The 138,304-nt window shown below is 36.6% G+C and overlaps 9 protein-coding genes and 1 pseudogene across 10 annotated transcripts; 2 read left to right on the top strand and 8 right to left on the bottom strand.

Annotated features, from left to right (window-relative positions):
- Positions 1-9,209: 9,209 nt before the first annotated feature.
- LOC307053825 (keratin-associated protein 19-3-like) lies at positions 9,210-20,157 on the top strand (the record flags this gene model as incomplete). Its single annotated transcript, XM_079705286.1, is given in 4 exon segments — positions 9,210-9,236; positions 11,742-11,840; positions 11,844-11,920; positions 20,061-20,157. Coding segments are annotated over 4 exon segments (300 nt in total).
- Positions 20,158-56,819: 36,662 nt separating this feature from the next.
- KRTAP15-1 (keratin associated protein 15-1) lies at positions 56,820-57,275 on the bottom strand (the record flags this gene model as incomplete). The annotated part of the gene is made up of 1 exon (XM_079705285.1): positions 56,820-57,275. One exon carries the CDS (start codon positions 57,273-57,275, stop codon positions 56,820-56,822), a length of 456 nt encoding a protein of 151 aa, XP_079561411.1.
- A 3,034-nt stretch (positions 57,276-60,309) lies between these two features.
- On the top strand, positions 60,310-73,289 carry LOC307054043 (keratin-associated protein 13-1-like; the record flags this gene model as incomplete). The annotated part of the gene is made up of 2 exons (XM_079705543.1): positions 60,310-60,503; positions 72,968-73,289. The coding sequence occupies 2 exons, from the start codon at positions 60,310-60,312 to the stop codon at positions 73,287-73,289; spliced, it is 516 nt and encodes a 171-aa protein (XP_079561669.1).
- Positions 65,580-95,560, bottom strand: LOC307054049 (keratin-associated protein 13-1-like; the record flags this gene model as incomplete). The annotated part of the gene is made up of 2 exons (XM_079705549.1): positions 65,580-65,969; positions 95,471-95,560. The coding sequence occupies 2 exons, from the start codon at positions 95,558-95,560 to the stop codon at positions 65,580-65,582; spliced, it is 480 nt and encodes a 159-aa protein (XP_079561675.1).
- Positions 95,561-102,912: 7,352 nt separating this feature from the next.
- On the bottom strand, positions 102,913-103,416 carry LOC307054048 (keratin-associated protein 13-3-like; the record flags this gene model as incomplete). The annotated part of the gene is made up of 1 exon (XM_079705548.1): positions 102,913-103,416. The coding sequence occupies one exon, from the start codon at positions 103,414-103,416 to the stop codon at positions 102,913-102,915; it is 504 nt and encodes a 167-aa protein (XP_079561674.1).
- Positions 103,417-110,299: 6,883 nt separating this feature from the next.
- LOC307054047 (keratin-associated protein 13-1-like) lies at positions 110,300-110,803 on the bottom strand (the record flags this gene model as incomplete). Its single annotated transcript, XM_079705547.1, has 1 exon — positions 110,300-110,803. The coding sequence occupies one exon, from the start codon at positions 110,801-110,803 to the stop codon at positions 110,300-110,302; it is 504 nt and encodes a 167-aa protein (XP_079561673.1).
- Positions 110,804-117,694: 6,891 nt separating this feature from the next.
- Positions 117,695-118,198, bottom strand: LOC307054045 (keratin-associated protein 13-3-like; the record flags this gene model as incomplete). Its single annotated transcript, XM_079705545.1, has 1 exon — positions 117,695-118,198. The coding sequence occupies one exon, from the start codon at positions 118,196-118,198 to the stop codon at positions 117,695-117,697; it is 504 nt and encodes a 167-aa protein (XP_079561671.1).
- Positions 118,199-125,099: 6,901 nt separating this feature from the next.
- LOC307054044 (keratin-associated protein 13-3-like) lies at positions 125,100-125,603 on the bottom strand (the record flags this gene model as incomplete). Its single annotated transcript, XM_079705544.1, has 1 exon — positions 125,100-125,603. The coding sequence occupies one exon, from the start codon at positions 125,601-125,603 to the stop codon at positions 125,100-125,102; it is 504 nt and encodes a 167-aa protein (XP_079561670.1).
- A 6,905-nt stretch (positions 125,604-132,508) lies between these two features.
- Positions 132,509-133,012, bottom strand: LOC307054046 (keratin-associated protein 13-3-like; the record flags this gene model as incomplete). The annotated part of the gene is made up of 1 exon (XM_079705546.1): positions 132,509-133,012. One exon carries the CDS (start codon positions 133,010-133,012, stop codon positions 132,509-132,511), a length of 504 nt encoding a protein of 167 aa, XP_079561672.1.
- A 3,929-nt stretch (positions 133,013-136,941) lies between these two features.
- Positions 136,942-137,461, bottom strand: LOC307054042 (keratin-associated protein 13-1-like; annotated as a pseudogene). The gene has a single exon. The product of its transcript is annotated as a keratin-associated protein 13-1-like (transcript).
- Positions 137,462-138,304: the final 843 nt, after the last annotated feature.

Genomic DNA, 138,304 nt, shown 5'->3' with positions numbered 1-138,304 from the left:
GTAATTGCACCTAATTGACAATGAAAAAAATAAACTACTCCATGAAGAGCTAAAGTAATAGGAGATCTTACACTCACCCATATGGCTAGATAGATACACGTAAACCATAACCCTCAGTTGAAATAAAAATTTTTTTCTCTGAATACTAAACCAGATCTTATTCAATGCTTTTATTTAGATAACCTTGATATTTAAAACTAGCACTGAAATGTCAACTTTATATACTTTCATATTTAAAGTGAAGCTAACATGAAGAATAAATGTTTTTCTGTTTTGTTCAAAATTGATATTTATTTAGCTCTTCCAGTGTTCAGAAAACATGATGATAGAATAAAACTTCTCTCTAAATATACACTGAAAAATAAACTTCTTTTTGTGAACCTCAATCATGTTTTCCTCATGGTCTGCCATGGTGTGACATGACATTGTTCTTCAGTATTATCAACACATTGAAATATTTGGCAGTTCATCAGAGAAATTTAAAAATCACTGTTATTCCTTGGGAAGTAATCTGTATTAAGGTTATGGCTGATCAGAAGATTTATACATTCTAGCAAGTGTCTTAAAATGCTGACCTTCAAAAAGTGGGTCATTTCTTGTTAGTACTTCAAATAAATATTTGACTGTGAAAAACACATAACAAAATATCAGCATTTTGCCAAAAAATGTTATATATTTAGGTAGTGAAACAAAAGTGAATATCTTTTGTTTGAGTTATTAAATTCAATAAAACCAAGGCAATAATATAAGGAGAGAATTGTGAAGCTGGCTGGGGTACTGTAAAACTTAGCAAAACAGCATCTTAGATGGGAAAGTACCTCCAAAAAGTAAAATGAATTGCTAAGGATCAAAAATGGAATGAGCGGTACAGCCTAAGACGAGAACCAGTTTTACTGAATACTAGACAGTCTGCTTCACCATGCTTCCTATCCCATTCCTTGAGCACTTCCCTTTTAAGTGCTATAAAATAAAACATCTTGAAAGTTCTGGCCATGTGTCTTTGAAGAGCTAAATTATCACAGCTTGTTGACCACCTCTATTTATTTTGATTTGCAAATATTCTGACACAGAATCCTGAACTATCAATTTCTTTTTTTAAAAAAATCTTTATTGGAGTATAATTGTTTTACAATGGTGTGTTAGTTTCTGCTTTACAACAAAGTGAATAAGTTATACATATACATATGTCCCCATACCACTTCCCTCTTGCATCTCCCTCTCTCCCACCCTCCCTATCCCACCCCTCTAGGTGGTCACAAAGCACGAAGCTGATCTCCCTGTGCTATGGGGCTCCTTCCCACTAGCTATCTGTTTTACATTTGGTAGTGTATATATGTCCTTGCCGCTCTCTCACTTTGTCCTAGCTTACCCTTCCCCCTCTCCGTATCCTCAAGTCCATTCTCTAATAAGTCTGCATCTTTATTCCCGTCTTGCCAATAGGTTCTTCATGACCATTTTTTTTTTTTGAGATTCCATATATACGTGTTAGCATACAGTATTTGTTTTTCTCTTTCTGACTTACTTCACTCTGTATGACAGTCTCTAGGACGAACCACCTCACTACAAGTAACTCAATTTCATTCTTTTTATGGCTGAGTAATACTCCATTGTATATATGTGCCACAACTTCTTTATCCATTCATCTGTCGATAGACACTAATGTAGCTTCCATGTCCTGGCTACAGTAAATAGAGCTGCAATGAACATTTTGGTACATGACCTTTTTTAATTATGCTTTTCTCAGGGTATATGCCCAGTAGTGGGATTGCTGGGTCATATGATAGTCCTATTTTAGTTTTTTAAGGAACCTCTATACTGTTCTCCATACTGGCTGTATCAATTTACATTCCCACCAACAGTGCAAGAGGATTCCCTTTTCTCAACACCCTCTCCAGCATTTATAGTCTGTAGATTTTTCGATGATGGCCATTCTGACAGGTGTGAGTTGACATCTCATTGTAGTTTTGATTTGTATTTCTCTAATGATTAGTGATGTTGAGCATTCTTTCATGTGTTTGTTGGCAATCTGTATATCTTCTTTGGAGAAATGTCTATTTAGGTCTTCTGCCCATTTCTGGATTGGGTTCGTTGATTTTTTGATGTTGAGCTGCATGACCTGCTTATAAATTTTGGAGATTAATCCTTTGTCAGTTGCTTCATTTGCAAATATTTTCTCCCATCCTGAGGGTGGTCTTTTCGTCTTGTTAATGGTTTCCTTTGTTGTGCAAAATATTTTAAGTTTCATTAGGTCCCACTTGTTTATTTTTGTTTTTTTTCTTTTTCCATTTCTCTAGAATGTGACTCAAAAAGGATCTTGCTGTGATTTATGTCATAGAGTATCCTGTCTATGTTTTCCTCAAAGAGTTTGATGGTAGCTGGCCTTATATTAAGGTCTTTAATCCATTTTGAGTTTATTTTTGTTTATGGTGTTAGGGAATGTTCTAATTTCATTCTTTTACATGTAGCTGTCCAGTTTTCCCAGCACCACTTATTGAAGAGGCTGTCCTTTCTCCACTGTACATTCCTGCCTCCTTTATCAAAGATAAGTTGACCATATGTGCCTGGGTTTATCTCTGGGATGTCTATCCTGTTCCATTGATCTAAATTTCTGTTTTTGTGCCAGTACCATACTGTCTTGATTACTGTAACTTTGTAGTATCGTCTGAAGACAGGGAGCCTTATTCCTCCAGCTCCGTTTTTCTTTCTCAAGATTGCTTTGGCTATTCAGGGTCTTTTGTGTTTCCTTACATATTGTGAAAATATTTGTTCTAGTTCTGTGAAAAATGCCAGTGGTAGTTTGATAGGGATTGCATTGAATCTGTAGATTGCTTTGGGTAGTAGAGTCATTTTCACAATATTGATTCTTCCAATCCAAGAACATGGTATACCTCTCCATCTATTTGTATCATCTTTAATTTTTTGAACAGTGTCTAATAATTTTCTGCATACAGAAGTTTTGTCTCCTTAGGTAGGTTTATTTCTAGATATTTTATTCTTTTTGTTGCAATGGTAAATGAGAGTGTTTTCTTAACTTCACTTTCAGATATTTCATGATTAGTGTATAGGAATGCCAGAGATTTCTGTGCATTAATTTTGTATCCTGCTACTTTACCAAATTCATTGATTAGCTCTAGTAGTTTTCTGGTAGCATCTTTAGGATTTTCTATGTATAGTATCATGTCATCTGCAAACAGGGACAGCTTTATTTCTTCTTTTCCAATTTGGATTCATTTTATTTCTTTTCCCCCTCTGATTGCCATTGCTAGGACTTCCAAAACTATGTTGAAAAATAGTGGTGAGAGTGGGCAACCTTGTCTTGTTCCTGGCCTTAGTGGAAATAGTTTCTATTTTTCACCATTGAGAATGATGTTGGCTGGAGGTTTGTCATATATGGCCTCTATTATGTTGAGGTAAGTTCCCTCTATGCCTACTTTCTGCAGGGATTTTATCATAAATGGGCGTTGAATTTTGTCAAAAGCTTTCTCTGCATCTATTGAGATGATCATATGGTTTTTCTTCTTCAATTTGTTAATATGGAGTATCACATTGATTGTTTGGTGTATATTGAAGAATCCTTGCATTGCTAGGATAAAACCCACTTGATCCTGGTGTATTATCTTTTTAATGTACTGTTGGATTCTGTTTGCTATTATTTTGTTGAGGATTTTTGCATCTATGTTCATCAGTGATATTGGCCTGTAGTTTTCTTTCTTTGTGACATCTTTGTCTGGTTTTGGTATCAGGGTGATGGAATTAGTTTTGGAGGGTTCCTCCTTCTGCTATTGTTTGGAGGAGTTTGAGAAGGATAGGTGTTAGCTCTTCTCTAAATGTTTGATAGAATTCGCCTGTGAGGCCATCTGTTCCTGGGCTTTGGTTGGTTAGAAGATTTTAAATCACAGTTTCAATTTCAGTGCTTGTGATTGGTCTGTTCATATTTCCTGTTTCTTCCTCGTTCAGTCTTAGATGGTTGTGCATTTCTAAGAATTTGTCCATTTCTTCCAGGTTGTCCATTTTATTGGCATATAGTTGCTTGTAGTAATCTCTCATGATCCTTTGTATTTCTTGAATGTCAGGTGTTACTTCTCCTTTTTCATTTCTAATTTTATTGATTTGCGTCTTCTCCCATTTTTTCTTGATAAGTCTGGTTAATGGTTTATCAATTTTGTTTATCTTCTTAAAGAACAAGCTTTTATTTTTATTGTTCTTTGCTATCATTTCCTTCATTTCTTTTTAATTTATTTCTGATATGTTTTTATGGTTTCTTTTCTTCTGCTAACTTTGGGGTTCTTTTGTTCTTCTTTCCCTAATTGCTTTAGGTGCAAGGTTAGGTTGTTTATTTGAGATGTTTCTTGTTTCTTAAAGTAGGATTGTGTTGCCATAAACTTCCTTCTTAGAACTGCTTTTGCTGCATCCCATAGGTTTTGAGTCATCGGGTTTTAATTGCCATTTGTTTCTAAGTATTTTTTGACTTCCTCTTTGATTTCTTCAGTGATCTCTTGGTTATTAAGTAGTGTGTGTATAGCCTCCATTTGTTTGTATTTATTACAGATTTTTTCCTGTAATTGATATCTAGTCTCATAGCATTGTGGTCGGAAATGATACTTGATATAATTTCAATTTTCTTAAATTTACCAAGGCTTGATTTGTGACCCAAGATATGATCTATCCTGGAGAATGTTCCATGTGCACTTGAGAAGAATGTATATTCTGTTGTTTTTGGATGGAAAGTCCTATAAATATCAATTAAGTCCATCTTGTTTAATGTATCATTTAAAGCTTGTGTTTCCTTATTTATTTTCATTTTTGATGATCTGTCCATTCGTAAAAATAGGGTGTTAAACTACCCTACTATTATTTTGTTACTGTCTATTTCCCCTTTTATGACTGTTAGTATTTGCCTTATCTATTGAGGTGCTCCTATGTTGGGTGCATAAATATTTACAATTGTTATATCTTCTTCTTGCATTGATCCCTTGATCATTATGTAGTGTTCTTCTTTGTCTTTTGTAATAGTTTTTGTTTTAAAGTCTATTTTGTGTGATATGAGAATTGCTACTCTAGCTTTGTTTTGATTTCCATTTGCATGGAATGTTTTTTTCAATCCCCTCATTTTCAGTCTGTATGTTTCCCTTGGTCTGTAGTGGGTCTCTTGTAGACAGCATATATATGGGTCTTGTTTTTGTATCCATTCAGCCAGTCCATGTATTTTGGTTGGGGCCTTTAATCCTTTCATGTTTAAGGTAATTATCAATATGTATATTCCTATTCACATTTTCTTAACTGTTTTGGGTTTATTATTGTAGGTCTTTTACTTCTCTTGTGTTTCTTGCCTAGAGAAGTTCCCTTAGCATTTGTTGTAATGCTGGTTTGGTGGTGCTGAATTCTCTTAGCTTTTGCTTGTCTGTAAAGCTTTTAATTTTTCTGGCAAATCTGAATGAGATCCTTGCTGGGTAGAGTAATCTTTGTTGTAGATTTTTCTCCTTCATCACCTTAAATATGTCCTGCCACTCACTTCTGCTTGCAGAATTTCTGCTGAAAGTTCAACTGTTAACCTTATGGGGATTCCTTTATGTGTTATTTGTCATTTTTCCCTTGCTGCTTTTAATATTTTTTCTTTGTATTTAATTTTTGATAGTTTGATTAATATGTGTCTTGGTGTGTTTCTCCTTGGATTTATCCTGTATGGGACTCTCTGTGATTCCTGGACTTGATTAACTATTTCCTTTCCCATATTAGGGAAATTTTCAATTATAATCTCTTCAAATATTTTCTCAGTCCCTTTCTTTTTCTCTTCTTCTTCTGGGACCCCTATAATTCGAATGTTAGTGCATTTAATATTGTCCCAGAAATCTCTGAGATGTCCTTAATTATTTTCATTCTTTTTTCTTTATTCTCCTCTGCAATAGTTATTTCCACTATTTTATCTTCTAGGTCACTTATCCAATCTTCTGCCTCAGCTATTGTGCTATTGATTCCTTCTAGAAAATTTTAAATTTCATTTAATGTGTTGTTCATCACTGTTTGTTTGCTCTTTAGTTCTTCTAGGTCCTTGTTAAACGTTTCTTCTCTTTTCTCCATTCTATTTCCAAGATATTGGATCATCTTTACTATCATTATTCTAAATTGTTTTTCAGGTAGGCTGCCTAATTCTTCTTCATTTTTTAGGTCTGGTGGGTTTTTGCCTTGCTCCTTCATCTACCATGTGTTTTTCTATCTTCTCATTTTGCTTAACATACTGTGTTTGGGGTGTCCTTTTCGCATGCTACAGGTGTGTAGTTTCCATTGTTTTTGGTGTCTGTCCCCAGTGGCTAAGTTTGGTTCAGTGGGTTGTGTAGGCTTTCTGGTCGAGGGGACTAGTGCCTGTGTTCTGGTGGATGAGGCTTGATCTTGTCTTTCTGGCAGGCAGGTCCACATCTGGTGGTGTGTTTTGGGTTGTCTGTGGCCTTATTGTGATTCTAGGTAGCCTCTGTGCTAATGGATGGGGTTGTGTTCCTGTCTTGCTAGTTGTTTGACATTTGGTGTTCAGCACTGTAACTTGCTGGTCATTGAGTGGAGTTGCGTCTTGGTGTTGAGACAGATATCTCTGGGAGACTTTTCACTGTTTGATATTACATGGAGCCAGGAGGTCTCTTGTGGACCAGTTTCCTGAACTTGGCCCTCCCACCTCAGTGGCACAGCCCTGATGCCTGGCTGGAGCACCGAGAGCCTGTCCTCCACATGGCTCAGAATAAAAGGGAGGAAAAAAAGAAAGAAAGAAAGATGAAGATAAAATAAAATAGAGTTATGAAAATTAAAAATTAAAAAATAATTGTTAAGAAAAAAAGATTTTTTAAATAATAAAAAACAAAAACAAACAAAAAAACAGACAGATAGAACCCTACCACAAATGGTGAAAGCAAAGCTATACAGACAAAATCACACACAGAAACATACACATACACACTCACAAAAAGAGAAAAAGGGAAATATATATATATATATCATTGCTCCCAAAGTCCACCTCCTCAATTTGGGACGATTTTTTGTCAATTCAGGTATTCCACAGAGGCAGGGTACATCAGGTTTATTGTGGAGATTTAATCCTCTGCTTCTGAGGCTGCTGGGAGAGATTTCCCTGTCTCTTCTTTGTTCACTCAGCTCCAGGGGCTCAGCTTTGGATTTGGCCCCGCCTATGCATGTAGGTCGCCTGAGGGTGTCTGTTCTTCGCTCAGACAGGATGGGGTTAAAGGAGCAGCTGATTCAGAGGCTCTGGCTCACTCAGGCTGGGGGGAGGGAGGGGTACGGAATGCGGGGTGAGCCTGCGGCAGCAGAGGACAGTGTGATGTTGCACCACCCTGAGGCGCGCCGTGTGTTCTCCCTGGGAAGTTGTCCCTGGACCCCGGGACCCTGGCAGTGGTGGGCTGCACAGGGTCCCAAGAGGGGAGGTGTGGAGAGTGACCTGTGCTTGCACACAGGCTTCTTGGTGGCTGCAGCAGCAGCCTTAGTGTCTCATGTACGTCTCTGGGGTCCGCGCTGTTAGCCGCGGCTCGCGCCCGTCTCTGGAGCTCTTTTAAGTGGCGTTCTTAATCCCCTCTCCTTGCACACCAGGAAACAAAGAGGGAAGAAAAAGTCTCTTGCCTCTTCGGCAGCTCCAGACTTTCCCTGGACTCTGTCCCGGCCAGCTGTGGCACACTAATGCCCTGCAGGCTGTGTTCACGCCGCCAACCCCAGTCCTCTCCCTGTGCTCCAACCGAAGCCCGAGCCTCAGCTCCCAGCCCCGCCCACCCTGGTGGGCGAGCAGACAAGCCTCTCAGGCAGGTGAGTGCCGGTCAGCACGGATCCTCTGTGCAGGAATCTCTCCGCTTTGCCCTCCACACCCCTGTGGCTGTGCTCTCTTCCGTGGCTCTTCCTTGCCTCCGCCACCTGCAGTCTGCCCCTGTGAAGGGGTTTCCTAGTGTGTGGAAACCGTTCCTCCTTCATGGCTCCCTCCCACTGGTGCAGGTCCCGTTCCTATACTTTTGTCTCTGTTTTTTCTTTTTTTTTTTTTCCCCTACCCAGTAGGTTAGGAGGTCTAAGGTCTTCTGCCAGAGTTCAGTAGATGTTCTGTAGGAGTTGTTCCACGTGTTGATGTATTTCTGATGTATCTGTGGGGAGGAAGGTGATCTCCGTGTCTTACTCTTCTGCCATTTTGAAGCTCCTCCTCCGAACTATCAATTTCTAATTGAGCTTCTTTGTAAAAATAGGTTCTAGTAAATAGTGTTAAATCCAACTCTACTTTTAAAAAATTATTATAATGCATTTGAAAAGCTTAGACTTGTTTACTGAACATATGGATGGATTTACTCTGCCAGATCATATCCTTTTAGTCAACTCAGGAGAGGAGTCGTAGCTTCATAGTAAATAGGTCAGGGTAGATATATTTCAGTGTCACATTTGGAGGATGATAATATTTAGTTTGACTGAATAAATCATAATTTCATATGAAAATATTTTACCCCCTAACTGGACAATAGAATCATAGTCTAAAGAAAGACTTTATGTAGCTAAAGAAAAACTATAATCAGTATAACTATTTGGAGAAGATACTTAGCATTCTTAGTATAATGTAGCTTCATTATTATACCTCTTACTGGTAAATTATATTGATTTGTGTTGGAATTAACAGAAGAGCTCCAAAGTTTTTTTTTAGGGAAAAGCTGTTACTGGTCCGAAGAAAATGCATCACAGGATCATCAGCACCACAACTGAGGGAAGATACGGCAGAATGAAATGGTCAGTGTGTGACATCATTAAACCTGTTTGAGTTATTTCTGATTTTATGGCTTCCTGTCGACTTAATGAGAATGAAATATTGAAATTAACAACTGTCTTTTAATTTAGGATGAACAATAAAATGGAACAAGTTCTGAAGAGAGAAGACGAATTAAAAAAAAATAAGAGGTGAGGTAGCCAAGAGTTTCTTAAGTAAGACAAAAAAGCATTAAACATAAAATTAAAAAATTAATAAACTGGACTCATTCTATTAAGAAATTCTGTTCATACATAGACATCACTTTAAAGTGCAAAACAACCCACATACAGAGAGAAAATACTTTTAAAAAAGATTTGACAAAATACTTGTACCCTAGTAATCTACAAATCAATACTAAAATATTACAATCTCAATTAACAATGAACAAAATAGTTGAACACTTCCAAAAGGTTATCTAGCTGATCAATAAATGTATATAATGGTCCCTAGTATTATTACTCATCAGGTAAAAGCCAAATTAAAACAATACTCTGCTACTACTATTTTCTCACAGAATGATCAAAATTAAATAGTCTGAAAATAGAAAGTGTTGTCAAAGATTTAGAGCAAGTGGAACTCTCTTACATTGCTGGTGGGACTGTAAACCTGAAAATCATTATGGAAAACTATTGACAAGGTCTACAAAAACTGCTGTCAAAATCTAGAAGGATGGTTATCTCTAGAGAGTGAGGACAAAAAAATAAAATAAAAAAGGAGCAGTAGAGACACTTTAGGCGTTAGGACATGCTTAGTATGGGTAGTGTATGCCTATTTATATGAATTCAGCAAATTTTACACTGAAATTTATATATAATATATAATTCATATTATGCTTAAAATAAAACAGTGCAAATGAAATGATGGTTATATGTTCCTCTAAATTCAGAAAGCCATTTGAGCTTATTCCTCCTTTAAATCTTTATTGTTTAGATGCCGTCACAGAGTTACCCATGCCTGTCAGAAGCGTGATGTTTAATTTTAAAGACCTTAGAATTCATTCATCCTTTCAACACATATTTGTTTTGTTCTTATTACATGGTAGCTAATAAGAGAGGTAAATAAATCCAGTTGGGAGAATGTATTATTTGAAAATTACTTAAAAGACTAAAAGAACCTGAACAATACATTTGAGGTTATATAAAGTTCACACGAACTTAAGGACTAGAGCCGAATGTTGAACGCAAAACTAGATAAATTTAACCAAGTTTGGGATCAGCTTCGGCTATAAGTGACTAACTTAGAGTCAGCTGAGGGACTTTTGCTCTCAATTTCTTTTTCCACCCCTTATCTTTTAACGTAACATCTACAATGTGGAGATACTGAAGACATTTCCAATATTAATGGTATCTTATTGAATTTGATAGAGCCCTTGGATTTGTATTATTATTTTTTAAATCAGAAACCTTAACAAACATTTAATATCTTAGTGAGACTAGTATGGTATTTCCTGAGAATAAGGAAACCAAAATAAATAAATAAAGCACAGAAAAAGCAAAGGGAATAAATGGAAAACTGTTTTCTTAAAAGTAAAGGTACAAGAAGAAGGAAAAAGAAGAGATTAATTAGCTATAGACTGAGTGAAAAGTGATGGGTGTCAAGAGAAATTTTATGTACCTCACAATTTTACCTAACCACCATAGCCTAATGTCTAATTGGAGGACAGAGGCTAGATGATATGTAAAAAGAGATTGTAACATATATGTTAGAATGGCTAAAATTTAAAGCACTAAAAAAAAGTTAATGCTGGCTTGATTGTGGAGCAACAGAAACTATCATTCATTGCTGATGGGAATGAAAAATGATACAGCAACTTTGTAAGAGAGTCTGGCAGTTTTTCTTAAAGCTAAAAACGGTCTTATGGAAAAGATTCAGTAATCATTTTCCCTGGTATTTACCCAAATGTCTTGCAAATTTATGTCCACACAAAAACCTGAACAGAGATGTTTATAGAAGTTTTATTCCTATTTGCCAAAACGTGAAAGCAATCAAGATGTCCTTCAAAAGGTGAATGGATAAATAAACTGTGGTACATCCAGACAATGGAATATTATTCAGGGATAAGAAGAAATGAGCTATCAAGCCACAGAAGGATAAGGAGGAATCATAAAGGCTTATTGCTAAGTGAAAGAAGTCAATGTGAAAAGGAAAATACTGTATGATTCCACTATGACATTCTGGAAAATAAAAAAAAAAACTATGGAGACAGTCAGAAGATTAGTATTTGCAGGAGTTTGGAAGGATGGAGGGAAGAATAGAGGGGGAAAAGGGGATTTTTAGGGCAGTGAAACTATTCTGTATGGTTCTGTAATGTTCCTTGCTAGTGTTCACAACAGTCAAGCTGGTTCTTTCCAGCTCTCAAATGTTTCTGTTTTCTTATTTCTGAAAGAAATAAATCATTCAGTTTTGAGACAGAGGAAAATATGCTTTAAAATGATATTATCGATTACAGAACTTTGACCAATTTCTTTGGTTTAATTTTCTTAAGTGAAGTATCTAAAGAAAACCAGAGATGATCAAATATTTAATTGAAAATCACAACACGATCAAACCTGATTGGTATGCCTGGCTATGAAGAATAGCATTTGGGGTCTGACATGTCTAGACTTTGAAGATACAGCATTCCTTCTTATAAAGTGGTGCAATAACTTTTTTCACCTACTTTCCTTAGGTATAATTGACAAATATAATTGTGTATGTTTAAAGTGTGCCAAGTGATGATGTAATAAAGTGATGCAATAACTTTTAAGAGACACCCTAACTAGGTAACAAAGTGATCTCAAATATTTTAATGAGTGTGAGACCTTCTCCCTGTGTCAGGGGACAAAGAATTAATGAGTTGTTCCAAGTATATATAATGTAAACATGACATAAAAAGAGGGTATACACATGATTTATCACATGCTCTGACCAGGGTATATAAGCATCCTTCTACACATGCTGACATCCATACTTAGGTTCTTGCTTTGAATAGAAAACCAAACTCACCACCCCTGACACCAAGAGCCATTACAGCAACTATTATGGAGGCCTGGGCTATGGCTATGGAGGCTTTGGTGGCCTGAGATATGGCTAAGGTTGTGGATGTGACAGTTTCCACAGACTGGGCTATGGCTGTGGCTTCAGAGGCTATGGATATGGCTCTGGTTATGGAAGCTTTGGATATGGCTGCCATCACTACCTATCATTCTGTGGATGATAGACATGGATTTTCTAGCTTCCACTGAAATCTTACCCTAGGAGCCCTATATCTGAAATTACAGGGGACTTTCCAAATCTGATCTCAAAAATTGGACCACAAAGATCATACTGGAGTTATCTGCACAGAAGTATCTAGCTTCTCAGAATTTTGGACAATTTTTCAATACACTCCTATACCTCCATCATAATCCTAAAATCATCTAATTTTTCTTTGAAAACTAACTGGATTATCTGTTTACCTTTCAGTAAAACATTAAATTTGAAAACAAAATATGTTTTTTGTCTTGTTCATGAAACTCAATTATATGGAAGTGATGATAGTTCCATTCTCCTCAATTGTCAGTAAGGGATGGTATCTCCTTGGCTTAGAATCATTTTCTTTCCATATACCTCACAAATATCCATACAGATAGAAAGACTGATATAAAGACTAATTCTAGACTAATATGAAAAGATGTTTTCAAAACTGTTAGTGATTTAATATTTTTACATCTCTTGCTTTGTTTAGATAATATTCAGATTTAAGTCAACAACAAAAAGCAATGCCGATTTAACATATCTATATATTTATTTATCAAATAAATGTGTTTTATTTAAGTTAACTCACATTTCTCAATTCAGTCCAAATGCATAATGAATCCTTCCATTTATTCAAAATCTATTTGGCTTTTTATTGTAAATGCAAATACATGGTAATAGATCAAACCATCACTAGGCTAATTATGAAAGTAAACTACCTTTCCAAATTTTTTATATTTAGTATAATCCACCCTGTGTATCATAGTCTTCTACACATTATTTTCTTTGATATTTTCATCAAGCAGCTGATCTATAAGTAAATAATGAATTAGGGTAACGTTTTTCATATGAGGTCATTTAACTCAAAACGTTTTAACTAAGACTTTTGTGTTAGCTTTCCTATATTCTTACTGAATCTTCATGACTTGACATGGTATTCTTCTTTACTACCATCATTATATTGGCCATTTTTTACAACCTAAGAAGGGAAACAACAAGATATAATCGTGAACTAATTTATTTTTTAGCTTAAGCTGATAGCAAGCACAGTTATACCCAAAGAGCTTTCCTATAAATCTGAATTTCAGTTAAATCTGAATTTCCCCTTATAAAAATGGACAGGAGGGGACATTTCATTGGTGAAATGAGAAAAATATGTAAGCAAATACCAATTTTTTCCTAAAATCAAATGATATACTCAGGTAATAATATAAAATTAAGATATTTTTATTGAGGTATACTTGACATATAACATTCTATCGGTTTCAGGTATAAAACATAATGATTCAATATTTGTATAGAATATTTGTATACACCACAATAAGTCTAGTTAGAATCCATCACTATACACAGTTTCATTTTTTTCCTGTGATAAGAACTTTTAACATTACTCTCTTAGCAACTTTCAAATATGTGATATAGTATTATTAACTGTAGTGACTATGCTGTACATTACATCACCATGATTTACTTAGTTTGTAACTAAAAGTTTGCAGCTTTTGACCTCCTTCACTCATTTTGTCCACTCCCGACCCCCTCACTTCTGGCAGCCACCAATCTCTTCTCTGTATCTATGAGGGGATATTTTGTTTAAACTGGTCAAAATTGGTCAAATATATTTGATTCAGTCAGATAGCAGTATCATAAACAAACATTAAATATCTGCAGTGCTTTGTACCTCATTTCTCAGCTTAAAAAATTCTCTGAAAAGTAATTGGCTTCTATAGAATTATATATTATCTCTAGTGATAGCATCAGGAAGAAGGCCAAGATCTGACGCCAGAAGATTCTAGGTGCCAGAATGCAGCCGCCTTCTTCAGTGTATTTTCCCCATTCATGCAAGCAAACGGAGTATCTTGAAAGCTTTGCTCAGCTTCCATGAACTTAGCTGAATTTATGGGGAATGTGAAAGAGGACTCACCTTCTTGGATAGAATTACCATTTTTATAACATTTTATTCTTATAGAACATATAAAAAATAAAACTCAATTTCAATGTTAGCTTTATCTAGATTTCACCTATACCTATATGTATATCTATTATATTTATACATGTATACCTATATTTATACAAGATCAAAGTCTTCCTTTGAAAGTTACATACTTAATCTACTTAAAGAGAAATTTGCTCAGGCATCAGTTATCACCTATCCTTTCAGTCAATTCAGTCTGGGTGTTGTAGAGTCTCAGTGTACAGAGCAGGTGAGATAGAGTTATGTGGCTCCATTTTGCACACTTAATGAGGTAATAGTTCCACAGTCTATGGACATGCCCTATAGGTCTAAAAATAAAAATAGCCATAAATGTCATTAGACTGAGAAACAATCTAGTGTGCATGATACTCCTAGTGAAATACATTATCATATTTTATTACATCCTATTTTATGATTTAATTAATTATGTCTAAGAAACACATTTTGAATTCATGGTAGAATTGCCATTAGCTTCCTAATAAAAGCTACAACTTGGCCAGTGGAAGAATATATTTTCATCATTTAGCACATCAACACAGGATCTGAGCTTCACAATCAACTGATTGTCTTCTTGTAGAAAGCTCCCCAAAGATTAACAAAGAATTGTGCAAGTCTTTGAGTCCACTGAATTAACAACAACAACAATAAAAAACACAAAAAAACTCAAAAGAAATAAACATTTTTTCAGTTTTCAAAGATAATTAATATCCAAAGGATATTACAATTGTTTTATGTTTTAACCCAGAAAAAAATCAATAAAAAAATATTTGGTTCATATATTTCACAACATAGTTTCACAATTTTTTGTTCTTAATTATATATTTACATAATATTTTCTTTGAAAATACACAAATAAGTCATGGTATATTTCATTATTGAGTTTTTAAAAAATTGTAAAATCTATTGGATTTTATCTCATGTGAGCATAGCTATTTTCATTGGAAATAAGAACATAAATTAGCCCTCAGCACAGACAATCTAGCAAATTTACTTAATCATTCATGGGATTCTTAAACTTGGTATATTTATTTGTGATCATTTGACTTCAAAATGACTCACTGAGGAGAAAAGATAGTTTTTGCCGACTATTTTCTTTTTCAGAATAAAAAATAACGATGGAATATCGTTCCCTAAAGGAAAAAACAGGATTTAACAGTAGGATTAATTATTCCTTTGAGTTAAATATTCCTTTAAGACCTGAAAGCCATTTGAGTCCATAATTCAACTTAGAGAATTATTACAAGTTGTGTGTCATGCAGAATTTATTTTTTTATTAATTCAACAAATATTTTTTGTTTGGAAAAACAGTAAACAAATCCAGTTAGGGAAATGTATTATCAAAAATGTTATAAAAACACTAACTCTAAAAGATATTTGCGGGGAATTCCCTGGTGGACTAGTGGTTAGGATTCTGGGCTTTCACTGCTGGGGCCCGGGTTCAACCTTTAGTCGGGGAACTGAGATCCCGCAAGTTGTGCAGCAGGACAAAAAAAAAAAAAAAAAAAGCATTTGCACTCCCATGTTCACTGCAGCATTTTTAACAATAGCCCAGGTATGGAATCAACCTAAGAGAAAAGTGATGGATAAATGGATAAAGAAAATGTGTTACATATATATGTGTGTCCAAGATATGGTCACATCCAGTGGGGCTTAAACTTGGAATGGGTTTACTATCTTCACAGAGTGAACTGAGAAACGGCAGAAGACTGGCCCACTACTTCATATACCTGATTCCTCTCTCAGACTTTTCATCACTGTACATTCATTTTTGGAGATTTCAAGGCAACAGGATTTTAAGAAGCCCTGTTAAAAAATATTGTATGATTTTAAGAGCATACAAATATATATATATATATATATATATATATATATATATATATATCTTAAATATAAAACCTTAATGAATAAGTAATTATTAAAAAAATTGCTGATTACCTGAGAAAAAGTAAGGGTCTGGTACACACAGAATAGGAAAATAAAAATTTGAGAGCAAAAATATTATGATAGAATTAGAGACGTGAGTAGAGGGATAAAATATTGATTGGAAAAAGTGGATAAGAACAAAAGACCTAGCTGGTGCAAGCATGTATTGAGAATGAACGTAGAATGAGATTTAAAGAGATGTTTAATAAGAGAATGATATATAGATTATGAAGAAGTGTAGAGAAGAGAAGAAAAATGGTAACTGTGTAGCACAGAGCCAAGATCATCTGCATTTTTAGATCATATTTTGGATATTGTCCATTCTGGAAAAGTGGGTAATTGTGTAAAGGGAATACGTTTAATGGTTTTCAGACTGGTTTTGAAAGTGAGTTTGTCTTGTGTGCGTATATATATATATATATTATATATATATATGTATATGTATATATATTTTATATGTATATACAAATGAGATATAAATTTGATATTTATTTGGAGACTTTTATAGATTTAAAAACTTGAATCTTGATCAGCTTATTTAAATCTAGGTGAAATTAATACACAACAATCCAAAGAATGCCATGAAAATGAGAAAATATTTAATGAGAAAACTCCATGAAATATGAAGATGTAATATGCTTAGTAATGAAGAATTCTATCCAGGGAATTTTTATTTTGTGACTTTGAAGACAGATTTTTTTTTTCTCATTAAAAAAGACTGTAATGAGTTCAAGGGCCTTTTGACCAGGCAGGTAAGCAAGCTCAAAAATTTTAATGAGTGTGTTCCTCTCCTTGTGTCAGCAAACAGATTAACAATTTGCCTCAAGTAAATGAATAATCTGGAATGATATAAAAGAATGGCCACATGTTTCAGGAATAGAATAGGTAAAATACAAAATTTCCTAACTTGTTTTCCTAAAACTGAATAATATCTTCAGGTAATGATATAAACCAAATAATATTTGGTATAAACTGGGCAAATATAATTTTAAAAAAAGACTAAAATTAAATCATAAAGTTAAAAAACTGAAAGGGATGTTAGAACTCTATAATGCTGCCTCATAATCTTGCAGGCAGGGTATCTCAGAATAAATGATTTTCCCTTGAAAATTAGTGGTAAGACTAGGGTCTGAACCCTGTTGTCCTGAGTCCCAGGACAACTATACTATGTTGACTCTCTCTTTATGTATTCTCTCTTTGAAGGTTATCAAATAGACCATTTAAAATGTTCTGTTCATGGTTACAAGAAGAGCTAAATTATGACAACTGATTTTTGAAGAGTGGTCCCTTTACCTTGATTAACACCTGTGCTTCTTTAACATTTTTATTGTTCTGAGATAGAGATTGTACTTATAATTTTCTAGTCTATCTGCTGTTGAATGTAACTAAACAATGAGCAATGTTAAAACTCGTCTAAGTAAAAGCAAGACACAAAAAAACAAAAAAAGCCATGACTTCTTCTTTTAGTCATTGCTACCTAAGAGTTGTATGTAGCTTCACAGTGGGCTGAGCAGGAGAAATAAAGGCAAGTTACTCTACTGAAGGATCAGACTATGTACTTTGACCCAGGAGGACAAAATTTCTATTTTACTTTCATTTGGTTAATAACTCTAGGGACAGTATCCATGGGGCTTACAAGGAGTAAGTAATCAATACAATCAAACAATATTATTATTGTTGTTAACATTCTTAGTATAATCAATATTATCATAATTCTGTGCTAAGATTGCATTGATCTATGTCTTAGGTGAGAGAAAATGTTTTGAATTTATAACAAAATGCTTCTTTACTTCCAGGGAAAATGTGAGAACATTTTTCACTCCATGAACAGAAACTTAGGTCATGAGTTAAAACTTTAAAAAATATAATGACAATCCAAATCTGCTTTTGATCCACTGATTGGACAGAAAAATAATAACTCCCCAAAGAAATTTCCAACATGACTTTTTCTCTTGTGCATGTGGAGGAAAAAAAACAAACTTGTTCCATATTTTTCAAACTGTTTTTTCTTGCTTTTGTAACTAATGGACATTTATGAAATATGCATACATTTGTCACATGTTTTCTTTATTGAAAACACATTTAGCATTATTGTTATTGAAGATTTTCATTGTATCCCATATTCTTTCCATATATAAAGTAGAGAGAGTCATACATTAAAAAAAATAGCTCTTAATCATGGTCGCATGCTCTGACAGAGTTACTCAAGAAGAATGTGAAATCCTTAAAGTTATGTAATTTATTCATATTTCTAAATTATTCATTAAAAATAAAAATATTCTTATTTTCAATTGGCTGATTTTCTGAAATGAGGAATAAAAATGGAATAACGTAGGATTAGAGTAGTATGGAGTTTAAAGCCTTATACTGGGTTAAATGCTAGCCTGTAACCAGAAAGCCTGTTGGAACTCATGTCAACCTTAAAATATTTCTAGAATAGCCAGTGAATTGCTCAGGTTATGATACGCATGTTCCTTGTTTTAATGTTAGTTAAAGTCTTATAATTCTTTAAAAAATAACTGTTGCTATGCTTTATTTAGATACTAGGGTCAGCTTAGTGAACAAACCTGTCAAAAAATGTCATCCAAATATTACTTATAAATCTCAGCAAAAGCTTAGCAATATGGTTATAGTCATATAAGACATGTTTTGTGAGTCTCAAGTTTCAAGATATGGGCACATTTACCTAGGGCTTATTCAGGTATGGGATCAACTTTGGGTGTTAGTAGCTACCTCTCTGGGCTGAGGTGAGGAACTTTGTGAATATCAGGCCAAATGATTCCAAAGAGTGTCTCCTTATTCTCTGTCCATTTTTACAATTATGCTGCATATTTAGATAATTTAAGTATTCCAGATTGTACAAGTCCTTTTAAAATTCAGATGATTTTAGGAGTTGAAATATGTTTTGAACAAGTATCAATATCTTGTAGAAAGGTCTAGTTGATATCTTAGGAAAGGCTAGTAACAAAAAATTGGCACAGACTAGGTAAAGAGAAGACAAAGGCAAATGTAATATATTGCTTATGAGATCTAGATGGAAGGAATGCAGTGTTGATTTGAGTATGTAGGTTGGAGCCCAAACCATTTTTCTCTATTCACACTTTTACCTGGATGAAAAATGAATCATGGAGGGAGGAACTTGGATGATGTTCAAAGTGGAATTCCAAAAAGATGTAAAGTACATGGATAAATGATGAAGAGTAGAGAAAGAGAGAAAATGATGTGTGGAGGTTAGTATAATCTGCATTTGGAGCAGCAGTGAGACTAGAACTTATTCTGGAGAAACGGTTCAGGATATTAAAAAAAATAACTGTGCGTGAAGGTTTTTCACAAGATGGATTTTTGATCACTGTGATAGTCTCTCCATTTCTGAGTCCAATTCTGCTATGTTTTTAAACCAAAACAAATATGCTGGTGTGTAAAAACAAAATAAATCTATCATAGTACATGGTCAAAGTTCTAAAACTCTAGAAATCAAGTGAGCTTTTGTTGTCATTTTCTGGTATACACAGCAAGCGAACCAAATCTTTCTGGACTTAGAATGTTCTTTTATCTTCTGAAGAGAGGTGCATCCTTTGTGTGTCATGCTGCAAAATATGTGTGCCTTTGACAAAATTGATCAATTTAAGAGTCTTGATATTTCTTAGAATCAGTTATGACAACCTTCAAATGCCCATGAGGAGAAGATAATTAGAAATTCAACAACATTTAATATAACTGATGTTAAGTGACTGGTGATAAAGAATTCAATTTAAGTTTTGGTATGCCTATGCTTTAAAGAAAAAACAATTCATTTTAAGAAAATTAATGCACCTATCTCAGGAACAACCTAACTAGGGAGCCAAGCTGGTTAACACATTCTTAATGAGTATGGTCAGGGCATCATAGATTAAGGAGTTGTCTTAGGCAAGTATAATTCATGAATGAAACCAAAGGATTGGCGCCTGTTTTATCACATTCTCTGACCAGGGTATATAAGCCTCCCTGTAAAGATGCTGACATTCACACTCTGTGTCTTGCATGGAACAGCAAACTAACTCACCACCTTTGATACCATGAGTCATTACAGCAACTATACGGAGGCTTGGGTTTCAGCTATGTAGGCTTTGTTGGCCTGGGCTATGGCCATGACTGTGGGCATGGCAGCTTCCAAAGACTGGGCCATGGCTGTGGTTTCAGAGGCTATGGATATGGCTCTGGTTATGGAAGCTACAGTTACAGCTGCTGTCACCATCCATCGTGCTATGGAGGATATGGATTCCTTAGTTTTTACTAAAGAAAATGGAAATTCGATGCAGAGGGAAAACCTCCAAATTTGTTTGGTCTTATTTTGTGCTTTCATCCCCAACACCCCCCCCCCCCCCATTTTATCCAGGATCAATTAATAGTATTTATCAATGGTTACACTGCCCCTAGGAATATTTGGTGAATTTTTACCTCTAAAGTTGCCATCTAAATGTATAGTCAATATGTACCACCATTTTAATTTGATATCCTCATTTTGGTTTACTCTTCTTGCCACCATTACCATGATGTTCTCTTTCCAGCAAGACCACAGAGAAAACTTGTATTTTGCTTTTGTCTAATAAACTGATACTTTAATAAAATATAAATGTTTCTTTCTGATGCCTTTATTTTTATTATTTTAACTCCTTCTTTTGCAACTAATCTAAAAAATTTACTTATGAAGCAGTGAGAGCTGTGGTTACATGTTATAGTATGATGCAAATGTTTCTAGTTCACCACATTATATAAGCTTGAGAACACCTAGGGTGTCAGTTAACATTAAATGAAATTAACGTGTCCCTGTTTACTCACTTAGGATATCAGCCCCCTCAAATGTCCCTCAAATGTTCCTAGAATTACTAAGGATTCTGTGGTTCTCATATTTGCATTCAAGTGCATTCTTCTGTGTGACATTGCTGTTAGCTAAATATCTTCTTTTTTTAAGAGTTTTTTTTTTAGAACAATTTTAGGCTCACAGCAAAATTGAAAATTAGGTATTATGATTTCCCACATACTCTCTGCTCCCACACACTACCAATATCTCCCCAGAGTGGTATACTGATTACAACTGAAGAACCTGCATTGACATAGCATAATCACTCAAAGTCCATAGTTTACCTTAGGGTTCATTCTTGGTATTGTACATTCTATGGGTTTGGACAAATATACAATGGCATGTATCCATCATTATAATATCATACAATGTATTTTCACTGTCCTAAATCTCTTCTATGCTACTCTTATTCATCCTTTCTCCCACTGAATATCTTCTTGGTACCACTGGCTAGACATGCCTTTGATTTATTTCCAAACTTTTTCTTGGACAAGGGGAGGTGATGGGGAAGGATCACTGATTTCCTGGGAAGGAACTACATTTCTATAGTTGACATCTACTGAAGGACATTTTCCCTTACAAGGCTGATCCATCTAGCACTTCCAGGATGCACTGGATCAGAGAGGTACAGTGTTCTATGGAAAATAGGGGTGGGGGATTTTCTCATTTCTTTTTGCATTCTATTAGAGTGTTCTTACTATTCTATACATTGTCTCATGAATGGATGACGGTACAAGTCAAACCTGAGTAACAAAAAAGATGCTTTGCTGATAAGAGTTTCTCATGGCTGTCAACTGTGGCTCCATTACTCAGTTAAGGTCAAGAAAATTGGTTGGCTCTTTCTTCTTTCAAGATTTATTCTCTCCCAGAAAATTCCTCAGTTTCTCTAGAGGGACTTTCTTTTTGGCTTATTTCATCATTCACCACATGGAACAAGCCTTTTGGAACAAAAACAGAACACAGATTGAATCCTCCTCTAGAAGGTTTCATAGCCAACAGGCTAGAGCAGCCTGTTTCACCAGTTTGTCCGACATGACCAGAGATGTCTGAATCCACTTAAATTCATACTTGGACCACTATTGCTTATCTCTTGAGAAATTCTTTTTATCCTTTTGTAAATCTAAAGGAAGAGCATTACTGTATGAACAATTTCCTACTGAAAAAGTGTTACTTTTTAACCTACACTGCAGTTTAGATTTCAAATTAAAAAAACAAACATGGGAAGCAAAAAAAATAATAAATGGAAAAGAAGAATTCATAGATCAGGGGCTCAGTGTCTTACATAGAAGATGGCTTATATCATGGGGATGACATGAAGCTCAGAGTGAACACACACCCAAGTGCTATTAGCTGGAAGGCATCAACTCAAAGAATCTCCAGAAGATTGCTTTGTATGCATTTAACCTTGCTAGTGATATATAAACTTTGTATTTTCATGCATAAAGCTTAGTATGTTCTAAATCCCTGGGATAAAATAGAAGAGTTCGTCAGATAATTATTTTGTCCTTTAACTAAAAAGGGCAATGGAATGATCCTTTTAGATTAATAATGATGATAATTGCAGTTCATGTTCTATATGGTTTATATCTTTGATTTTCTTTTTCTTTTTTTTTTTTTTTTTTCGGTACGCGGGCCTCTCACTGTTGTGACCTCTCCCGCTGCGGAGCACAGGCTCTGGATGCACAGGCTCTGTGGCCATGACTCACGGACACAGCTGCTCCGTGGCACGTGGGATCCTCCCGGACTGGGGCACGAACCCGTGTCCCCTGCATCGGCAGGCGGACTCTCAACCACTGTACCACCTGGGAAGCCCCTGATTTTCATTTTCTATTGTCTAAAATTTAACAATATGTGAGTTGATTTGCATGTACTATGATAAACATACAAAATGTATGAGGCTTCTAGAGTACTATTACTTAGAATATATAGTATGTGATTGCTCAACTTAATTTTCTCCAGACAGATAGTACCTCCTACTAAGTATGACCTTGTATACCATGTATGTTATGTTTAAATATTGGCCTTATTTGAAGGTGTTTCTGATTTTTTAAACTGTCTAGATGCTATTAAATTGGATTTGTGTCCAAACATAATTAGTGATTCTCCTGAATGTCATATCTTTTAGAAGCATACTGCAAAAGTGACATTTATGTCCTTGGTTAGATTGTAAAAGAATTGGAAGCCAGGAACATGAGACATTTTAAAATTGCGGTCACTAAATTGTTCTGTTGAGAGAATTTTGTTTATATCTATTAAGTCAGTAATACATTAGAAAATAAGTAGGGGAGAAATCTCTTGATTAAAAATAAGGTCTTAATTTTGAAGAAAGCATAATAGTGTTAGTTTTACCCCTGGTATGCTAGTAAATAAAGATTGCATAATTTAGGATCCAAGATTAATGTTAAAGGATAGAGTGGAGGGAGAATAATTTCTTGAAATATGGATACAAAAAGTAAAATTTCTTACCCCCACTAAAAAGGGTTTTAGAGACATAACATTCATAATCACAACTCATTACAACTTAAATTGGTCACACGGAATCTAATGATAAAAACAAATATAAAAGCTCTTTAATCAATGAAAAATACTCTATTAATATGAAAGAGCAGTTTAGTAAACATTTTATCATATGTATGTATAGAATAAAAATTCAGTATACCTAGTCCATTTTCCAAGTCTGACTCAAAGTTTATTTTTTTAAAATATATATAACAAATATAATTGCTGGTCTCCAAATGAAAGGGCCTAGGCTAAATCTATGAATCCGCCTATAACTATAGCTATGAACTTGGAGATTCTGAGGCTTAATATTGGCATATATTTAGTTATGTTCTTGCCAAGCACCTTGCTATGGGCTGTAGAAACCATGTGGATTCTATTGTCCAGTTTATTGATAATGGCACAGTGATCCATACAGCCACTCCGGTCAGAATTTGGAGAGGCTTCACATGTCTTTTCTCTCATCCATATCCAATTGGTAATCATTTTGTGCTACCTACTTAATGTATGTATTTCATTTTACTCACTTTTTAAAGTCTGTAGTCATCATTTGTCTCTTGGGCTATGGCTATACATTCTCATCTATTCTTTTCTTCTTTCTCTTTTTATAAATTTAATTTTTATTGGAGTATAGTTGCTTTACAATGTTGTGTTGGTCTTTGCTGTACAGCAAAGTGAATCAGTTACACGTATATATATCCCCTCTTTTTTAGATTTCCTTCCCATTTAGGTCATCACAGAGCATTGAGTAGAGTTCCCTGTGCTATATAGTAAGTTCTCTATAGATAATAGTTATCTATTTTATACATAGTACTGTATATATGTCAATCCCAATCTCCCAGTTCATCCCACCTCCTTCCCCCCTTGGTATCCATAAGTTTGTTCTCTACATCTGTGTCTCTATTTCTGCTTTGCAAATAAGTTAATCTATACCATTTTTCTAGATTCCACATATAAGCAATATTATATGATATTTGTTTTTCTCTGACTTACTTCACTCTCTATGACTGTATGACCAGTCTCTAGCTCTGGTTTCCAGGATTCAAAGCCTCCTTTCTTTTTTTTTTTTTTTGTTAATTTAATTTTATTAATTTATTTTGGCTGCATTGGGTCTTCGTTGCTGAGTGCAGGCTTTTCTCTAGTTGTGGCGAGCAGGAGCTACTCTTCATTGTGGTGCGTGGGTTTCTCATTGTGGTGGCTTCTCTTGTTGCAGAGCATGGATTCTATGCACACGGACTTCAGTAGTTGTGACTTGCGGGCTCTAGAGCGTAGGCTCAGTAGTTGTGGCACACGGGCTTAGTTGCTCCACGGCATGTGGGATCTTCCCGGACCAGGGCTCGAACCCGTGTCCCCTGCATTGGCAGGCAGATTCTTAACCACTGCACCACCAGGAAAGCCCTCAAAGCCTCCTTTCATCCTTTGGTCACTTTGTTGAAAGCCCCTTGTTTAAAATGGTTTCTTATCTGTCTTGGGATGACACATTATGCTGCTATTATGAAGAGAATAATTCAGCTCCCAATGTGCTGATATGGAAAGAATTCAATTAAAAATCAATTTGCAGAAGAGCATGGATCATAAATTTTGTCCACCAGATATGAAGCTAAGTAAACACTTACTGAATGAATATGTGTAATTGCCTAAATAATCCATAATCTTTCTCAAATAATTGCCTTTGTCCTAGCTCCTTCCTCACCTCAGATGGTATGGTCTTCATTTTTCATGATGAGCTCCTACTCATCTTCAAATATCAACCTAATTATTATCTCTGTTAGGATGCCTTCTTGTATTCCACAAGGCACCCAACAGCATCATGTACAAATGTCCGTTCCTGACGACCTTATTGGCCTCTAGTACCCTATGTAGTTTTTTCCTCATAACACTTATCACCAATGGATATTATATATTTGCTTATTTATTTACATATATCATGTGTCTTCCCCAGGAAATGTAAACTCCATATGGGCAGAGACTTAATATGTTTTACTTACTGATGAATCTTCAGTGTCTAGAGCAATGTTAGATCCATTTAAAGTATTTCATAATATTTGTACTGAATAAATCTCTGCTAGCACTAATCTATTAATTATTTTTTATGTCACATTCTTCATTAAATTAGAAGTCATTTATTATAATAATATGATTCTATTGATGAAAATGAAAAATAAATTTTTATTTTAAACATCATGCTTCACCATCTTTTTCACAGATATTTATTAACCATTTACAATATGCTAAACACTCTGCTTGGTACAAAGTCATAATCATAAGCCAACGTCAATATAACTACTAGTAATAATAACATATTTATTGTGTTCTTACTTTGCCTGTCATTGTCACACCTAAACTTCAGAATTTTAAGAGATTGTTGCTATTCTAGGGTAATAAGTGAGGGAATGATAGTTTGAGAGGCTAAATTACTTATTACCAATCACACAATAGTGAGTTGTGAGATAATAATAATCAATGATAAATTAAAAAGTAAAAGATTTTCAACCTCAGCACAAGTTCGTATACATGTAGTAAAGATGGTCGGTTATAAGAATGTACCTTCATGCTACCATCACATTGCTGGATAATGACTACAAACCTCAATTGTATACAAAAATAAGTGTAATGCTCATCCAAGAGCTGGGGGAAGTGAGATAGATTTGCTGGGTTCACTAACATGACTGGGGGTTGGTATGGGTACTTGGCTCTACACCACACATCTTTCATTCTCCAATAGGCTAGACCAGATGTGTTTTCATGCAAATGTCAGGGGTATGAGAGCAAAATAAATACCTGCAAGGATATTGGATACCCAAACCCAGAACTAGCACACCATTAATTCTATCTCATTTTCTTGGTCAAAGCATCTTATATGGCTGAACTAGGGGTCAGACTGGGAGAACACTAAAAAGTCATAAGGTAAAGAGAGTCGATGAGAGAAGGGGCAAAACTTTGTATTTTATCAAGGACCCCATTTTCTACCCTCACCTTTGAGAATTCTTTTTCTTAGGTAATGTCATTACTCAAGGCAATCAGTGATCTCTTCTCTGCAAGCTGATGACTCTCAAATCTATATCTCCAGTTTGTAGGGATGCCAAATTAAAAACAGGACAACCAGTGAAATTTAAATTTCAGATAAACAAAAAATACATTTTTAAAATAGGAATGTGCAAAATATCAAATGGAATGCACTTGTACTAAAAAAGTATCATTTGCCTGAAATTCAAATTTAACTGGCACTATGTATTTTTATTTGCACTATATTGTATCTGTCTTGATCTAGCCTTTCTTCTGATATTTTTCTGCTTGAAGAATGTTTCCAAATGTGTGTCTATGTAGGCAACTGAACCTCAACATTGTCTAATAGTTTATTCTCACACATGTACCCTTTCTGCCTCCAGACCCTTTGTTCTGGTATTTCCACCCACCTAATACTACAAGACTGAAAAATCAGTCATGAAAATAATTCTCAATTTGTCTCCTCTCCTCATTCATTGATTTGTCTTTAATTCTGCCATTTAAATCTTCTTAAAAGAGATCTCATCTTCTTCATCACCAATTCTTCTCCTTTACTTGACATCTTTTCATCTCTTCATCACAATATTCTCCATTAAGAGTCTTCTTAAATCAACTTTTACTCCATTCACATCTTAAGATGTCATTCTCTTTTACATCCATTGAAGTCAGACTGCTTGGGTTACAATGTCAATGTCGAATAACTCTATTACCTTGGGCAATTTATTTTACCTCATTAAGTCTCATTTTTGTTATCTGAAAATTGAAGATGATTTCATTGTTTTCCCTGTAATGTTGTGAGGATTAAATGAGCTAATGTTTGTAAAGCCCAAAGAATGGCCAGAGTAAACGATAGACTTGAGCTATAAGTATAATTATTACTCTAATACTTTCATTGCTGTATAACACCTTTTTCCTCTATTTCATTACATAGAAGCACCTCCTCATCCTGTAAGGCCTAGCATATAAAAAGTATTCTTACATCATGGTCCTGAAAAAAAATAAAAATAAAAAATCTGTCCTCAACTATATTCTTTTCACGTGTTTTATTTTTTCACAACAACCTTTATTTTATAATGTGATGTTTGCTTATCTTTCTCCCCTGCTCAATAGTGATCTCCTTCATTGAAGTCTAGATTTACTCAAGATTAATGCAGCTACATTGAAATTCATTACAGACTCATACAGTGAAATATCTTTCTTTTTTCCTTCATTGCTGTAATACTAGATTCCTATTAAGACTGTAATACCAGATGGTTCTTAAACTTGATATGATCTTATTATAAGTTGAATTTCTTTTATGCTATATTTTTATGCTAAAATGAGAACTGAAATAATTTGCTAAAAAGATTTAAACAGCCCATATAAAACACTGCATTGCTTCCTAGGTAGACAGTAAATGCACAATTAAATTATCAGAAACCACATTCCAACGATCATTTGTACCATATGAAGAGGTTCAAATCCACGTTCTCTCCACCAGTCTACTTCTTCTATCCACCTGTCTACTCCAAGGTTCTGTTCAGAGATCTTAGGAAAGCACTGTTTACTAAGCAAGGAAGTAGTTAAAAGAAAGATTACCCAGTCATTATCATTGTCTTCATCGTGTACTTTTCTTCCAGAAGTAAGAATGTAAGGAGAAATTGGATATATCTAACATAGTTCTTGATTGGAAGAGATGGAAACCACTTAAAAATAAATTTATTGAGAATACAGGTAACTCAAATAACCTGTTGGTAAGCTGGGAGATTAATTTAACAAACCATACAGGATCCAAGGATGTAAAGATGGCCGGAATAGCAACCAAACCAATGCTACAGCAATATTCTTGTCACAATATCACTTTATCCATTACTGTCACAGTTGGACTTATGTGGTGGGACCAGCCCTGTGGTTTTTATAATTGTTAGACACTATTAGTAATAATCAGAAACTTTGGGGAAAAAAGAAAAGGTCTATTACTTATAGGACCTGGAGATTACACAACACACCTGGGGTTACACAGCGAGGTCAAGGGGAGAGAGAGGGAATGCATGGGTCTGAGGTTCTGCTTTTATTGGGATTGAGGGTGAGGACTTAGGGTTTCATGGTCTTACTCTTTATTGGTGAATTAATACATAAGAGTGAGAATTTAAAGTGCAGGAAGAGAAAAAACAAAACAACAAATGGCCCAAATGGTCAGTTATTGAAATCAACCAAGAGCTCTAAAACAAAGGTGGCTTGACTCTCTTTATCTAGTCATATGGCTGGAAATGTGTTTATTTGAGATACCTTCTTTGAAGTGGATGTCATTTTGAAGTGGATGCCACTTTGAAGTGGATGCCTGGGTAATCAAAGCTTAAGTCAGGCACTTGATTTACAAAAAGGAAAAAAGCAAAACACGACAACTGTCAAGGGTTTACACTACATGGTGAGAGTATTTTCTTCTTTTTTTTTTTTAACATCTTTATTGGAGTAGAATTGTTCTACAATGGTGCCTTAGCTTCTGCTGTATAACAAAGTGAATTAGCCATACGTATACACATATCCCCATATCCCCTCCTTTTTGCATCTCCCTCCCACCCTCCCTATCCCACCCCTCTAGGTGTTCACAGAGCACCGAGCTGATCGCCCTGTGCTATGCAGCTGCTTCCCACCAGCCATCCATTCTACATTTGGTAGTGTATATATGTCCATGCCACTCTCTCACCTCGTCCCAGCCCACCCCTCCCCCCTCCTCATGTCCTCAAGTCCACGAGTATTTTCGAGATGTGGTTAACATTTACAATTAGTCCACTTTAAGTAAAAGAGATTACCTGTGTAATCTGGGTGGATCTAAACCAATCAATTGGAAACCTTAAAAGCAAAAACTAAGGTTTCCCAAGGAAGGACTTGGAATGCTTTTAAGACTGCAGTACCAAGTCCTGCCTGAATTTCCAGCCTGAGCGTGTGTGTGTGTGTGTGTGTGTGTGTGTGTGTATGTATATATATATATATATATATATATATATATATATATATATATATATACACACTATTGCTTCAGTTTATCTGGAGACCCCAAAGATGCACCTTCCAAACAATTCCTCCAGTTTTCTATAGGTGGTGAAAATTTCCCTAAATCAAAGCAAATCATCACTTAGCACTTAAGGTTATGACATGTGATCATGGTTAGAAATGTCAATTTATTTCCCAGGGTTTGAGTGCACAGATGGTACATTACTCCCCACCTGTCCCTGGAACACTAGACACAAAAATATTGGGAAGAAAAGGAAACAAGAAAACAAAGAGATAAATCTGGAGCAAGAGATGTGGTGTCAAGAGGGCAGACTCATGTGGAGTGAAACAGTGAGAGCCTTGGAACCTGTGAATGAAAAATGTTGCCCTCCATATCAGTAAACAAAGGAGGTTGCAGCCATCAAACCACTACAGTCATCCCCAGCAGTGAGCCCTGAGGGAACTCAGGACGGAGACAAATGGGCTGCCAACCGCCTAGCCCTCAGCCACTGCAGCTCCCCGGTGGTGCACCCCGAGGGGACTCAGGATAAGAAAGCACAGGATACTGACCCTGGATAGCTAAGGTGTATATTAAAGAGATAATTTTAATGAGCCCAGACTCTTGCGTCTTCCCATACATAGAAAAGTGCTAAATTCATTAGCTTGAGGTATCTGGTTTTCTTTAATTAATAGTAATCTTTTGCTGTTCCAACTACCTGGCATTTGTTGCAAAAACCCCTATACATCCTGGATCCTCCCTTATCTCTTCAGAGCAGTTCCTCAGAGTTCTTCTGAGAGGCTGTCTCCCTGGCTTGAAGTCTTCAGAAAGTCCTCCAAATAAAACGTAGTTCTCAATTTTTAGGTTGTGCTTTTTTTTTTTTCAGTCGACAAACCCAGGGAACAGTATTTGGTGAGGGAGATCCTAAGAACAGATGTGACACGGGTGAGAGACAGTGACCAAAAGGAAATGGATGAGAAGTCATCAAAGATCAATCACCTTTACAAAAATTATGCTCCAAGCTTTTACTTGTTCTAAGTGTGTTGTAGAAACACCATCAAGAAGTGTCTATCTTACTTCTCTTCTGGGGGCTCTCTAAATCAGCAGTTCAGGCAAGTGAAAACCAGATAAGCTCTCAGGCCTCTTAGCTAAATTCAAAACCAACTTATGCAGTTAATAGCTGTGATACCTTGGGGTATGTTATTACTTAAGTGTTCTGTACCATCTGTGCAATGGGGGTAATAACAGTATCTACCTCACAGGATGATTGTCTTAAATGAATTAATACATCTCAAGTTTCTAGCACATAATAAGTATGAATAGACAGTATTTTTACTATTATTATTACCAAGCTGAGATTCCTTGTCTCTATTAGTTGTCTGATTATCTAATAAATAGCCTATAAAATCTGCAAGGAAAGTGCTACAACTTTCAAGGCAAATGTTTCCAGCTTTACCTAATGTTCAAAGGCATAAAAGATAACTGCTCTCTAGTGTTTACTGAAGAATCTACTGAGAATTTAAATTCATGACTTGAAATAACTTGGGTTAACTGATTTTTATTTTCAAGATATTTTCTTACCCTTCACGAATGGATTTTTATTGCTAAAAATAAAATAAGTGGGCATATGCTTTTTGATGAGTTTGAGCTACAGTGCTTAGCAGTTAGTCTGGCTGGCCTCAAATTTAATCACCTAGGATCAATTAAATTGAATTTAATAAAAAATCAACCATTTAAAGCTGAATAATTTGCAACAATGTGATGAACCTGGAGGATATTTTGCTAAGTGAAGTGAGCCAGACACAGAAAGACAAATACTTACTTACTTACAAATATTACTTACATGTGGAATCTAAAAATGTCAAACTCATAGTAACAGAGAATAGAATGGTGGTTCCAGGGTCTTCGGGCTGGAGGAAATGAGCAGATGTTAGTCAAATTGTATAAACATTCAGTTATAAGGTGAATAAGTTCTGGAGACCTAATATATAGCATGAGGACTATGGCTAATAATAATGTATTGTATACCTGAAATTTTCCAAGAGAGTAAATTTCAAGTGCAAAAAAGAAGTTAACTATGTGAAATGATGGAAATGTTAGTTCACCTGATTATGGTAATCATTTCACAATGTATATGTATATTACAACAGCACGTTGTACACCTTAAATGTATACAGTCTTTATTTGTTAATAATACCTCAATAAAGCTAGAAGAAAGTTGCCATTTAAATGTGCCATTTCACACTAAACATTCTATCCTCCTCATATATCTATAGATGGGAAAGAGGAAGAAGGAAAACCCCTCTCTTTCATAAAATTCATTAAGGTTTTATTCCCTTCCTTACAAGGCAATAGTTGTCAAAAGTACCTTTGGACTCATCAACTTTTTTTTATTTGTTCAATTTCTTCCTTCATTATATCTTCTTTAGGTCACTTTATTTTAATCACCTTTGTCCAAATTCCCCGTTCTTTTCTCTAAACATTTCCTTTACTGAAGAAGGCAAAAAATAATTCCTTTCCAACATGTTTACCTCCTTAAATTCTTCCTACATTATATCTCTAAATTAAAAGGAAATAATAGAAAAAACATACAGAATCAACTAAAACATCCCTTGACAGATTAGACAGGAACTATAAATATCAAAAACAACTCCCTTTTTGCAGTAAATATCAAGTATGTGTTGGCATTTGAACAAATGCATATGTAGATTTTGAACTTTCTATATGTGAGGACCGTCTTGAAAACTATTTGAAATGAAATTTGTATTAATCTTTATCTGCATAAATACTAAGAGGAATACATTCCATTTTGAATATGACTGAAAAGTTTTTGAGCATCTAACCTCCAAGCAGAAAAAAAAGAGAAAGTACTTTTAATATGAGTTGATAAAATACTAAAGTTCGTTGTTTCAGTCTGAGTGTTCATCAGCTAGTGTTACTGAATTGTGAAGACATAATTTTAAACACATCTCCTTCCATATCTTTTCTATGAGTCTCTTAAGGAAGAGAATTGAGTCTTCAGAAATCAAAATGAGAAGTGCAGAGAAAAGAGAAGAAATGTTTTGCTAAATTGCTTTAGTTCTTGTCAAACAAAGATTGAGAAACAGTATTATAGTAGTATCATTGTATGAATATACCACATTTTCTTAACCCATTCATCTGGAGATGGACGTTTAGTTTGCTTCTGTCTAGAATAATGCTCAATAAACATGGGAGTGCAGATACTGCTGTTTCTATTTTGAGTGAAATGTACTGAAGTTTCCATGGGTGACTTTATAAAGCATTGACCTTATAAAAAATTAATATGGAGAAAAATGTAGTTGCAGAGAAGAAAAGATATAAGATTAGCTAGCATTAAAGATACTATGAACTTTAGAAGAGACAAGTACAATAGGAGAAATAGAATATACAAAAATATTATAGACATCACTTATTAATTACCTAATTTAAGTCAGGCATTTTGAATACTTTACATAAACTCTGAAAACATTACTATCCCCATTGTAAAGATAAGGGAATTGGATTAGACAGTGGAAGTGACTTGTCCAAGACCAAGCAGCTGGTAGGTGGTAAAGTCAGGATTTGAATCTGGATTCAAAACCCATGTTTGTTCTTTATGTTACACCCTGCTGTTGCCAGAGAGAGGCATCAGTGGTGATATTTGGGATAAATTGTGGATGGCAAGAGAGGATAGATTAACTTTGTAGTCTTCACTGGTTAATTTATATTGAGCATTAATTGGTAAAACTCAATAGAGTTTTAGAAACCAGAAAAAAATAGAGAAAATGAATTTTGCTTAAGATCATAAGTTTTTCATTGGCATATACCTGGGAAAAATTTAGGAAACTTTAGTATAAGCCAACTGTGAGTAGTTTTCTATAGAATTTTGTTTTAGCATATCAAATTTTACAGAAATTGAAATAGGTATTAATAAATACTTTGTGTATAGCTGTTGAGCAAGACCTATAATTTTAAGTAGAGGATGTACAGAAAATCATTTAAATAGAGGAAAATTCATAAGGCTCAGGATCACAACAGTGGGACTCGGTCTAGTGGGATAAGGGTGAAGGAAGAATAGTCATGTAAGCAGCAGATTCTAATCTTTCTTCATCCTCCTGTTACTCTCTCTCTTTCACCATGGGATATATAATGTCTCAAACCCTAACTTTTAAGGAAGGGAAACTTTGCAAAAATTCTCCCAGGTGGAATAAGACATTTCGTGGGAGAGAGCCTAGGTATTTGGAAGAAGAAAATTTGAAAGTATAATCCAAATGGAGCACAGATTCTCAAGTAAAGGGAAGATGGAGTCTTCTCTTCATGGAACATTTTCCTAATGTGCAATGTTGCCTAACACATAAAGTCTAGCTTCTCTGTGCTAAGAGTGGTTGAATTATTATTAGAGGGCAGATGGTTTGAACAGCAGAGGTCATATAAATGAAGCATTAATTAAATGTAGTTGTAAATAAAGTAATATTTGAAATTTAAAAAAAATCATGGTTTTGGAAAGACTGTATTTGATTTTCTCACGATTCAAGAGCCTCTAAAAATCCCTGATGCAGGCAGACATCTTTTTCGTTAAGCAAGGCCAACGGCTGCAGAGGTACCTCTGTCCACCAGGGGGCATGTCACCATTGTTTACTCTCCACTTTCCACTTAGGAAATTTCTAAAGTAATTTTCAGAACTCTCCTTCACTCCCTCTCTTGCTCATCAGCTCATTGATCATTTGGTTATCTTTCAAGACTGCCTTTGGTCTCTTCTAATTTTATCCTGGAGTCCGAAGACCTTGAAGTTGGCTGGGAGTTTCTACTGCAAGTGTCGTTTATAGGCCGACTGAGAGACGTTTTTTTTTTTTTTTTTTTTTTTTTTTTTTTGTGGTATGTGGGCCTCTCACTGTTGTGGCCTCTCCCGTTGCGGAGCACAGGCTCCGGACGCACAGGCCCAGCGGCCATGGCTCACGGGCCCAGCCGCTCCGCGGCATGTGGGACCTTCCCAGACCGGGGCACGAACCCGTTTCCCCTGCACCGGCAGGCGGACTCTCAACCACTGCGCCACCAGGGAAGCCCGAGAGACGTTTTAAGATTGGAATAAATCTCTTCAAACTTTCTTTATTTCAAAGCCTAAATTCTTTGTTTTATTAAGCCTGACACTTCTGTTGAGGTAGAAACTGCTGCAAATTAGGATGAGCACGACCTAGTTTTATATGCTTTGGATGGCTGTACTCCATTGCTAGTTTGCTGATGATCTTTCTGACCTTACTTAAAACAATTCCAATGAAAATCAATGCCAAATCAGTGATACTTAAGGACACATAGAAAAAGTCCTAGAATACTGTCTAATGCTTCTTAAAGAAAAAATATTCATTAGCAAAAATCCTTTATTTTTAGTTATTAAAGAGTATAGATCTTTGAAACTACTGAACCATAATCCTTGGTGTACAGAAGGTATTACTGCAGCCTTTTTGCCTTTGTCAACAAAAAGAAAAGGAGATTTCTCTCTCGCTCTCTCTCTCACACTCACTTGCTCTTTCTCTGTACACACACACACACACACACACACATCTTTATTACAATTTCAGGACAAATTGAAATGCAAATGTAAAATACAATATAAAAACCGAGCATTCTCAGCCAATTGATTTTTAACACTTGAACCTGAAGGAAACAGAGGATGTGTATCAATAATAGAAAACATGATGTTCAATTTGCCTTGCAAGGCACAGTCTCTGTAAGGTGAATCCCTCATACCGATGAGAGTTAAGCAACATAATGGAGAACAGCATCTGACGTGGTTTCTGAGGCATGCCATAAATCATATTCTATTTCAATTTGGAAATGTCTCTGCTGGCAACAACCTTTGCATTCGGGGATCAAGTGGAATACTCATCTCCTATTAAATCAATGCAAAATGCGAAGCAAAGCTTAGTGGCTGTGTTGTGGTTTATTTCTCAAGGGACTCTGGTAATTACAAGTGAAAAAACCCTGGACTGTTCTCATGATAGAAGATTGTGTAGAGAAATATACCAACGCACAAGTGTTGCTTAGTAACATGGTTTTCATAAGGAAAAACCAATTGTTGAACCTTTCAGAAAGTCATCGCTGTGAGTATACCATATTCCAGTGCCTTTAGTGAAAATGTGAGAAAATTGGAAAAAGGCACAAACACTTTTGACCCCACTGTTGATGCTAAACTAGTGATGCTTATGTGTAACTTCCAATATTTATTTACTCACGCAAGAATTCACATTTTTGGCAACATCTGCTACAAGCTAAGTGTGCACTCCATATGTGATGTCAATATCTCACCTCATCAGAACAATATCCAATATCTCTTAAAGAAGTAGCAGATTACAAATAAAATGATTACCATTTCATAGTACTTCCATATTTTTTTAATGGCCATAAACTTGGAAAGAAGAGCAATATTGTAGGGGTCATTGTTTAAAACTGTTTAAAACATTGTTTGTCTAGGTAGCCTTCTCTAATTACATTAAGTCCAATGAAATAAATAAAAATGAAATTTCTAGTATATAACAATAAAAAAAAAGAAACCTGGGTTGGATGCTATATTAGATTTTTAATGATGTATTCAAATGGTAGGAAACAAACATACATAAATGTCCCAATACAAAGAGAAAAATCATTGTCATAATATAAGTAGCAATATCATAGAACAGAGGAACACTTCTGAGAGGGTGAAAGTAAGAACAGGCTTAGAAAAAGTCGAGCATTTCAATATATCAAAAACAGAACAAGGTCAAAAACAAAAGCAAATGTATATAAAAGCATAGTATAAGAGGAACTGATGAATAATTTGGAGTGTGGCAAGAAATAAACTGGAAACAGTAGGTTGGAGCCAAATAATAGATTATTATGTGAAAGAACTGTACTGAAATGATGAGTTTGGATTCAGACTGAGCTAAGAATCCTGGCTCCAAAAATTATTAACCCTGTGTGTCCTTGGGCATATTATTTGTTTTCCCTGACTTCTAGTCCCAACCACACTCAGTTGTGAGAATTAAGGTACTTCATGCAAAGACGAGACCTCATATTTAAACAGCAATGAGAGCCAGGCACTTTATATAAATGAGTACAAGAGAGCCACACACAAGGATTCAGTATATCATTTTTCAAATGGTGTCTTAGATTCCATTTATTTTTTTCTCACAAACACACTTGGTTAGTGTGGTTAGTGTACTCAGTATGTAGAAATAATCTTTCACAAAGAAGTATGTGCTTTAATATTTTTAAAAACATAGAGACCTCTCAGTATTTTTTTCATTTTGATAGAGACTAGGGTTCAAGAAATATTTCACTGCTTTTTAAATTTTACATTATGATAGAAAATAGTGCAAGTACTTTAAAAAATTCTAATCACATTAGTTCTCAGTTTAAAAAAAAGAGGTGAACTGCCGCAAAGTGAGGATCATATCCCAGGATAAAAGGAAATATATCTACGGTTTTAATCGATTGTCCTGTAGGAGTCAGTCTGAGACTTACCAGATTATAAATAAAAAATCCAAGTAGCAAGATATCTTTTAATTTCTCCCTGTTAAAACCTTGAAAACCTATTCAAATTAAAAGAACAAAAACAAAAAACACCAGGGCAATCAACATATGTCTGTTGAACAAAACTGGGAAGAATCATTGGCATACAGAGATTCTCCATAACTACTTATTGAATGAATGAATGATGACTGACTGACTGAATGATTGATTGAATAAATGAATGCAGGACCAATGTGGCCCACAGTTTTTGAATTCTGAGGTAAAATATGTATCATATATGCAAACAGATAGTTCTCAATAAATCTTTATTCTTGTTATTATTGTTGGCAAACCACTGAACATCTTTAAGGGAAGGATTGATATTATCTGAACTGATTTAAGAAGACAACTCTGTCTTATTATTCAACTCCGTTTTATCAATTAAATTCTGTTTTATTCAATGCAGAGACTAGATTTATGTGGAAAGTAACCAGATGCAGCGAAGTTCTTGCAATATTGCCTGACAAGAGGTCTCACAGGCCTACATAAGCGAGTAGGACAGAAATAAGAAGAAATGGTAGCTATTCAGAACATTTTAAAGTACAGACTAATCCGATTGGTTGTGAATGAAGGTTAAGAGAAAGATAAAAATCAAACCAATATCAAGATTTTTGAGTCTCAGTTACAGAAGTAGTGGTTTATCTTAATAAAAATAAGATATAACAATGAGTTCAAATTTAACAAGCTGCATTTGAGATATTGATGGTTAACATACATGGCAAGACAGAACTTCCCTGGTGGTCCAGTGGTTAAAACTTCACCTTCCAGTGCAGGGGGTGCGGGTTCCATCACTGGTCAGGGAGCTAAGATCCCACATGTCTCGGGGCCGTAAAAACCAAAACATAAAACAGAAGCAATATTGTAACAAATTCAATAAAGACTTTAAAAAAAATGGTCCACATCAAAAGATCTAAAAAAATAAAACTACATGGCAAGAGGTATAAGAGATATCTAGGAATTAGTTGACATTCAAGACTTTCTTAGGAAAGTAGTTAAGATTTTTAATGCAAATTTTAAAATTATCTGCAACATTGATAGTGGAAAACATGAAAGAAGATGCAATTGTCCTGGGAGGGAATATGGAGCTTAAGAAAAAGAGAGAGCATGGTACTCCATCTTGCAAGATGCCTACATTTGAGAACTGGATAGAAGGACATGGGAATGGAGAGGTGCATGGTGAGAGATCTGAATGACACAGAATCAAATAAATAGTTTCATGAGAAGTTCAAAGGAAGAGAGAATTTCAAGAGAATGTAGAAAAATGGTCTTATGACACAGTTTAGATAGGTCAGGTAAGTTTAAGAATGAGAAGAAAAGTATTGAGTTTGATCACTAGCAGGGCATTGGTGACCACTAACTCAGCATTTCAGCAAGGAGGAAGTGGTGGTGGCCAACAAATAGTGAGCAGGTAAAAAAAAAGAAGAGACATCAAATATGAAGTTTATTTGTAGGGACTTCCCTGGTGGTCCAGTGGTTAAGACTCTGCGCTCCCAATGCAGGGGGCCCAGGTTCGATCCCTGGTCAGGGAACTAGATCTCATGTGCATGCCACAACTAACAGCACACATGCTGCAACTAAAGATTCCTTCACGCGGCAACAAAGATCCCGCGTGCCGCAACTAAGACTTGGCACAGCCAAATAAATAAGCAAATATTAAAAAGTAAAATAAAAATAAAGTTTGTAGATGTTGGTAAGAGTCATGGAGGTGAAAAATGGGGATGGGACATGTAACTAGTATGGAGGCAGGGGAAGGGGTTGCGTCAGGCAATCAGATTTCACCAAATTGTTCATTTTTTCTCTGTTCTCATGATATGTGTGTTTAACGTTACACTTTTTATTTGTTACAAGTTGATGAGTTGTATTGTGATTGTTTTGAGTCAGTTTAGATTGTAAACTCAGCATTTTCATGAGTGCCTTGAATTATTATTGTTCTAGTGACTAGACCTGGTAATGTAAGTGGAATGTAAGCTCTCTGAAGTCAGGAATCTTCTCTATTTTGTTCAACATTCTATACCCAGCATGTCTGACACATAATGGGTCAAAGGATGTTGACTGATTGACTGATGTAGAAACCCCTTTTGACTCACTTGCTCTAACGTTTTACTTGCATATCTACTTCCTTAATTGGAATATAAGTATCTTAATGGCGAGAGGTGTCAGTTTTTAATTCTTTTGTTTTCCCACAGTTACTTTGAAGATAGGTGATATTCTTAAAAGGTTTCCGGAAGGGTGGGTGGCAATTAGATTAAATTATAAGGTGAAAAATATCTGATAAAACTGTATTTTCAGACTTTTTTCACAGGCCTCTCACTGTTGTGGCCTCTCCCGTTGCGGAGCACAGGCTCCGGATGCGCAGGCTCAGCGGCCATGGCTCACGGGACCAGCTACTCCGCGGCATGTGGGATCTTCCCGGACCGGGGCACGAATCTGCATCCCCTGCATTGGCAGGCAGACTCTCAACCACTGCACCACCAGGGAAACCTTATCAGACTATTGTTAAAGGCCTACTTTTTAGGCATCCAGTTAGCTCAGGTTGTCCTAGATGCTTAGTCATGGCACATACTCTAATTCAGTGTTTTGAGAATTAATGGTTAAAATTATGTGAAATAATTACTTTAAAAAGATAAAAGATTTCTGAAAATGAAGTATTTTATTAGATTTATAACCTATAAGTAAGTCTCCCTCACCACTAACTCCCAGGAAATTCAACTAAATATTAATGCTCATGACATTTCTGCCTGCAGTTTCATTAAGGTGATAGATTCATCCAAATATCATGGTTGGACATCACATCCATTAGTAAGGCACAAGGGTTAGAATACTGGATGAAATACTTTCTCAGACCATTCCCTAAAAACAAGTGCATCAGAACCATTATCAACTGACATTCTAGAAACTTCAGTCAGGTCCTTAGGGTTCCCTTTAGCTGCTCTCCTTCATTCTTCCTATCCAAGCTACTTTATTCTCTTCTTCATGCTTTTCAAGATGGCTCCCAAATCCACGAAGGCTGCCATGATCCTTTCTGCAATGCCGTTCACTATCAGTGCTCAGCCCCTGTGTATCCAGCCAAAACTTTCTCCCTGTCTCATTCTTGACAAAGAATTTATACCAGATAGTGGGATTACAGAAATGGATTTTACCATCTGAGCAGAGAATCCCCTGGGTTTCCATCTTTTTTTTATTTTTTATTTTTTTTTATTTTTATTTATTTTTATTTTTATTTTTATTTTTTTTATATTAGTTTCTGCTTTATAACAAAGCGAATCAGTCATACATATACATCTGTTCCCACATCCCCTCCCTCATGCATCTCCCTCCCTCCCACCCTCCCCATCCCACCCCTCCAGGCGGTCACAAAGCACCGAGCTGATCTCCCTGTGCTATGCGGCTGCTTCCCACTAGCTATCTACCTTACGTTTGGTAGTGTATATATGTCCATGCCTCTCTTTCCCTTTGTCACAGCTTACCCTTCCCCTTCCCCATATCCTCAAGTCCATTCTCAAGTAGGTCTGTGTCTTTATTCCCGTTTTACCCCTAGGTTCTTCATGACATTTTTTTTTTTAATTCCATATATATGTGTTAGCATATGGTATTTGTCTTTCTCTTTCTGACTTACTTCACTCTGTATGACAGACTCTAGGTCTATCCACCTCATTACAAATAGCTCAGTTTCGTTTCTTTTTATGGCTGAGTAATATTCCATTGTATATATGTGCCACATCTTCTTTATCCATTCATCCGATGATGGACACTTAGGTTGTTTCCATCTCCGGGCTATTGTGAATAGAGCTGCAATGAACATTTTGGTACATGTCTCTTTTTGAATTATGGTTTTCTCAGGGTATATGCCTAGAAGTGGGATTGCTGGGTCATATGGTAGTTCTATTTTTAGTTTTTTAAGGAACCTCCATACTGTTCTCCATAGTGGCTGTACCAATTCACATTCCCACCAGCAGTGCAAGAGTGTTCCCTTTTCTCCACACCCTCTCCAGCATTTATTGTTTCTAGATTTCTTGATGATGGCCATTCTGACTGGTGTGAGATGATATCTCATTGTAGTTTTGATTTGCATTTCTCTAATGATTAATGATATTGAGCATTCTTTCATGTGTTTGTTGGCAGTCTGTATATCTTCTTTGGAGAAATGCCTATTTAAGTCTTCTGCCCATTTTTGGATTGGGTTGTTTGTTTTTTTGCTATTGAGCTGCATGAGCTGTTTATAAATTTTGGAGATTAATCCTTTGTCAGTTGCTTCATTTGCAAATATTTTCTCCCATTCTGAGGGTTGTCTTTTGGTCTTGTTTATGGTTTCCTTTGCTGTGCAAAAGCTTTGAAGTTTCATTAGGTCCCATTTGTTTATCTTTGTTTTTATTTCCATTTCTCTAGGAGGTGGGTCCAAACGGATCTTGCTGTGATTTATGTCATAGAGTGTTCTACCTATGTTTTCCTCTAAGAGTTTGATAGTTTCTGGCCTTACATTTAGGTCTTTAATCCATTTTGAGCTTATTTTTGTGTATGGTGTTAGGGAATGATCTAATCTCATACTTTTACATGTCCCTGTCTAGTTTTCCCAGCACCACTTATTGAAGAGGCTGTCCTTTCTCCACTGTACATTCCTGCCTCCTTTATCAAAGATAAGTTGGCCATATGTGCGTGGGTTTATCTCTGGGCTTTCTATCCTGATCCACTGATCTATCTTTCTGTTTTTATGCCAGTACCACACTGTCTTAATTACTGTAGCTTTGTAGTATAGTCTGAAGTCAGGCAGCCTGATTCCTCCAGCTCCGTTTTTCGTTCTCAAGATTGCTTTGGCTATTCGGGGTCTTTTGTTTTTCCAAACAAATTTTGAAATTTTTTGTTCTACTTCTGTGAAAAATGCCAGTGGTAGTTTGATAGGGATTGCATTGAATCTGTAGATTGCTTTGGGTAGTAGAGTCATTTTCACAATATTGATTCTTCCAATCCAGGAGCATGGTATATCTCTCCATCTATTTATATCATCTTTAATTTCTTTCATCAGTGTCTTATAATTTTCTGCATACAGGTCTTTTGTCTCCTTAGGTAGGTTTATTCCTAGATATTTTATTCTTTTTGTTGCAATGGTAAATGGGAGTGTTTTCTTGATGTCATTTTCAGATTTTTCATCATTAGTGTACAGGAATGCCAGAGATTTCTGTGCATTAATTTTGTATCCTGCTACTTTACCAAATTCATTGATTAGCTCTAGTAGTTTTTCGGTAGCATCTTTAGGATTCTCTATGTATAGTATCATGTCATCTGCAAACAGTGACAGCTTTACTTCTTCTTTTCCAATTTGGATTCCTTTTATTTCCTTTTCTTCTCTGATTGCTGTGGCTAAAACTTCCAAAACTATGTTGAATAAGAGTGGTGAGAGTGGGCAGCCTTCTCTTGTTCCTGATCTTAGTGGAAATGGTTTCAGTTTTTCACCGTTGAGGACAATGTTGGCTGTGGGTTTGTCATATATGGCCTTTATTATGTTGAGGAAAGTTCCTTCTATGCCTACTTTCTGCAGGGTTTTTATCATAAATGGGTGTTGAATTTTGTCGAAAGCTTTCTCTGCATCTATTGAGATGATCATATGGTTTTTCTCCTTCAACTTGTTAATATGGTGTATCACATTGATTGATTTGCGTATATTGAAGAATCCTTGCATTCCTGGAATAAACCCCACTTGATCGTGGTGTATGATCCTTTTAATGTGCTGTTGGATTCTGTTTGCTAGTATTTTGTTGAGGATTTTTGCATCTATGTTCATCAGTGATATTGGCCTGTAGTTTTCTTTCTTTGTGACATCCTTGCCTGGTTTTGGTATCAAGGTGATGGTGGCCTCGTAGAATGAGTTTGGGAGTGATCCTTCCTCTGATATTGTTTGGAAGAGTTTGAGAAGGATGGGTGTTAGCTCTTCTCTAAATGTTTGATAGAATTCGCCTGTGAAGCCATCTGGTCCTGGGCTTTTGTTTGATGGAAGATTTTTAATCACAGTTTCAATTTCAGTGCTTGTGATTGGTCTATTCATATTTTCTATTTCTTCCTGAGTCAGTCTTGGTAGGTTGTGCATTTCTAAGAATTTGTCCATTTCTTCCAGGTTGTCCATTTTATTGGCATAGAGTTGCTTATAGTAATCTCTCATGATCTTTTGTATTTCTGCAGTGTCAGTTGTTACTTCTCCTTTTTCATTTCTAATTCTACTGATTTGAGTCTTCTCCCTTCTTTTCTTGATGAGTCTGGCTAATGGTTTGTCAATTTTGTTTATCTTCTCAAAGAACCAGCTTTTAGTTTGGTTGATCTTTGCTATCGTTTCCTTCATTTCTTTTTCATTTATTTCTGATCTGATCTTTATGATTTCTTTCCTTCTGCTAACTTTGGGGGTTTTTTGTTCTTCTTTCTCTAATTGCTTTAGGTGCAGGGTCAGGTTGTTTACTCGAAATGTTTCCTGTTCCTTAAGGTGGGATTGTATTGCTATAAACTTCCCCCTTAGAACTGCTTTTGCTGCATCCCATAGGTTTTGGGTCGTCGTGTCTCCATTGTCATTTGTTTCTAAGTATTTCTTAATTTCCTCTTTGATTTCTTCAGTGATCACTTCATTATTGAGTAGTGTATTGTTTAGCCTCCATGTGTTTGTATTTTTTACAGATCTTTTCCTGTAATTGATGTCTAGTCTCATAGCATTGTGGTCAGAAAAGATACTTGATACAATTTCAATTTTCTTAAATTTACCAAGGCTTGATTTGTGACCCAAGATATGATCTATCCTGGAGAATGTTCCATGAGCACTTGAGAAAAATGTGTATTCTGTTGTTTTTGGGTGGAATGTCCTATAAATATCAATTAAGTCCATCTTGTTTAATGTATCATTTAAAGCTTGTGTTTCCTTATTTATTTTCATTTTGGATGATCTGTCCATTGGTGAAAGTGGGGTGTTAAAGTCCCCTACTATGATTGTGTTACTGTCGATTTCCCCTTTTATGGCTGTTAGTATTTGCCTTATGTATTGAGGTGCTCCTATGTTGGGTGCATAAATATTTACAATTGTTATATCTTCTTCTTGGATCGATCCCTTTATCGTTATGTAGTGTCCTTCTTTGTCTCTTCTAATAGTCTTTATTTTAAAGTCTATTTTGTCTGATATAAGAATTGCTACTCCAGCTTTCTTTTGATTTCCATTTGCATCGAATATCTTTTTCCATCCCCTTACTTTCAATCTGTATGTGTCTCTAGGTCTGAAGTGGGTCTCTTGTAGACAGCATATATATGGGTCTTGTTTTTGTATCCATTCAGCCACTCTGTGTCTTTTGGTGGGAGCATTTAGTCCATTTACATTTAAGGTAATTATTGATATGTATGTTCCTATTCCCATTTCCTTAATGGCTTTGGGTTCGTTATTGTAGGTATAGTCCTTCTGTTGTGTTTCTTGCCTAGAGAAGTTCCTTTAACATTTGTTGTAAAGCTGGTTTGGTGGTGCTGAACTCTCTCAGCTTTTGCTTGTCTGTAAACGTTTTAATTTCTCCATCAAATCTGAATGAGATCCTTGCTGGGTAGAGTAATCTTGGTTGCAGGTTTCTCTCCTTCATCACTTTCATTATGTCCTGCCACTCCCTTCTGGCTTGTAGAGTTTCTGCTGAGAGATCAGCTGTTAACCTGATGGGGATTCCCTTGTGTGTTATTTGTTGTTTTTCCCTTGCTGCTTTTAATATGATTTCTTTGTGTTTAATTTTTGACAGTTTGATTAATATGTGTCTTGGCGTATTTCTTCTTGGATTTATTCTGTATGGGACTCTCTGTGCCTCCTGGACTTGATTAACTATTTCCTTTCCCATATTAGGGAAGTTTTCAACTATAATCTCTTCAAATATTTTCTCAGTCCCTTTCTTTTTCTCTTCTTCTTCTGGAACCCCTATAATTCGAATGTTGGTGCGTTTAATGTTGTCCCAGGGGTCTCTGAGACTGTCCTCTGTTCTTTTCATTCTTTTTTCTTTATTTTTCTCTGCATCAGTTATTTCCACTATTTTATCTTCCACCTCACTTATCCGCTCTTCTGCCTCAGTTATTCTGCTATTGATCCCATCTAGAGTATTTTTCATTTCATTTATTGTGTTTTTAATCAATGCTTGATTCATCTTTAGTTCTTCTAGGTCCTTGTTAACTGTTTCTTTCATATTGTCTATTCTATTTCCAAGATTTTGGATCTGGGATATAGAATCTTGGATCAGCTTTACTATCATTATTCTGAATTCTTTTTCAGGTAGACTGCCTATTACCTCTTCATTTGTTAGGTCTGGTAGGTTTTTATCTTGCTCCTTCACCTGCTGTGTGTTTTTCTGCTTTCTCATTTTGCTTATGTTACTGTGTTTGGGGTCTCCTTTTTGCAGGCTGCAGATTCGTAGTTCCCGTTGTTTTTGGTGTCTGTCCCCCGTGGCTAAGGTTGTTTCAGTAGGTTGTGTAGGCTTCCTGGTGGGGGGGACTAATGCCTGTGTTCTGGTGGTTGAAGCTCGATCTTGTCTTTCTGGTGGACAGGTCCACGTCTGGTGGTGTGTTTTGGGGTGCCTGTGGCCTTATTATGTTTTTAGGTATCCTCTCTGCTAATGGGTGGGGTTGTGTTCCTGCCTTGCTAGTTGCTTGGCATAGGGTGACCAGCACTGTAGCTTGCTGGTCGTTGACTGAAGCTGGGCACTGGTGTTGAGATCGAGATCCCTGGGAGATTTTTGCTGCTTGATATTATGTGGAGCTGGGAGGTCTCTTGTGGACCCGTGTCCTGAAGTTGGCTCTCCCACTTCAGAGGCACAGCACTAACTCCTGGCTGCAGCACCAAGAGCCTTTCATCCACCCGGCTCAGAATAACAGTGAGAAAAAGTAGAAAGAAATAATTAGTAGAAGAAAGAAAGAGAGATTGAAAGAAAGGAAGAAGGGAAGTAAGGAAGGAAGGAAGGAAGAAAGAAAGAAAGGAGGGAGGGAGGAAGGATGGAAAGAAAGGAAAGAAAGGAGGGAGGGAGGCAGGAATGAAAGCAAAAGGAAGAGTGAATGGAAGAAGAGAGGGAGGGAGGGAGGAAGGAAAGAAAGAAAGAAAGACAGAAGGGAGGGAGGGAGGAAGGAAAGAAAAAGAAAGTGGAAAGAAGAAGGGTGGGAGGGAGGGAGGGATGGAGGAAAGAAAAAGAAAGAAGGAAAGGAGGAGTGGAGGGAGGGAGGGAGGAAGGGAAGGGAGGAAAAAAAGAAAGAGCAGGTAAAGTAAAATAGAATAAAGTATGAAATATAGTAGCGTTATTAAAATTAAAATGTAATTATTGAAAAAAATCACGGACCGAAAGAACCCTGGGACATATGGTGGAAGCAAAGCTATACAGAGAGTATCTTACACAGAAGATTACACGTACACATTCACAAAAAGAGAGCAGGGGGAAAAATCAAAAATCTTGCTCTCCAAGTCCACCTCCTCGATTTGGGATAATTCGTTGTAAAAAGAGGAAAAGGGCGAAAAGTCTGAAATCTTGCTAAATCCACCTCCTTAATTTGAGATAATTCGTTGTAAAAAGAGGGAAAAAAAAGGGGGGAAAGTCTTAAATCTTGTCCTCAAGGTCCACTTCCTCAATTTGGGATGATTCGCTGTCCATTCATGCACTCCACAGACGCAGGGCACATCAAATGGACCGTGGAGCTTTAATCCGCTGCCTCGGAGGCTGCACAGAGAGATTTCCCTGTCTCTTCTCTGCTCTCACAGCTCCCGGGTCTCAGCCTTGGACCTGGCCCCGCCTCTGCGCGTAGGTCGCCGGAGGGCGTCCGTTCTTCGCTCAGACATGACGGGTTTAAAGGAGCCGCTGATTCGGGGGCTCTGGCTCACTCAGGCAGAGGGGAGGGAGGGGAATGCCCTCTCCTCGCGCACCAGGCAACAAAAGGGAAAAAAGTCTCTTGCCTCTCCGGTAGCTCCAGACCCTTTCCCCGGACTCCCTCCGGGCTAGCACTAACCCCTTCAGGGTCTCTTCCTGCCGCCAGCCCCAGACCTCTCCCTGCGCTCCGACTGAAAGCCGATACCCGAGCCTCAGCTCCCAGCCCCGCCCGCCCTGGCGGCCGAGCAGACAAGTCTCTCGGGCTGGTGTGTGCCTGAGGGCACCGATCCTCTGTGCCAAAATCTCTCTGCTTTGCCCTCCACACCCCTGTTGCTGTGCTCTCCTCCGCTACTCCGAAGCTTTCCCCCTCCGCCACCTGCAGTCTCCGCCCTCGAAGGGGCTTGTAGTGTGTAGAAACCTTCCCTCCTTCACGGCTCCCTCCCACTGGTGCAGGTCCCGTCCATATCCTATTGTCTCTGTTTATTCTTTTTTTCTTTTGCCCTACCCAGGTATGTGGGGAGTTTCTTGCCTTTTGGGGGGTCTGAGGTCTTCTGTCAGCGTTCAGTAGGTGTTCTGTTGGAGTTGTTCCACGTGTAGATGAATTTCTGATGTATCTGTGGGGAGGAAGGTGATCTCCGCGTCTTACTCTTCCGCCATCTTCCTCCGGCTCCAACGCATCAGATTTTAATCATGGGTAATTTCCCAATCTCTTCCCGGCATCACCCAGGCCACCTGGGACCCGACCCGATCCACCTAAGGGGGCCTCCATCTTTAAGTTATGATCCTTTGTGATATCTCACCAGGTGGAGAAACTGGTCACCTTGCAACTGATACATGAGCGTCCAGGACCTATGGCTGAATGTGTGGGACTTACCAATCAATGTGCTGGCCCTTTTGTTGGGATTCTTCTGGTTTTGAATATTAGCAATCTGCAAATACTCCATTATGAGGACATTGTAATGCAATGTCTTTGAGAAAGTAGTAAATACCTGTATCTTCTATAGTACAATAGATGGTGTTCACAATGTAATGTATGTGTATTAAAGTACCATATAAACTGTTAACCACTATATGAAAATTAAGGAACATTAAACTTTGTTAAGAGTTTTACTTGAAATAATTCAAACTTGAATAGGTACTTGATTAATATGTTTTGATTACAAATATAAGCAGAGATATATGTGAGTTATTTTTTAATTGATTTAAATTTGCATCAATATACTTTCCTAATTGTTATTTATTCCTTTTAGAATAGCAACTCTGATTTTGTCCCAAGTTATCTTTCCATCTAAAGTTTTGTAATTTCATCTGAAAAAACGTGTCCAGAATTCTAAGATTTCTTCTATGACCATCTAGTGACCCGTGGTAGAACCATTGTTTAATAGGAATTTTGTTCCACTTACTGGGAGAGAGATAGTGGGATGTTATATAAAATAATGGAAAATGTTTGAGATAAGGTTAAGTAGAAGGACATGGAATTAGCTGCTTCAGTATCTCCCATGTGGGTAATATCCTTAGCAAAATTTTCTATATGTGAGTTTTTTATCATTAATGGGTCACAAAATCTATTTATTGTTGGTGACCAGTACTTCTATAGAATAGGATAGGATGGGATGGAATGGGATGGGAAAAAAATTTCAGAGTTATCTCACACATTTTTTTCTGAAAGTTTGGTTTTTAAGAGAAAGTAAGAGACACACACACACACATACACAGAGACACATACAGAGAGAGAGAGAAAAGAAAGTAGGAGAAATAGGTTCTGAAGTAAAATGTGTTTCTCAGTATTGGTCAGGGTCACACATATTTGAAAGGCTCTGATATTATAAGAACTTTCCCTGTCTCCCATTGCCTTGCCTGCATAGTGAAGGCCAATGTGTCAGGGATGGTGTGGAAAATCTGCTAGTAGAAGAGCAGATACAGTTCGGGATACTGTTCTGGATACAGTTTTAAAGACTCATACATAGAAAGAGAAATAGTAAAATTCCTATGTAAAGTGTCCATTTTGCTCTTCCAGCACTTGAAAACAATTTTCTTCTTGTGCTAGATGGAGTCTATTGCTTCTAATGCACTTAAATACACATGGGGATTTTCTTTCTTTCTGCTACAGTTTTTCTAACTGCCATGTAAGTTGTCTGAGGGTAAGAACCATGTCTCTTCATTTTGTAAACCCAAGGCCAGAACAGTGACTTCTACACTGTTGACATTCAGGGTTAAGTATCCACTGAAGAAATCTCCATGCTTTAGGACTTATAAATTAAAACTAGTAAAAATAATACAGGGAAGGACCTAACATTTGTGACCACCTTCCATTAGATAACAAGTGTTTTTTTTAATATAATGTCTCCTTTAATTCCTAGTCTAAACCTGCCAAATACAAGATTTTATTCAATTATAAAAATGAAGGAATTGAGGTTAGGAGGTAAGTCACCAGGAGTCACCAGTTTGTATGTCAGGAAAAAGTCACACTTGATAACTAAGTTTAAAAGGAAAAAAAAAAGTTAAGTAGATTTCTCAAGAAGAAGATGTGGAAACTGAGAGATGGGTCATACTTCCACCATAACTGAGCTCAGAGGATATTCAGGATCTCAGTTTCTCAATAAAAACAGCCTCTCTCTATTACTTAGTGTTATTAGATTCAGAAAACACTTTAAAAAAAAGGAAAACACTTTTATTCTTAATAGAGCTCATTTTATATATAAATATAAAATGGTTGTATATATTAAATGGTTGTATATGCAACAGAATAAGAACTATAGACAAATAATGAATAGTTATGTGCACTCATTGAAATATAAGGCATCTTTTGGGGTTGACGTGAAGAATCAACAAACTAAATAAATCCTAATTCCTCATAATAGGATTTGTACAAAATTGGCCTATTTCATAATTTTTAAGGGGCTAGACTGAATTTGCATTCACTTGACCACTGCTTCACAGGATCCTGGTATTATGAACTTAAGCAATTAGAATTTATCATTACAGGCTTGCATCCCTCTGTTTCAAAAGGCAGCAAAAAATATTCTGTGCATGACATACAAAAGAGCAAATTAAAATGTTTCATAATTTTAAATTTCTTGTTGGTACTTTTTGTGTTCCTTCTATAATTATGTGAAATCCGATTACTTAAGTCAATCTCATAATAGTTGGAAATCTCTAATTTAGTTGTTATGAGAACGTGGTAGCCACATGGGTTTAATGAGACTGCATTGCGTCATATGTAAGAAAGCCTGCTCTTTGCTGGGGTCTTCTGCATGAACACTCTTGTCTTTGCATAGAGGTGTCACAATTTAAGTAAAATAGAGCCTCTCTTCAATTGCAGGCAATTTTGTCCAATTCTTCACACTATTTCTTTCATGTCATCATTTCTCAATTTGCACTTCACTTGCTCAAAAAATATTCTTAGATACTCATCATGCATACAGCTATAATTATTCAGTGTTTTTCAGCATTCATTTTACATTTTACTGGGCTTTACAAAATAAATTTGAAGAAATGCAATTTGTTAATGGCATAGATTCTTAATAACAAAATGCTACATTTTTTAAGGCCTTTGAAAAAGTAATGTTCAATATTTCCTTGATGTCAAAAGTTAGAAAATATTAATAAGGAAAATAGATACTTTATTACCTAGAAGACTGTGATGGTTCACCATCATCAGGATGTGTTCTTTCTAAATTAATTAATTAATTATTACTCCTTGCATTGGGTGATATGTTAAAAAGATAAAGTTTTAAAAGTAAAACTGAGTTTATAATGCATCACTAACTAGCTGTATGATCTTGGACAAATTGACTTCTCTGTACATTATTTAAAAACAAAACAAAAACAAACAGACAAACAAAAACCTGAACTAATACCCAACCCAATTATTTGTCTTGTTTTATGGAGTATAAGAGTATATTGTTATAACATGTATTATTAAAAATGAAAGCCCTCAAAATTTAGACTACTGCTTTTAAAAGTAACATAAAAGTGGATGAATTAATGATTGTAATTGTGATAACTAATTTTTATTTTTGTCTACAATGAAACTTTTTAAATGTTATGATCTTTTTTTCAGCCAGCAATAAAAGCCTTACAATATAATTTGGTATTAATGGAGCGACATTTTTCAAAATGTCCTTACACACAAGCATGCTTGAAATTGTCATTAATAAGAAATATGTGCTGCTTCTGAGATGGAACATTCAGCTCCTTTGAGAGGATTGTTCTGTCTCCAAAATTTTCTCCTGTTCATCAGGAAGCATGACCTGTCTGCAACATAATAAGATACATGTCAGAAACACCAAGAAATAACAGAGATTTTTGTCGATCAAGACAACTTCTGAGGGATAGAAGATATCAAGGTAGTTTTCTACATTCAATAAATAATTTATAACTGAAGTGCTGTGCTCCCTTAAAAGAAGAGTGACTCAATTGTTAGCATTTTATTAAATGATACTCTGAAAGTAACAAATTATGAAGAAGATACAGTTCTTGTCTTGGGGCTTCCTTTCAGGCAAGTTGGCAAGAGTTGGAAAAAAAGGATATAACTCCCTAACTACAAAATATTTCTAATACCTTTCTGGCCAGAATGATTCCAAATGATAAAACATGAAAAAAAAAGTGAATTGCAAATATATTGCAAAAAATGTATTGACTAAAACAATCAAATGAAAGTTCTCATTTAAAAATCTGCCCCCCAAAATGCACATTAAATTGAGGTGACTGAATGAAATTCTAAAATTATTACTCAGAAATTTCTATTGATCTCCAGTTTCTTATATAATATAATCTAAATTTGTAACTATGATACCCATGGCCAAATAACCTTTCTAGTTCAAGCTCAAGCTTCTTTTCCACACACAAAGGCAAGGGAGTATCCTCATATATACTCTTTGCCTATTTCACTTGTCCTATTTCCTGTGACTTTAATCTGCCTGTTCAAATGTATTATCTTCTAAGTCCTACCTTGAGCTTTACTTTTTCTGGGAAATGTCTTCCAATCTTCATGTCTTGTCTTGTGAGATTATATCAGTCTAACTAAAATTATAATTAGTTTACAGTATTGTTGATAGCTGTGTGTCAGTTTCATTACATTATTACTTAAACTTGTATTCTCCAGGGCCTAGCATAAACCCTGGCATACAGCAGGAATAAATAAATGTTTGTTTAAATAAACTTGTTTCTTGTATTTGAAATATGAATCTCTTTGAGTAGATGAAATATTTAGCATGAAATATTTGGTAGATACAACTGAAGAAGTTCATAGTAAAGTACCCATATGATGAATTGAATTGAGATGTTGAGATACTTAGAGAGTAAAACCTGTGATGTCAGCTTCAAAGCCTCAAGTTGAAGAAATGTAGTTTATAATCAACTTCATCACTGCTGGCACATACTGAAAAAGTTGAAGTTTTTTTGTGGAGTACACAGAATGAGTCAGACAAATTGAAGAAAGCTCTCAGAATGTCCTAGAGATATTGCAGCAGAGTCTATAAACCAGCAATTGACCTCAGTTGGGCTTGACTATTTGAAACAGAGTGAGAAGATAACTAAGTCTTACTATTACTTTTTGGTGTAGGATGATCAGAATAGGTGTGATCCCAACAGACAACTTAGACATTCTAGAGCTGAGAAGCTTGTCACAAACATACCATTTTCTTTTCCCTAATTTCATTTGAACAGATCATTATAATTGTGATAGTTGTAAACATAATCACAACTACTATATTTATGTGCAATAGTGGAATAATGTTTGCCAAGTACATATTCAACATTATTTTAGATTTATGAAGTATAAATATACTTGGGTAGTCATCATTCATAACACCTCATTAATCCATGGAATAAAGTACTATTGCATTTTTACTGTTCTAAACCTATCCCAAATGTGGGATTTGTTCAGTGTTCACAGTTAAGAACTATCCCGAACAGTTCATTCTCAGAATACCCATCTAAATCAGTAGTTCTAAACAAGGGCTAATTTCACTTCCAGGGGGCATTTGGTAATATCTGAAGACATACTTGTTTGTCACAACTGGGGTGAAGAGGGGATGGTAGTGGGAAGAGACCAGGGATGCTATTAAACATCATACAATGCACAAAACAGCCCTATCCTAACAAAATAGTATCCATCCTAAATGTTGATAGTGCCAAAAGTTATGGAAACTGTGAAGAGAATGAATACATGTATAAAGTGCAGGAAACAAAGCAGGAAAGTAGAAAATGATAAAAGAAGGGCATGACAAAAAATGGGGGCATGAAAGAAGCGAATGAAGCAATATGAGAAATATGATGACAGAAATAGCATAAATTGAGCAAATAGATTAAAAATGATCTTGGAAATCAATTCTCTGAATATTGCCCTCTGCCCTAATAAGTCTCTTGTGCACAGCTGGGTCAAAGTTGTGTTCTTGCAGAACCACAGTAAAGAGTCCAGAGGGCTCATTAGCAGAAAAGAAATGATTTTTGTGAACAAATATAGACATTTTACTGAGACTTAGTTATTCTAGTAAGTGATCATGAAATTGTGCTAGAAATCTCTCTTACAAATTAGACATAAGAATCTGAGAAAGTGATTATTAAAAAGTATGAAGATAATTTTATAAACTGAGAGGAAGATTGCTTATAAGTAAAATTTTAATTTACTCTTGCTTTCAGTCTTATACAGTAATTTAAACCATATATTTTGTTATGAAACAGAAACTGTGAGCCCAGATTTTCTTGAAAATGGAGACTTTGATGGTTAATTTTGTGTCAGTTTGGCTAGGCTATGGTGCCCAGTTGTTTGGTCAAATACTAGTCTTGCTCTCATTGTAAAGGCAATTTGCAGATGAATTTGTCATTTATAATCCGTTAACTTTAAGGAGATTGTTCTCACTAATGTGGGCAGGCTCATTCAACCAATTAAGACCTGCAGAGAAGAAGACATTTTGCCCATCGAAAGCATGCTGTCAGACTCCGCTTTCATGAGTAGTGTAGCAAGTGTGTGTGTGTTTCCTTTAGGCTAAGAGGGTTGGCTCCACAGCAAGTGGATCCTAGCAGAGGAAAGCTGGGTGTGTGCAGCGCTGGTGGTGGGCAGGAACTGAGGGTGAGGACCTACGGAGAAGTTATGGAAGTGTGTGCTGTCAGGGTAACGGTTCAGTGCAGAGGGTCCCAGGGAGTGGGGTGGGTGGTAAGACGGTGGTTTCCCAGAAAAGAGCTAGTATTCAGACATGAGTGATAAGTGAGGATATTCAACAGCAAAGACAGAGCCATAGGGGGTACTTAGCACTGGCTAAGTGGAAAGACTTTTGATGTCCCTTTTGAACGTCTCATAATATCACCAGAAAATCTGTTAACTAAGCAAAACGAAGTGTATTCAAACTTCCTGCAGAAAAGGGAACACCAGGGCTTCCCTGGTGGCGCAGTGGTTGAGAGTCTGCCTGCTGATGCAGGGGACACGCGTTCGTGCCCCGGTCGGGGAGGATCCCACGTGCCGCGGAGCGGCTGGGCCCGTGAGCCATGGCCGCTGGGCCTGGGCGTCCGGAGCCTGTGCTCCACGACGGGAGAGGCCGCGGCGGTGAGAGGCCCGCGTACCGCAAAAAAACAAAAAAACAAAACAAAACAAAAAAAAAACAAAAAGAAAAGGGAACATCATTGCATGGAGGCGTTTAGCTGCGTCTCTATAGACAGACATTAGAAGTGAGATCTTGGGCTCAGATGGTTTCAAGGCACAGAATTGATTGGCACTGGGCAAATGTATTAGCTGATACTTTAGAATTGATGGGCATGGCAAAGAGAGGGTACCAACACGAGTCTCTTGATAGGTTAACTGTTGCTTAATTAGAGAGCTGTTTTTCAGGTCTGCAGACTGTTGTATTCAATACTACAGGAGTTTCCTGAAGCATACAGTGAAATGATTTATTGGTTTAGTCTCATCTTTTCCCAGGAAAAGTTTCCTGAATCAACTAGCTCATGCTGACACAGGTGGTCTAAAGCAGATTGAGACAGATGGCCTCAGCTGTCATTTCCTTTCCTCCCATCCTTTCTCTTTGGCTTGAAGAGGAGAAGCCAGGAGGAGCACATTAATATAAGACAAGGGAGAGAAAAGTGGGTAAATAAAATGATTGGGCCCCTCCAAGTCACAGGCGGCCTAGGTAATCACGACAGGCTTGAACTCAGGATAAAGGGAGGAGCTTTAATATGGCTGTAAGACTGATTTTTAATTTATACTGGAGTAAACTTAACTACTAATATGGAATAAAATGTTTCTTAACATCTTAATGTGATCATAGGTCTGCACAAGGTATTATTCAGAAATTCAGGGAAGTTAGAGTCTGCAGGTCAAGAGTGAAGTTCCATAGCAGGAGAAAAATGAAGCACTTTCTTAATTATGCCCTACTGGGTCCAATCTGTTTAATACATCACTTGCATTTAAAATCAAAGATGTCCATCCAATAATTCTCAATTGTTTCTCACATTCAATTGTAAGGTTTGACTTTCACTCAGTGAGTCCTATATAGGGTCTAATATAGTAATTAATTTTTTTGATTGATGAAAGTAAAATAAAGTATATTGAACTTAATTCATGGAAAAGTCTTTTCAGTTATTAGTTTACTGTTGTCATTATTTCAGCTTATTTGACATCAGAATAAATTTCATGAACATGGAAGCTATGAAAATGTAGCTCTCAGAACTTCCCTGGTGGCACAGTGGTTAAGAATCCGCCTGCCAATGCAGGAGACACGGGTTCGAGCCCTAGTCCAGGAAGATCCCACATGCTGTGGAGCAACTAAGCCCATGCACCACAACTACTGAGCCCACGTACCACAACTACTGAAGCCCGCCTGCCCAAAGTACTGAAGCCTGTGCATCTAGAGCCTGTGCTCTGCAGTAAGAGAAGCCACTGCAATGAGAAGCCTGTACACCACAACGAAGAGCAGTCCCTGCTCGCTGCAACTACAGAAAACCTGTGGGCAGCAGCAAAGACCCAACACAGCCAAAAATAAATAAATTTAAAAAAATGTAGCTCTCACATCTCCCACTTCAGGGAGCATAACTGACTTACAGTCCCAGCTGCCAGTCTCTGAATCTACCCCCACATTTATGCCAAGGTCGTGCTGTGCCCTGTTCTTGGCCAGTGACTGAGCTTGGCAGGGATACTCAGGCAGGCCCATCTCTGTGACTTGCGGGTGACTTATCAAAACTTTCTTGGAACTGCCTGAAGAAGATTATTCTAATGCAAACTTCCTTCCTTCCTTCCCTGTTTCTTTCACTGAGGTCAGACCTGCATTGTTATCTGCTGGATCTCCCAGAATTCTCCAGCTACCTCCCCATTTTCACTGACAGGTATTTTCCCCAATAAATATCTGTCATGTCAAATCCTAGAGAGAAGCTATTTCTCAAAGACCACAACTAACACATTAGAACAGCAAGATTTATATTTTTATATGAACTGGTAATTTACACTTACTATTGTCAATAATGAGTTTCGTGTGATATCCTCACCCTGCTTTGAAGTTCCTGTTCTTTGTGTTCCCTTTGAAACATGTTTTTATCACCATTTTACACTTGCTACATGGCAGTGAGTTAAAATAGTGTGTGTGTGAATTCCATGAAGGCAGGGAATTTATGTCTTCATTCAGCATAAATGCCTCGTTTAGAACCAGAACACAATAAATATTTTTCAACGAATGCCTACCTAAAAACAAAATTTTCTAAAGCAATTAGATGAACAAATGCACCCATTGAGGGATATAAATCTGTTAAGACATAAGATATGTCATATATTTAGATTCTCTAAACTTCCTCTTTTCTACCCAGCAAAATATTAATGAAACATGACACAAAGAAAACAACAACAACAAGATGTTTAGCTAATGAAGACAGTTGAAGTTACTGGATGCATTCATTAAATGTACCATATGGATAAAAAACTGGAATGTCATAATTCATGCTAGAGAAATAAGTTTATTTTAAATGCCATATCTATTTTAAATACACTTAAGTGAAAGAGTCTTAGGAGGAAAATAAGAATCTTATTAAGATAGTAACAGAAATGATACAGAGCATTGGCATAGGAATGAAACTTCAAGATATATCTCATATGTCTGATTTAGAAAAGGTTACAGGCCAAGGTTACTTTTTTACTTCTGGGAGGACTGTGATAGCGAGTCCTAGTGTTGAATATGGTCAGTAATCAAAGATGTTGGAGAGGCGGAGTATTAAAATTTCATAAAGTGCAGATATAGCCATGAGGTAACGGGAGACATTCAGTAAATTTTTCCAAAAAAGGGAGAGCTAAAGGCTGGTTGGTAACAAGAAGATTGGCAATTCCTGGAAGAAAAGTAAGTTGGGCAGCAGAAGCTGGATCCACACCCCAGAGACTGGAAGCCAGTATTTCCATAACCAAAAGATCCAAGGCCAGTATTTCCAAAACCTAGAGATCCAGTGTAATTTGTATGACAGGGACTGTGGAAGATGATATTTTTTGGATGGAAGTAGGATGTCTGGTAGGATCTGGTCACAGCCCAGGGTGTCTGGAAGCTGGCGGGCTTAAAAAAGGTCTCATGACAACCACCGTGGAGAGAGGAGCCCAGATGGAAAGTGCTGGGGTGGGGGTAGATTATATTGCTGGGGTAGAAAGAATCATAGGTGGAAACTGGGTACCCCCAGTAACCTCCGAGGGAGAGGGAGGAGAAGTTTCCAGAGCTGCAGTTGAAAGACATGTTGTCAGGAGTTCTAAGTTCAACTGAGTTGCAGAGGGAAGTATGTGAGTGTGAATGTTACCTTCTATACTGGACAGTTATATACTGTACTCTAGCAATGGGTGTAATAGCATGTGCCCATTTTAATAAGAACACTTAATTAGGTTCTAGTCAAAATGAAATGCATTAACCTTCAAAGACCTTTTTTTTTTATGAATGTGGACTTTTAAATGAAAGAATTACATTCGTTTTTCAAAGTAATTGTTCATGAAGTAAAAATGTTACTGTACTATAATTGTACCTATAAGATTGGTGTTTTATTCATCCTATCCTTAAAGATATTGTATTGAATGGATAACACAGTGAGAATTTTGTTGTGTTTAAGGCTCTAAAAAAATACTTTGTGGTCTGGAGAAGACTTTTGATTAGTTCAAAGTTTAGCAACCAAATTGAGAAAAAGAAACCCTCAATATCTGCTCCATCTCCCAAATCTTGTGTACCTTATAGAAGAAATAACCCACTTACAATCCTGAATTGGTACAAACATTAAATGAGGGTTTAAAACATTTACATTCTAGTTTTCTTATAGCACAGGTACCCAAGCTGCTCTTGTGTGCATGAGTTTTTGATTTAAAAGTAACGGTTCAGTATTTGCAGGAGTGCTTTGAAGATTACATTATAAAAATACTTAAGTCAAGAAATTTTTGTTCTGAAGTTGACTTGCTTCTTGAAAGAACTCATCAATAAATTTAATTCTCAAAAAAATCTCTATCCCCATAAAGTTTAAGTAATTTTTGGTGGTGGTGATGTTACTGAGAAGTAAATGATAAGCAGTATACATTAAAAATGGGCTTTTATTCCCTTAGTTTTCACTCATAGAGTGGGATTTTTATTACAGAAGGTAAGTAAAATCAAGAAATTAAGAAAGTGTCTACCCCAGGTAAACTTCACAGAAAGATCAAGTTAGAAAAATTCATAGTTACAAATGATCTTTATAAATTGAACTGAGAGTGGAGGGTATCAAAATGTATGATAATGTGAAAAAGAGAATGAATGCTTTGGGGACCTCTGATGTGGTATCAAATATATCAAATGATGTATATATATTCTGCCTAGAGGACTAGTATAAGTATTTTTCTAGACTCTCCCATAAAGTTCATCATCTCTAACTGTAAATAGAGTAGTGCCTGGTATAGGGAATGGCTTAAGATAACCTGTGGGTATAGCCAAATCTCATAAGACATCTATCTTCAAAAACTGATGTATTGTCCAATGGAAATGAGCTGAGACTCATTCTATGAAGACTTGAAATTACTAAGTGGAAGTTTTGAGGAAAGATTCAGCTAAAAATCTAAAGCAAGGTACTTTTTCAGGTAATTGAGATTTCCATCTTGGGGGCACTTTTTAGATATCCACCTAAAAAGATATTGCAAATGTGATTCCAACATGGTAGAGTACTGAAGGTAATTGCAAAACTCCCTTCCAAACTGTAGATTTTATGAGTCTGAACATTTTGAGTAGATAAATTGGTCTTCAATCATGTTGCATATACTAGGAAACATAATACATGCTCCATTTCTGTAATAAACAATTCTTATTTATTAGGCTTCTTAATTATAAATAGAAAAAAAGTTCTAGTAGATTCCAAACCTTCCTGTTTTATTTGTTAATAAATTATTGAACATCAAAACATCCATATAAATATTTAACTCAGCTAAATTGAATTTGCTTGCTTCAAAGTCATCCACTCTTATATAAGCTATTTCTGTGGAAGAATATTCTATGAGATCAGATATTAAGTGATTTTGAACATCCTTTTCTCAACAAAATAGAGGTTTGTGTACCCAAGCACTTTTGTTCAAAAGTAGAAGGGAAATGTTTTTCTATGAAATGAACAAATCAAACAGCACAGAAGCCAGAGAAAGATAAACCTTCTTAATCTCTCCTCTTCTTCAAGGTTGTCAATCTTCATTAGCCTACTACACAAAGGTGGAATACAAGTCATAGAACAACAACAAAAAATGACGATTATTTTAGAAATTTTATAATACTTGTCAGAAACACCTGAAAACAATTTAAGTCAAAGTGATATATGTTGCTTTCTGAGGCAAAGGAAGAATCTGCTTAAGATGACTCCTTTGCTCCAAAAGTTCAAGGCAATTACCTTATAAACTTTCTATAGAACAGGGGCATTTTTCAGATTCTGGGGAATCCTTTCAGTGGTAAACATTGCTTCTTATTAGAGAGAGAAATACTAGGCATTTTTGCCACATTTTTAATGTTTTTTTTTCCAGCATCTTAGATAAATACCCTCTAACATTCCAAAATAATATAAAGGAATTTATATTTATATTTAATATTTAACTCATTCTACAGTAAAGACACACACAGATGACAGAAAAACTAAGACTGACTCATTAGTTTGCATACAATTTTAAGCAGGGACATCATAAATAAGGGGATCTCTCAGTTAATATTTCACTAAAGCCATTAAAATCGAGATCAGATTAAAAAAAATCCTCATACATCTGCATGGTACCATTGCTGCTTCCTGATGACACTGTCCATTAGGTAAACTTTCCACTTCCTGGTAACAGTAAATGTATGTTTTTGTTTTTGAAAAAATGACTTTGAGTAGATCAGTTAACAACTTTGCTATCCAGATGGCAACGATTTTGAGACAGACTTTGAAAGGGGTATCAATTATTTTTAATTAAGCCCGCTTCCCTCAGCCCAGACACTACATCTAAAGTTTTCTGAGTGATCTGCTCAGTGACCTTTAGTAGAGAAGGATGACTAAGAGCTTTGAAAATTCAATACTATTACCTGAATTCCAAGGCACAAACATTACTGCACTTTCCAGTTGTAAACCCACAAGTACTACATATGTATAACTATGCTGATCTTTTCCAATTCAATTAAAAAGAGGAAGGAGACTTGTTTTTATAAACCATGTGGATGATACAGTCAATGATAAGTTTATATAAATGCCCCTGTTGAAAAAGTGACATTCAAACTTAGAGTATTCCCATTGTAAGTTACATGTCCTGTCAACATGTCCTACTACCGCTGCTCTGGAAACTTTTCCTCCCACTCCCTTGGGGACCACCTGTGCTACTCAGGCTCCTCCTGTGGCTCTTCTTACCCCAGCGACCTGGTCTACAGCACTGATCGCTGCTCTCCCAGCTCCTGCCGTCTGGACTCCTCTCTCTACACTGGCGGTCAGGAGACTTGCTGTGATCCCATCAGGTGACAGACATTCCATGTGGTGTCCGGTCCCTGCCAGAGAAAAACTGTTGCAAGTTTAAATAAAAATATGATATATGACATCCACATATTGGCTTTAACATTATTTGTTTATTTTTTGTCTTCAAAACTACTTCTAAATATCTGGCTGGATATTTCTGTACCTTGTATTCATCATTTAAAAAATCTTTACTTTAAAATGTAAAATTGTCCAGTGTACTTTAGGTTTGGAAGAAATTATTTCATCTTTTATGTTTACTCCATCTGTTAATACCTTCATATGATAAAACCTGAAAATACATTTTTAAGACTACAAACAAATAACCGTGACTTTTGGTTTTGTCGTGGGTTAGAAACTTGAATATTTGTATATAAAATAGTTACAAATTTTAAGGTATATTAAATTGACTACATCATATAATTCTGGAAGGAAAATTAATCATAAATACATTCTAAAATATTTGAGAAATTGAAATGGGGATATTCAGTAAGAACTTAGATTTTAGTGAGTTAGATTTGGTGAGAATTCCAGTTCTCCCAACTTTACAGCCATATAAGAAATCAAATGAAATTTCTAATTGATTTATAAATGAAACATCTAACACATTCCAGTACTTTTTAGCAAGTAAGCCCAACATTTTCCATACAATCAGTTATACAAGTTTGATGGAGTCCTAATTGCTACTATTTTTTTTAGTTCTGTTGATAACATTTGTTGGAAAAAAAACAAACAAAAAGAAAATGAAACTCAAAAACAATGCAAATATTCTCTTGTTACAACATTCAACTAAATGTTTAAGCAACTGATCACCCCTGAATCAACAGTTATGCTCCAAACTTTTATCCATTATGTCAAGGACAACATTACTGAAAGATAGAGATGACCTAGATTCTCACCCACAGGGTAACCATATGTCTTGGTTTATTGTGTTTGTCTCAGCATCCAGTCCCATTTGGTAATTGTCTTAGATTTTTCACTTTTTATTTATAATGAATAATTGAGTTAACATAAGTGATGATCAGTTTAGGAAACCACTTTTCTTTTGCTATGGTTTCATCTAGTGGAGTATGACATACATGTATAGTGTACAGAGTTTTCACTTTAACCAGTGTTAAATCTGAAAGAAGACAAGCCATATCCTATCCTTTCTTCGGTCATCCTGCCTGAACAAAATGGAACTACTCCTTTTATTGCAGAAGGATCATGGAAAACAAATTACACTCAGATACAAGCGGTAGGACAGCTCACATGTTCAAATCTTGCTGGAGGGTCATTTGTCATTCTAACCTAGCCAGTACTGCTATGGCTCTTTCCACAGCCTGCAAGATGCAATAATACACCCCACACTAGCAGTTGGTGGATGTAGTGAGGAATTTAGAATTACTGATTAGGTGTACATAAAATATGGGCCTAAAATTGAGGGCAACACACAGCATATAAATATTAATCTAAATGCTCTTGCTACAGTGGCTTGGCCACATGTCGTATTGTTTAATCTACAACTATACATTTTATTGTTTGGGAACACCTTTCTTCTTTAACCTTTTCAAAAAAATATCTTTTTAGGAGCAAAGAGCTAAACTAAAGGTTCATATTTAATTTAAAAATGTGAATACTTAATTTCTATTACTAAAGCAAATTGATGGTGAATATATGACTTGTACAGCAATTCAATAACATTAACTCTCCACCACTGGGGTCAGAAATATCACTTACCACATGAAAAATAAAAGAGGCAATTTTGCTGAAGAAGCATCAGTATCTATTTCAAAAGATAGAAATTTTAAGACGATTACTTCCAAAGATAATTATTTGTCAGTAGTATTTGCAAAAGCTGATGCATACATTTCATTTAGGTCACATAACTATTCTAAATCATTTTCACTCATGTTAAATCCTAAGTTTTTTTGTGCAAGTAAAAACAAACAAAAAATCCAACAACAACAACAACAAAACAAAACAACAAATGAAGCAGTAGCTGATGATATGCTCCTCCATTAGCAAAAGAAAAACTTCACTAAGGATTAATGAAGCCAGTATTATGTCAGTATTGTTAAATGTTTCAAATCAAAAATGAATTAATTCCATTAGTAGTTTGATTTCTTCATGCAGTCCAGAGAATCCATGTAAAGCTATTGAAAGTTCATAATACTCTGACAACGCTAATGTAAAATCATTTAAAAAGTTCAACATCAAAGATAAAATTATTGGTTGTCTCAGTAACAATAAAAATACACATTTTGGTGAAGGACAACATCATGGTAAAAAAAATAAAGTAAGATTCCTAAGGAGAAAAAATACAGTTGTAATTGCTGTAAACATATAATCAATAATTGAATCCAAACATGCTGTAATATTCTGCTACTCAGAGTAGAAGCTGTAGTTTTAAAACATTTTTGTATATACACAGAGTAGGTTATTTTGGCATGTTTTTCCCTAACTCATCAATCACCTCTTCCACCTCTGTTGTATTATTGTTTTCCTCATGCCTTTGTGTTGTTGATTTTTATGTCATTAGTATGTTATTTTACATAACAAAGCACACACATAGGGAAATTATTTTTGTCTCTTGCTTGGGCTATACTTTCTTCAATGCCTGATTCTCAATCTTTCTTCCACATTCTATGTTACTTTTGCATCCAATTATACTACTTTTCTCTCTGCAGGAACTTTCCCATGATTTTATCCTGATTGACTCCTTGCTCCTTCAATCTGACTCACCAAAATGGGAATGCAGTTTAAAGATTAGTGAGATTTCACAGTTTGGCAATTTTATTTATTTATTTATTTTTAATTTTCAGAGAAAATCTTCTAGGAGTGACAGTGTTTGTGTTGGGGGAATTTGGAGGGAAGATAAGAAATCTGCCAAGTTATATAAGAATCATCTTTCTCTCTTATTTTTTTTAATTTTTAACAATAAGCCCATTATCTTCAATTTTTTGGTTGCTGGTATTGAACTTGTGTATGTGTGGCTGTGAAAGAGAGGGTTTCATTTTGTTTTGTTTTACTATTCTTGTTCATAACATTAGTTATTGAGAAAGGGAACATTATAATGTGACATTAATAATGATAATTAATATAGGATTTGTCATAGCACTCAGGATTTCTAGCAATATCTTCCTGAGGGGTAATCAAGTATTTCTCTTGGACTATTTTTAAATATTATGGCTAATGCAAATGTTTTCAAGAGAAATTAGCTCATCTTTCTTTAGCTTCCTTCTCCTAAATGCTACATTTATTTTTATTTTTCTCTTTATTATGAATACTACTCATGAGGCTAATGAAACTAAATACAATAGGAGTTGAAGTCTATTCAGATAAAGCAATCTCTGTAGAGAAATACTCAAGGATCTTGGTTAGAAAAGGAGTTTTAAAGAACTTCAGGAAAAAACAAGAAAAGCTTAATTCAAGATATCGGATTCTACTAGATCTTTGATGTATAACCTTGGGCAAGATTCTAATTCTTTTTCACTTTTCATTCCTTCATGTCTAGAAAGATCTATATGACATAATATCTGTCTTTCTCACAAGGATGTTTGAGCATTAAATGCAAGTGGTGTATCTGGTACCCTTGTATTCTCCATTATATCCTCATTTTCTCACCTATGATCCCAGCCACAGCTATGGCGAACAATTTCATGCAGGTTTCAACCCTGTTTGCACAGACAGTCTCTCCCTTCATGCATAGACAACTTTTCTTTCACTCTCTACTTGGGCTTCTCAGAGGGCACAGCCAAGAAAATGAACACACTATGAATCCTCTTTGCACAGGTAATGAAGTTCCAGGAAAGTGACAAACATCAGGGACAACATTCTAGCAATGGGAGACAGAAGCTGATGCATAAATTCTTCCCCCTGTTGATTAGATTCTGGGGTGGACAATTCCTAAAGTCATTCTATACATTCCTAAAAAGGCCCTGAATGATTGAGTCCCCATTGCCCACCATAAAGTCAACCAAAAAATATGTCCCTTTGTGAAATTTTCGTCTTTGATTCTTTCACCTTCCATGGTCTCCCAAACTATCTCCCTGGGGTTTCGTGGCAAATACACTGTCTGCACCCAAGGTTTTGACTTCAACTCTGCTTTTGGGAAGAGAGGGGTTCAGGCTAAGACTAATAGATACAAATGTTTGTTCAGCATTGCTCAGGTGTGGTGCTCTTAATTGATGCAGTTTGAACCTTGGAGAAGCATCAGGAGGTTTTCCCACACCTCCTTAACCCAGTTACTCCTCACTTAAGGTCATTGTGCATCTCTTTACATATGTTCATAGGGAGGGCTCAGGAATGGATCATGCTCAGGTACCAGGCTCAGGGAAGGGTCATGGTACTTATGTCAACCAACAGGGAGTAAAACATCTATCTTAGCAGTTATTTAAGGCTCATCTTTTCTCTTAGCTGAAAATCCACACTCAGATACTAGACTTTCAAGTATGTTTTTGGTCTATGTGTAACCTTATCTTATAAATTATATTGTATTCTTGTTGTCTGCATTTCTAGTTATGTGCCAATTTCTCTGTTTTCCTTTATCAGCAGAAATCCATGCCTCTATTCTCAGGCAAGTGTCACTGATACTGAGACATACAAAATATGGACCTCCAGGAAATAAATACTCCCAGTAGGGAACATATGCATTGACAAAAGCAATTTGCTCAAATCTATCAAAATGTTTGTTCCCAAACCCAGCTTCAGAGTCATATTGATCTTTATTTAAAATTCCCAAATCCTAAATAAAATATAGGCAAATAATAATAAGATGAACAATATATTTCGGTGCTAGATGACAACATAAATTTATCAGATTAAGAATTTCATTTTCAACTGTTCTTCCAAGAAAATCCAATAGCATATTTTCTATCAATAGTACAGATATTAGGACTTCATATTGGGTTATTCATTAAATTCAGAGTCTCTCAAAAGTTGATGATGCAGGAAACTGATGATTTAAGAATAAAAGAACAATGGTAAATGGTGAGAATGAAAATGATGGCTGTACTGAGTAAAGACTTTGATCTCAATACTCGAAAGGATCTAGACCCTCAACAAATTGAACGATAGAAACCGAATCCACATGTTGGTCTCTAACACGATGATTGGCAGCTACTAGAGGCAAAGTTGGTTGGACGGAAGAATCTGGATCCACAGCCCAGGGAAGGGAAGCCACAGACTCCATAACCCCGGGGTTTGAGGCCACGGAATCCATAGCCCAGTGAGTAGCAGCTTCTGAATCCAGAGCTCAGGTAACTACAGCTGCTGGAGCTAAAGCCCAGACACCCAGCATAAGTTGTCCAGCAGGGACTGCAGAGACTGGAGGTCCTGGGGCAGTAGCAGGACGTCTGACAGGGACTGGACACCACAAGGGACATCTGGCACCTGATGGGCTCATAACAGGTCTCCTGACTGTAGAGAGAGGAGCCCAGCTGGCAGGTGCTGGGAGAGCAGAGGTCAGTGCTGTAGACCATGTTGCTGGGGTGGAAGGAGCCTGGGTAGCAAAAGTGGCCCCCAAGGGAGTGGAAGGAGAAATTTCCAGAGAGGAAATTATGGGACATGTTGACAGGAGATGTGAGTTCAGCTGAGTTACTGTGAGAAGATTCTAAGTTTGAATGTCACTCCTGCACTATGGCATTTATATACTTTCAGCAATAGATGTGACACCTATGGGGTCATGGGCCCTACATTAGATTTCCTCTTTTGCATATGTGTAATTCAATAGTCTTCTCTATAATTGCAGTTGCATTCGAATAGTTTTCCGCATTTGTTTTTAATGGGTGCTGTAATTTTTTTGTTATAGCCAAAGCCAATGGACTACTGCTGTGTCAGAAATGCTGACTGTTTTACATTAATGCACATCACATCATGTCCAGGAAAGCAACAAGACCAGGAAAGCTTTTCCTCTGGTTTATGCTAATCTGATTCCTGTGTATCCACATCTGGTTTTGCTGGTAGATGCTTTCCTCTTAAGAGTGGGGAATGAGACAAAATCAATTTTCTTCTGGTACAATGGATCAGAGGCACAGTTTCTAGCTGGATGGAATCCTTCCTGGAATGATCCACCTTGTCAACATTCATTCCCATTCTCCAAAATCACTTGGTGGTAGTCTGTTATGGCAGCAACAGAAAACTAATACACCAAGTATCACAGTTACATTGTGTCTTTAATCCAATGAAGAGAGACAAAAAATAGATAAAACAAAGAGACTGAGAGAGAAGTGGCTAGAAACTGAAAGACACTTTGTTGTGTATGTAAAGATAAGATGACAAAAAAAAAAAGGCTCAGTTGAAATAGTACTAGGGAAGATCAATCTGGGCCCATCTCTATTCAGCCAGGAAGGAATAGTCTGATGAAGGGAGGAAACAAATGAAAGATAAACAGGGAAGGCTCAGGAAATTTTTTTTTCTATTGCACTAAAATTGCTGTCTGTTTCCTAATGTCTTTTTTTTTTTTTTTTTTGCGGTACGTGGGCCTCTCACTGTTGTGGCCTCTCCCGTTGTGGAGCGCAGGCTCTGGATGCGCAGGCTCAGCAACCATGGCTCACGGGCCCAGCCTCTCCGTGTGGCGTGTGGGATCTTCCCGGACCGGAGCACGAACCTGTGTCCCCTGCATCGGCAGGCGGACTCTCAACCACTGCACCACGAGGGAAGCCCAGTTTGAAGGTTATTTTTTCTTTCCAGTTCTCTTTTCCTCTGCAGAATGTATGAATCTCTCTCTCTCTTCTTTCTTTCTGTCCTCATAGTAGCATTTTTCTTTTCTCCTTTTTCTATGCTTAACTTAGACTTTCTCTTCTGTTTTTTCATTTACATATATATGTGTGTGTGTGTGTGTGTGTGTGTGTGTGTGTGTATATAGCCTCTCCTTAACTACAGATTATAAGCTTAAAAACAAAGTTTGCTAGATTTTTCCTATTCTGAGAGTATAAACAGATACTTTCTAGTTCATTCACAAAATATTCAATGTTAGAATAAAACCAGTTAAATTATATTCCAGCCTCAAGGAAATATAGTGTTATGGTTGATGGCAATATTTTCTTATTTTATTTTCTAATAAAACTGTTATAAACTTACAAAAAATAATAATGTTAAAAATATTGAATTTTATCAATAAAATCTATGGCAACTGGGCTTCCTTTTGCTCTAAATTGCTAAATTTTCATCAACCTTAAATTAATATAAATTCAAGAAGAATTTGTAAACTCCCTAAATGTGGACTAAATTAAGCTCAGGGATTATATTGTTTGTTCTATGTAACATAAACCTCCACCATTATTTTTGTTCTTTTTTTTTAAAACAGTTATTTATAACAAAAATTGAGATATATATTTCATGTAAAATTTAACACTTTGAGCTGCACATCCAGTGACTTCTGATTTTTTAATTGCAGAGTCTAAACCCTTATGTTATGAACAAAGTAGTTTTGATATGTGAGGTGTGTTTCCAGCAGAATCTCATCCATAGTTGAAAGTTACAATGGTCGGCACCCAGCTGCTGCTCTTCTCCAAATTACCAGTCAACTTGTCACTAACATGCTGGGGATGTTTCTTTTATTAGTCATCTAAGTTTGAAACAATAAACAAAAGCCAATACTTCTTATATAAAGATCCCCTTTAATCACTATCTATTATTACCTGTTAACCACAAAATATGTTCTTTATTATTATCCAACGTAGATTAGAAGACTTTTGAATTCTGTGTTCTTAAAAATATATTCATTGGACAAAGATATCATGGCTGCCTTTCTTAAATGTGCCACATGCAATACTAAAGCATATTTCCCTTTGTAATATATTCTAGGTATTTTTCCCTAGGACTTTAAAATTACAATTTATTTATTTTTATTAAAGTATGGTTGATTTACAATACTGCATTCGTTTCAGGTGTACAGCACAGATTCACTTATAATGTACATCTCTATATATTCCTTTTCAGACTTTTTCTCTTATAAGTTATAAAATATTGAGTATAGTTCCTTGTACTATAATTACAATTTTACAAGGTGGAGAAACATTGACGATTTTTCAGTAAATGTATTAATGAGGCATCCAAGTATTTTTCTATAAATTATCTGGAAGCAAAGCTTGAGAACATGGATTCAAGGGCAAGTTTTTTACGTGGGAGGTGATCACAGTAAACACCTGCAGGGAGTGGGAAGATTGACAGGGAATGGAAGGAAAGCAGTACAGGGTGCATTACTAAGCCAGGCACCACTGTAGACAGCTGGAGCTCAGTTCTAGTGGAGAATTCCCTGTGCAGGAGCTCAGCATGCCCTGGGAAGTGAAAAAGTCCTCAGGCAGAGCTTTACAGATGCCCCGAAGAATCAGCCTTCAGAATGTACAGATGATTACCCAGGAGATGTAGGCAGGGTGTGGACAGCTTCCGTTGGGAGTGGGGTGTCACTTAGAAAAACAAAGATGCAATAAATATGGAACAGAACAAGTTAAGGTCTGGAAGGTTAACACGGGATGAGAAAATCAGAAAGGTATGTAGGCACGTGGTGAGTGTAGGCCATATTGTAACAGTGTAAGGCATGGGAAGTGGTACAGGGTGGGACATAGGATTAGAAAGAAAGGTTGATACTCACAACAGAAGTATTTAAATTCTATGACTTCTGGTGTCATCTATTACTACTTAAACTGCTGTAACAGACTTTTAAATGGTCATCTTCACTGTAGCTACTCCCTTATTTGAAATGCTCTTATGTATTCTAAACATAAATAAACCTCTCAAAATTACATAAAATTAGCAAGCTAACATTGTTTAAAACATTAAACAATTCCTCTCAATGAGTATAGAAAAGCTGGAGAAATTAAGAAAAAAAATCTGTGTTTGAAAACTTCAGAGACATATCAATATGTTCCAGAGTCACAGAGACACTATATGGGTCAGTACTGAAATCAAAAGAAACGAGCCTATATCTGGAGTTAATATTCCCTTCAAATTATATGTTGATTTTGGAAGTAGTGACTAAGAAGCTGAGAGAATTTTCATAAACTAACAGGGCTAGAGAAAAAAAATTAGAATTTTGGGCTGACCAAAGAGTTGGGACCATGGAAAATATCCCAGACCATGGAGAACCAGCTCCTAGAAGTAAAACTGAGTTGCTAATAGACAGCTTCCTATAAGAACTGAAGCCCAGGTTTGAATTCTCTCAATCCCTCTTTGAATTAAAATAATCTAGAATTCTGACATCTTTATCCTAGCAGCCTTCCAAAAACATAAGCAAATCTTTCTGGAGGGAGGTAAAGTCACCCAGGTTTTTAAAATATATATGAAATATCTATTACTCTAAAAGTATAGCAGGAATATGAGAAAATAAGACTGGAACAAAACAGAACAGGAGAAAATGGAATCTGAAATACACAATCCATATAATGGACATGTCAAAATCAGACATTAAAATACCTATGTAAAGAATTTAACAGCAGGAAATAGGAAAATACTATTATCAAGGAATAGTTATGTTTAAAGAATTAAAGATAAGATTGAAGGTTTTGACAGAAAACTGAAAACTAAACAACAGAAACTAATTGAAATTTTTAGAAATTTACAAAATAATAACTGATTTGGAAAGCCTAATTTATATGTTTTATCAGGGGATTAAACATTGCTGAATAGACAATTAGTGAATTAGAAGATGGAATAGAAGGAAATTCCCAAACTAAAGCATAAAAAGACAAAAAAGATTGAAAATAGAGAAAAGACTGTAAGAGGCATATATAACATAGTTTAATAGTGTATTTTGCTTATAATTAGAATCTCAGGGAAAAAAGGAAATAAGAATGGGACAGAAAAAATACTTGAAGAGGCTATAGTTGACAATTTATCAAAATTGATGAAAGGCATCATCTCACATGTGAAATAATAATGAGGAAAATAAGAAGAGCTGACCTAAGGTTGAGATGGCTGAAAGATGATGGGCTTTAGCAAATGTTACCCAGAGACAGCCTGCAACAAATGCTCCAAAGCTAAACTTCCAAACTGTTTTCTTTAATTATTAAATAACTGAAATAATTTTATTTGTTAACCTGGTTGGCATGTACAAGACTGAATGTCCAGTCTGAATGTTTTACTACCCACCAACCGATTAGTTTAATTCCAAAAATGTGTAAATAAGATTCAGCATACTCAGATTACCTGCATTTTTCCCTCACCAGAATCTACACTTTGTATTTTAAACCTTATCTTGCCTTTGCTTCTTTAAGACAAAGTTTAATGACTGTTTCCCTTACATTTAAAGTAAGCATTTAGAGTGTTTAACATGCAAAACAGAGAAATGCATCTGGGAATTCTTTGACACACAGATTAAGGAACCATCACAAATTTCAAACACAATAAATACAAAGAAAAAGATGGCTCAGGCTGTCACACCAAAAAAAATGACAATCTACAAAGAGAAATATACAAATCCACAATCACAGCTAGAAATTTAACGCTCTTCTTTCACTTCTGATAGAAACAGATGACAGACAAGCAACCAATAAGGGCATAGAAAATATTAAAGACATGATTAGGAAATATGGCCTAAGTAACATGCATAAAACATTGTGGTCAAAACTTCAGAATATCAGTTATGTTCAAGTGCCCACAAAGCATTTACCAAAATAGATCATATGCTGATCATAGTGGTATAAGCTAAGAAGCAATAGCAACTAGAACAACAGAGTTAACTAGTAAATCCTCATATATTTGGAAATTAAGCATTATGCTTGTAAACAATCCATCCTCAAAGAAGAAAGCACAATAAAATATAAAATATCAAAATTAAACTGTGCTTAGTAAGAAAGTTATAGCCTTAAATGCATACATTTTAGAAGAATGGCTGAAAATCACTGAATCCATATCCACACTAAGGAGTGAAAATTGGAAAGTACATTAATCCCAGATTAAGCAAAAGAGTGAAATAACAAAAAGGCAGAATTTACTGTTAAAAAAATAAGGAAATGGAAAATCAGTAACACCAGATAGATTCTTGGCAACAAATCCGTAGGGCCTGGAAAAGACATAGTTGGGGTGGCAAAAGTCACTCCATAACTTACTGTGTTAGTACAGGTCATTCATAAAGCAGGCACCAAGATGGAATTAAAGGTACAAGGATTTTATTGGGAAATGTCTGTGGGAGAAAAGAGTTGGGGGAGGGAGTGAAGAAGGTTAGGAAATGTCAGACTTCCATGCGAGTCTGACCAGAGTGAAGAAGAGAGGGAAGGACATGCCCCAGGTAGCCACAGATTGAAGATAGTTCCTCAAGGCCATTGGAGAATCCTCAGTTGTTGGCCATCAGGGGATTCCATGTGTCTCTGCTATGCTCAGTCATTGTCTGGGAGTAGCCCCATGAATAGGAAGGCTTCCATGCCAATGAAGTGTTAGATTTCAGACCATAGCATGGGGGGTGCCCTTGGTCAATCAAGCCTCTTGCAGAAGAAGATCTGAGAAATAAATTCTCAGGGCTGCTACACATACAGATGAGAATCTGTTAAGACTACAGGTCTTATATCAGATACACTGAATCTAAAACTCAATTTTTCCTTCCCTCATCTCAATATTTCTTAGCTCTTTGATTCTCTTCATAAGGGTCCAGACTGGCATGCACTTGTGACTCTGTCTTGGTTCTGTCCCTCACTGTCACTATGTCTCCAAATAATTGTCCAGGTTTCTCTCTGGTTGTAGCCATCAGTGATATTCAATTTGTCCTGGCTGATATTTTTTCCTCTCCATTGTACCTGAGACACATGTGTAATAGAATGTAATAGATGTGCAATAATTTTGGAGAATGAGAAAACATAGGGACAAGTAAGGTCAGTATTTAGTAGATTCCTCATTCAAGCCAAAGTTGCACCTCTGATCCATTGACAAAGAAGAGATATAATTTTATCTTATTTAACCACCATTTGAGAAAAGTGTTTTCTCATCATTGCCAGACACAAAACACCCAAGGATTATGACAAGAGGAAAAGGAAAATGATGTTTATCTCACCATTTCCTGACTATGATGGGATAAGTATTAGTGTGAAACAGTCATAGCATTTCTGACATAGTGTAGTTCATTAGCCTTGGCTATAACACCAAAATTATAGCACCCATAAATACAATATGGAGAAAACAATTCCAACTGCAATTACAGGGAAAATTACTGAGTTACACACATGTAAACAAGGGAGCACAAATATGTAAAAAATGACCCTGTAGGTTACCACACCTACTGCTGAGTGTACATATATACACATCTGTCCAGAATGTTAAATTCAAACTCAGAAACTTCTCCCTGTAACTCAACTGAGCTCATACCTCCTGTCAACATATCCTACAATGGCTGGCCTGGAAACTTCCCCTCCTGCTCCCTTGGAGGCTAACTGCGCTACCCAGGGTCCTTCCAGCCCAGCAACCTGGTCTACAGCACTGAGCTCTTCTCTCCTAGCACCTGCCTGCTGGGCTTCTCTCTACTACGTAGCTGTCAGGAGATCTGCTATGAGCCCATCAGGTTCCAGACATCTCGTGTGGTGTCCTTTCCCTGCCAGACATCCTGCTACCGCCCCAGGACCTCCAGGCTCTGCAGTTCCTACTGGACAACTTATGCTGGGTGTCTGGGCTTTAAGTCCAGTTGTTGCCTCTCCCTGAGATCTGGATACCGAAGTTGCTACTCAATGGGCTTTGGGTACCATGGCTTCAGACCCCTGGGTTATGGAGTGTGTGGCTTCCCTTCCCTGGGCTGTGGATCCAGATTCTGGCACCCAGTCAAATTTCCTTCCAGGAGTTTCCGTTCATCTTTTTACTGGCCAATCTGTAGATCTGGCTTCTACTGATTAATTTGTAAACGATTTAAATCCATTAAGAAATTTAGATTCTGTACTGTGATTATCTATTATCTTAATTTCCTCCATTGAAAAGTACTCTAATGTTCCCCGACCACTGGCAACTCTTTACCTCTCCAGCCCTCGAACACTGGGTGATAGATTAGCTCTGTCAACCTACAAAATTAATGGGAAATTCAAATTGAATTGTTGATAGAATTTATGGTTTTGTACTTCTCCCAAAGATAGATGGAAAATCAAATAATTTGATTTTAATAAACTCTTTATTCTGCTATCCAAATATTCTGTAAATATTGTTATTGACTAGTAATGTGTCAGCTAGGATTTGTATTATCATTGCTTCTGTTAATGGGCTTTGGTAAGCTCAGATTTGGGGGACTATGCACTAATTTTGATTAGGCTTAGATATTTTTCTTTTTTAAAGCAAGAGTTTTCCCCGGATGCCCACAGTTTCTTGGTACAGACTTTCTCTAAAAGAAAATCCAAGTGATTTGAATATCTTTATTCACACAATAAACATGGACCATGCATCTCTAAAGATATTATGTATGAGAATGGTTTTAAGAGTATAGGGAGGAGCTGGGGGAAGATGGCGGAAGAGTAAGATGCGGAGATCACCTTCCTCCCCACAGATACACCAGAAATTCATCTACACGTGGAACAACTCCTACAGAACACCTACTGAACACTGACAGAAGACCTCAGACCCCCCAAAAGGCAAGAAACTCCCCACATACCTGAGTAGGGCAAAAGAAAAAAGAATAAACAGAGACAAAAGGATATGGACGGGACCTGCACCAGTGGAAGGGAGCTGTGAAGAAGGAAAGGTTTCCACACACTAGGAGCCCCTTCGTGGGCGGAGACTGCGGGTGGCGGAGGGAGGAAGCTTCGGAGCCACAGAGGAGAGCGCAGCAACAGGGGTGCGGAGGGAAAAGCGGAGAGATTCCCGCACAGAGGATCGGTGCCGACCAGCACTCACCAGCCCGAGAGGCTTGTCTGCTCGGCTGCCGGGGCGGGCGGGGCTGGGAGCTGAGGCTCGGGTATCGGGTTTCAGTCGGAGCGCAGAGAGAGGACTGGGGCTGGCGGCAGGAAGAGCCTGAAGGGGTTAGTGCACCACGGCTAGCCCGGAGGGAGTCCGGGGAAAAGTCTGGAGCTGCCGAAGAGGCAAGAGACTTTTTCTTCCCTCTTTGCTTCCTGGTGCGTGAGGAGAGGGGATTAAGAGCACTGCTTAAAGGAGCTCCAGAGACGGGCGCGAGCCGCGGCTAAAAGCGCGGACCCCAGAGAAGGGCGTGGGATGCTGGGGCTGCTGCTGCTGCCGTCAAGAGGCCTGTGTGCGAGCGCAGGTCACTGTCCACGCCCCGCTTCCGGGTAGCCTGTGCAGCCCGTCACTGCCGGATTCCCGGGATCCAGGGACGGCTTACCCGGGAGAGCGCACGGAGCGCCTCGGGCTGGTGCAATATCACGCCGGCCTGTGCTGTGCAATGTACAGGCTCTCCCTGCATCTGTACCCCTCCCTCCCCCAGGCCTGAGTGAGTCAGACTCCCCGAAGTAGCTGCTCCTTTAAACCCGTCCTGTCTGATGGAAGAACAGACGTCCTTCAGCGACCTACATGAGAGGCGGTGGGGTCAAATCCAAAACGGAGACCCGGGAGCTGTGAGAATAAGGAAGAGAAAGGGAAATCTCTCCCAGCAGTCTCAGAAGCAGCGTATTAAAGCTCCACAATCAACTTGATGTACTCTGCATCTGTGGAATACATGAATAGACCACGAATCATCCCAAATTGAGGAGGTGGACTTTGAGAACAAGATTTATGATATTTTCCCCTTTTCCTCTTTTTACAACGATTATCCCAAATTGAGGAGGTGAACTTTGAGAGCAAGATTTATGATTTCTTCCCCTTTTTCTCTTTTTGTGAATGTGTATGAGTATGCTTCTGTGTGAGATTTTGTCTGTATAACTTTGCTTCCACCATTTGTCCCAGGGTTCTATCCGTCCATTTTTTAAATAATTATTTTTTTATTTTAATAATGCTATTATATTTTATCATACTTTATTCTATGTTACTTCATCTTCTCTCTTTCTCTTTTTTCTACCTTTCCTCCTTTTCTCTCCTTTCCTTCTTTCTTTCTTTACGTCTTTCCTTCTTTCTTTCTTTCTTTCTTTCTTTCTTTCTACTTCTACTAAATCTTTCTTTCTACTTTTACTCCCTTTTATTCTGAGGCGGGTAGATGAAAGGCTCTTGGTATTGTAGACAGGAGTCAGTGCTGTGCCTCTGAGGTGGGAGAGCCAAATTCAGGACACTGGTCCACAAGAGACCTCCCAGCTCCACATAATATCAAATGGGGAAAATCTCCCAGAGATCTCCATCTCAACACCAGCACCCAGCTTCACTCAATGACAAGCAAGCTACAGTGCTGGTAACCCTATGCTAAGCAACTAGCAAGACAGGAACACAACCCCACCAATTAGCAGAGAGGCTGCCTAAAAACATAATAAGGCCACAAACACCCCAAAACACACCACCAGACATGGACCTGTCCCCCAGAAAGACAAGGTTGAGCCTCATCCACCAGAACACAGGCACCAGTCCCTTCCAACAGGAAGCCTACAAAATCCACTGAAACAACCTTAGCCACTGGGGACAGACACTAAAAACAAAGGGAACGATGAACGTTCAGCCTGCAAAAAGAGACCCCAAACACAGTAAGGTAAGCAAAATGAGAAGACAGAAAAACACACAGCAGTTGAAGGAGCAAGATCAAAACCCAACAGACCTAACAAATGAAGAGGTAATAGGCAGTCTACCTGAAAAAGAATTCAGAATAATGATAGTAAAGATGATCCAAAATCTTGGAAATAGAATAGACAAAGTGCAAGAAACAGTTAAAAAGGACCTAGAAGAACTAAAGATGAATCAGGCAACGATTAGAAACACAATAAATGAAATGAAAAATACTCTAGATGGGATCAATAGCAGAATAAGTGAGGCAGAAGAATGGATAAGTGATGTGGAAGATAAAATAGTGAAAATAACTGCTGCAGAGCAGAATAAAGAAAAAAGAATGAAAAGAACTGAGGACACTCTCAGAGACTTCTGGGACAACATTAAATGCACCAACATTCGAATTATAGGGGTTCCAGAAGAAGAAGAGAAAAAGAAAGGGACTGAGAAAGTATTTGAAGAGATTATAGTTGAAAACTTCCCTAATATGCGAAATGAAATAGTTAATCAATTCCAGGAGGCACAGAGAGTCCCATACAGAATAAATACAAGGAGAAATACGCCAAGACACATATTAATCAAACTGTCAAAAATTAAACACAAAGAAAACATATTAAAAGCAGCAAGGGAAAACCAACAAATAACACACAAGGGAATTCCCATCCGGTTAAGAGCTGATCTCTCAGCAGAAACTCTACAAGCCAGAAGGGAGTGACAGGACATATTTAAAGTGATGAAGGAGAAAAAACTGCAACCAAGATACCTCTACCCAGCAAGGATCTCATTCAGATTTGATGGAGAAATTAAAACATTTACAGACAAGAAAAAGCTGAGAGAGTTCAGCACCACCAAACCAGCCTTACAACAAATGCTAAAGGAACTTCTCTAGGCAAGAAACACAACAGAAGGAAAATATCTACAATAACGAACCAAAACAATTAAGAAAATGGGAATAGGAACATACATATCAATAATTACCTTAAATGTAAACGGACTAAATGCTCCCAACAAAAGACACAGATTGTCTGAATGGATACAAAAACAAGACCCATATATATGCTGTCTACAAGAGACCCACTTGAGACCTAGAGACACATACAGATTGAAAGTAAGGGGATGGAAAAAGATATTCCATGCAAATGGAACGCAAAAGAAAGCTGGAGTAGCAATTCTCATATCAGACAAAATGGACTTTATTTATTTATTTATTTTTCCTCGTAATGAAAACTCTTTATTTTCACATGTAACACACAGCAGTGTTAATTATGTTTATCATGTTCTACATTACATTCTCAGTAATTATTTATCTTTTTTTAAATTTTTTTATTAGTTTCTGCTTTATAACAAAGTGAATCAGTCATATATATATATCTGTTCCCACATTCCTTCCCTCATGCATCTCCCTCCCTCCCACCCTCCCCATCCCACCCCTCCAGGCGGTCACAAAGCACCGAGCTGATCTCCCTGTGCTCTGCGGCTGCTTCCCACTATCTATCTACCTTACGTTTGGTAGTGTATATATGTCCATGCCTCTCTTTCGCTTTGTCACAGCTTACACTTCCCCCTCCCCATACAGAGTGAAGTAAGTCAGAAAGAGAAAGACAAATACCGTATGCTAACACATATATATGGAATTAAAAAAAAAAATGTCATGAAGAACCTAGGGGTAAAATGGGAATAAAGACACAGACCTACTTGAGAATGGACAAAATGGACTTTAAAATAAAGACGATTAGAAGAGACAAAGAAGGATACTACATAATGATCAAGACATCGATCCAAGAAGAAGATATAACAATTGTAAATATTTATGCACCCAACATAGGAACATCTCAATACATAAGGCAAATACTAACAGCCATAAAAGGGGAAATCGACAGTAACACACTCATAGTAGGAGACTTCAACACCCCACTTTCACCAATGGACAGATCATCCAAAATGAAAATAAATAAGGAAACACAAGCTTTAAATGATACATTAAACAAGATGGACTTAATTGATATTTATAGGACATTCCATCCAAAAACAACAGAATACATATTTTTCTCAAGCGCTCATGGAATATTCTCCAGGATAGATCATATTGTGGGTCACAAATCAAGCCTTGGTAAATTCAAGCAAATTGAAATTGTACCAAGTATCTTTTCTGACCACAATGCTATGAGATTAGATATCAATTACAGGAAAAGATCTGTAAAAAAATACAAACACATGGAGGCTAAACAATACACTACTTAATAATGAAGTGTTCACTGAAGAAATCAAAAAGGAAATTTAAAAATACCTAGAAACAAGTGACAATGGAGACACGATGACACAAAACCTATGGGATTCAGCAAAAGCAGTTCTAAGGGGGAAGTTTATAGCAATACAATCCCACCTTAAGAAACAGGAAACATCTTGAGTAAACAACCTGACCCTGTACCTAAAGCAATTAGAGAAAGAAGAACAAAAATCTCCCAAAGTTAGCAGAAGGAAAGAAATCATAGAGATCAGATCAGAAATAAATGAAAAAGAAATGAAGGAAACAATAGCAAAGAAGAATAAAACTAAAAGCTGGTTCTTTGAAAAGATAAACAAAATTGATAAACAATTAGCCAGACTCATCAAGAAAAAAAGGCAGAAGACTCAAATCAATAGAATTAGAAATGAAAAAGGAGAAGTAACAAATGACACTGCAGAAATACAAAAGATCATGAGAGATTACTACAAGCAACTCTATGCCAATAAAATGGACAACCTGGAAGAAATGGACAAATTCTTAGAAATGCACTACCTACCAAGACTGAATCAGGAAGAAATAGAAAATATGAATAGACCAATCACAAGCACTGAAATTGAAACTGTGATTAAAAACCTTCTAACAAACAAAAGCCCAGGACCAGATGGCTTCACAGGCGAATCCTATCAAACATTAAGTGAAGAGATAACACCTGTCCTTCTCAAACTCTTCCAAAATATAGCAGAGGGAGGAGCACTCCCAAACTCATGCTACAAGGCCACCATCACCTTGATACCAAAACCAGACAATGATGTCACAAAGAAAGAAAACTACAGGCCAACATCACTGATGAACATAGATGCAAAAATCCTCAACAAAATACTAGCAAACAGAATCCAACAGCACATTAAAAGGATCATACACCATGATCAAGTGGGGTTTATTCCAGGAATGCAAGGATTCTTCAATATATGCAAATCAATCAATGTGATATACCATATTAACAAATTGAAGGAGAAAAAACATATGATAATCTCAAGAGATGCAGAGAAAGCTTTTGACAAAATTCAACACCCATTTATGACAAAAACCCTGTAGAAAGTAGGCATAGAGGGAACTTTCCTCAACATAATAAAGGCCATATATAACAAACCCACAGCCAACATCATACTGAATGGTGAAAAACTGAAAGCGTTTCCACTAAGACTAGGAACAAGACAAGGCTGCCCACTCTCACCACTCTTATTCAACCTAGTTTTGGAAGTTTTAGCCACAGCAATCAGAGAAGAAAAGGAAATAAAAGGAATCCAAATTGGAAAAGAAGAAGTAAAGCTGTCACTGTTTGCAGATAACATTATAATAGACATAGAGAATCCTAAAGATGCTACCAGAAAACTACTAGAGCTAATCAATGAATTTGGTAAAGTAGCAGGATACAAAATTAATGCACAGAAATATCTAGCATTCCTGTACACTAACGATGAAAAATCTGAAAGTGAAATCAAGAAAACACTCCCATTTACCATTGTAACAAAAAGAATAAAATATCTAGGAATAAACCTACCTAAGGAGACAAAATACCTATATGCAGAAAATTATAAGACGCTGATGAGAGAAATTAAAGATGATACAAATAGATGGAGAGATATACCATGTTCCTGGATTGGAAGAATCAATATTGTGAAAATGACTCTACTACCTAAAGCAATCTACAGATTCAATGCAATCCCTATCAAACTACCACTGGCATTTTTCACAGAACTAGAACAAAAAATTTCAAAATTTGTTTGGAAAAACAAAAGACCCCGAATAGCCAAAGCAAACTTGAGAACGAAAAACGGAGCTGGATGAATCAGGCTCCCTGACTCCAGACTATACTACCAAGCTACAGTAATCTAGACAGTGTGGTTCTGGCACAAAAACAGAAAGATAGATCAATGGAACAGGATAGAAAGCCCAGAGATAAACCCACACACATATGGTCACCTTATCTTTGATAAAGGAGGCAGGAATGTACAGTGGAGAAAGGACAGCCTCTTCAATAAGTGGTGCTGGGAAAACTGGCCAGGGACATGTAAAAGGATGAGATTTGATGACTCCCTAACACCATACACAAAAATAAGCTCAAAATGGATTAAAGACCTAAATGTGAGGCCAGACACTATCAAACTCTTAGAGGAAAACATAGGCAGAACACTCTATGACATATATCACAGCAAGATCTTTTGGACCCACCTCCTAGGGAAATGGAAATAAAAACAAAAATAAACAAATGTGTCCTAATGAAACTTCAAAGCTTTTGCACAGCAAAGGAAACCATAAACAAGACGAAAAGACAACCCTCAGAATGGGAGAAAATATTTGCAAATGAAGCAACTGACAAAGGATTAATCTCTAAATTTATAAGCAGCTCATGCAGCTCAATAGCAAAAAAACAAACAACCCAATCCAAAAATAGGCAGAAGACCTAAATAGACATTTCTACAAAGAAGATATACAGACTGCCAACAAACACATGAAAGAATGCTCAACATCATTAATCATTAGAGAAATGCAAATCAAAACTACATTGAGATATCATCTCACACCAGTCAGAATGGCCATCATCAAAAAATCTAGAAACAATAAATGCTGGAGAGGGTGTGGAGAAAAGGGAACACTCTTGCACTGCTGGTGGGAATGTGAATTGGTACAACCACTATGGAGAACAGTATGGAGGTTCCTTTAAAAACTACAAATAGAACTACCATATGACCCAGCAATCCCACTACTAGGCGTATACCCTGAGAAAACCATAATTCAAAAAGACCTGTACCAAAAATTTCATTACAGCTCTATTCACAATAGCCTAGTGATGGAAACAACCTAAGTGCCCATCATCGGGTGAATGGATAAAGAAGATGTGGCACATATATACGATGGAATATTACTCAGCCATCAAAAGAAATGAAATTGAGCTATTGGTAATGAGGTAGATAGACCTAGAGTCTGTCATACAGAGTGAAGTAAGTCAGAAAGAGAAAGACAAATACCATATGCTAACACATATATATGGAATTTAAGAAAAAAAATGTCATGAAGAACCTAGGGGTAAAACAGGAATAAAGACACAGACCTACTTGAGAATGTACTTGAGGATATGGGGAGGGGGAAGGGTAAGCTGTGACAAAGCAAGAGAGAGGTATGGACATATATACACTACCAAACGTAAGGTAGATAGATAGTGGGAAGCAGCTGCATAGCACAGGGAGATCAGCTCGGTGCTTTGTGACCTCCTGGAGGGGTGGGATAGGGAGGGTGGGAGGGAGGGAGACGCAAGAGAGAAGGGATATGGGAACAGATGTATATGTATAACTGATTCACTTTGTTATAAAGCAGAAACTAATAAAAAAAAGTAAAAAAAAAGAGTATAGAAATAAAATTTAGACTTCTATGATGAGGCATGTGCATAAAGTGTATTAAAATGGAAGACTAGTGTGTGGGTGTACATTTTTAGACTAAGAGCACCTCTGAGCTTTAGATAATCACAGTAGTGGAAATTTTCTTATTTTTTTAATTGACTAAATCCCTGTACCCCAGTTACTCTTTTCAGTCTGCTCTAATTATCGCATTTGTATAAGAAGGCAGGCAACAAACTTAGATGGGAAGGAACTAGGCTCAGCAGGTATGAGGTTGCAGCTGGATTCTTAGCCAACATAGAAACTGAATCTAACTGCAAACAAGAAAGCTTTAATATTATCAAAAATGAATGTTTCAATTGTATATTGAAACAAAATTGGATATTCTTTATTTTATGCCATTCTTCTGACATCCAAGTGTTACACAAAGTAACATACTGACATAATATAATAAGAACTGGAAACTTAATATCCATATAAAACAAGTAATGTTCAATTATTTTTTCCTATCTTTATTTTATAAGATTCTCAAACATCCCTGAAATTAGAAAATGGGTTGCAGGGTATGAGAGGCTTAGCAAAATCTAATCTTATAAGTATTTCTCAGTCTTCTCATCACATTCTCTTTACTTCTTCCTTTACTACCAATGTGATAAAATATAAAACATAAAAGCGTTAAATAGAATTTTACAAATTTACACAGCAAGTTATAGTAGAGTAATGAAGTAGAATGACTTTATTCCATCCACCTGTACCATTCTCTCTTTTCTCTTCCCTCATATGCTCCTTCTCTTCCTCATCTTCTTATCCCTCTTCCTTCTCATCCCTCATGTTTAAGAAATAGTTATGGTGACTGTATAGTTAGAAGGAAAAACAATAAAGGAATAATGAAAAAAATTTAGGAAATAATTCATCAGCCACTGCATTATAAAAAGTTAAATGATAAACAGTAAACTCCTCTGTAAACTGTCCTGTTTATGAATCTTATTGATTCAAGTTCATCTCATGTGCATAATCTCCAACCAAAGAAATAATCAAATTTTAAACTTCAAAACATAAGCAACTGCAGAACACTCATGGGGAACAACTGAAGTTTTTGGCCAAGCTGATGCCTCATTTATTAATGTCTCTCAATTTGAGATGCAGGAGTGGAAAGTTTTCTGACTTTAGGAATATACTAATATCTTAGTTTTTAAATTATTGCTATAACAAATAATATCAAATAAGCCATATATATATATATATATATATATATATATATATATATATATATATATATATACACATATACATATACACATAATAGCTTAAATAACAATTTATCATAATTCTGTAGGACAAAATTCAGGCAGTCTCACTGGACTAATATCATGGTGCTGGAAGGACTACATTTCTTTCCAGAGGATCTAGGGGAAAACCTATTTACTTACATTTTTTTTTGTTTTCTAGAGGCCATCCGAATTCCTTAGCCAATGTCCCACTTCCTCCATCTTCAAATCCATCAATGGTGTGTCAAATCCTTCTTACAATGTATGACTCTGATCTACTCTTCTGCCTCCCTCTTCCATTTTTAAGGATGCTTATAATCATGTTGGGTCCACCTGGCAATCTCTATTTTAACATCAACTGGTTAGCAACTTTAATTACATCTGCTACTTTCATTACCTTTTTCACATAACATAACATATTCAAAAGGTATATAAATAACTTTAAGGGGCCATTATTCTCCCTACCAAAACTAGTAAACAAGCAAATTTATAAAAACAACTCAAAGATTTATTAAGTGTAACTAGCAGTATAATGAAGTGATCACAAAGAAATACTAAAATTCAATGGTGGAGACAATGAATTTATAATACTACAATTATGTCTGAAATTAAATATAGTATCCCATTTCAGGTCGATAGTCAAAATAAGAAAACTGTATTATTTTTACAACAAGAAACACAACTCCTGAACTGATGTCTTGCCTTTACCACTCAGAAAACTGCATCTTCCTCTGTCTCAAATCTCTGGCACATTATAAATTTCCCAGAGTAAAGATTTTATTCTTTCTCTATTTCATCAATTAATTATAGTAGAGTGAATAATATAGTGGTCATCCAGATTTCATTAACTTAATCCCACTCTGCACAACTAAGAGGGCACCAGCTGTCACTTATCTGGCTTCTAGCTTCCAAATTCCTCCTGCTGCATGCTTCCACAGATGCATAACACCATGGACTGTGAACCCAGGGGTTTGAGTCCCAAGCTGCTGCCCACACAACTAAATTTCCAGAAGCTGCTGATTATCTGTCTATCAACTTGCTTCCAGTTCTGATTTCCAAGAATAAATATACCCAGTTTCCCAGGAAATTCTCTCATGAATCATTTCTAGGCACTTGATATAACAATTTCTATTTATCAATGTTTATGTCATTAGTAATTACAGAGAACAGCTTTATCCTTCCCAACTCCCTGTACCCATGTTTTTGTTTCTGTTTTTTTAATTAGTCACACCCCAGAACACATTGTCAAACATTTTGCCAGTATTACTATTTTCACAATATTTTCATTAAACCTCTACCATGAGCCAACATCTCTGCTATGGGAATATATTGTTGAATATATCTTTTAAAATAAAATTGTTTTGTGTATTACTCCATAATGAAAAATAAAGTAAGAAAATGTGTGCTCTTTGTTCTAACAGGACTGAAAGTCTAACAGAGAAAGCAAATGTAAAATAATGAGCTGTGAATGAGTCCTTGATGCTACAATAACATACATCAAGGGAACCTCATCTAGTCTTAGAAGTCAAGAAAAGATTTCCAGAGGAATTGCATTTGAAACAGGTCTAAGGAATAAGTAGGGCATAGATAGGTGGGGCTTGCAGAAGTGTTTTTAGGACCAAAGTCTTGAGATGTGCATTATAAACCTGAAAGCCATTTTGTCTGCTCATTGAGGGGAAAGGAAGGAATGACTTGAAATTAGACCAGAAAAATTTTGGGGCCATTTTCCCCAGGTCTTTAGTGCTAATTCAGCATTGCACTTTCTTCTGAAAGCAACAAGAGCTGTTGAATGGTTTCAAGCAGAGGTATAAGATTGTTGCACAATACATTTTTTCCCTTTTTGTTTTTAGTTCTTTAAATGTATCCAGTGATTTTAATACCATTTGTTGAAAATACATTTTTTCTGCATTTGAATTCATTTGACATCTTTGTAAAAAGAAATCGACAGTATACTTGGGAATCTATTTCAGACTTCTATTCTGTTCCTCCGAATAATCACCTATACTTTTTGCAGTACCATAATATCTTAATATATCTTTATATTAAGTCCTGAAATGAGATAAAAAAAGACTTCCACGTTTAATTCTCTTTTAAAATATTATTTTGCCTATCCCTGCTCTCATATAAATTTGAGAATCAGTTTTTCAATTTCTATTAAAAAGCCTGCTGGCATTTTTGTTCAAAATATATTGAATCAAAAAATGTAAAATGGGGCTTCCTTGGTGGCGCAGTGGTTGAGAGTCCGCCTGCTGATGCAGGGGACACGGGTTCGTGCCCCGGTCCGGGAGGATCCCACATGCCGCAGAGCGGCTGGGACCGTGAGCCATGGCCGCTGAGCCTGCGTGTCCGGAGCCTGTGCTCCACGGCGGGAGAGGCCACAGCAGTGAGAGGCCCGCGTACCGAAAAAAAAAAAAAAAAAAGGAAAATGGATAGCTTGTGGGAAGTTACTCCCTAGCACAGGGAGATCAGCTCGGTGCTTTGTGACCACCTAAAGGGGTGGGATAGGGAGGATGGGAGAGAGGCTCAAGAGGGAGGGGATATGGGGATATATGTACACTTATAACTGATTCAGTTTGTTATACAGCAGAAGCTAACACAACATTGTAAAGCAATTATACTTCAATAAAGATATAAAAAATAATTAATTTTTAAAAAATGTATTGAATCTGTAAATTAGGGATATTGAACAGCTTTCAATCTGTGATATATCTCTGTTTATTTGAGTCTTATTTAATTTCTTTCTACAGTATTTTATAAGTATTATTATGGGAATCTAGAATCTTGAAATGTATTTTTAGATTATATGTTTTGTTGTCATTACAACATACTTTAGATTTAATTTTTCATGTATTTTTGGTTTGTATATAGAAATAAAATAGAGTTTTCTGTAGTAATTTTGTACATTCCTTAGGATTTTTTATGTAGACAATCATTATACCTGTGAATAAAGAGAACTTTCTTATTCCCTTGCTGATATTTATGCCTTTTATTTGTTTTTCTTGTTTACTGCTCTGGCTAAGACCTATAGTACAATGATGACTGGAAATGTTGTGGGAATATGGTAATGTGGCTGATTTTTTGTGTGTTTATATGAGTAAGTAGAGTGCTACCTTCTCTATTCACAATTGATAAATATGTATATTTTTAGTTTTAGGAGCCTGTTGTTTATAGTATCTAAGTATATCTGACCAAGGGAGTGAGTGAAAAATGACTGATATTATTAATCTAGTTCATTTAGAAGTAATTTGCAACAAAATCCCTGCTCTGTTATCCCTATGAGCCTGGGAACAATTTCAAACTCTCCTGAGATCAGGAAATGGGGTCTTTACACATATTAATTGACTAATTAAATGTCTAATTCAAGATTGCCATACTCACTTTACCATATTATCCCTATTACCTCACTCTTTAAATTTCACTGTAACTCAGTTCAGTTCCAATTTCTGAAGAGGGAAAGAAAACTTTTATTCGATGATGTAAGAATTATAAAGGAAATGGCATTTAAAAATGAATCTAAAAGTTGAGACTCTCTTAAATATTGAAAACACAAAAGCTATGAGAATAGATAAGGGGAAATATATGAAGATGAAGTGAAATGACCAAAGCAGAGGGGAAAAATACACACGTGTTCAGGGAAGAATTGAAGTTCAGTTGGTTTATATTAAAAGGAGAAATTTATGTAGAAATGAGAGACAGATATAGCAATATAGGATGGGTACATGTGGATATGCTGGCTTCATTAATTATAGGTTTTATTATTTCTGTTCAAACTGGTACAATCATCTAATTGGGTATCTTTGCTCCAGTTTCTACCGGGATCAAGCCATTTTTACTCATTCTCCAGACTTAGCTTATAAAATAGTTTCTCTGGGAAGTTTTGTTAACATCTCAGATTGTTATTAAGGTCTCATTGTTAAATGTACTTATATGTTGAAGAACTGCTCTTTTACAACTTTACTTCTTGTTGTAATTAAATCATTATTTGGTTAACCTTGCTAGTTGGTAAGTTCAGAGAAATGGGAATCCCACTTAAAAACCAGTTTTAAATTTTTCTTAATATAGTGAAGTATATGAATGAAGGCATTCTCCCTGAAAAAAAAATGTAATAGAACATTTGTTCATCATGCATTCCTTAAGAACAGAGCTAAATGAATATTATTTTGAGGACTGGTGCTGACAAGATGTTTGACAAGGTACTACTGAGGCATGACTAATAAAAAATATGGGAGTTAAGGCTGGCGAGAACAAAGCTGTTACCTATAATCACTAATGTGACAAGAATAAATAAATAGAAATTGGTGAAATTAATTGCATGGAAATGACTCATGAAGAGTTTTCTGGAAAACTAAATACATTAATCCCCAGAAGTAAGAACCACATGCTGGCTGGTAAAAAGATGGCTGGCAATTCTTGGAAATAAAGTTGCTTTGGCAGCAGGAGGTTGGGTGCTGAACCCCTGAGTACAAATTTCATAGAGACATTGAATGTAACAGATGGACAAGCAATGCATCAGGAGGAAATCAGAAGTCTAGTTGGGGCAGGATCTATGAAAGAGATAATGGGAATCTGGGAGAGAGCAGGGCTGCTTTCGTAAGGAACTGAAGACCCAGAATCACTGTTGCTGGAATATAGGGAGAACCTTATCTTGATCCTGATAAATTCAGAGTGGCATGGACATAGATACACTACCAAATGTAAAATCGATAGCTACTGGGAAGCAGCTGCATAGCACAGGGAGATCAGCTCAGTGCTTTGTGACCACCTAGAGGGGTAGGATAGGGAGGGTGGGAGGGAGACGCAAAAGGGAGGGGATATGGGTATATATGTATATGTATAGCTGATTCACTTTGTTGTAAAGCAGAAACTAACACACCATGGTAAAGCAATTTTACTCCAATAAAGATGTTAAAAAAAAAAAAGCTTTGAATCCGGCCTCTGTATCCATACACCAAATTAAATCTCAGAAACAGAGTTTTGGATGAAGTAGAAAAAAATAGCTTTATTGCTTTGTCAGGCAAAGGGGGACACAGGAGGCTAGTGCCCTCAAAACTGTGTGTCCCAAGAACTGAGGGGGGAGGGGTGTGGCTGTAAGGAGTTTTATAATCAAGGGGCAGGGTTACTGATAGGGATCGTGGTGCATGCAAGACCCACATTCCCTCAATCCAGAGATCATCTGGCGTCGGGTGATGAGGGTTGAACTGTGACCTCTGGAATGAAGAATGTTTCATCAAGTAGTTGGTGGTGGTTGTAGTTCTGCAGAAGAGGTCAAAGATATTGTTATGTGTTTCCCTTGATGGGGAACCAGGACTCTGCTCCAAGCCTGCACCCGGTGTTTCTTGACTGCTCTTCCCTTATCTCTGCATTCCCTCCCTTCCCTGATTAGCAACGGTTTGAACCTGCCCTTTGGAACTCAGGGAAGGGGACACAGAAAGGCTTTTGTGCCCAGGAACTCCACAGGGCCCTGCTCAGTTTCAGAGGTAGGGGTTGGCTGTTTCTAGATTGTTATATGGGATTGGGACAGTTTCTTGAGAAATAATGATAACAGTTTTTATGCTTTGATACTTATATCTTTAAATGAGACTTTATTATATTTAACTTCAGCACCAGTTGTGATATTACAAATTTATTCTTTCCAACATTATAATTACAAGCTGTGTGTGAGTACTGCACTTTATGGCTGTATAAATATTATTGAAACTATCCCTGATTCTTCTTTAAAAGGAAGTTTGCTTCCTTTTAAAGGCCAGAGGCCAGAGAACCACTTTCACATCTGAAATATGCAGGTAATTTTTAATCATCAGAGGCTGCTCTGACTTAATCAAAGTGGGCATTTGCATATGGGGATAACTTGTATTGTCACATTTTCAAAACTTATGGAAGTTATAAACAAAATAAGATTACATTCATAGGGGAGCAACCCGACATTACTATTTCAATTTCTGTCAGGGATGTCAAATAAAATTTCTATATTTTCTCTCATTATTTTGATCCCTTTAGATTTCCCAGTAACAGTCTAAAAACCATGAATATTTCCCAAGCATTCTAATAGTGATGATGATGGTGATGATAATGGGGAGGAGAAGAAGAGAGAGAAATGACTGAAGGGGAGAGAAGATGAGATCGTGTGGCACAACTGAAATTACATTAAAATGAAATAGGAATTAGCAGTTCTGTTGTTAGCCTTACCATTAACTTCCCGAGTGACTGAGAAACGAATGCTTCTAGTTCTGAAGGTCTACATCTGTACAATAAGTAAGTTCAACTTGGGGATCTGTACAGTTAATTGTGTCACTCATATTTAATGTACTTAGGAAGAGAGTGGGACATTTTCATTTCCTTAAAGAAATGGCATCTTTGGCAAGTCTGGTTCTCTTTGAGCCTCTCTTTTCTTAAATGCTAAAAGGACCTTAAAATATAATGAGCAAATTCCTCACAGGTCTGCTTGAGTGTATAACAAAATAATGCTTAGGAAATTTCTTTAGGTTCCTTGGCTCTACATAAAGATAGCGTTTTATTTTTATGTTTGGCTCATTTACAGCAAGTTATATTTTTAGCAACTTATTATTTCCTGAAATTATATGTATATTTATAAAAACTTAGAAAATAACCATAAAAAATTAAGTAGTATCCAATTTTATGGTGAGATGCAACCAAAACAGACATAGGGGCAGTTCTAGAAGCTCATTTTCAGCTGCTTTGAGTTTGAGACTTGGGAAGGCATTGAGAGGAAACACATGTCTTCTGAACCTGACCGTTCTAGAGCTTCTAGAGCAGCCCATATATCTGTTTTGGTTTTATCTCACTTAGGTTTAGATATAACCTCCTTACATACACTTAAGAGAAATGAATCAGACTAGAAACTCGTTGTTGAAATGCAAAATTCAGATAGTTTTGCCAACCAAAATGAGGCTAATTCAACTATAGTTAATGAAAGATCATAGGCATTTTTTTCTCAAGTTTACAAATATATACTAGTCCTTCATTTACTTTTTTTTTAATATGAACCAGAACATATGAACTAAATTATTTCCTTGTTTTCCTAATTCTGTCCTTCTGCACATAGTCAATTGTTCATGAGTGAATTCAGCTCTCCTCTGCTTCGGAGATTTATAGTCAGAGAAAGTTGTGCCTTCAATGAAATTCCAGGAAATTACCATATTAAGACACTTAAAATTCTGAAGACATTAGTTAAGACCTTGCACAGAGTTAGGATTTCAAAGCCCATTCACAGGGGAATATTGATCTTTTGTTTTAATCCCATAAATGGACAAGAGAACAGAATTAGAAAATAAACAGATAACAAACCACCACATTGTTTTTGGATTAAGGGATTTATTACATTTAATTCATGTGAATTTCATTTTGAGGAGAAAATCTATTGAAATAAATTCTATCACAAATGGTGACATTAGACTTTATATTTGGTTTATTGTTCAGTTTACTGCTGGCAATACATTTTTAAAAGGTGAGAAATCTGTAGATATAAGATAAAAATAAACTACAAAGTTTAAGTAAAAAGAACTTCATATGGCTGTAAATTAACACCATTCATAAAAATTCAAATATCAAAGAAAAAAATGGATGAAAATTTGGAAATATTTTAAAATGCATAATGATGATATAACCCAGTAAAATTTGAGAGGTACAGCTGTTTAGAAGGAAAATTTTAGATTTTAAAGTATATGTAACAATTCAAGAAAGCTTGAAATCAATTATTTTAGTACTTTATATGAGGAACTTAGAAAAAATAGCAATTTAAACCAAAAGTAACTTTAAGATAGAAATAAGAAAGGTAAGAATAGAAATCAATGAAATAGAAGTCAAATATAAAACAGAGAGGGCTTCCCTGTTGGCGCAGTGGTTGAGAGTCCGCCTGCCAATGCAGAGGACACGGGTTCGTGCCCTGGTCCTGGAAGATCCCACATGCCGCAGAGCGGCTAGGCCCATGACAATGGCTGCTGAGCCTGCGCGTCCGGAGCCTGTGCTCTGCAACGGGAAAGGCCACAACAGTGAGAGGCCCGTGTACTGCAACAACAACAACAACAACAACAACAACAAAAAAGGTCAAAATTTAGATTTTGAGAAAATCAATTATTTTAATTTTTAAAAGAAACATCATATAAGAAAAGAAGTGACCAATAGCTTCACAAAATTTACATAATTATTTGGAAAAATATTTATTTTTCTATATTCCAAAGCAGAATTAATTTTTTTTCATTTTTTCCAGTAAGCGAGGTAAATATCTTAGCCTTCCTCATTCTCCCTCTTTTCCAAACACTTCCTCAAAATAGCCCTGTTGGCAAACTTAAGAGTAACCACAGGATGAGCAGGGAGCATAGCTACTCTTAGACAAAGTGGAAAGTTAATCCATTTGTTTTCAAAGGATATAGAATCTTAGTTCATAACCTCTGCACCAATCAAAGAGGCTCATGGCCTCATTCTTTACTAGTTTATTTTCATCTTTAATTCTACATTTGTATTAAAGTGAATGATGAGGGTTATCAGTTGAAGGAGACTTCCTAGGAACTCAGAACCTGGTCAACCCAGCTCCAGTCTTGTACTGAATATTCTGTACAGTGTAGGCTTCCAGGGGCAGCTTTTTTTTTTTTTTTTTTAAGAAAAAACTTAATTATAAAATGGCATTTCCAAAATACGTGTGGTCTTTACTATGAAATATTGACTTGCAATTTTTTTGTTTGTGAGTCTGTATTCCTTAGATATGGATCCAATTATTTCTGATATGAGAAGTGTTATTGATAGATTATAGTGCTTTTTCAACTGCACCACTTCTGGAAATTGTCGATCAAATCAGGCAGGGTCAAATTAATTATTTTACAGAAAATTTTTGAGGATAAAATTTTTCTGTAAACGTTTTTAATTTTTATTTATTTTTGAAGGATATTTTGAACTGATATAAGTTGACATTTTAAAAAATTTTAAATCTTTAACTTTCTATTTGAGAATATCCATTAGGTTGTTGTTTTTAAATGTACATATCTCTTAAAATTCCCTATATATTTATTAGTTATAGCCATCTTTTTCTTAAATTATTCACATATCCATCATGGGCATTTTAGCCAACTAATTCTAATAAGTGTGTTAAATGTGAATTTCCTCTTATTGATTGTTATTCTTTTGATGGGGGTGGTAACACATGCTTTCTGACTTTTTTTTGTAATGTTTTATTGCATTACGACATTGTATATAAAAGAACAGTGTATCATGTAGTATAAATATTTATTTTTTTGTACACATATGATTATATAATTATGTAATTGATACACATATATACACACAAATATATATATATAAAATATTTTGATTTAATGTTTTCAAGAGAATGTAAGTCCTTTTTTCTGCATGTTAGACGGGTCAAGGGCTTATCAGTAATGTTCTTCTAATAACTGAGTTAGGCAGGCACAGTCTCTAATTTTTTTTTTTAAAAATTTAAATTTAATTTAATTTATTTTTTATACAGCAGGTTCTTATTAGTTATTCATTTTATACATATTAGTGTATATATGTCATCTAATTTTAATCAGCTTGATTGAAACTCTAGTTTGCCTATACTTTGACCAGGTATTCTGCCACTCCCTGATCTGAGCTCATTATTATATTTTATTTCAGCTTGGAGGGATATTGGCCCATAGTTTCAGACTGTTATAGTTTGACTTTGAATTCATTTGAGTTTTGTACATTTTAGTTACTGTATTTTACAGTTTTTGCATTTTTCATTTTCATCTTTATATATTCAAGCACTCTGTCAAAATTCTTAAACTTGTCTTTAATTTCTTAAGAAAAATAACCACAATTATTTTTGTGTATATTTCTAATATGTTCATTATTTGGATCTCCTGTAGACTTGTTTGTACTCTATGTTGTCTCTTGTTCTTGTCTTGCTTTTTTTGCAGTATTGATAGTTTTTAATCAATTACTATAGGTAATTTGAGGTCGATTTGCAGAAGAATTTACTCTGGATGTACCAAGCTGGGGTAAGACTACTAATATTGTCATATCATCAAGATTGATGTAATTCAAAGGTTGACTTCAGTTCCTGTGAAACATATTCTGTTTGTATACCCTTAAAATTCTAGTGGAGTCTTTAAAATCCTATAATGTTTCAAAATCCTAGAATGTTTACCAATATCCCCAGTTCCTTACAATGCCATGGGGGTCTAATTCTGTTCATTCACACTATGAGCCCATTGACGTTTTTGGATTTAGTGGGCAACTCTAGGAAGAAATCAGCCCAAATACCAACATTTCTTTTGACTTAAAACCTCTCCTAATTTTGATCTAGCAGTTCTTAGCCTGGTAATGCTCCAGTGTTTGTGCACAGATTATTTTATCCAGTTTTACTAGCGTTCTAGTATGATTTGAACTACCCACTCTGATGTTGACAAAAGTTATACTTGGTAAATAATATCATGCTACACTTCTATATATAAGGATGGTTAGTAAAAATATTTATTTTACAATATATGCAAAATTATTTAGAATAGACAAGAAATCTGGTGTGAGAATTATCACTCGAAGTCTGTTCCAGTAAATTTAATAGGCGGATAAGAAACCTAGGATTAATGTCATTAATATCATTCAAAACTCAAACTTCAAAATGATGGAGTAATGTGCAGCCATTAGAAATGCTATCTAAACCTATTTACAAAATGACTTAATTGTCCATTGTAAATTAATTGCTCAAATATTACCTGAATATACCAGGTAACTTTATATCTCTCTGCTTTGTCCATTCCATTTTATTTTTCCAAACTTTTTCTATTCTATCCTATACTACTTCTGTTTTTGCTTTTCCTAGGAGGTTCCATCTTTTAGGAAAATTGTGAACATCAATTTCTCTGTAAGACTGGGATCTTTGGCCGGATCTTGAGTCCCTTTGAACTTCCATTGCCTCATGTTTAAAAAACAAACAAACAAACAAACAAACATGTAGCACACAAAATTTATGTTCCTCTGAGTGCTATTTAAAGTTCTAAAGAAATAATGACTTCAAAATCTCTTTGAACATTTATTTAGCTCAACACAAAGATAATGCCCTTTTATTATTAGATTTGTCTCATTTTCAAAATGTGTCCAACAGCAATGTACCATTTTCTGAAATCTGTGTCCTATAAAAAACATTAGTGCATGACTATAAAAAAATAAAAGTAAAGGATATCCATTTTTACTGACATAAAGCTTGTGGTTCTCAGCCATATATAGCCTGAGCCACTGGAAAGCATAGAGATAAAAACCCACACATCCTGAGTCAAAATTCTTCACAACATGAATAATTGGCTTCCTTCTTACATGTTGTAAAAACATTACTTTCATGGAAAAGTACTTACTGAGATTCAAAAATTTGGTCACTTTTACCAATCAACTTTGGATGAACTTAATAGAAGTTATTTGAGCTTTATATTTAGTATTTTCTGAAAATATACAGACACAAGTTAGATTTATATTTAATTTTTGTTTTATGTACGAACCTAGCAATATATATAAATTTTATTCTTTCTCTCTGCATTCCATACATATCCACTAACTTTTGTGCTTTTCTTCCCTGTGAAGAGAGATATAAGGACACATGATTTAAAGAAAAAGGCTTTTATAGCTCTTGAGATGTTTATTTATACTAAGTCTAATAATAATAACATATATGGATGGCAGAATAAATGTGTTTATTTACTTAAGATAATTAAATACTGTTAAATTTTGAAGGATATCTAATAATTGGATGATTTCCATCACCCATGCAGGTATATGATTTAAAGTTTACATTTGCTACTTAGTTTTACAATCTACAAGACCCAATCTATAAGTTAGGTTGGGTGGCTGCAAAGTGAGTCAACAGCCAGTCTTTTGGGACCATGAAGAGGGTTGTTTCTTGTGAGAATAAAATAGTTGTCACTTGGGGCTTCCCTGGTGGCACAGTGGTTGAGAGTCCGCCTGCTGATGCAGGGGACATGGGTTCATGCCCCGGTCCGGGAATATCCAACATGCTGCGGAGCAGCTGGGCCCGTGAACCATGGCCGCTGAGCGTGCACATCTGGAGCCTGTGCTCCGCAACGGGAGAGGCCACAACAGTGAGAGGTCTGTGTACTGCAAAAAAAAAAAAAAAAAAAAAAAAGTTGTCATTCTATAAAAAGATCTGGACATACAATAAATTGATCTTTAGAAGACAGATCCACAGATAGGCCGAAAATCAAAATAGGTTGGGTGGCAGAATCTGGATCCATAGCCCAAGGTAGGAGAGCCCCGGACTCTATAACCCAGGTGTCTGAAGCCACTGGATCCACAGCCCAGTGAGTAGCAGCTTCTGGGTCCAGAGCTCAGGGTGAGCAGCCTCTGCTGGACCTAAAGCCCAGAGACCTAGCATATATTGTCTAGCAGGGATGGTAGAGAGTGGAGGTCCTCAGACAGTAGCAGGATGTCTGCAAAGGACTGGACACCACACTGAATGCCTGGCACATTGTGGGCTCATAGCAGGTCTCCTGACACCTCCTGTAGAGAGAGGAGCCCAGCTGCCAGGTGCTGGGAGAGTAGAGGTCAGTGCTATAGACCAGGTTGCTGGAGTAGAAGGAGCCTGGGTAGTGCAGATGACTCCCAAGGGAGCTGGAGGAGAAGTTTCCAGAGCAGCAGTTGTAGGTCATGTTGACAGGGGATGTGAGATCAGCTGAATTAGACTGACAGTATTCTGTGGCATTAGACTGAGAATATTCTGTGGCATTTATATACTCTCAGAAATAGGTGTTTACAGCTACAAGGTCACCATTCCTACATGTCTGCTCCCTCATTTGCATAGTATTACCTCAATCATCATTTCTGTAATTACAGCTGCATAGTTTCCTACACATTGTATTTATGGGTGCTGTAATAGTTTTGGTTACAACACAAAGCCAATAAACTAGTCATGTCACAAATGTTATGACTGTTTTATATTAATGACCATCCCATCACAGCCAAGAATGTCCCTCATTCCTGGAATATGCTGCATGTGTATCTGAGTCTGACTTTGCTGGGGTATGCATTCCTTCTAAGGGTGGAGGTCAAAATGGTACCACCTTTCTTTCTTATTTGGTTAAAGGCATAGCTTTGGCCTTCTAAAAAGCCTTCTAAAGATTGAAACTACTTGTGACTATTCATTTTTTTCTCCAAAATTAATTTCCAAGTATTAAATATTAATGCAGAGATCTCATATCCAATGGAGAAGGCCCAGCAATGTTACAAATGGAATGGAGGAAAGCTACTAACAGAGAGAACCCTGGGTCTAAAGCCATTGGATCCACAGCCCAATGAGTAGCAGTTTCCAGATCCACAGCTCAGGGAGTTGCATCTGCTGAACCTAAAGCCCAGAGACCCAGGGTAAGTTTTCCAGCAGAGTGTGGGGGTCCTTGGGTGGTAGCAGGATGTCTGGCAGTGACTGGACACCACACAGGACGTCTGGCACCTGGTGGGCTCACAGCAGGTCTCCTGACTGTAGAAAGAAGAGTCCAGCTGGCAGCTGTTGGGAGAGCAGAGGTCAGTGTTGTAGACTAGGTTGCTGGGTTAGAAGGAGCCACAGGAGAAGCCTGGCTAGCACTGGTAACCCTCAAGGGAGTGAGAGGAGAAGTTTCCAGAGCAGCAATTGTAGGACATCATGATGGGAGATATGAGTTCAGCAGAATTACACTGAGAATATTCTGAGGTCTAAGGTCATCTTGTGGACTGGGTAATTATATACTCTTGTCAATGGTTCAGCACAGTACTGGTGCAATCCTTTCATGTTTTTCACTCATCTTCTGCATGTGTGTAATTCATTAATCATCTCTGTAATTGCAGTTGACTAGTTTCCTACCTATTGTATTTACTGGTGCCATGATTTATTATAACACAAAGCCAATGACCATTCCTATACAGAAATTCTAGGACAATTTGTCAGTTATCTTCATCCTATTAAGGCCAGGAAAGCCCATTTTTTACTTCCTGGCCATGACTCCATGTATATCTACTCCTGCTTTGCTCTGGGATTTTTTCTGTCACTTTTCTACCATGTCAAGTGATCAGTGGCATAACTTTGTTTTTTATAAGAATGCTTCTAATGATTGATTCTACTTGTCACTACTGATTCACATTCTTCAAATTTATTTTCCATCTATCACATATTATTATACTGTGCTCCTCATATCCAATGGAGGAAAGAAAAATAACACATAATGAGAAATGGCTAGAAACAGAAAGGAACCAGGCAAACGTTTAAAGACAAAGTGACTCCAGAAGACTGAATTGGGATGGAACCATAGGAAGAAACTGATTTGGGGCATATGAAGAGGGAGTGGGGATAATGATGGTAGTTTAAGAAACTGGGAAAAGGGATGAAGAGACAGGGATTTCAGATATCTCTTCTATTTGCTTTGAGACTATGGATCTAAATGCCAGAAAAAACACTTCAGAAATGAATGTAGGGCTTCCCTGGTGGCACAGTGGTTGGGAGACTGCCTGCTAATGCAGGGGACGTGGGTTTACGCCTTGGTCTGGGAAGACCCTGCATGCCGCGGAGCAACTGGGTCCGTGAGCCACAATTACTGAGCCTGCGCGTCTGGAGCCTGTGCTCTGCAACAAGAGAGGCCACGATAGTGAGAGGCCCACGCACCACGATGAAGAGTGGACCCCACTTGCCACAACTAGAGAAAGCCCTCGCACAGAACCGAAGACCCAACACAGCCATAAATAAATAGATAAATTAATTAAAAAAATGAATATAATTATATATTTTCTTTGTTTTTTTTTTTTTTTTTTTTTTGCATCACGCGGGCCTCTCACAGTTCTGGCCTCTCCCATTGCGGAGCACAGGCTCCGGACGCACAGGCTCAGCGGCCATGGCTCACAGGCCCAGCCACTCTGCGGCATGTGGGATCCTCCCGGACCGGGGTACGAACCCGTGTCCCCTGCATCGGTAGGTGGACTCTCAACCACTGCGCCACCAGGGAAGCCCTATTTTCATATATTTTTAATTACCTCATAAAAATTTTAAAAGAACCTGGGTTCTGCATCCTAGAACAACTCAGGCTTTTCTGTGCTCATATTATGAATGATTTTTGTGCATTTTTCAAAGTCAGTTCCTTTTCTGTAATTTCCTTCAAAAATATAAAATATTTTCCCTTTGTCAACCCTGTTCTCCATTTTATTTTTTCTGTTGTATAATATAATAGCTGAGTGCTAATTTCCAGTGGGCTAATTATATCAGATAAATATGCACTGAAATAAACACAGAAATTCTTTAGGATGAAGGAAAATAATCTTAACAGGAAACATTAAATTTCAAGAAAGAAGAGAATATTTCCTAGTTGGATTTTCCAGAAAGCAGGCACGGAGACAGGAATGGAAGAACAAAAAGTTTCTAAGAGAGTAACACTTGTGAAAGACAAAAAGCCATTCTATCACCTGGTTCAGTCATTGACAAGGAGCTACCATGAGAAAAACCTGACCTTGCCTTGAAATCCGAGGCAGATTAAAAAGAAGCCAATAGAGAAAGGCTGTCAGCTAACCTCACTTGTCACATCTGGATAGCTATTAATTTTGTTTGTTTGTTTTTTCTTTTTCTTTTTCTTTTTTCTTTTTTTTTTGCAATACGCAGGCTTCTCACTGTTGTGGCACATCCCGTTGCGCAGCACAGGCTCCGGACACACAGGCTCAGGGGCCATGGCTCATGGGCCCAACCGCTCCGCGGCATGTGGAATCTTCCCGGACCGGGGCACGAAACTGAGTTCCCTGCATCGGGAGGCAGATTCTCAACCACTGCACCACCAGGGAAGCACAGATATCCCTTTTTTCAAGTGATGTGATGTGATTTCCAGTGCAGATCTGTACCTGTCACAGAACACAATTTTCAACTTGAGGGTCAACTCACTAGGAGAGAGATTCTCCATAGCTCTGGTTGGCCTCTCTTCCTGAGGGTAAATGTTCAAGAGTGACTGGGTGGGAAGAAACACAGACTCTGTCACTGCATTTGAAGTTGGAGCTGAGGCGGGTACTCATTATTTCCCTCCTTCACAATCCATTAGAAATTTGTTTCACCCTCAGCTACAATTTCTATTTGTCTCAGTGGATTTCTTGGTGGTATTTGTCTCAGTGGATTTCTTCGTGGTATTACTTATGCCCTTTCCTAAGACGTATGAACACTGATAACCATAAACTTTTCTTGCTATAGTTACTGCATATGACAAATCAAATCCTCAACTGGGCAGGAATTTTCAAGGGCCAACCAAGTAGATCGTCTGAGATCCACACATTCTCCCTCTTACCCTCATGCTGTAACAGTAACCCTACTATTTTCTACTAAACAGGATCATCTAACCTTGGATTAGATGGTAAAACTTTTTTTTTTTTTTTTTGCTGGTACCTGAAACAAGGAACTCACAGTGCTCAGCCAGCAGTCATAATTGTAGTTCAATGAGACCCTTGATATGTCCACTAGAAAGTCTGTCTTTGATAAAAGGTGTTCTATCCTTGGAAATTCCAGTTGCAGAAATAGGAAGCACAAAGTTTTAAATGGGTCATTGGGGATGACAGTAAGTGGGTATTTGGGACCCAATATTTGAGGACATTGCTTCCATCCTCCAAGCAAACTTCAGCTGTGCTGTCAGTGGGGTTATTTAATGCACTATCAGGCAGACAGATTCAGGGTCCTGTGGTTTTGGATATAACTCGTGGATCCCACTTCTTGGTGTCTCTACTATGAAGTGGATTTCCTGATTAGATGCTGCCTTGTGAGAAATTCCATGCTGGTGGATCACGTTTTCAGTAGCTGCTGAATAATATTGCTGCTGAGATAAGCACAAAAAGCAGAGGCTTACGCTGCATAGGTAGCTATGTGTTTGAGGATGAACCACTGATCTGTTTATGGCACAAGGGGGCCCTGTTAACTTACAACCAAGTGACCGGTTGGACTCCTTAAAGAATAGTGCAATACTGAGAGATTAGCATTAGCCTCGATTGCAGAGAGATTGAACATTTGTGGTGAAATTATTATATAAGATTTGTAAGGGGGAGCTGATGCTGTTGGACCCATTCATAGACTCTCTCATCACTTATTCACATGCTCATCTTGCCAGCATTGTGAGGATTACTGGCAAAGGCAATCTAGCTCGACAGACAGTCATTTTGTCAACTTGAGTTTTTAGTTGCTCTTCCATGATAGATGCATTCTGGTGGGCATTAAGAAGAAATACAGAGATCTTGACACTTTGGACCTACATACATATATCCATCCATATGTCTCTATACCAGATTGTATTGTCTGAATATTATATATTCTCCCTTCCAGGTTTTTAACTAGCTGGTGTGTCAATTGCAACTGTCCAGGAATCTAGATGTATCATCAACTGGGACCACTTTTCTCTTTTCTGCAAAGTGGATAACCAGGGGCTAGACATATGATTCTACACATAGAGAAACTATTTTTTTCTCATCATGGTGTTTAAAGGCATCCATGCAATGAGCCAATCCATCTGCAAGCCTTGCTTGATCTTTTCTCTTCCTCCTTCAGCTGGTCACTTGAGGCACCAAATGTGACCACACATGTGATCTGAGAAAGAGGTGGTGGTGCAATGCTGGTCAGTGACATGGGGTTTTGGGCTTATGCTCATGGAGTCTGCTTTCTTGTTCTGCTAGCGTTCATTCCTGTATGAGGTATTTCTGTCTTACAATGGATTGCTACAGAGTCCACCTGACTTCATGACTTGGAAGTTTCAACAGAACGCATCTCACGATGGACAGCTACAGATGCATGATCACTTGTCCCAGTGTCCAATTTTGTATCTCTAGCAGGTCCAAGTAGTTTCCAAGGATCTGATTATCCAAAGGTATGTTAATTTTCAACTACAGATTATAAGACCTTGTTCTACAACTTTAGTTGCCTGCATTGTGATTTTCCCCCCGAGGTGTGCTGTAAACTCCACATTGCTGTTATATTTTATTTTATTTTATTTTTATCTTCTTCAATACCACAGATGCCACCAACACCATATGGTCTGCCAGATTGTTCGACCCAACCAGTAGGGTTACTTGCATCTGAGACTAGACCTACAGAATCTTTTCCTGCTCCTGGTCTATAGGAAGCTTTGTATATAGGCCAGAGAGGTACTTCTACTTAGGGAGTATGTTTGATACAGAACCCCGTGAAGACTAACAGATGCTGTGCTACTTTATTTGTAGTAGGGGATTTAAGAGATTTAACTGTTTGTTACATATTTTATATTTTTTATATTATGCTATATATTTAATATGAATATATTTATATAAAATAAGGAAATACAATGACATACTATTTTACATATTTGACAAAATTTTATTTTATAAAGTATTTTTTAATGCTTAAATAAGTAGAAAATAGAATGAATATGAGCAGGCAGAAAACTATTTTAACAGTATGCATAAGAGAAGATGAATCCTAAGATTAATGTGATCCAAAATTCAAGATATCCAAAATAATGAAGAAAAAGAGACCTATTATACCTCTCTAGCTGATTTTCCATTACTAATCCATACAAATTGTAACTTGATTTTCAATAATTTCCTGAACACAAGTACCTTTGTACCTCTCTGCTTTGATCATTTTATTTCACCTTCTCAGAATTCTCCTTATTCTCTCCCATGTTGCTTGCGTCTTCACTTCTTATATTAGTCCTCATCTATCATATAGATAGATGGTTTTATTGGTTTCTTTTGTAGGACTGGGACTTAGAGCGAGCCTTTAATGGGCTTTGAGTCTTCATTTCCTTCTGTGTAAAATAACTAGTTCATAAAATGTGTGTTTCTCATGATTCTTATGGCGATCTGAAAAATGATGGATAGGAAAATTCTTTGAAACTTGTTCTTTATCTCAGTATAAAGATACTGTCTTTTTGTTATTTGTTTTAGACTTATCAATATGTTGCCTAACTTAGCACTAGGCTGTTTTCTGAAATATGTGACCTATAAAATGTCAGATTGGCTCCATAAAACATAAAAACGAGGAGTGTGTAAATGTGTGTTGCAATATGAATCAAATAGTGACTTCGGATTGTTTGAAAGCCTCGTTTTTTCCAGCCATGTATAATTTGGATCTTGTATCCAATAAGGTGAAACTCTACATCTCACGAACCTAATTAATTCTCACCAAATATAATTGGCTTCCTCTTTACACCTGTGAAGAAATCAATTCCATACAAAGGTACTCAGTGAGATGAAGGGATAAGGTTTTCTGCCACCAAACGTTGACTGAATCAAAGAAAGCTCCTAAACTAATGTACAAAACTTCTCATATAACCTAAAATTTTTCCCCATTCAGTTGTATTTTCCAAATTGCTTGCTTTTCTCCTTCAGTCAGCAAACATCAAGGCCCCATATTCTTTGAAGAAAATGTGCTCTATGCCACTCCTGAGATTATTATTCATGTGAAGTTTATGCATGCAATGTAAGGATTTCAGAAAAGAGAAGTTTTGAAGAAGAAAATGTTTAAACCCTCAAATAACTTAGTTCAAACCTATCAATATTAGTTTTCAGAGTTTGCTTTCAGAGGTATAGTAAACGTTAACTGAAAAGCAGCCTCTAAAAAAAGCAAAAGCAAAAAAAAAAAAAAAAAAAAACACGCTTAACTAGTTAAAACTAACAATAAACTTAGTAGCACATTTGCAAGCCAGATTGAATGAGTTTATTAGATTATATTCATTTAGGTTTTTATCCATTTTGTGAATAAAATACATGAACAAGCATTACATTAATTCATTAACATTAATTCATTGTTTGTTAACAAGAATTTCATTAATTGATTTAGTAATATATTTCATTCATTTTTCTAATTCCGTTAATTTATTCCATAAACTTAATCATAAGTTCAGTATACGTGGCAGACAGTTTTTTGGTTAGTATTTTACGAATGGAAAAACGGTGAAGAACAGTTGATCCTCCCGAAGATCGTGAAGATGATAGAAGCTCTGTATAGAGGTTCGACACATTGCTCACATCTGAATGTTCCACAAGCTGATCAATAGAAGGCAGATCCACAGATTGGTCTGTAACACAGTGATTGGCAACTCCTAGAGGCAAAGCAGGATGGACGGCAGAAGCCGGATCTATGGCTCAGCCAAGGGAAGGCATAGACTTCATAACCCAGGGGTCTGAAGCCATGGGATCCAAAGCCCAGTGTGTAGCAGCTTCTGGATCCATAGCCCAGGGAGCAGCCTCTGCTGGGCCGAGAGCCCAGAGACCCAGCATAAGTTGTGCAGCAAGGACTGTAGATCATGGAGGTCCTTGGACGGTAGCAGGAGGTCTGGCAGGGACTGGATAGCCCACAGGATGTAAAGCACCTGCTGGGCTCATAGAAGCCACTCCGGAGAGAGGAGCCCAGACGGCAGGAGCGGGGAGAGCAGCGATCAGTGCTGTAGACCAGGTCGCCGAGGAAAGAAGAGTCACAGGAGGAGCTTGAGTAGCGCAGGTGGTCCTCAAGGGAGCAGGAGGAGAAGTTTCCTGAGCAGGGATAGTAGGACATGTTGAGAGGAGTTGTAAGTTCCAATGAGAGACAATGAGAAGATTCTGAGGTTTAAGGTCACCCCCTGGACTGGGGTGTTTTTATACACTTAGCCATGGGTGTGACATTCTACACAGTCACCTTTGTCACGCTTGTAAAGTCTCATCTCTGTATGTGTAATTCAATAATATTTTCTGTAATTGCAGATGAAAAATTCATTTCATCTCATATTCATGTGTGAACTCACCGTGTTGTTAAAGCACTAAGCTAATGACCTGCTCCAAAGTCAGAAATTCTATGATGACATGCCTTTGATGTCATCTCATCATGACCAGAAAATCCCCTTCTCTTCTCACTGGCCAAGATTCTTTGTTCATTTGACTGTATGTTGGCTGGGGGATGCTTAGCTCTAAGGGAAGCGATTAAGATCAATTAATTCTTTTTTTGTCTGTGGTATAAAGGCACCCTATTTGCCACCAATGATTTTCTTTCCCTAACTTTATTTCATTGCCTACAATTATTTTTATGTATTTTATTATAAAATTACTTCTCAAATTCTTTAGAAAGAGAAAATACATCAAGTAAATTGAATAAGAAATATGGTGGATCACAGAGATAAACCAGAACAAATGTTTAGAGGCAAAAATGACTAAAGAAGTCTACTTTGAAGCAGAGACTCAGGGGATGCCAATATGTGCACATGTGAAAAGACTCAGAGTCAAATATTTTAGAGGTAAGAGGAGATAAGTAGTGACTTTATGGGGTTTTCTATCTCTGTAGTTTAAATTAAAAAGTTCAGTATGAGTATAGTTTATGGCTTTTCATATATATATTGTCCCTTTTGTCATCTATATTTAAAATTTTGTAGAGGTCTTTCTTCTCTAGAACAACTCCCATCAAGCAATACCTTCTGAACATTTCTACCTTCAGATTCCTTCATATGATTTTCTTTTTCACTGTAAAACATAATTTTTATCTACTCTATCCCTTTTAGATTATTTTTCCACTGTAAAATATCCAAATATCTTCTTTTTATAGAGCTTTCCATAACAGGTAAACCTGAACTAAAATGAATATTGAAGGATTTTCTCAAATTAAAAAGACAATAATCTCAGAGGGAAATTTGGAATTGCAGGAGGTGAAAAGAAGACTGAAATATGAGTGAATTATGTCTAAATACACATTCTACACAGCACTAATAAAGTGGTTCTTAATATATAAGAAGAAGTAAACAGTAATACATTAAGAATGATCATTAAAATCTAAGATTTTGCTTAAAAATTAAAAGCCTGGAAAAAATAACAAAAGAGTAAAATTATAGCATTAAACCATTTTATTACTCCTCAAATGCATGAAAAGAGACAAAAAGAAACATAAAAGATGGAATACATAACAATAAAATAGTAAATATGTAGGTAGAAATCTGACTGTATCAATCATTAAGTTAAATATAATATGACAAATAGTCCATATAAAAGACTTACAATATCAGACTGGAATGAAAATCAAAACTATTTTCTACATAAAAGAGATTCTCTTAAATATGAGAAAACAGAAAAGGAAACATGAAAGATATATCCGGCAAAAGAAACAAAAATGCTACTTCTACTTTATTAATCTCAAAGTTTGCTATATGTTAAGAAGTTTATTGTATATTAAGCAAGATGTTTCTTAACAATCAATCTGTCGGACTACCAGGAGGATACATATGATTTCATTAGTTAGTTAAATGTTACTCTAAGTCCACGCCATCCAGTAGAGTAGGCACTAGCCACATATATCAAATTCAATTTGCATACATTCAATTCAATTCAATTAAAATTCAGTTCCTGAGTCATATTCATCACATTTCAAGTGCACAACAGATTACACGTGGCTAATGGATACCAAATATTGGAACTTGCAGATAAAAAATATTTTCACCATCAAAGAAAGTTCTATTGGGCAGTGCTGCCTTAAAGATCACCGATGATTGTTGATTTCCTAATATAAATTCATATTTTTACTGTTTTCTGTACAATGCAATAATGTTAGAAATCTTAAGGCCACTTATCCTTACCCCAATTCATGTATTATTATGTTAGAATTTTCATTTTTTGTATGCTTATGCATACTGATAAATACTTGTCCCCATGTTTTTACAGGCAATATTTGCTTAAATGTACCCAATATATATTTTTTATTTACTCTTTATTCCTTCCTACATCTTTTGGCTATAGGTTAGGATCATTTTGCTTTTGACTCCGTATAACTTTTAACTATATATTTTTGTGATGGAAGGCTAGTGACAAGTTCTCGAAGTCTTCAATTGTCTGAAAATATCTGTATTTCTATTTCCTATTTGAAACAGATACTCACTAGTCGTGTATTCTAGTTTTAAATTGTTCTTTTGTCACAAATTTGAGGCTATTTAATTGTTTTCCTACCTTCCCCTTTCTATATGTTTAGAGTTCAGTTGTCAATTTTACACTGCTATTTGTGTGTGTGTGTGTGTTTGTTTGCGTGTGTGTGTGTGGTACACAGGCCTCTCACCGTTGTGGCCTCTCCTGTGGCGGAGCACAGGCTCCGGATGTGCAGGCTCAGCGGTCATGGCTCAGGGGCCCAGCCGCTCCACAGCATGTGGGATCTTCCCGGAACGGGGCACGAACCCGTATCCCCTACATTGGCAAGTGGATTCTCAACCACTGTGCCACCAGGGAAGCCCAGTTATTCCTTTTTTGAAGGGATGTGATGTGAGTTCCAGTGCAGATCTGAACCTGTCACAGTCTACCATTTTCACCTTAAGGGTCAACTTATCATGAGAGAGATTCTCTGTAGCTCTGGTTGGCCTCTCTTCCTGAGGGGAAATGTTCAAGAGTCACTAGGTGGGATGAAACGCAGAGTCTGTCACTGCATTTGAACTTGGAGCTGGGGTGGGTACTCATTATTTCCCTCCTTCACAATCTATTAGAAATGTGCTTCACCCTCAGCTACCACTTCTATTTGTCTCAGTGGATTTCTTGGTGGTATTACCTATGCCCTTTCCTAAGAGGTATGAACACTGATAACTATACACTTTTCTTGCTATAGTTACTGCATATGACAAATCACATCCTCAACTGGGCAGGAATTTTCAAGGGCCACTTAAGTAGATGGACCGAGCTCCACACATACTCTTTCTTATCCTTACTGTGTAACAGTAACCCTACTATTTTCTACTAAACAGGATCAGGTACCCTTGGATTAGATGGTAACTCTTTATTTATTTATTTATTTTTGGCTTGCTGGTACCTGAAACAAGGATCTCAAAGTGCTCAGCCAGCAATCATGATTGCTGTTCAACGATACCTTTGATATGTCCATTAGAAAGTCTATCTTTGGGAACAGGTGTTCTATCACTGGAAATTCAAGGTGCAGAAATAGGAAGCATAAAGTTCTTAAATGGGTCACTGGGGATGAGAGTAAGTGGATATTTGGGACCCAATCTTTGAGGTCATTGTTTCCATGCTCCAAGCAAACTTCAGCTTTGCTGTCAGTGGGGCTATTTAATGCTCTATCCGGCAGAGAGCTTCAGGGTCCTGTGGTTTTTGACATAACTTGTGGATCCCACTTCTCGGTGTCTCTAGTATGAAGTGGATTTCTTGATTAGATGCTGCCTTGTGAGGAATTCCATGCTGGTGGATCAAGTTTTTCATTAGCTCCTGAATAATATTGCTGCTGAGATAAGCACAAAAAGCAGAGGCTTACACTGAATAGGTAGCTATGTGTTTGAGGATGATCCACTGATCTGTTCATGGCACAAGGGGGCCCTGTTAACTTGCAACCAAGTGACCGGTTGGTCTCCTTGAGGAATAGTGCCATACTGGGAGTTTAGCATTAGCCTCCACTGCTGAGAGATTGGACATTTGTAGTGGCATTCATTATATGAGATTTGTAAGTGGAAATTTATGCTGTTGGACCCATTCCTAATCTCTCTGGTCACTTATTCACATGCTCATCTTGCCAGCATTGTGAGGACTTCTGGCAAAGGCAAGCCAGCTCGACAGACAGTCATTTTGTCAACTTGAGTTTTTAGTTGCTCTTCCGTGATAGATGCATTCTGGTGGGCATTAAGAAGAAATACAGAGATCTTGACACTTTGGACTTACATACATATATCCATCCATATGTCTCTATACCAGATTGTATTGTCTGAATATTATATATTCTCCCTTCCAGGTTTTTAACTAGCTGGTGTGGTCAACTGCAACTGTCCAGGAATCTAGATGTATCATCAACTGGGACCACTTTTCTCTTTTCTACAAAGTGGATAACCAGGGGCTAGACATATGATTCTACACATAGAGAAACTATTTTTTTCTCATCATGGTGTTTAAAGGCATCCATGCAATGAGCCAATCCATCTGCAAGCCTTGCTTGGGCTTTTCCCTTCCTCCTTCAGCTGGTCATTTGAGGCACCAAATGTGACCACACATGTGATCTGAGAAAGAGCTGGTGGTGCAATGCTGGTCGGTGACATGGGGTTCTGGGCTTCTGCTCATGGAGCCTGCTTTCCTGTTCTGCTAGTGTCCATTCCTGTATGAGCAATTTCTGTCTTACAATGGAGTGCTACTGAGTCCACCTGACTTCATGACTTGGAAGTTTCAACAGAACGCATCTCACGATGGACAGCGACAGATGCATGATCACTTGTCCCAGAGTCCAATTTTGTATCTCTAGCAGGTCCAAGTAGTTTCCAAGGATCTGATTATCCAAAGATATGTTAATTTTCAACTACAGATTATAAGACCTTGTTCTACAAATTTATTTGCCTGCATTGTAATTTTCCAACCGAGGTGTGCAATAAACTCCACATTGTAGATTTATTATTTTTTTATTTTCATTTTCTTCAATACCACAGATGCCACCAACACCATATGCTCTGCCAGAATGTTTGACCCAACCAGTATGGTTGCTTGCATCTGAGACAAGACCTGCAGAATCTTTTCCTGCTACTGGTCTAAAGGAAGGTTTGTATATAGGCTAGAGGGGTACTTCTACTTAGGGAGTATGTTTGTTCCAGAACCCCATAAAGCCTACCAGATGCTCCTCTACTTTATTTGTAGTAGGGGATTTAAGAGATTTAACTGTTTGTTACATATTTTATATTTTTTATATTATGCTATATATTTAATATGAATATATTTATATAAAATAAGGAAATATAATGACATACTATTTTACATAATATTTGACAAAAGTTTTATTTTATAAACATTTTTAAATGCTTAAATAAGTAGAAAATAGAATGAATATGAGCAGGCAGAAAACTATTTTAACAGTATGAATAAGAGAAGATGAATCCTAAGATTAATGTGATCCAAAACTCAAGATATCCAAAACAATGAAGTGAAAGAGACCTATTATTCCTCTCTAGCTGATTTTCCATTACTAATCCATACAAATTGTAACTTGATTTTCAATAATTTCCTGAACACAAGTACCTTTGTACCTCTCTGCTTTGATCATTTTATTTCACCTTCTCAGAATTCTCCTTATTCTCTCTCATGTTGCTTGCACCTTCACTTCTTATATTAGTCCTCATCTATCATATAGATAGATGGTTTTATTTGGTTTTATTGTAAGACTGGGACCAAGAGCGAGCCCTTAATGGGCTTTGAGTCTTCATTTCCTTCTGTTTAATATAACTAGTTCATAAAATGTGTGTTTCTCATGTTTCTTATAGCAATCTGAAAAATGATGAATAGGAAAATTCTTTGAAACTTGTTCTTTATCTCAGTATAAAGATACTGTCTTTGTTATTTGTTTTAGACTTATCAATATGTTGCCTAACTTAGCACTAGGCTGTTTTCTGAAATATGTGACCTATAAAATGTCAGATTGGCTCCATAAAACATAAAAACGAGGAGTGTGTAAATGTGTGTTGCAATATGAATGAAATAGTGACTTCGGATGGTTTGAAAGCCTTGTTTTTTTCCAGCCATGTATAATTTGGATCTTGTATCCAATAAGGTGAAACTCTACATCTCAGGAACCTAATTAATTCTCACCAAATATAATTGGCTTCCTCTTTACACCTGTGAAGAAATCAATTCCATACAAAAGTACTCAGTGAGATGAAGGGATATGGTTTTCTGCCACCAAACGTTGACTGAATCAAAGAAAGCTCTCTAAACTCATGTACAAAACTTCTCATATAACCTAAAATTTTTCCCCATTCAGTCGTATTTTCCAAATTGCTTGCTTTTCTCCTTCAGTCAGCAAACATCAAGGCCCCATATTCTTTGAAGAAAATGTGCTCTATGCCACTCCTGAGATTATTATTCACGTGAAGTTTATGCATGCAATGTAAGGATTTCAGAAAAGAGAAGTTTTGAAGAAGAAAATGTTTAAACCCTCAAATAACTTAGTTCAAACCCATCAAAATAAGTTTTCAAAGTTTGCTTTCAGAGGTATAGTAAACGTTAACTTAAAAGAAACCTCCAAAAAAACCAAAAGCCAAAAAAAAAAAAAAAAACAAAATAAAGCATGCTTACCTGGTTAAAACTAACAATAAACTTAGTAGCACATTTGCAAGCCAGATTGAGTGAGTTTATTAGATTATATTCATTTAGGTTTTTATCCATTTTGTGAATAAACTGCATGAACAAGCATCACATTAATTCATTAACATTAATTCATTGTTTGTTAACAAGAATTTCATTAATTGATTTAGTAATATATTTCATTCATTTTTCTAATTCCGTTAATTTATTCCATAAACTTAATCATAAGTTCAGTATACGTGACAGACAGTTTTCTGGTCAGTAGTTTACGAATGGAAAAAAGGTGAAGAACAGTTGATCCTCCCGAAGATCATGAAGATGATAGAAGCTCTGTATAGAGGTTCGACACATTGCTCACATCTGAATGTTCCACAAGCTGATCAATAGAAGGCAGATCCACAGATTGGTCTGTAACACAGTGATTGGCAACTCCTGGAGGCAAAGCAGGATGGACGGCAGAAGCCGGATCTATGGCTCAGCCAAGGGAAGGCATAGATTTCATAACCCAGGGGTCTGAAGCCATGGGATCCAAAGCCCAGTGTGTAGCAGCTTCTGGATCCATAGCCCAGGGAGCAGTGTCTGCTGGGCCGAGAGCCCAGAGACCCAGCATAAGTTGTGCAGCAAGGACTGTAGATCATGGAGGTCCTTGGACGGTAGCAGGAGGTCTGGCAGGGACTGGATAGCCCACAGGATGTAAAGCACTTGCTGGGCTCATAGAAGCCACTCCGGAGAGAGGAGCCCAGACGGCAGGAGCGGGGAGAGCAGCGATCAGTGCTGTAGACCAGGTCGCCGAGGTAAGAAGAGCCACAGGAGGAGCTTGAGTAGCGCAGGTGGTCCCCAAGGGAGCAGGAGGAGAAGTTTCCTGAGCAGGGATAGTAGGACATGTTGAGAGGAGTTGTGAGTTCCAATGAGTGATAATGAGAAGATTCTGATGTTTAAGGTCACCCCCTGGACTGGGGTGTTTTTATACTCTTAGCCATGGGTGTGACATTCTACACAGTCACCTTTGTCACGCTTGTAAAGTCTCATCTCTGTATGTGTAATTCAATAATATTTTCTGTAATTGCAGATGAAAAATTCATTTCATCTCATATTCATGTGTGAACTCACCGTGTTGTTAAAGCACTAAGCTAATGACCTGTTACAAAGTCAGAAATTCTATGATGACATGCCTTTGATGCCATCTCATCGTGACCAGAAAATCCCCTTCTCTTCTCACTGGGCAATATTCCTTGTTTATTTGAGTGTATGTTTGCTGGGGGATGCTTAGCTCTAAGGGAATGGATTAAGATCAATTAATTCTTTTTTTTTTTTTTTTTTGGTCTGTGGAATACAGGCACCCTATTTGCCACCAATGATTTTCTTTCCCTAACTTTATTTCATTGCCTAAAATTATTTTTATGTATTTTATTATAAAATTACTTCTCAAATTCTTTAGAAAGAGAAAATAGATCAGGTAAATTGAATAAGAAATATGGTGGATCACAGAGATAAACCAGAACAAATGTTTAGAGGCAAAAATGACTAAAGAAGTCTACTTTGAAGCAGAGATTCAGGGGATGCCAGTATGTGCACATGTGAAAAGACTCAGAGTCAAATATTTTAGAGGTAAGAGGAGATAAGTAGTGACTTTATGGGGTTTTCTATCTCTGTAGTTTAAATTAAAAAGTTCAGAATGAGTATAGTTTATGGCTTTTCATATATATATTGTCCCTTTTGTCATCTATATTTAAAATTTTGTAGAGGTCTTTCTTCTCTAGAACAACTCCCATCAAGCAATACCTTCTGAACATTTCTACCTTCAGATTCCTTCATATGATTTTCTTTTTCACTGTAAAACATAATTTTTATCTACTCTATCGCATTAAGATTATTTTTCCACTGTAAAATATCCAAATATCTTCTTTTTACAGAGCTTTCCATAACAGGTAAACCTGAAATAAAATGAATATTGAATGATTTTCTCAAATTAAAAAGAGAATAATCTCAGAGGGAAATTTGGAATTGCAGCAGGTGAAAAGAAGGCTGAAATATGAGTGAATTATGTCTAAATACACATTCTACACAGCACTAGTAAAGAGGTTCTTAATATATAAGAAGAAGTAAACAGTAATACATTAAGAATGATCATTAAAATCTAAGATTTTGCTTAAAAATTAAAAGCCTGGAAAAATTAACAAAAGAGTAAAATTATAGCATTAAACCATTTTATTACTCCTCAAATGCATGAAAAGAGACAAAAAGAAACATAAAAGATGGAATACATAACAATAAAATAGTAAATATGTAGGTAGAAATCTGACGGTATCAATCATTAAGTTAAATATAATATGACAAATAGTCCATATAAAAGACTTACAATATCAGACTGGAATGAAAATCAAAACTATTTTCTACATAAAAGAGATTCTCTTAAATATGAGGAAACAGAAAAGGAAACATAAAAGATATATCCGGCAAAAGAAACAAAAATGCTATTTCTACTTTATTAATCTCAAAGTTTGCTATATGTTAAGAAGTTTATTATATATTAAGCAAGATATTTCTTAACAATCAATCTGTCGGACAACCAGGAGGATACACATTATTTCATTAGTTATTTAAATGTTACACTAAGGCCACACCATCCTATAGAGTTGGCACTAGCCACATATATCAAATTCAATTTGCATACATTCAATTCAATTCAATTAAAATTCAGTTCCTCAGTCATATTCATCACATTTCAAGTGCACAACAGATTACACGTGGCTAATGGATACCAAATATTGGAAATTGCAGATAAAACATATTTTCACCATCAAAGAAAGGTCTATTGGGCAATGCTGCCTTAAAGATCACCGCTGATTGTTGATTTGCTAATATAAATTCATATTTGTACTGTTTTCTGTACAAAGCAAGAATCTTAGAAATCTTAGGGCCACTTATCCTTACCCCAATTCATGTATTATTATGTTAGAATTTTTATTTTATGTATGCTTATGCATACTGATAAATACTTGTCCCCATGTTTTTACAGGCAATATTTGCTTAAATGTACCCAATATATATTTTTTATTTACTCTTTATTCCTTCCTGCATCTTTTTGCTATAGGCGAGGATCATTTTGCTTTTAAATATGTATAACTTATAACTATATATTTCTGTGCTGGAAGGCTAGTGACAAGTTCTCGAAGTTTTCAATTGTTTGAAAATATCTGTATTTCTATTTCCTATTTGAAACAGATACTCACTAGTCATGTATTCTAGTTTTCAATTGTGCTCTTGTCACAAAATTGAGGCTATTCAATTGTTTTCCTACCTTCCCATTTCTATAAGTTTAGAGGCCAACTGTCAATTTTACTGTTGCTTTTTGCATGTGTGTGTGTGTGTGTGTGTGTGTGTGTGTGTGTGTGGTACGCAGGCCTCTCACTGCTGTGGCCTCTCCCGTGGTGGAGCACAGGCTCCGGATGTGCACGCTCAGCGGCCATGGCTCAGGGGCCCAGCCGCTCCGCGGCATGTGGGATCTTCCCGGACCAGGGCACGAACCCGTATCCCTTGCATCGGCAGGCGGACTCTCAACCACTGCGCCACCAGGGAAGCCCAGTTATTCCTTTTTTGAAGGGATGTGATGTGAGTTTCAGTGCAGATCTGTACCTCTCACAGTCCACCATTTTCACCTTGAAGGTCAACTTGTCAGGAGAGAGATTCTCTGTAGCTCTGGTTGGCCTCTCTTCCTGAGGGGAAATGTTCAAGAGTGACAGGTTGGGATGAAACGTAGACTCTGTCACTGCATTTGAACTTGGAGCTGGGGTGGGTACCCATTATTTCCCTCCTTCACAATCTATTAGAAATGTGCTTCACCCTCAGCTACCACTTCTATTTGTCTCAGTGGATTTCTTGGTGGTATTACCTATGCCCTTTCCTAAGAGGTATGAACACTGATAACCATACCCTTTTCTTGCTATAGTTACTGCATATGACAAATCACATCCTCAACTGGGCAGGAATTTTCAAGGGCCATCTAAGTAGATCGACTGAGCTCCACACATACTCCTTCTTACCCTCACTGTGTAACGTAACCCTACTATTTTCTGCTAAACAAGATCATCTACACTTGGAATAGACGGTTACTATTTATTTTTTCTGGCTTTCTGGTATCTGAAAACAGGAACTCAAAGTGCTCAGCCAGCAGTCATAAATGCTGTTCAATGATACCTTTTATATGTCCATTAGAAAGTCTATCTTTGGGAACAGGTGTTCTATCCTTGGAAATTCCATTTGCAGATACAGGAAGCATAAAGTTCTTAAATGGGTTACTGGGGATGAGAGTAAGTGGATATTTGGGACCCAATCTTTGAGGACATTGTTTCCATGCTCCAAGCAAACTTCAGCTTTGCTGTCAGTGGGGCTATTTAATGCTCTATCAGGCAGAGAGCTTCAGGGTCCTGTGGTTTTTGACATAACTTGTGGATCCCACTTCTCGGTGTCTCTACTATGAAGTGGATTTCTTGATTAGATGCTGCCTTGTGAGGAATTCCATGCTGGTGGACCAAGTTTTTCATTAGCTCCTGAATAATATTGCTGCTGAGATAAGCACAAAAAGCAGAGGCTTACACTGAATAGGTAGCTATGTGTTTGAGGATGATCCACTGATCTGTTCATGGCACAAGGGGGCCATGTTAACTTGCAACCAAGTGACCGGTTGGTCTCTTTGAGGAATAGTGCCATACTGGGAGTTTAGCATTTGCCTCCACTGTTGAGAGATTGGACATTTGTGGTGGCATTCATTATATGAGATTTGTAAGTGGGAGCTTATGCTGTTGGACCCATTCATAGCCTCTCTGGTCACTTATTCACATGCTCATCTTGCCAGCATTGTGAGGACTTCTGGCAAAGTCAAGCTAGCTCGACTGACAGTCATTTTGTCAACTTGAGTTTTTAGTTGCTCTTCCATGATAGATGCATTCTGGTGGGCATTAAGAAGAAATACAGAGACCTTGACACTTTGGACCTACATACATATATCCATCCATATGTCTCTATACCAGATTGTATTGTCTGAATATTATATATTCTCCCTTCCAGGTTTTTAACTAGCTGGTGTGGTCAATTGCAACTGTCCAGGAATCTAGATGTATCATCAACTGGGACCACTTTTCTCTTTTCTACAAAGTGGATAACCAGGGGCTAGACATATGATTCTACACATAGAGAAACTATTTTTTTCTCATCATGGTGTTTAAAGGCATCCATGCAATGAGCCAATCCATCTGCAAGCCTTGCTTGGGCTTTTCCCTTCCTCCTTCAGCTGGTCATTTGAGGCACCAAATGTGACCACACATGTGATCTGAGGAAGAGGTGGTGGTGCAATGCTGGTCGGTGACATGGGGGTCTGGGCTTCTGCTCATGGAGCCTGCTTTCTTGTTCTGCTAGCGTTCATTCCTGTATGAGCTATTTCTGTCTTACAATGGATTGCTACAGAGTCCACCTGACTTCATGACTTGGAAGTTTCAACAGAACGCATCTCACGATGGACAGCTACAGATGCATGATCACTTGTCCCAGTGTCCAATTTTGTATCTCTAGCAGGTCCAAGTAGTTTCCAAGGATCTGATTATCCAAAGATATGTTAATTTTCAACTACAGATTGTAAGACCTTGCTCTACAACTTTATTTGCCTGCATTGTGATTTTCCCACTGAGGTGTGCCATAAACTCCATATTGCAGTTTTATTTTATTTTATTTTTATTTTCTTCAATACCTCCGATGCCACCAACACCCTATGGTCTGCCATATTGTTTGACCCAACCAGTGGGGTTGCTTGCATCTGAGACTAGACCTACAGAATCTTTTCCTGCTCCTGGTCTAAAGGAAGCTTTGTATATAGGCCGGAGGGGTACTTCTACTTAGGGAATATGTTCGTTCCAGAACCCCGTAAAGCCTACCAGATGCTCTGCTACTTTATTTGTAGTAGGGGATTTAAGAGATTTAACTGTTTGTTACATATTTTATATTTTTTATATTATGCTATATATTTAATATGAATATATTTATATAAAATAAGGAAATATAATGACATACTATTTTACATAATATTTGACAAAAGTTTTATTTTATAAAGTATTTTTAAATGCTTAAGTAAGTAGAAAATAGAATGAAAATGAGCAGGCAGAAAACTATTTTAACAGTATGAATAAGAGAAGATGAATCCTAAGATTAATGTGATCCAAAACTCAAGATATCCAAAACAATGAAGTGAAAGAGACCTATTATACCTCTCTAGCTGATTTTCCATTACTAATCCATACAAATTGTAACTTGATTTTCAATAATTTCCTGAACGCAAGTACCTTTGTACCTCTCTGCTTTGATCATTTTATTTCACCTTCTCAGAATTCTCCTTTTTCTCTCCCATGTTGCTTGCGTCTTCACTTCTTATATTAGTCCTCATCTATCATATAGATAGATGGTTTTATTTGGTTTTATTGTAAGACTGGGACCTAGAGCGAGCCCTTAATGGCCTTTGAGTCTTCATTTCCTTCTGTGTAAAATAACTAGTTCATAAAATGTGTGTTTCTCATGATTCTTATAGCGATCTGAAAAATGATGAATAGGAAAATTCTTTGAAACTTGTTCTTTATCTCAGTATAAAGATACTGTCTTTTTGTTATTTGTTTTAGACTTATCAATATGTTGCCTAACTTAGCACTAGGCTGTTTTCTGAAATATGTGACCTATAAAATGTCAGATTGGCTCCATAAAACATAAAAACGAGGAGTGTGTAAATGTGTGTTGCAATATGAATCAAATAGTGACTTCGGATGGTTTGAAAGCCTCGTTTTTTCCAGCCATGTTTAATTTGGATCTTGGATCCACTAAGGTGAAACTCTACATCTCATGAGCCTAATTAATTCTCACCAAATATATTTGGCTTCCACTTTACACCTGTGAAGAAATCAATTCCATACAAAGGTACTCAGTGAGATGAAGGGATAATAAGGTTTTCTGCCACCCAACGTTGACTGAATCAAAGAAAGCTCTCTAAACTAATGTACAAAACTTCTCATATAACCTAAATTTTTTCCCCATTCAGTTGTATTTTCCAAATTGCTTGCTTTTCTCCTTCAGTCAGCAAACATCAAGGCCCCATATTCTTTGAAGAAAATGTGCTCTGTGCCACTCCTGAGATTACTATTCACGTGAAGTTTATGCATGCAATGTAAGGATTTCAGAAAAGAGAAGTTTTGAAGAAGAAAATGTTTAAACCCTCAAATAACTTAGTTCAAACCTATCAATATTAGTTTTTCATAGTTTGCTTTCAGAGGTATAGTAAACATTAACTGAAAAGCAGCCTCTAAAAAAAGAAAAAGCCAAAAAAAAAAAAATAGAAAGAAACATTCTTAACTAGTTAAACCTAACAATAAACTTAGTAGCACATTTGCAAGCCAGATTGGATGAGTTTATTAGATTATATTCATTTAGGTTTTTATCCATTTTGTGAATAATATGCATGAACAAGCATCACATTAATTCATTAACATTAATTCATTGTTTGTTAACAAGAATTTCATTAATTGATTTAGTAATATATTTCATTCATTTTTCTAATTCCGTTAATTTATTCCATAAACTTAATCATAAGTTCAGTATATGTGGCAGACAGTTTTTTGGTCAGTATTTTACGAATGGAAAAACGGTGAAGAACAGTTGATCCTCCCGAAGACCATGAAGATGATAGAAGCTCTGTGTAGAGGTTCGACACATTGCTCACATCTGAATGTTCCACAAGCTGATCAATAGAAGGCAGATCCACAGATTGGTCTGTAACACAGTGATTGGCAACTCCTAGAGGCAAAGCAGGATGGACGGCAGAAGCCGGATCTATGGCTCAGCCAAGGGAAGGCATAGACTTCATAACCCAGGGGTCTGAAGCCATGGGATCCAAAGCCCAGTGTGTAGCAGCTTCTGGATCCATAGCCCAGGGAGCAGCCTCTGCTGGGCCGAGAGCCCAGAGACCCAGCATAAGTTGTGCAGCAAGGACTGTAGATCATGGAGGTCCTTGGACGGTAGCAGGAGGTCTGGCAGGGACTGGATAGCCCACAGGATGTAAAGCACCTGCTGGGCTCATAGAAGCCACTCCGGAGAGAGGAGCCCAGACGGCAGGAGCGGGGAGAGCAGCGATCAGTGCTGTAGACCAGGTCGCCGAGGAAAGAAGAGCCACAGGAGGAGCTTGAGTAGCGCAGGTGGTCCCCAAGGGAGCAGGAGGAGAAGTTTCCTGAGCAGGGATAGTAGGACATGTTGAGAGGAGTTGTGAGTTCCAATGAGTGACAATGAGAAGATTCTGAGGTTTAAGGTCACCCCCTGGACTGGGGTGTTTTTATACTCTTAGCCATGGGTGTGACATTCTACACAGTCACCTTTGTCACGCTTGTAAAGTCTCATCTCTGTATGTGTAATTCAATAATATTTTCTGTAATTGCAGATGAAAAATTCATTTCATCTCATATTCATGTGTGAACTCACCGTGTTGTTAAAGCACTAAGCTAATGACCTGCTCCAAAGCCAGAAATTCTATGATGACATGCCTTTGATGTCATCTCATCGTGACCAGAAAATCCCCTTCTCTTCTCACTGGCCAAGATTCTTTGTTCATTTGACTGTATGTTGGCTGGGGGATGCTTAGCTCTAAGGGAAGGGATTAAGATGAATTAATTGTTTTTTTGTCTTTGGAATAAAGGCACCCTATTTGCCACCAATGATTTTCTTTCCCTAACTTTATTTCATTGCCTACAATTATTTTTATGTATTTTATTATAAAATTACTTCTCAAATTCTTTAGAAAGAGAAAATAGATCAGGTAAATTGAATAAGAAATATGGTGGATCACAGAGATAAACCAGAACAAATGTTTAGAGGCAAAAATGACTAAAGAAGTCTACTTTGAAGCAGAGACTCAGGGGATGCCAATATGTGCACATGTGAAAAGACTCAGAGTCAAATATTTTAGAGGTAAGAGGAGATAAGTAGTGACTTTATGGGGTTTTCTATCTCTGTAGTTTAAATTAAAAAGTTCAGTATGAGTATAGTTTATGGCTTTTCATATATATATTGTCCCTTTTGTCATCTATATTTAAAATTTTGTAGAGATCTTTCTTCTCTAGAACAACTCCCATCAAACAATACCTTCTGAACATTTCTACCTTCAGATTCCTTCATATGATTTTCTTTTTCACTGTAAAACATAATTTTTATCTACTCTATCCCTTTTAGATTATTTTTCCACTGTAAAATATCCAAATATCTTCTTTTTATAGAGCTTTCCATAACAGGTAAACCTGAACTAAAATGAATATTGAAGGATTTTCTCAAATTAAAAAGACAATAATCTCAGAGGGAAATTTGGAATTGCAGGAGGTGAAAAGAAGACTGAAATATGAGTGAATTATGTCTAAATACACATTCTACACAGCACTAATAAAGTGGTTCTTAATATATAAGAAGAAGTAAACAGTAATACATTAAGAATGATCATTAAAATCTAAGATTTTGCTTAAAAATTAAAAGCCTGGAAAGAATAACAAAAGAGTAAAATTATAGCATTAAACCATTTTATTACTCCTCAAATGCATGAAAAGAGACAAAAAGAAACATAAAAGATGGAATACATAACAATAAAATAGTAAATATGTAGGTAGAAATCTGACGGTATCAATCATTAAGTTAAATATAATATGACAAGTAGTCCATATAAAAGACTTACAATATCAGACTGGAATGAAAATCAAAACTATTTTCTACATAAAAGAGATTCTCTTAAATATGAGAAAACAGAAAAGGAAACATGAAAGATATATCCGGCAAAAGAAACAAAAATGCTACTTCTACTTTATTAATCTCAAAGTTTGCTATATGTTAAGAAGTTTATTGTATATTAAGCAAGATGTTTCTTAACAATGAATCTGTCGGACTACTAGGAGGATACACATTATTTCATTAGTTATTTAAATGTTACACTAAGGCCACACCATCCAATAGAGTAGGCACTAGCCATATATATCAAATTCAATTTGCATACATTCAATTCAATTCAATTAAAATTCAGTTCCTCAGTCCTATTCATTGCATTTCAAGTGCACAACAGATTACACGTGGCTAATGGATACCAAATATTGGAAACTACAGATAAAAAATATTTTCACCATCAAAGAAAGTTCTATTGGGCAGTGCTGCCTTCAAGATCACAGCCGATTGATGATTTGCTAATATAAATTCATATTTTTACAGTTTTCTGTACAATGCAAGAATTTTAGAAATCTTAAGGCCACTTATCCTTACCCCACTTCATGTATTGTTATGTTAGCATTTTCATTTTATGTATGCTTATGCATACGGATAAATTTTTGTCCCTATGTTTTTACAGGTGGTAGTTGCTTAAATGTACCCAATATATATTTTTTATTTACTCTTTATTCCTTCCTACATCTTTTTGCTATAGGCGAGGATCATTTTGCTTTTGACTATGTATAACTTTTAACTATATATTTTGGTGCTGGAAGGCTAGTGACAAGTTCTCGAAGTTTTCAGTTGTCTGAAAATATCTGTATTTCTATTTCCTATTTGAAACAGATACTCACTAGTCGTGTATTGTAGTTTTAAATTGCTGTTTCATCACAAATTTGAGGCTATTAAATTGTATTCCTACCTTCCCGTTTCTATAAGTTTAGAGGCCAACTGTCAATTTTACTGTTGCTTTTTGCGTGTGTGTGTGTGTGTGTGTGTGTGTGTGTGTGTGTGTGTGTGTGGTACGCAGGCCTCTCACTGTTGTGGCCTCTCCCGTGGTGGAGCACAGGCTCCGGATGTGCAGGCTCAGCGGCCATGGCTCAGGGGCCCAGCCGCTCCGCGGCATGTGGGATCTTCCCGGACCGGGGCACGAACCCATATCTCCTGCATCGGCAGGCGGACTCTCAACCACTGCGCCACCAGGGAAGCCCAGTTATTCCTTTTTTTCAAGGGATGTGATGTGAGTTCCAGTGCAGACCTGTACCTCTCACAGTCCACCATTTTCACCTTGAGGGTCAATTTATCAGGAGAGAGATTCTCTGTAGCTCTGGTTGGCCTCTCTTCCTGAGGGGAAATGTTCAAGAGTGACAGGTTGGGATGAAACGTAGACTCTGTCACTGCATTTGAACTTGGAGCTGGGGTGGGTACTCATTATTTCCCTCCTTCACAATCTATTAGAAATGTGCTTCACCCTCAGCTACCACTTCTATTTGTCTCAGTGGATTTCTTGGTGGTATTACCTATGCCCTTTCCTAAGAGGTATGAACACTGATAACCATACACTTTTCTTGCTATAGTTACTGCATATGACAAATCACATCCTCAACTGGGCAGGAATTTTCAAGGGCCATCTAAGTAGATCGACTGAGCTCCACACATACTCCTTCTTACCCTCACTGTGTAACAGTAACCCTACTATTTTCTACTAAACAGGATCATCTACCCTTGGATTAGATGGTAACTCTTTTTATTTATTTATTTATTTTTTGGCTTGCTGGTACCTGAAACAAGGAACTCAAAGTGCTCAGCCAGCAGTCATAATTGCAGTTCAATGATGCCTTTGATATGTCCATTAGAAAGTCTATCTTTGGGAACAGGTGTTCTATCCTTGGAAATTCCAGTTGCAGAAATAAGAAGCATAAAGTTCTTAAATGGGTCACTGGGGATGAGAGTAAGTGGATATTTGGGACCCAATCTTTGAGGACATTGTTTCCATGCTCCAAGCAAACTTCAGCTTTTGCTGTCAGTGGGGCTATTTAATGCTCTATCAGGCAGAGAGCTTCAGGGTCCTGTGGTTTTTGACATAACTTGTGGATCCCACTTCTCGGTGTCTCTACTATGAAGTGGATTTCCTGATTAGATGCTGCCTTGTGAGGAATTCCATGCTGGTGGATCAAGTTTTTCATTAGCTCCTGAATAATATTGCTGCTGAGATAAGCACAAAAAGCAGAGGCTTACTCTGAATAGGTAGCTATGTGTTTGAGGATGAACCACTGATCTGTTCATGGCACAAGGGGGCCATGTTAACTTGCAACCAAGTGACCGGTTGGTCTCCTTGAGGAATAGTGCCATACTGGGAGTTTAGCATTAGCCTCCGTTGCTGAGAGATTGGACATTTGTGGTGGCATTCATTATATGAGATTTGTAAGTGGGAGCTTATGCTGTTGGACCCATTCATAGCCTCTCTGGTCACTTATTCACATGCTCATCTTGCCAGCATTGTGAGGACTTCTGGCAAAGGCAAGCTAGCTCGACTGACAGTCATTTTGTCAACTTGAGTTTTTAGTTGCTCTTCCATGATAGATGCATTCTGGTGGGCATTAAGAAGAAATACAGAGACCTTGACACTTTGGACCTACATACATATATCCATCCATATGTCTCTATACCAGATTGTATTGTCTGAATATTATATATTCTCCCTTCCAGGTTTTTAACTAGCTGGTGTGGTCAATTGCAACTGTCCAGGAATCTAGATGTATCATCAACTGGGACCACTTTTCTCTTTTCTACAAAGTGGATAACCAGGGGCTAGACATATGATTCTACACATAGAGAAACTATTTTTTTCTCATCATGGTGTTTAAAGGCATCCATGCAATGAGCCAATCCATCTGCAAGCCTTGCTTGGGCTTTTCCCTTCCTCCTTCAGCTGGTCATTTGAGGCACAAAATGTGACCACACATGTGATCTGAGGAAGAGGTGGTGGTGCAATGCTGGTCGGTGACATGGGGGTCTGGGCTTCTGCTCATGGAGCCTGCTTTCTTGTTCTGCTAGCGTTCATTCCTGTATGAGCTATTTCTGTCTTACAATGGATTGCTACAGAGTCCACCTGACTTCATGACTTGGAAGTTTCAACAGAACGCATCTCACGATGGACAGCTACAGATGCATGATCACTTGTCCCAGTGTCCAATTTTGTATCTCTAGCAGGTCCAAGTAGTTTCCAAGGATCTGATTATCCAAAGATATGTTAATTTTCAACTACAGATTGTAAGACCTTGCTCTACAACTTTATTTGCCTGCATTGTGATTTTCCCACTGAGGTGTGCCATAAACTCCATATTGCAGTTTTATTTTATTTTATTTTTATTTTCTTCAATACCTCCGATGCCACCAACACCCTATGGTCTGCCATATTGTTTGACCCAACCAGTGGGGTTGCTTGCATCTGAGACTAGACCTACAGAATCTTTTCCTGCTCCTGGTCTAAAGGAAGCTTTGTATATAGGCCGGAGGGGTACTTCTACTTAGGGAATATGTTCGTTCCAGAACCCCGTAAAGCCTACCAGATGCTCTGCTACTTTATTTGTAGTAGGGGATTTAAGAGATTTAACTGTTTGTTACATATTTTATATTTTTTATATTATGCTATATATTTAATATGAATATATTTATATAAAATAAGGAAATATAATGACATACTATTTTACATAATATTTGACAAAAGTTTTATTTTATAAAGTATTTTTAAATGCTTAAGTAAGTAGAAAATAGAATGAAAATGAGCAGGCAGAAAACTATTTTAACAGTATGAATAAGAGAAGATGAATCCTAAGATTAATGTGATCCAAAACTCAAGATATCCAAAACAATGAAGTGAAAGAGACCTATTATACCTCTCTAGCTGATTTTCCATTACTAATCCATACAAATTGTAACTTGATTTTCAATAATTTCCTGAACGCAAGTACCTTTGTACCTCTCTGCTTTGATCATTTTATTTCACCTTCTCAGAATTCTCCTTTTTCTCTCCCATGTTGCTTGCGTCTTCACTTCTTATATTAGTCCTCATCTATCATATAGATAGATGGTTTTATTTGGTTTTATTGTAAGACTGGGACCTAGAGCGAGCCCTTAATGGCCTTTGAGTCTTCATTTCCTTCTGTGTAAAATAACTAGTTCATAAAATGTGTGTTTCTCATGATTCTTATAGCGATCTGAAAAATGATGAATAGGAAAATTCTTTGAAACTTGTTCTTTATCTCAGTATAAAGATACTGTCTTTTTGTTATTTGTTTTAGACTTATCAATATGTTGCCTAACTTAGCACTAGGCTGTTTTCTGAAATATGTGACCTATAAAATGTCAGATTGGCTCCATAAAACATAAAAACGAGGAGTGTGTAAATGTGTGTTGCAATATGAATCAAATAGTGACTTCGGATGGTTTGAAAGCCTCGTTTTTTCCAGCCATGTTTAATTTGGATCTTGGATCCACTAAGGTGAAACTCTACATCTCATGAGCCTAATTAATTCTCACCAAATATATTTGGCTTCCACTTTACACCTGTGAAGAAATCAATTCCATACAAAGGTACTCAGTGAGATGAAGGGATAATAAGGTTTTCTGCCACCCAACGTTGACTGAATCAAAGAAAGCTCTCTAAACTAATGTACAAAACTTCTCATATAACCTAAATTTTTTCCCCATTCAGTTGTATTTTCCAAATTGCTTGCTTTTCTCCTTCAGTCAGCAAACATCAAGGCCCCATATTCTTTGAAGAAAATGTGCTCTGTGCCACTCCTGAGATTACTATTCACGTGAAGTTTATGCATGCAATGTAAGGATTTCAGAAAAGAGAAGTTTTGAAGAAGAAAATGTTTAAACCCTCAAATAACTTAGTTCAAACCTATCAATATTAGTTTTTCATAGTTTGCTTTCAGAGGTATAGTAAACATTAACTGAAAAGCAGCCTCTAAAAAAAGAAAAAGCCAAAAAAAAAAAAAATAGAAAGAAACATTCTTAACTAGTTAAACCTAACAATAAACTTAGTAGCACATTTGCAAGCCAGATTGGATGAGTTTATTAGATTATATTCATTTAGGTTTTTATCCATTTTGTGAATAATATGCATGAACAAGCATCACATTAATTCATTAACATTAATTCATTGTTTGTTAACAAGAATTTCATTAATTGATTTAGTAATATATTTCATTCATTTTTCTAATTCCGTTAATTTATTCCATAAACTTAATCATAAGTTCAGTATATGTGGCAGACAGTTTTTTGGTCAGTATTTTACGAATGGAAAAACGGTGAAGAACAGTTGATCCTCCCGAAGACCATGAAGATGATAGAAGCTCTGTGTAGAGGTTCGACACATTGCTCACATCTGAATGTTCCACAAGCTGATCAATAGAAGGCAGATCCACAGATTGGTCTGTAACACAGTGATTGGCAACTCCTAGAGGCAAAGCAGGATGGACGGCAGAAGCCGGATCTATGGCTCAGCCAAGGGAAGGCATAGACTTCATAACCCAGGGGTCTGAAGCCATGGGATCCAAAGCCCAGTGTGTAGCAGCTTCTGGATCCATAGCCCAGGGAGCAGCCTCTGCTGGGCCGAGAGCCCAGAGACCCAGCATAAGTTGTGCAGCAAGGACTGTAGATCATGGAGGTCCTTGGACGGTAGCAGGAGGTCTGGCAGGGACTGGATAGCCCACAGGATGTAAAGCACCTGCTGGGCTCATAGAAGCCACTCCGGAGAGAGGAGCCCAGACGGCAGGAGCGGGGAGAGCAGCGATCAGTGCTGTAGACCAGGTCGCCGAGGAAAGAAGAGCCACAGGAGGAGCTTGAGTAGCGCAGGTGGTCCCCAAGGGAGCAGGAGGAGAAGTTTCCTGAGCAGGGATAGTAGGACATGTTGAGAGGAGTTGTGAGTTCCAATGAGTGACAATGAGAAGATTCTGAGGTTTAAGGTCACCCCCTGGACTGGGGTGTTTTTATACTCTTAGCCATGGGTGTGACATTCTACACAGTCACCTTTGTCACGCTTGTAAAGTCTCATCTCTGTATGTGTAATTCAATAATATTTTCTGTAATTGCAGATGAAAAATTCATTTCATCTCATATTCATGTGTGAACTCACCGTGTTGTTAAAGCACTAAGCTAATGACCTGCTCCAAAGCCAGAAATTCTATGATGACATGCCTTTGATGTCATCTCATCGTGACCAGAAAATCCCCTTCTCTTCTCACTGGCCAAGATTCTTTGTTCATTTGACTGTATGTTGGCTGGGGGATGCTTAGCTCTAAGGGAAGGGATTAAGATGAATTAATTGTTTTTTTGTCTTTGGAATAAAGGCACCCTATTTGCCACCAATGATTTTCTTTCCCTAACTTTATTTCATTGCCTACAATTATTTTTATGTATTTTATTATAAAATTACTTCTCAAATTCTTTAGAAAGAGAAAATAGATCAGGTAAATTGAATAAGAAATATGGTGGATCACAGAGATAAACCAGAACAAATGTTTAGAGGCAAAAATGACTAAAGAAGTCTACTTTGAAGCAGAGACTCAGGGGATGCCAATATGTGCACATGTGAAAAGACTCAGAGTCAAATATTTTAGAGGTAAGAGGAGATAAGTAGTGACTTTATGGGGTTTTCTATCTCTGTAGTTTAAATTAAAAAGTTCAGTATGAGTATAGTTTATGGCTTTTCATATATATATTGTCCCTTTTGTCATCTATATTTAAAATTTTGTAGAGATCTTTCTTCTCTAGAACAACTCCCATCAAACAATACCTTCTGAACATTTCTACCTTCAGATTCCTTCATATGATTTTCTTTTTCACTGTAAAACATAATTTTTATCTACTCTATCCCTTTTAGATTATTTTTCCACTGTAAAATATCCAAATATCTTCTTTTTATAGAGCTTTCCATAACAGGTAAACCTGAACTAAAATGAATATTGAAGGATTTTCTCAAATTAAAAAGACAATAATCTCAGAGGGAAATTTGGAATTGCAGGAGGTGAAAAGAAGACTGAAATATGAGTGAATTATGTCTAAATACACATTCTACACAGCACTAATAAAGTGGTTCTTAATATATAAGAAGAAGTAAACAGTAATACATTAAGAATGATCATTAAAATCTAAGATTTTGCTTAAAAATTAAAAGCCTGGCTAAGATTTTGCTTAAAAATTAAAAGCCTGGAAAAAATAACAAAAGAGTAAAATTATAGCATTAAACCATTTTATTACTCCTCAAATGCATGAAAAGAGACAAAAAGAAACATAAAAGATGGAATACATAACAATAAAATAGTAAATATGTAGGTAGAAATCTGACGGTATCAATCATTAAGTTAAATATAATATGACAAATAGTCCATATAAAAGACTTACAATATCAGACTGGAATGAAAATCAAAACTATTTTCTACATAAAAGAGATTCTCTTAAATATGAGGGAACAGAAAAGGAAACATAAAAGATATATCCAGCAAAAGAAACAAAAATGCTACTTCTACTTTATTAATCTCAAAGTTTGCTATATGTTAAGAAGTTTATTGTATATTATCAAGATATTTCTTAACAATGAATCTGTCGGACTACCAGGAGGATGCACATTATTTCATTAGTTATGTAAATGTTACACTAAGGCCACACCATCCAATAGAGTAGGCACTAGCCACATATATCAAATTCAATTTGCATACATTCAATTCAATTCAATTAAAATTCAGTTCCTCAGTCATATTCATCACATTTCAAGTGCACAACAGATTACACGTGGCTAATGGATACCAAATATTGGAAATTGCAGATAAAAAATATTTTCACCATCAAAGAAATTCTGTTGGGCAGTGCTGCCTTCAAGATCACAGCCGATTGTTGATTTGCTAATATAAATTCATATTTTTACAGTTTTCTGTACAATGGAAGAATTTTAGAAATCTTAAGGCCACTTATCCTTACCCCAGTTCATATATTATTATGTTAGCATTTTCATTTTATGTATGCTTATGCACATGGATAAATATTTGTCCCCATGTTTTTACAGGCAGTATTTGCTTAAATGTACCCAATATATATTTTTTATTTACTCTTTATTCCTTCCTACATCTTTTTGCTATAGGCGAGGATCATTTTGCTTTTACTATGTATAACTTTTAACTATATATTTTTGTGCTGGAAGGCTAGTGACAATTTCTCGAAGTTTTCAGTTGTCTGAAAATATCTGTTTTTCTATTTCCTATTTGAAACAGATACTCACTAGTCGTGTATTCTAGTTTTAAATTGTTCTTTCATTACAAATTTGAGGCTATTTAATTGTTTTCCTACCTTCCCCTTTCTATATGTTTAGAGTTCAGTTGACAATTTTACTGTTGCTATTTGTGTGTGTGTGTGTGTGTGTGTTTGTGTGTGTGTGTGTGTGTGGTACGCAGGCCTCTCACTGTTGTGGCCTCTCCCATGGTGGAGCACAGGCTCTGGATGCACAGGCTCAGCGGCCATGGCTCACGGGCCCAGCCGCTCCAGGGCATGTGGGATCTTCCCAGACCGGTGCACGAACCTGTGTCCCCTGCATCGGCAGGCGGACTCTCAACCACTGCGCCACCAGGGAAGCCCAGTTATTCCTTTTTTGAAGGGATGTGATGTGAGTTCCAGTGCAGACCTGTATCTCTCACAGTGCACCATTTTCACCTTGAGGGTCAACTTATCAGGAGAGAGATTCTCTGTAGCTCTGGTTGGCCTCTCTTCCTGAAGGGAAATGTTCAAGAGTGACAGGGTTGAATGAAACATAGACTCTGTCACTGCACTTGAACTCGGAGCTAGGGTGGGTACTCATTATTTCCCTCCTTCACAATCTATTAGAAATTTGCTTCACCCTCAGCTACCACTTCTATTTGTCTCAGTGGATTTCTTGGTGGTATTACCTATGCCCTTTCCTAAGAGGTATGAACACTGATAACCATACACTTTTCTTGCTATAGTTACTGCATATGACAAATCACATCCTCAACTGGGCAGGAATTTTCAAGGGCCATCTAAGTAGATCGACTGAGCTCCACACATACTCCTTCTTACCCTCACTGTGTAACAGTAACCCTACTATTTTCTACTAAACAGAATCATCTACCCTTGGATTAGACGGTAACTCTTTTTATTTATTTATTTTTTTGGCTTGCTGGTACCTGAAACAAGGAACTCAAAGTGCTCAGCCAGCAGTCATAATTGCAGTTCAATGATACCTTTGATATTTCCATTAGAAAGTCTATCTTTGGGAATAGGTGTTCTATCCTCGGAAATTCCAGTTGCAGAAATAGGACGCATAAAGTTCTTAAATGGGTCACTGGGGATGAGAGTAAGTGGATATTTGGGACCCAATCTTTGAGGACATTGTTTCCATGCTCCAAGCAAACTTCAGTTTTGCTGTCAGTGGGGCTATTTAATGCTCTATCAGGCAGAGAGCTTCAGGGTCTTGTGGTTTTTGACATAACTTGTGGATCCCACTTCTCGGTGTCTCTACTATGAAGTGGATTTCCTGATTAGATGCTGCCTTGTGAGGAATTCCATGCTGGTGGATCAAGTTTTTCATTAGCTCCTGAATAATATTGCTGCTGAGATAAGCACAAAAAGCAGAGGCTTACTCTGAATAGGTAGCTATGTGTTTGAGGATGAACCAATGATCTGTTCATGGCACAAGGGGGCCATGTTAACTTGCAACCAAGTGACCGGTTGGTCTCCTTGAGGAATAGTGCCATACTGGGAGTTTAGCATTAGCCTCCATTGCTGAGAGATTGGACATTTGTGGTGGCATTCATTATATAAGATTTGTAAGTGGGAGCTTGTGCTGTTGAACGCATTCATAGCCTCTCTGGTCACTTATTCACATGCTCATCTTGCCAGCATTGTGAGGTCTTCTGGCAAAGACAAGCTAGCTTGACAGACAGTCATTTTGTCAACTTGAGTTTTTAGTTGCTCTTCCATGATAGATGCATTCTGGTGGGCATTAAGAAGAAATACAGAGACCTTGACACTTTGGACCTACATACATATATCCATCCATATGTCTCTATACCAGATTGTATTGTCTGAATATTATATATTCTCCCTTCCAGGTTTTTAACTAGCTGGTGTGGTCAATTGCAACTGTCCAGGAATCTAGATGTATCACCAACTGGGACCACTTTTCACTTTTCTACAAAGTGGATAACCAGGGGCTAGACATATGATTCTACACATAGAGAAACTATTTTTTTCTCATCATGGTGTTTAAAGGCATCCATGCAATGAGCCAATCCATCTGCAAGCCTTGCTTGGGCTTTTCCCTTCCTCCTTCAGCTGGTCATGTGAGGCACCAAATATGACCACACATGTGATCTGAGGAAGACGTGGTGGTGCAATGCTGGTTTGTGACATGGGGGTCTGGGCTTCTGCTCATGGATCCTGCTTCCTTGTTCTGCTAGTTTCCATTCCTGTATGAGCTATTTCTGTCTTACAATGGATTGCTACTGAATCCACCTGACTTCATGACTTGGAAATTTCAACAAAACGCATCTCACGATGGACAGCTACAGATGCATGATCACTTGACCCAGTGTCCAATTTTGTATCTCTAGCAGGTCCAAGTAGTTTCCAAGGATCTGATTATCCAAAGATATGTTAATTTTCAACTACAGATTATAAGACCTTGTTCTATAACTTTATTTGCCTGCATTGTGATTTTCCCACCGAGGTGTGCCGTAAACACCACATTGCAGTTTTATTTTATTTTATTTTTATTTTCTTCTATTCCACTGATGCCACCAACACCATACGGTCTGCCAGATTGTTTGACCCAACCAGTAGGGTTGCTTGCATCTGAGACTAGACCTACAGAATCTTTTCCTGCTCCTGGTCTAAAGGAAGCTTTGTATATAGGCCAGAGAGGTACTTCTACTTAGGGAGTATGTTTGTTTCAGAACACTGTAAAGCCTACCAAATGCTCTGCTACTTTATTTGTAGTAGGAGATTTAAGAGATTTAACTGTTTGTTATATATTTTATATTTTTTATATTATGCTATATATTCAATATGAATATATTTATATAAAATAAGGAAATATAATGACATACTATTTTACATAATATTTGACAAAAGTTTTATTTTATAAAGTATTTTTAAATGCTTAAGTAAGTAGAAAATAGAATGAAAATGAGCAGGCAGAAAACTATTTTAACAGTATGAATAAGAGAAGATGAATCCTAAGATTAATGTGATCCAAAACTCAAGATATCCAAAACAATGAAGTGAAAGAGACCTATTATACCTCTCTAGCTGATTTTCCATTACTAATCCATACAAATTGTAACTTGATTTTCAATAATTTCCTGAACGCAAGTACCTTTGTACCTCTCTGCTTTGATCATTTTATTTCACCTTCTCAGAATTCTCCTTATTCTCTCCCATGTTGCTTGCGTCTTCACTTCTTATATTAGTCCTCATCTATCATATAGATAGATGGTTTTATTTGGTTTTATTGTAAGACTGGGACCTAGAGCGAGCCCTTAATGGCCTTTGAGTCTTCATTTCCTTCTGTGTAAAATAACTAGTTCATAAAATGTGTGTTTCTCATGATTCTTATAGCGATCTGAAAAACGATGAATAGGAAAACTCTTTGAAACTTGTTCTTCATCTCAGTATAAAGATACTATCTTTTTGTTAATTGTTTTAGACTTATCAATATGTTGCCTAACTTAGCACTAGTCTGTTTTCTGAAATATGTGACCTATAAAATGTCAGATTGGCACCATAAAACATAAAAACGAGGAGTGTGTAAATGTGTGTTGCAGTATGAATGAAATTGTGATTTCTCATATTTTGAAAGCCTTGTTTTTTCCAGCCATGTATAATTTGGATCTTGTATCCACTAAGGTGAAACTCTACATCTCATGAGCCTAATTAATTCTCACCAAATATAATTGGCTTCCTCTTTACACCTGTGAAGAAATCAATTCCATACAAAGGTACTCAGTGAGATGAAGGGATAAGGTTTTCTGCCACCCAACGTTGACTGAATCAAAGAAAGCTCTCTAAACTAATGCACAAAACTTCTCATATAACCTAAAATTTTTCCCCATTCAGTTGTATTTCCCAAATTGCTTGCTTTTCTCCTTCAGTCAGCAAACATCAAGACCCCATATTCTTTGAAGAAAATGTGCTCTATGCCACTCCTGAGATTATTATTCCCGTGAAGTTTATGCATGCAATGTAAGGATTTCAGAAAAGAGAAGTTTTGAAGAAGAAAATGTTTAAACCCTCAAATAACTTAGTTCAAACCTATCAATGTTAGTTTTCAAAGTTTGCTTTCAGAGGTGTAGTAAACGTTAACTGAAAAGCAGCCTCCAAAAAAACCAAAAGCCAAAAAAAATAAAACATGCTTACCTAGTTAAACCTAACAATAAACTTAGTAGCACATTTGCAAGCCAGATTGAATGAGTTTATTAGATTATATTCATTTAGGTTTTTATCCATTTTGTGAATAAAATGCATGAACAAGCATCACATTAATTCATTAACATTAATTCATTGTTTGTTAACAAGAATTTCATTAATTGATTTAGTAATATATTTCATTCATTTTTCTAATTCCGTTAATTTATTCCATAAACTTAATCATAAGTTCAGTATACGTGACAGACAGTTTTTTGGTCAGTATTTTACGAATGGAAAAACGGTGAAGAACAGTTGATCCTCCCGAAGATCATGAAGATGATAGAAGCTCTGTATAGAGGTTCGACACATTGCTCACATCTGAATGTTCCACAAGCTGATCAATAGAAGGCAGATCCACAGATTGGTCTGTAACACAGTGATTGGCAACTCCTAGAGGCAAAGCAGGATGGACGACAGAAGCCGGATCTATGGCTCAGCCAAGGGAAGGCATAGACTTCATAACCCAGGGGTCTGAAGCCATGGGATCCAAAGCCCAGTGTGTAGCAGCTTCTGGATCCATAGCCCAGGGAGCAGCCTCTGCTGGGCCGAGAGCCCAGAGACCCAGCATAAGTTGTGCAGCAAGGACTGTAGATCATGGAGGTCCTTGGACGGTAGCAGGAGGTCTGGCCGGGCCTGGATAGCCCACAGGATGTAAAGCACTTGCTGGGCTCATAGAAGCCACTCCGGAGAGAGGAGCCCAGACGGCAGGAGCGGGGAGAGCAGCGATCAGTGCTGTAGACCAGGTCGCCGAGGAAAGAAGAGCCACAGGAGGAGCTTGAGTAGCGCAGGTGGTCCCCAAGGGAGCAGGAGGAGAAGTTTCCTGAGCAGGGATAGTAGGACATGTTGAGAGGAGTTGTGAGTTCCAATGAGTGACAATGAGAAGATTCTGAGGTTTAAGGTCACCCCCTGGACTGGGGTGTTTTTATACTCTTAGCCATGGGTGTGACATTCTACACAGTCACCTTTGTCACGCTTGTAAAGTCTCATCTCTGTATGTGTAATTCAATAATATTTTCTGTAATTGCAGATGAAAAATTCATTTCATCTCATATTCATGTGTGAACTCACCGTGTTGTTAAAGCACTAAGCTAATGACCTGCTCCAATGTCAGAAATTCTATGATGACATGCCTTTGATGTCATCTCATCGTGACCAGAAAATCCCCTTCTCTTCTCACTGGCCAAGATTCTTTGTTCATTTGACTGTATGTTGGCTGGGGGATGCTTAGCTCTAAGGGAAGGGATTAAGATGAATTAATTGTTTTTTTTGTTTGTGGAATAAAGGCACCCTATTTGCCACCAATGATTTTCTTTCCCTAACTTTATTTCATTGCCTAAAATTATTTTTATGTATTTTATTATAAAATTACTTCTCAAATTCTTTAGAAAGAGAAAATAGATCAGGTAAATTGAATAAGAAATATGGTGGATCACAGAGATAAACCAGAACAAATGTTTAGAGGCAAAAATGACTAAAGAAGTCTACTTTGAAGCAGAGACTCAGGGGATGCCAATATGTGCACATGTGAAAAGACTCAGAGTCAAATATTTTAGAGGTAAGAGGAGATAAGTAGTGACTTTATGGGGTTTTCTATCTCTGTAGTTTAAAATAAAAAGTTCAATATGAGCATTGTTTATGGCTTTTCATATACATATTGTCCCTTTTTTCATCTATATTTAAAATTTTGTAGAGGTCTTTCTTCTCTAGAACAACTCCCATCAAGCAATACCTTCTGAACATTTCTACCTTCAGATTCTTTGATATGATTTTCTTTTTCACTGTAAAACATAATTTTTATCTACTCTATTCCTTTAAGATTATTTTTCCACTGTAAAATATCCAAATATCTTATTTTTATAGAGCTTTCCATAACAGGTTAACCTGAGCAAAATAATATTGAAGGATTTTCTCAAAGTAAAATACAATAATCTCAGAGGGAAATTTGGAATTACAGGAGGGGAAAAGAAGACTGAAATATGAATGCATTATGTCTAAATGCACATTCTACACAGCACTAATAATTTGGTTCTTAATATATTAGTAGAAGTGAACAGTAATACATTAAGAATGATCATTAAAATCTAAGATTTTGCTTAAAAATTAAATGCCTGGAAAAAATAACAAAAGAGTAAAATTATAGCATTAAACCATTTTATTACTCCTCAAATGCATGAAAGGAGGCAAAAAGAAACTTAAAAGATGGAATAAATAAGAATAAAATAGTAAATATGTAGGTAGAAATCTGACGGTATCAATAATTAAGTTAAATATAATATGACAAATAGTCCATATAAAAGACTTAGAATATCAGACTGGAATGAAAATCAAAACTGTTTTCTACATAAAAGTGATTCTCTTAGATATGAGGAAACAGAAAACGAAACATAAAATCTATATCCGGCAAAAGAAACAAAAATGCTATTTCTACTTTATTAATCTCAAAGTTTGCTATATGTTAAGATGTTTATTGTATATTAAGCAAGATATTTCTTAACAATCAATCTGTCAGACTACCAGGAGTATACTCATTATCTCATTAGTTATTTAAATGTTACACTAAGGCCACACCGTCCAATAGAGTAGGCACTAGCCACATATATCAAATTCAATTTGAATACTTTAAATTAAATTAAATTAAAATTCAATTCCTCAGTCATATTCATCACGTTTCAAGTGCACAACAGATAACGCAAGGCTAATGGATACCAAATAGTGGAAATTGCAGATAAAAAATGTTTTCAGCATCAAAGAAAGTTCTATTGGGCAGTGCTGCCTTCAAGATCACAGCCGATTGTTGATTTGCTAACATAAATTCATATTTTTACTGTTTTCTGTACAATGTAAGAATGTTAGAAATCTTAAGGCCATTTTTTCTTACCTGAATTCATGTGTTATTATGTTAGTGTTTTCACTTTATGTATGCTTATGCATACTGATAAATATTTGTCCCCATGTTTTTACAGGCAATATTTGTTTACATGTACCCAATATATATTTTTTTATTTATTCTTTATTCCTTCCTACATCTTTGTGCTATAGGCAAGGGTCATTTTGCTTTTGACTATGTATAACTTTTAACTATATATTTTTGTGCTGGAAGGCTAGTGACAAGTCCTCGAAGTGTTCAATTTTCTAAAAATATCTGTATTTCTATTTCCTTTTTGAAACAGATACTCACTAGTCATGTATTCTAGTTTTAAATTGTTCTTTCTTCACATATTTGAGGCTATTTGTTTTCCTACGTTCCCCTTTCTATATATTTATAGTTCAGTTGTCAATTTTATTGTTTCTTTTTCTGAAGGTAACTTGATTTTTTACCTGTGGGTTGTTTTACATATTTTTGGTATTTTTCTTGTTAATCAGTTTGACTCCATTGTGCCTAGGTGTGGGCCTTTCTTCATGTTTGTCATACATCTGATTTGTAACATTTCTTGACTTTGTGAATTGATTTTCCTCTATTTGGAAAATTCTCTCTGGATATGTTTCTATTCCATGCTTCTTCTCTTAGATTTGGTGATGTCTTGATTTGTCAATGGCTGTTAGTTTTTCATTGAATATCAATGTGTATATATATATTTATATATATGTATATATATGTGTGTCTGTGTATAAATATACATATATATGTATTTATACACACACACAACTTTTTTTATGACTCCGTTTGAAATTTTTCTACCTTTCCTTATTCTCCATGTTCCATATGCTCTTGAGTGCTCTTCAATATTTTTATGTTTTCTTAACATTTTAGTTTGAACATACTCTTCTGAACAGTCTCTAATTGTTTCTTCAGCTATGTCTAATTTATTTTTAATCCAATTGTAACCAATTCTACATTTCATTTATTTCATTTTTTAATTTTAGAATTTTTACTTGATTCTTTTAATATGTTTCAATTTTCTGAAAATTTTCTATCTCTTTTTTTCCTAAGCACATGGATTATAGTTATAAAATCTATGACTTACATTTCCATTTACTGAATCCCTTGTAAGTCTGTTTATACCACATAACACATATTTTGCTTTTAATAATTTCTTAACTTCTTGAAGTCTGATTAATTTTCCTTGGATATCAAACTATAACTATATCTGTATCATCTATATATTCATCTATATTTACATATTCATTTATAGCTATATATTCATTGGTAATTATAGCTATATAAAACTATATCTATAACAGTGTCTATGTGGGGATCCACATCCTACAAGGGAATAAATCTAATTCCTGATTCTGAGGTATTCTGTTCAAACAATACTCTTCCACCAGTTATAGTCTGAGAAAGAAAAATATCTGAGGTCCTCTAAAATTTGTTCAAATCCCCAACTTTGTAGGATTTCAGAACCTTTTCCCACATGCATATTGATATTTTCATATTATCTCTTTTATCTATCACAAACCCTAGTCAATAAACACTTTTATCTATTACAATCACATAAACAAATATAATAAACAGCTATCAACAATAAACATAGCTAGATATCAGAATCAATTAATTTGTTAGATTATAATGACTTTTCACACAATTTTGGAAGAAAACACAATGTCAATTCTATCTGCGATGCAGACTTTAGACTTTATTTTGAGTTAGTGCTTTAATAATAAAAATTTTTAGATAAAGTTTGTCAGCCAATATTTAAGACCAGAGACAAGGTGACAATTTGATAATTAGAAATAAGAGGGTAATTCTTTCTGTAGATGATGAAAACAATAAAGGTTATGAATAGAGTCATTGAAGACATTGGACAAGATTAAAAATTATGTACGATGATCAGTAGGAGCCAGATCCACAGGTTGGTCTGTAACAAGGCTGGAAGTCCACAGAAGTGAAGTAGGATGGGTAGCAGAATCTAGATCCATAGTTTAGAGCAGGGAAACCATAGACTCTGCAAGCCATGGGTCTGAAGCTACTGGAACCACAGCCTGGTAAGTAGGAGCTTCCAGATCCATAACCCAGGGAGCAGCTGTTGCTGGACCCAAAGCCTAGAGACCCAGAATAAGTTGTCTGAGAGGGCCTGCAGAGTGTGGAGATTCTTGAGTGGTAGCAGGATATCTGGCTAGGTCTAGACACCACATAGAATATCTGATACCTAGTGGGTTTACAGCAGGTTTCCTGACAGCCACTGTAGAGAGAGGAGCCCAGCTGGCAGGTAGTGGGAGAGCAGAGGTCAGTACCAGTCCCAGTATGCCAGGTTACTGGGGTAAGAAGAGCCACAGGAGCAGCCTGAATAGCACAGGTGGCCCCCAAGGGAGAGAGAGGAGAAATTTCCAGAGCAGCGGTTGTAGGACATATTGACAGGAGATGTGAGTTCAGCTGAACTACAGTGAGAAGATTCTGAGTTTGAATATTACTCCTGGACTGTGGTATTTATATATTCACAGTAATGGGTGTGGCACCTTACAGTAACATCTTTTCCATATTTGAGCCCACTCATTTGCTTACATGTAACTCAGTAATTCTTTTTGTAATTGCAATTAACTAACTCCCTTCATCTTATGTTTATAAGTGAACTCGTTTTTATAGCTCTATGTCAATGAATTACATCTATGTTATGAATGGTCTGACAGTATGGAATTAATGTCTACTTCATCAAGGCCAAGGAAGCCCCTCTTATTTTCTTGGGCAATAACTACTTGTATATCTACTCCTGGTTCGGCTGGGGAAGGTTTTCTTCCTAGAGTGGGGACTGAAATGCTGTCATCTCCCTTTTGTGCCAATTGTCAAGAGTCAGAAATCAGGTCTTGATGAGAAACCTTACAAAGATTGCATTTATAGCAAACCATTGATTCTCACTCTCCAGCATAATTTTCCATCTTACTTACTTACTATTTCCAATTTGCTTAACTATTAGCAGTGCTTACTATGTCCAACCTAGAAGAGTCATATAAAATATGCCAAAGGGATTGAGAGAGCTCACTAGGAATGGGGATAATCTTGAATAAATTTTTTTAAATTGTTTAAAAAGTTAATCAATTCTAAAGAAAGAACAGACAACTATGGACATATGTGAAGAAAAACAAAGTGGGAGACACTATGGAGATGAAGTTAGGAAACTAGTGACAGTGGTAGAAAGAGGGACAAATCTGCCAGGATTTTCTTCTAACCCAGTGGACAACCTATGGATACTCTATTT

The sequence above is a fragment of the Hyperoodon ampullatus genome (genome assembly GCF_949752795.1).
Source record: "Hyperoodon ampullatus genome assembly, chromosome: 5".
In the NCBI taxonomy this organism is placed as follows: Eukaryota; Metazoa; Chordata; class Mammalia; order Artiodactyla; family Ziphiidae; genus Hyperoodon; species Hyperoodon ampullatus.
Note: the sequence above shows the minus strand (reverse complement) of the source record. Positions and strands in the feature narration are given on the sequence as shown.